Here is a 144,179-nt window from a genome sequence, read left to right as displayed (position 1 = left end):
AATGATGTCAAAACATAAAAAATGTTTAAAATGTTTATCTAAATTAAATTTAAGTATGTTGCTCTTTGCAACACAAATGTTACATTGGCAATTTAGTTCATTCTATTATATATTGTAATATATTTTTTGTACGCTACAGTTGGTAGACACCCACATGTGTTATTAAAACATTTATTTTATTACCCAAGTTTTCTTTTTGGTGTACACATCGAATGTCTTTTGTGTTGTATTTGTTTAGTTGAGTGGTGTGGTCTGTAATTGTTAGTATGTTGGCTTTGGTTTATGTTAGCCTTGAGACTTGTTTTGAAGCTACATTTGAAGGGAGACCTTTTCTTGGGTCGTTATGTGAACATTGAGTTATCTAAATTTACATGAAATCATATGTTTGGAGATAGAGAAGCACGTGTGTATAAATGCCTACATTAACCAGGGCCATTACTTGGCCACCAACACTCCTAAAAAACCAAAGAGCAAACACAAACTAATCATTTTGCATAAAATTTTATTTCATCCCCAAAAGAAGCACTATAATAAATCATATTGTGCCACCCTCAAATTAAAAAAAAAAAATGGCCCAACAAATTGGCCAATGTAAATCATTAACAAAACTAAACCAAATTAAACAAAAAAACAAAAAATCAAGTTGGTGGTGGTGCCTGAAGCAGTGTGGTGAGCACTGTTAAGTTTCCTGCCATCAAATGGTGGGCCAATAGTTCCATCTGGTCTGGGGTTAACTGTAGAGTTGTGCTCAAGTGGCCCATTAGGATCATATCTTGTGTCTGAGGCTGCTGATGATGCAGGGTGTTGAACGTTGGAAATGTCCCAGACAGAAGATGTTCTGCCAATAGTGTCATCTGCTCTGGGGTCAGCCTAAGCATTTGGGCAACGTGTGCCATTACCATGAGATGGGATCGTTGCTGCTCCAAGGCTATTTGATGCTGCTGGTGGTGCAAGGGTTGTGAAGATGTGTGGGGAGTGGTGGTTGATTGTTTGTTGTGGTCCACGGTGCGGGGGCAAACGACATGTCGCATTGGTGACAAAAAAGAAGAACGGCCTGGGGAGGAGTGAAGTGATAAAGGTGTGGAGGGAATGTAGTCAGGTGGAAGGGGTACTGTGGAACCAGTGCGCATTGAGGTTGTGCAGGAGGATTGCTCATTGAGGGGTGTGGGAGTCCGAACGGAGTGTGAAGTGCTAGGAGTGGCTACAGGAGGAATTGTCCCATCCCCAGCTGCCTGACAAGTGGCCAACACTGGCATTACCCTCCCACTACCACAACCTGCAGTGGCAGGTGAGTGAGATGTTTGGGAGGGCTCTGCCAATGGGGCATCTTCAGATCCAAACAGGCATTGGCGTGTGGCCAGCACCTGAGTGTCAACACTTTGCCGATCCCGTTGATGCTGGTCTGCTAAACTTACCAAGCTGTTACGCATATCCTGTTGAACCTGTAACATATCCTGGTGAACCTGTACCATTGTTGCTACAGATTCCTGTATGAGCCCGAGCAGACGTACTGCCTCAGTAGATTGCTGAGTACGCCTCCTTAACTCATTTTGGACCTGATACTCATCAAGCAGCCTCTCGGCTACATCCAGCATAGATGGACGAAGTTGGGTAGGTGACAATCCCTCTGCATCTAAGGCTACCTGAAAGCAGAAGAAATAGACCAAATCATTATCAAACATCATGCCTAAATATTTCAGATTAGTTTGACAACTTAACACCCCAAGCAGAACGTTGAAAAGTTTGATGTGCTTCTAATGAGTACTTGTTCATTGTAAGATTATCCAAGCTAGCAACACTTCTGATAATGGTTACATATTATATTGGTATGACTAATATGACAAAGGCAAAAAAGATTCAACATGAAGGTGTTCCCAATTAACCCTGGTGTGGTAGGTTGTTTATGCTTTTGGTAAATCTGTTACTACACCAATGACTTTATACATCTACGTATGTTGTCTAAAATCTTGCCATCAATCGGCTAGAGGACAACCCAACCAAACGATACCCATGAATTTGGACCTGGAAAATCAAAGACGGGCCGGACTTTAAAGATCCTGGATGTTTTTGGAACATTAGTGGCACACCAAATTATAACATAATTCCCTGATGTTCAAGATAGAACTCTTGTTGTGCTGGTGCATCGTCAGTATGTCATAGCACTAATTTAACACACACAATTTAAGCCACATCTAGTCCAAAATCAATGCTACCATTGAAATGTTACATGTGCACCTTGTTCCCTTATATCACATACCACAGCACTGGATGCAGAATCGTCGCCAGCTCCTGATCCAACTCCAGCTGCAACGTCAAGAGGGGCCTGATGTTCTTTTAAAAACAAAAAAAAAAAAACATGTTTAGTACATAACCTTAGTCAGTAATGATTATGGCCAGATTGCCCTCCTAGCTTCATGAATGAAGCATTGAGGCCAAACATTCAAAAGTGCTTTCCTGGGCTCATAGGACACTTGCTAAACCCTCCCAAAGGTTAAGAAGGCTTGGTCTGCCTACTAATGACGGCACCCATTAATGCTGTCAACTGTGTTTTGCAGGGTAAACATCTAAAAGGCAACACTCTTTCATAAGAAAAAACATGTGTGTTAATGGGGTTAATAAGATTCAAAAAAACATTATTTGACTAGACATACCAACACCTTCCTCCAGGCCTAGCTGCACTGGGTGTGTTCCCTGCTGCGGATCTTCTGTAAAGGACATAGCAATATGAGCTATCTTGGAAAAAAAAAAACATCTACATTGTTTGGCACAGTATGATATTGGACCTACCAGGAGGAGGGTCAGCACTGATGTCAACACCTGTGAGTCCGTCTGGTTCGCCAAGCTGCATGGGCTGTGGAGGGGCTGAGATCCGTGCTACAGATGAACAAATTGCAGGTTGGGGAAAACAAAAAAAGGACAATTGGAAGGGCAAGTATCACATTCTCTTAATGTCACACATAGGATAGTAGTTAATCTTTTCCAAACAACTCACACAATTGACATCCAAGATAATATCCTACCTCGGTGCAAAGCATCCGAATCTAAGTCCTCTCTGGGAAAGATGGTATCGGGTCCTATGATGTTCAAGAAAGGTAATTGATAATCCCAGAGAGAACTTCGTGCACGTTCATCCAGCCGACCTTGACGGTCATAAAGACCCTCCGCAGCCCATGCAATTAGCTTCTTCCGAACGGACCCACAGATGTCGTTGACCTTCTTCCGCACACTGTCACGGTGGCGAGGTGCTTCACCCAGTGCATTTACAGCATCCCGGATTTCATCCCACAATCTGTTCTTCTCTGTTACTGAGTAAGACGCGGCCCTGGTCCCATGTATCGCCTGATATCTGGCCATATAGGCGTGGACCAGGGCACAGCACTGATTGTGGGTGAAACGGGGAAGCCGGGGTAATGTGGACAAGCTGACTCTGGTGGACGGACCCGCTCCAGGACTACTGTCAGAAGAGCCAGCTTGTCCACTTGGTGTGTTAACACCTCCCCCGGCTTCCTCCTCCGGGATGGGGATGGTGGACTCCCTCATGGATACAGCTGGAGCCTCCCTCACACCAGAGCCAGACGATCTGCCCACCCTGCCCCCCCTGCCCCCCCTGCCCCCCCTGGCCCCCCTGGCCACCCTGCCCCTTCTCATCCTTCCAGTGGGTGGGGCCATGGGAGCACGAGGTGGGCAGAGAATCTGGCTGTCCAGCAGCAGCAAAGAGCCCCAAACTCCTAAATCTGAAATGACAAAAGAGAAAACAGAAAAAACAGGATTTGCAGATTGCTCTTCATATACAGTATAATTAGTGAACAGTTACAGAACACACTTACCTAATGGCACAAACAGACTTGGTGGTGGTGGTGGTGGTAGTAGTGGGCAAAGAGCAGAAGAGGCTGCAAAGAAAAGGAAAAAAAAAACACATAAGAAAACGCATATGGGTACAAATCACACGAGGCCCTCCAAACACTTACCTAATGGCACAAACACAGTGGTGGTGGTGGTGGCAAAGAGCAGAAGAGGCTGCAAAGAAATGGAAAAAAAAACACATAAGAAAACGCATATGGGTACAAATCACACGAGGCCCTCCAAACACTTACCTAATGGCACAAACACAGTGGTGGTGGTGGCAAAGAGCAGAAGAGGCTGCAAAGAAATGGAAAAAAAAAACACATAAGAAAACGCATATGGTTACAAATCACACGAGGCCCTCCAAACACTTACCTAATGGCACAAACACAGTGGTGGTGGTGGTGGTGGTGGCAAAGAGCAGAAGAGGCTGCAAAGAAATGGAAAAAAAAAACACATAAGAAAACGCATATGGGTACAAATCACACGAGGCCCTCCAAACACTTACCTAATGGCACAAACACAGTGGTGGTGGTGGGGGTGGTGGTGGTGGTGGCAAAGAGCAGAAGAGGCTGCAAAGAAATGGAAAAAAAAAACACATAAGAAAACGCATATGGTTACAAATCACACGAGGCCCTCCAAACACTTACCTAATGGCACAAACACAGTGGTGGTGGTGGTGGTGGTGGCAAAGAGCAGAAGAGGCTGCAAAGAAATGTAAAAAAAAAACACATAAGAAAACGCATATGGGTACAAATCACACAAGGCCCTCCAAACACTTACCTAATGGCACAAACAGACTTGGTGGAGGGGGGGTGGTGTAATCCTTTATAGGCAAAAGGAGGCTGCAAACATTAAACATACATGAGAAATCGCATGACCTACATACGTGCACATAATAAATTACAGTTATCAGGAAAGCAAAAATGGTGTCTTTGGAAGCTGGGAAGGTAAGGGGGCAGGTTTAGATGCCAAATCTAGACTGCACACCTTTAACAAACATGAGAAAACACATGTCCAAACCACATGCACATGGGGCCAACTGCCAATGATTAAAAGACACTTGAGGGGTTCCCAAGCTTTTGTGGGTTGGAGGGGATTCACCATAGACAACTTAAGCACACCCAAGATAAGTACAAATTCTCTCCTTCCTTTTTTTTGGGAGAGAGAGATACAATTGTCTTACCTCCAGATAATGTAGGTTGTGGGTCACAGGGTCTTGCTAGCACATAAGAAACATCGATCTATAACATCCAGCAGCCATATTGGCCATGTGCTCCTTTTATAGCTGGCTCACAGGTGTGATAATTAGCGGCCGTTTCTATATATATCTGCGCATTCGCGAATTTGCGCGTTCAAAATGGAGGACGATATCCCAGACGCATTAGATGGTGCAATGCTGGCATTTATCGGTGCCTTGTTTGAGGAGGCCCTGGCACAGGAGGCAGCAGAAGGTGGGGAAGCTGCAGCAGCAGCACCTCCAGCAGCAGCACCTCCAGTCCGTGTGCCCTTACCTCGCCAGCCACGCATTTTTGCTCCAAGGATCTATTTGGACAAGCTGCGGGATTCTGATGTCAGGAGGAAGTTCCGGCTCGAGCGAGGAACTATTCTACACCTCTACCAGCTCATAGCAGAGAAAATTGACCCGGACACACAGCGCGGCCATGCGGTGCCCGGCATGGCCAGATTGCTGGCCACTTTGTATATTTTAGGGCGTGGCAGCTTCCAAGCCACTTCGGGAAGTATCATGGGCATTAGCCAGCCCACAGTTTCAAGGGTGTTCATGTTGGTCATTAATGCCATAGTGGATATAGTGCCCAATTTTATCCACTGGCCACAGAATGAAAATGAGTGGAATGAAGTCAAGTTGGGTTTCTACCGGCGGGCACACATGCCGCAAATCCTAGGGGCAATCGATGGCACCCACATAGCCATTAGGCCCCCAAGGAGCCACGAAAGTGAATACCGGAACCGCAAGCAGTACCACTCCGTGAACGTCCAATTAGTGTGTGACGCCAAACAGCGCATCATGAGTGTCAACACTGGTCACCCAGGGTCGTGCCATGATTCCAGTATGTTAAGAACAAGTACTCTGTACGAGGTGTTTGAAAGTGGACAAATGCCCGAAGGGTGGCTTATTGGTAAAGTATTTTGTCTTAACAACATAAACTGTAAGATTACATAGACATAGGAATAAGCTACATCGGTGTACACCCTGATTTAAGCAAAGCCTACCTAAAATGGATGTGTTAGGAGTTGTCAGGCTGTTCACACACAACCAGATCAGCAGCTTAGCAGCTCACAAAAGAAAGATTTGCAAAGTTGTCTTTGAGTCCAATGAAGGTGGTTAACCAATGTGTAAATGGTGTCCTCTAGCCACCCAAAGAAAACCTACAAATGATTCCAATGGTATTGCCATATCCCCAAAGTACTTTGCATAAGTGAGTCAATATTGGTTTCCTCACTCTAGTTGCAGATATATTCCAGAAGTAAGACCTAGGCTAATGTAATAGGAACAAAATAGGGGCCAAGTTGGAACTTGCAAGAGAAACCCACCACTTTGTGTGTCCTTTTTCCCATTTGTATTAGTGATTTAGGCAGTTAGACAGAGTTGAGATGTTTCATATGATTTTTTGCAAACAGACGAGCAGGTTGTTTAGTAAAATGCCTAATTGTCTCCCATTTTGAGGAGTCATCTAAAGTCACATGATAGGAAGAACTAATGTATATTTTTCTTATTTTTCAGGGGATGCTGGTTACCTGCAGCTGACGTGGCTGATGGCTCCAATCAGGTACCCCCAGGGCCCAGCAGAGAGGAATTACAACAGGGCCTTGCGGAGAAGCCGGAGTATCATTGAGTTGACCATAGGTCTTCTCAAGTCCCGGTTTCTCTGCTTGGCCCGGCCTGGGGGTGAACTCCTGTACTCTCCTACAAAGGCTTCCAAGATCATCCTGGCGTGCTGCGTGTTGCACAACATGTGCGTTGCCCGGGATGATTCTTGGGAGCTGACGGAGGAGAGGGAGCCAGAGGTCCGTCAGCCGGCGGCCCCCAGGCGGCGGAGCACCGCTGCCGGTATGGCCACCCGGAATACCCTGGTTGCTAGCCACTTTACATGTAAGTACTGTAACCGGTCAAGATAGGGCATGTGTATTAATTAGCTAGTTAGCAGAGGTGCCACTCACAGGGAGACAGAGGGTGATTATCATCTGCCAATGACACTTGCCATTGTAGATAAAGTGTAGTCCAACATTGGTAAAATTGTGTTACTTGAGCAAAAACATGCACCTCTAACCATAAACATGTTGGTATTGTGAATAGTGTAAAGGGCTGAGAAGAGCTGGCAGGTGTTTATTTGTGTCTATGCCACCTGTGTAGTTATTGATAACATGAACGGCTGCTTGGTATCTTATGGTGTTGTAATTTTCCAGAACATCAACATCTTGGAATCATGGCACGTACCATGGGAAGCCTGTGGTGATGGGCTGTCTGGCGTCACAGGTGTGTATTCAAATGTTTACATTAATGATTTCTGGTTTGTGTAAGTTGGCATAAAATGTGTTATTTCACTCGTGATGTCGAAATTAAATGAAGTTCAGAATGAAGCAAACAGGCATTAAGATGTGATTTTCATTATGAAATGTCTTACCCTTTGTTTTATTTTTCCAGGAGTGGTACTGCTTGCGGGTGTAGGTGGTAGAAACCCACCTTGATGGACTCCACTCATTTTCTTTTGTGGTCAGTGGATATTTGGTAAGGCACATGGCCAATGACCAACATGAACACCCTGGAACTTCGAAAGTGGCTTGGAAGCTGACCAGCAAACTTGCCATGCCTGTCCCCTATGAGCTGGTAGAGGTACAGAATGGATTCTGAACTCTGCCGGAAGTTGTGGAAGACATCAGAATCCCGTAGCCATGGAGCAAAGATCGTGGTCTGGCGCTGTAAAGGCACACGGACTGGAGAGTGACAATATTCTTTTGCTGCATCCCTCCTTCTGCTGTCATTCTCAAATAAATAAATACATTAGAATTGAACATGTGTTTTTTTGTTTTGTGTGGGTGCCTACAGACAAAAGGGCCATCCACACTGTAAGATTTAGAGAAGACTTTATCCTTCAGATTGACATTTTCTATGTAGTGCAAGGGCCTGCCTGATTGCATCCAAATTGAAAGTGTTGAGGTTTGAGCTTATATTATATGGTTTGGTTAAGTCTACAGGAAAAAGTCTAGACAAATTGTTAGTGTATGGCCCATTAAGCTGCCAAGGCCGGAGTTTTGCACTTTGCATGCTGCTTGTACTGGTGATGTGAGGGGTTGTAATGTAGAGTAGGGATGTGACAGTGTTGTGTTGAGGTGTGAGGCAAATGTAGTGTTGGACTATGAGGGTCTGTGTTGTTGAAATATGGAGAGAGTCCAATATCAGACACCTATGTTTATTGGTCAAGAAATTGTAAGAACCATGGTAAATATGTAAAGAATTGCATCTCGATAAAACTAGGACCACACTCATAAAATCAAAATTGTGTTGTTTCCATTGATGTGCTTGAAATTTGGGTAGGACACCCCCCCCAAATTCAAGATAGTTTAAAAAAACTGTTTAAAAAAATGAGAGTGAAAAGAGATCCCAAGTGTAGTGATGTGATTTGAACCCATGACGTTGTTAACTGCAGTGAAGTTGCAAAGCACTTAGCTATTGTGCAGAATAAAGCTGTATGGTGGAAAAAAAGGAGTGTGTTAAGGCTAAAAAGCACATATAGCTAAAGAACTAAACATTGTATGGAATGTGGGAAGAAGACCATGGTAAAATTGTGAGGTTTCATCTTTCCCTGAAGTAGGGTAGGGGTTTGGTCACTTGCCTTTGGTACTTTCCTTCATAAGATCGATTCGACACACAGACAAGATCAAAAAAACACTTAAAATGGTGTAAGCTTGCAAGCGCTTCTGAGTGTAACATTATTTAGCAATATATATGATGTAATCCGTTACATTTTAGCAATATAAACAAAAAAAGAAAATAAAAAAAGTAGGTGGAGATGGTAAGCCTCGAACCTACAGCAGAGGGAAATGAATTACAGACATGTGATGTGTGCACTAATCCACTAGCCCACATCGCTATGTGAAACTGCTATAAGCACGAAGACATAAGTTTGCGAATTGGCGAAGCCGCGATCGTAAGTGAATCCCGCTGACGGCGGAATTCATTATTGCTGTTTTACTCGCCAATTCGCCGCAGCGCCAGTTAATTGATTTGAACGCGGCGAAACTGAAACACGTCATAGATGTTTGAAGCTGCAGTTTCTTTAAATCCGGCCCCCCGTGTCTTATGATCTCAGCTCCGCAGTCTTTACAAAGTGAGTAGAACTGGAGGGTGATTGCCCAGGGCGGCACAGTGGTGTAGTGGTTAGCACTTTCACCTAGCAGCCAGAGAGTTACGGGTTCAAATCCCAACCACAACACTACCTGCCTGGAGTTTGCATGTTCTCCCTGTGCCTGTGTGGGTTTCCTCTAGGTACTCCGGTTTCCTCCCACACTCCAAAGAAATGCTGGTAGGTTAATTGGATCCTGTATAAAATTGGCCCTAATATGTATGTATGAATGTGAGTTAGGGACCTTAGATTGTAAGCTCCTTGAGGGCAGGGACTGATGTGTAATGTATATGTAAAGCGCTGTGTAAATTGACAGCGCTATATAAGTACCTGAAAACAAATAATTGGCCAGTATCTGTTGTCAATGTGTGTAGCACAGTTAACACAGCAAAAGAGGCCAATTTTTTGCAGGACTAAAATACAATCTTAGAAAAGTATACTGTTAAATAAAACCCTGCTTCAATATGTGCTTTTGGGGGGCCACTGGTCTATCACACCAGTTGTTCAAAAAAATGGCCAGTGAGTTTGGCACTGTGTGTATCAGACTTCACTCAGCAAAATAGGCAATATTGTTGCAGGACACAAATACACTTATGAAAGTATACTCAAATTACACCCCACGTCAATATGTGGTATTGGGGGGCCACTGGTTTATCACACCAGCTGTTCAAAAAATTGGCCAGTGAGTTTGGCACTGTGTGTATCAGACTTCACTAAGCAAAAGAGGCAATATTGTTGCAGGACACAAATACACTTGTAAAAGTATACTCAGATAGGCTCCAAAAATTAGCTCACATGGTTTGAACTGACAGCAAAGAAGGTAGTATATGATGGCTAGAGGTACAGTAGGCGTTCACAGTATACACAAGTTGGTGGCGGGCTGTATAGGCCGCAAAAATGAGCTCACATGGGTTGAACTGACAGTAAAGAACGTAGTATATGATTGCTAGAGGTACAGTAGGCGTTCACTGTATACACAAGTTGGTGGCGGGCTGTTTAGGCCGCAAACATGAGCTCACATGGGTTGAACTGATAGTAAAGAACGTAGTATATGATGGCTAGAGGTACAGTAGGCGTTCACTGTATACACAAGTTGGTGGCGGGCTGTTTAGGCCGCAAACATGAGCTCACATGGGTTGAACTGACAGTAAAGAACGTAGTATATGATGGCTAGAGGTACAGTAGGCTTCACAGTATACACAAGTTTTGCTCCCACTGGGCTTGGTGATGGGATTTCAGGTACCTTCTTAAGGCGGTTGTCCCTAGGTGAATGTTGGGCTTACCGCGACTTATGCGTTGACTGCAAAGGCTGCAGATGGCAACACTGGTGTCAGCAACGGACACATTATTAAAAGCCCACACTGCGGAGCCATGTGCCAGCGTCCTGGGAGCGCCAGATGTGACTGTACATGTTTGATGGCTCGCTCCTGACACATTTGCAGTCTGCTTTCTACCTCTTCTGCAATGCAAGTTCTGCCTGCCTCTCCTCCCTATCTGCCGGTCCGTCAGTCCGCCAGTTCTACAAATAATTGGCCAGTAACTGTTGTCACTGTGTGTAGCAGAGTTAACACAGCAAAAAAGGCCAAATGTTTGCAGGACTAAAATACAATCTTAGAAAAGTATACTGTTAAATAACACCTCAATCCAATATGTGGCATTGGGGGGGGGGGGGGGGGGCACAGGTTTATTACACCAGTTCTACAAATAATTGGCCAGTAACTGTTGCCACTGTGTGTAGCACTGTTTACACAGAGAGAGGCCACATTTTTGCAGGACTAAAATACACTCTTAGAAATTTATACTGTTAAATAACACCCCACTTCAATATGTGGCATTGGGGGGGGGGGAAGCATTGGTGTACCACACCAGTTCAAAAAATTGGCCACTGAGTTAAGCGCTGTGTGTACCAGACTTCACTCAGCAAACTGGCAATATTGTTGCATGACACAAATACACTTGAAAAAGCTTACTCAGAGAACACCCCACTTAAATATGTGGCATTGGGGGGGAGCATTGGTGTAGCACACCAGTTCAAAAAATTGGCCAGTGAGTTTGGCGCTGTGTGTACCAGACTTCACTCAGCAAACTAGTCAATATTGTTGCATGACACAAATACACTTGAAAAAGTTTACTCAGATAACACCCCACTTTAATATGTGGCGTTGGGGGGGAGCATTGGTGTAGCACACCAGTTCAAAAAATTGGCCAGTGAGTTAGGCGCTGTGTGTACCAGACTTCACTCAGCAAACTAGGCAATATTGTTGCATGACACAAATACACTTGAAAAAGTTTACTCAGATAACACCCCACTTTAATATGTGGCATTGGGGGGGAGCATTGGTGTAGCACACCAGTTCAAAAAATTGGCCAGTGAGTTTGGCGCTGTGTGTACCAGACTTCACTCAGCAAACTAGTCAATATTGTTGCATGACACAAATACACTTGAAAAAGTTTACTCAGATAACACCCCACTTTAATATGTGGCGTTGGGGGGGAGCATTGGTGTAGCACACCAGTTCAAAGAATTGGCCAGTGAGTTAGGCGCTGTGTGTACCAGACTTCACTCAGCAAACTAGGCAATATTGTTGCATGACACAAATACACTTGAAAAAGTTTACTCAGATAACACCCCACTTTAATATGTGGCATTGCGGGGGAGCATTGGTGTAGCACACCAGTTCATAAAATTGGCCAGTGAGTTAGGCGCTGTGTGTACCAGACTTCACTCAGCAAACTAGGCAATATTGTTGCATGACACAAATACTCTTGAAAAAGTTTACTCAGATAACACCCCACTTCAATATGTGGCATGGGGGGGAGGGCACAGGTTTATTACACCAGTTCTACAAATAATTGGCCAGTAACTGTTGTCACTGTGTGTAGCACTGTTTACACAGCAAGAGGCCAAATTTTTGCAGGACTAAAATACACTCTTAGAAAATTATACTGTTAAATAACACCCACTTCAATGGGGCATTGGTGTAGCACACCAGTTCAAAAAATTGGCCAGTGAGTTTGGCGCTGTGTGTACCAGACTTCACTCAGCAAACTAGGCAATATTGTTGATTGACACAAATACACTTGAAAAAGTTTACTCAGATAGCTGTCATGGTGCATGTGGGCACTAATGACAAAGTAAAAGGTAAGTGGAGGATCCTAAAGAACAATTTCAGGGACTTAGGTAATAGATTGAGGAAAAGGACCTCCAAGGTGGTTTTCTCTGAAATACTGCCTGTACCGGGAGCCACACAAGAGAGGCAGAAGGAGATTAGGGAACTTAACAAGTGGCTGAGGAATTGGTGTAGGAAGGAGGGGTTTGGGTTCCTGGAGAACTGGGCTGACTTCTCAGTCGGCTACCGGCTCTTTAGTAAGGATGGGCTGCACCTTAATGGGGGCGGTACAGCTCTTTTGGGGAGAAAGATGGCCACCAAGTTGGAGGGGCTTTTAAACTAGGAGATAGGGGGAGGGCTCAGAAGTAGAGTCAGTCAGGAGGGAGCAGAGGACAGAAGGCAGCTGTAGTGTCAGCAGCGACAGTAGGTCCACAACATCAATTGGTAGGTCTGTGCGGGAGAACCTCAGACCAAACAGGATTAAACATAACCACCAATCACATTTAACTTCCGTAAAACTAAGAGGGGTATATGCTAATGCCAGGAGCTTAGCTAATAAAATGGATGAGTTGGAAATATTAGTACATGAGGAGGACATAGACCTTGTGGGAATAGTGGAGACTTGGTTCGACCCCTCACATGACTGGCTGGCAAATATCCAAGGGTATTCGGTGTACAGGGTAGGAAAAAGAGGGGGAGGGAGGGGTATGTCTCTACGTCAAGAACAATGTAAGTGTTATTGAGAGGAGTGACATTACGGAAGGGATGAGTATGGAGTTAGAATCTGTATGGGTAGAACTCCATAGGGAAGGAGAAAAGGGAAAAGTAATTGTGGGGGTTTGCTATAGGCCACCTAAACAAGGGGAGGAGGTAGAGCTGGAATTTTTAGCACTATTGGGTAAAGTGGCAAAGCTAGGATCAGTCATCATATTGGGGGACTTCAATTATCCCGACATTGACTGGGGAGAGGGGACTACACACTCACATAAGGCCCGTCTATTCACGGAAACCTTACAGGATAATTACATGACACAGTTGGTGGATTCTCCTACTAGAGAAAACGCAATCCTGGATCTATTGATCACTAATGACCCAGACCTAATCTCGGAGGTAGGAGTCCAGGACTACCTGGGCTCTAGCGATCACAGGATGATCACATTTAGCGTAAATAACAATATAGCAAGGCAAGTGGGGAACATAAGAACCCTTAACTTCAGAAGGGCAAACTTTCCAAAATTGTACTCATTGATGGAAAGGGTTAACTGGGACCAAACCTTGGGATCACTGACCACAGAGGAAAAATGGGAATGCTTTAGGAACATATTAAGCAAATGCATCTTGCAGTGCATTCCTATGGGAAACAAATTTAGAAGAGACAAAGCCAAACCTGGCTGGCTAAACCGCCGCGTTAAAAACTTATTAGGGGTAAAAAAATTGGCCTTCAGGAAATATAAATCAGAGGGCACAGTATTGGCTTTCGACCAATACAAGGAGGCAAATAAGAAGAGTAAACACGAAATCAAGATGGCTAAAATAAACTTTGAGAGACAAATAGCGGAGGATAGTAAAAAAAAACCAAAGAAATTCTTTAAATATATCAACAGCAAAAAAACTAGGGCAGAGCATATTGCACACATAATTAACGATGATGGGAGGATGGTTACAGAGGACACTGAAAAAGCAACCGTGCTGAATGCTTTTTTCTCATCAGTCTTTACACAGGAAACGGAGGGGTACACTGACCATGACTGTATGGTTAGTAGTAATACACAGGACTTGCCACTATGGCTAACAGAGGGTGAAATCAGGGAAAGGCTGGATAAACTTAACAAAAGCAAATCACCAGGCCCGGATGGCGTACATCCGAGAGTACTCAAGGAACTCAATAAGGTTATATCTAGACCACTGTTCCTGATCTTTGCTGACAGTATTAGGACAGGAGATGTACCAGGGGAGTGGAGGAAAGCAAACGTTATTCCGATATTCAAAAAGGGTCAGAGGCATATACTGGGAAATTATAGGCCTGTCAGTCTGACATCAGTAGTATGTAAACTTCTGGAGGGGATGATAAGGGACTATATCGTAGAGTTTGCTAAAGACAACAGCATCATCAGCAGTAACCAGTACGGGTTTACAAATGGGCGTTCTTGTCAAACCAATCTCTTAACATTCTACGAGGAGGTGAGCTAGATAGGGGCAGACCAGTGGATATGGTGTACTTAGATTTCGCTAAGGCGTTTGATACAGTTCCCCATAAGCGCTTAATTTATAAAATAAGGTCTGCAGGTATCGACAGCAGGGTTTGCTCTTGGATACGGAACTGGCTAAAAGGGCGTGTCCAAAGGGTGGTAATAAACAGCGCATACTCAGACTGGTCTGAGGTAGTAAGCGGGGTCCCCCAAGGCTCAGTCCTGGGACCAACCTTGTTCAATTTATTCATAAACAGCATTGAGGACGGGATCAGTAGTTCGATATCAGTTTTTGCAGATGACACAAAATTGGGCAGGGCAATAACTGCACAGCATGAAGCAGATATCCTACAGGATGACCTGGACAAAATAACGGAGTGGGCAACGACTTGGCAAATGAGGTTTATCGTGGAGAAGTGTAAGGTTTTGCACTTGGGGACTAGAAACATAAAAGCACAATACACATTAGGAGGGGAACCCTTGGGGGAATCAAAAATGGAGAAAGATCTGGGAGTCTTGGTTGATGATAGACTAGGCAACAGCATGCAATGTCAAGCGGCAGCTGCCAAGGCCAGCAGAATATTAGCATGCATAAAGAAAGGGATATATTCCAGAGATAAATCTATAATCCTTCCACTTTATAAAACTCTGGTCCGACCGCATCTGGAGTATTCTGTCCAGTTCTGGTCGCCAGTCCTCAGGAGGGATGTGTTGGAGCTGGAGAGAGTCCAGAGAAGGGCAACTAAACTAATTAGGGGATTGGAGGACCTTAATTATGAAGAGCGTCTGCAATCGCTTGATTTATTCTCCCTGGAGAAGAGAACGGGCGGGACATGATAGCAATTTTTAAATATCTCAATGGGGATCTTAGCTTAGAAAAAAAGCTGTTCAGTTGAAGGGATTGCATGAGGACTCGGGGGCATACAATGCAATTAGAGGAGAAGCGTTTTAACCTCAGGCAACGTGGGGGGTTCTTTACGGTTAGGGCTACAAGATTGTGGAATTCTCTACCACAAGAGGTGGTTTCTGCGGGTAGTATGGTGGCTTTCAAAAGACTATTAGACGTACATCTCAAGGATCAGAACATACAGGGGTATGTGAGATGAATGCAGCCACACACACCTACACAGGTTGAACTGGATGGACTGTTGTCTTTATTCAACCTCACCTACTATGTAACTAAGATAACACCCCACTTCAATATGTGGCATTGGGGGGGGGGGGCACAGGTTTATTACACCAGTTCTACAAATAATTGGCCAGTAACTTTTGTCACTGTTTTGTGTGTAGCACTGTTTACACAGCGAGAGGCCAAATTTTTGCAGGACTAAAATGCACTCTTAGAAAATTTTACTGTTAAATAATACCCCACTTCAATATGTGGCATTGGTGTAGCACTCCAGTTCAAAAAATTGGCCAGTGAGTTTGGCGCTGTGAGTACCAGACTTCACTCAGAAAACTAGGCAATATTGTTGCATGACACAAAAACACTTGAAAAAGTTTACTCAGATAACACCCCACTTCAATATGTGGCATGGGGGGGGGGGGGATTGGTCTATCACACCAGTTATAATACATTATAAGTGCTTTTGTCACTGTGTGTAGTGTTGCTGCAGAAACGCTCAGTCTCACCACCACACCTGTCACAATGCTGCACAGTGCACAATAATAGTACTAATCCACTATAATATGCTTTCTACAAAGTATATTATACTGTGGATTACCCCCCTCCCCCCCCCCTTTTTAGTGCACTGCACAGCAATACCAAAAAATTTGCAGCCCTTTACATGACTTTTGTGGACATTAACAGAGCAATTTGTGTGTGACTGCAGCCGATCTCTAACTGCCCCTAAAGCAACCACTGGATACCTGCCCCTATAGTAAAGAGACTGTAATAGACCCTATAACAACATTGGAGCATTTTAAATGACTTTTGTGGACATTGACAAAGCGATTTCTGTGTGACTGCAGCCGATCTCTAACTGTCCCTAACGCAACCACAGGATACCTGGCCCTATAGTAAAGAGACTGTAATAGACCCTATAACAACATTGGAGCATTTTAAATGACTTTTGTGGACATTGACAAAGCGATTTCTATGTGACTGCAGCCGATCTCTAACTGCCCCTAAAGCAACCACAGGATACCTGGCCCTATAGTAAAGAGACTGTAATAGACCCTATAACAACATTGGAGCATTTTAAATGACTTTTGTGGACAATGACAAAGCGATTTCTGTGTGACTGCAGCTGATCTCTAACTGCCCCTAAAGCAACCACAGGATACCTGACCCTATAGTAAAGAGACTGTAATAGACCCTAAAACGACATTGAAGCATTTTAAATGACTTTTGTGGACCTTGACAAAGCGATTTGTGTGTGACTGCAGCCGACCTCTAACTGCCCCTAAAGCAACCACAGGATACCTCTCCCTAAGCTCAAAAGATACTAGACCTATACTGAAATACCAGCCCTGAAAAGGACTTTTGTGGACATTGACAGAGCGATTTGTGACTGCAGCCGATCTCTAACTGCACCTAAAGCAACCACTGGATACCTCTCCCTAAGCTCAAAAGATACTAGTAGACCTATACCGAAAAATACCAGCCCTGGAAAGGACTTTTATGGATCTTCACAGCGCTATATGTGTCTAGCAAACTCTCCCTGACAAGCACAGCAGACCTCTCCCTACACTGGCAGAAAGCGGAATGTGAAATGGCCGCCAGATCGGGTCTATTTATAGGGTAGGGGGACTGTCCATGTGCTGGAATGTTTCAATTGGCTGTCCCATTCCACCTGACGGCTGTGTCACGGGTCAAAGTTCTCCCCAATGTAAACAAATATGACCGCCGCGAACAACGCCATGTGTCCGAAAATTTGGCGGGTAGCGAACAAGCAAAATTTGCCGCGAACCGCAAGGCCATCTCTACTTATTTCTGTCACTCTGCTTTCTCCTCATATCAGCATACTTTTTGTGCTGCTTCTTCCTTTAAGTACTCTAGCCCTGACTTACAGAGGTTTATACTAGGTTAAATTTAGGTACTTACACTCCTTGCATTTTAAAAGATTGATTTAATGTTGTATTACTTAACACAGAACTGTATCAATGTGTGTCTTTATTATCTGCATAGAGTGCTGTAAATGTACTAACAAAAGTAAGGGTAAAAAGTCAGTACCACAATAAAACAGGTTCTATTCCTTCTCCAATCTATCCTAACCTATTAAATGTTTTTACTGGATTTCCACAACAGGTTTGATCAATTATTTTTATGCTGCTTTTTTTTTTTTTATAGATCTGAACTTTAGAAGAACCTTTATTTAAATATAGGATAGTTCTAAAAGGTATCTAAAACAGATATATGCAAAGATAAAATATCAAAATATGTATGTGAGCTGTTTCGCCTTCCAAAAGATTTGTCATCCTTTTCAGATACAGTAGTTCTGTTATTCCATTTGGACCCCTGTCAAAGAGCCTCAGTTGAGCAGTACATCTTGGCCCAGAACCTGTCCTAACCTGTGACCGGACAGAGAAGAGAGGCAGAACACTCATAAGATCACCCTCTGTTTGCTTTTCATTAGGGCACAATCAAATGCCGAATTGCCCTGATCTTTTTCATAAAAGTGTATGTAAATACCGTATTATATTATGCAATCTATTATCAAGCCAGCAAATGGAGCTCTTAGCTCCTTTTCCTATGCCTCTTCTCCACCTACAGTATAGAAAAAAGCCTCTTGCTTGCGGAGATCAATAGCTCTACTATTATGAATGGTTCAGTCCAAAGTTCTAGGGTTCATTTCCAACAAACGTGGAGTAAAACACAACTATGTTACTGCATGTATGTTCTTTTGAATAGGAAAAGGCTAAGAGATGCTGGATGTACTCCAGCCAGAAATCTAGGCATACCCATTGTCAGAATATAAGCCAAAATCACTAAAAGAAAAAGGAATGGAGGAGTGCGAGAGCTAACACAGACTGGAGTCTTGGGCTAGCAAATGAACATAATACTCATGCAAGGGGTATTGGCCTGAGCACAGCCAAATAGAGAGGTTAATTGACAGGCTGGGCGTGGGCAGGGACTGCCCCTGCAGCTTATTTATCAATCAGGAAATGGGATCTTACCGCGCCTCTCTCTTCCAATGCTGTGCAGCAACAAGGTAGGAGAGACCACTAGGTAGTAGGAACTCAAGTAGCAGTTCATGAAATTACATTTGAGATGAACATGCACCAGGTACACTAACACCTGAACTGTTCTCCAGTCAATTCTCGCTTCCCTGTGACAATGTACACTTTCTCTATAGCTTGCATTTTGGAGGGACATGGTGAGCCAACGTCCACATTCACCTGTCCAGCGTTTTCCACCACTGCTCCCAAGTAAAGAGTGGGCCCCGACGTGCACTCTGCACGGACTCGACAAGTGCATTCAACTTGATTTTTGAACTTCCGTACCTCTGTGCAGGATGGGAAACCTCTGTGCAGGATGGGAAACCTCTGCGGTTCAATCTTCTCCCATTGCTATGGGAGACAGACCACAGGCAAAAGGAGTGCAGACAACATCTCCCTCGCTGCTAGAGGCCTTGCCACTCACCGGTGCACCACATGTACTCAAGATTAGATTACATTATGATAGAACATAGATTTTTAGACAAAGCTGTTAAAACATCTATAGAAACAATAACTATATCTGACCATGCCCCAGTTATGATGGAGATAAAAATTCCAGATTCACAGAGAAAGATAAATATGTGGTGGACAAATGAAGACCTAATACAAGATATTGAAATAGGAAAAGACAAAGAGAAGGAACTAGAACAATAGTTCTCTGAAAATGAAACTCCAGACGTCCCTATAGCCACTATATGGGAGGCCGATAAAGCTTACATCAGAGGAGTACTCATCTCAAAAAGCTCTAGGAAAAAAAAAGTTAAGAACTTTAAATATAAGAAGATTAATAGCAGAGATTGTTTGAGATGGATCAGAAACATAAGAAAAACCTAGAGGAATGGCAACAACAAGCTCTGGTATTGAAAAGAGAAAAATTAAAAGATTTATTGGAAGAAGAAACTAGATGCAACTTTAATAGAATGGCCACAGAAAAATATAGATGGGGAAACAAACCAGGGAAATATCTTGCAAGGATGTTAAAAAATTATATAGAAAAAATAAAAGATCATAAAGGGAAGGTGGTATATTTAACAACAGATATAGATAAAGCTTTTCAAAGTTACTATGATACTTTATATAATGTGCGGCAGAAAGAACCTAGAGCTATAGAACAGAACAGAAAACAAAGGATACAGAATTGTAGTGGCGGCTGGTGCTCAAAATTTTTGGGGGGGCGCAAACAGAAAAATGAGTGACCAGCAAGCCCCCATCAATGCAGAGTGCCACAGCGTGCCCCCAATCAATGCAGAATGCCACCGCGTGCCCCCAATCAATGCAGAGTGCCACAGCGTGCCCCCAACCAATGCAGAGTGCCACAGCGTGCCCCAATCAATGCAGAGTGCCACAACGTGCCCCACAATCAATGATGAGTGCCAGAGCCTTCCCCTTAATCTATGCAGAGTGACCACAGTGTGTCCCCATCAATGCAGAGTGCCACAGCGTGCCCCCAATCAATGCACAGTGCCACAGTGTGCCCCCAATCAAAGCACAGTGTGCCCCCAATCAATGCACAGTGCCACAGTGTGCCCCCAATCAATGCACAGTGCCACAGTGTGCCCCCAATCAATGTACAGTGCCACAGTGTGCCCCCCATCAATGCACAGTGCCACAGTGTGCACCCTAATCAATGCACAGTGCCACAGTGTGCCCCCAATCAATGCACAGTGCCACAGTGTGCCCCCAATCAATGCACAGTGCCACAGCGTGCCCCCCAATCAATGCACTGTGCCACAGTGTGCCCCCAATCAATGCACAGTGCCACAGTGTGCCCCCAATCAATGCACAGTGCCACAGCGTGCCCCCCAATCAATGCACTGTGCCACAGTGTGCCCCCAATCAATGCACAGTGCCACAGTGTGCCCCCAATCAATGCACAGTGCCACAGTGTGCCCCCAATCAATGCACAGTGCCACAGTGTGCCCCCCATCAATGCACAGTGCCACAGTGTGCCCCCATCAATGCACAGTGCCACAGTGTGCACCCAGGAGGAGGATCCGTGTGACAATAGCAAATTTTCATTCGCTATTGTCACACAATAGGTGGGCTCGGGGCGCACTGCTCTGCGCCCCGGGTCCGCCCTTTTCTGAAGCCTATTAGAGCCTCTGGCTTCAGGGGGAAAATAAAGCCCCATTGAACTCCATGCATCCAGCGCCCCTGCATGTAGATTAGGGGGCCAGAAGCATGGATGGGGGGGCGGCGCCCCTGCGCCCCTAACACACCGGCCGTCACTGCAGAAGTGTATAAAAGAGTCAGGTTTACCAAAATTACCAGCAGATAAATTACTAGAGCTAGAAACACCAATTACACAAAGAGGGATAATAGAGTCATTCAATGCAGAGTGCCACAACGTGCCCCACAATCAATGATGAGTGCCAGAGCCTTCCCCTTAATCTATGCAGAGTGACCACAGTGTGTCCCCATCAATGCAGAGTGCCACAGCGTGCCCCCAATCAATGCACAGTGCCACAGTGTGCCCCCAATCAAAGCACAGTGTGCCCCCAATCAATGCACAGTGCCACAGTGTGCCCCCAATCAATGCACAGTGCCACAGTGTGCCCCCAATCAATGTACAGTGCCACAGTGTGCCCCCCATCAATGCACAGTGCCACAGTGTGCACCCTAATCAATGCACAGTGCCACAGTGTGCCCCCAATCAATGCACAGTGCCACAGTGTGCCCCCAATCAATGCACAGTGCCACAGCGTGCCCCCCAATCAATGCACTGTGCCACAGTGTGCCCCCAATCAATGCACAGTGCCACAGTGTGCCCCCAATCAATGCACAGTGCCACAGCGTGCCCCCCAATCAATGCACTGTGCCACAGTGTGCCCCCAATCAATGCACAGTGCCACAGTGTGCCCCCAATCAATGCACAGTGCCACAGTGTGCCCCCAATCAATGCACAGTGCCACAGTGTGCCCCCTATCAATGCACAGTGCCACAGTGTGCCCCCATCAATGCACAGTGCCACAGTGTGCACCCAATCAATGCACAGTGCCACAGTGTGCCCCCAATCAATGCACAGTGCCACAGTGTGCCCCCCATCAATGCACAGTGCCACAGTGTGCCCCCAATCAATGCACAGTGCCACAGCGTGCCCCCCAATCAATGCACAGTGCCACAGTGTGCCCCCAATCAATGCACAGTGCCACAGTGTGCCCCCAATCAATGCACATTGCCACAGCGTGCCCCCCAATCAATGCACTGTGCCACAGTGTGCCCCCAATCAATGCACAGTGCCACAGTGTGCTCCCAATCAATGCACAGTGCCACAGTGTGCCCCCCATCAATGCACAGTGCCACAGTGTGCCCCCAATCAATGCACAGTGCCACAGTGTGCCCCCCATCAATGCACAGTACCACAATGTGCCCCCAATCACTGCACAGTGCCACAGCGTGCAGAGAGACCAGCACTTACCTGATCCGGCGGCGGCTTCTACTCAGTCCTGCACGTCTCCCTCCTCCTCCTCCTCGGCCAATGGCAAATGTTCGCCTTTCGGCCAATCAGGGGACGTGTCTCAGACCCGCTTCCTGATTGGCCAGAAGGAGGATCCGTGTGACAATAGCAAATTTTCATTCGCTATTGTCACACAATAGGTGGGCTCGGGGCGCACTGCTCTGCGCCCCGGGTCCGCCCTTTTCTGAAGCCTATTAGAGCCTCTGGCTTCAGGGGGAAAATAAAGCCCCATTGAACTCCATGCATCCAGCGCCCCTGCATGTAGATTAGGGGGCCAGAAGCATGGATGGGGGGGCGGCGCCCCTGCGCCCCTAACACACCGGCCATCACTGCAGAAGTGTATAAAAGAGTCAGGTTTACCAAAATTACCAGCAGATAAATTACTAGAGCTAGAAACACCAATTACACAAAGAGGGATAATAGAGGCAATTAAAAACACACCAACCGGGAGAAGCCCTGGCCCAGATGGATATACTATTCAATACTATAGAAGATTTTAAGAAATATTAGCTCCAAAACTTTGTACATACAGTATCTAAATAGGATAGGAGAAGCAGAAGGAGAGGAAATGAGACTAGAATCATTAGCCTACATAATGGTAATACCCAAAGAGGGAAAAGACTCAACTCTCTGCTCTAACTACAGACCGATAGAATTGTTAAATGTTTATACCAAAATATATGCAAAAATAGCTGCTCGATTAAAAGAATTAATGAAAGACTAGATACATCCGGACCAGACAGGTTTTGTTCCAGGTAGAGAAGGGAAAGACGATGGGATTAGAACACTGTTACTAACACATAACGTCAGAAGCCGAGAAGCCCCAGACCTCTTGCTGTCAATAGACGCAGAAAAAGCGTTGGACAGGGTGGACTGGGAGTTCATGTTGTCAACAATAGAAAATTTGGGAGTAGGCATAAAAATGATTCAGTGGATAAAGGCATTATACAGGAAACCTATTTTAAATGTAGCCAATCTCTATACCATTGAAGTACTTTAAAATAATAAAATCAATGTTTTTAAAAGGTATTTGGCAAGGAAAAAACCTAGAATACAGTACACGGTTCTCAGTAGGAGTAAGTCACAGGGAGGATTGGTGGTACCAGATATAAAAAGGTAACTACAGTTATAATTTCACATATGTTAGAATGGACAGAAACAAGCACAGACAAAAGATGGGTTAAGATTGAAAACACACTGAATGGGGCACAGTTGGGTGGGAGTATATGGATACCTCCTAAGTATAGGGAAAAACAAGTAAACACACATGAATTGAAGGTAGTAGTATTTAAAATTTGGGATATGATTTACAGGCAGGCTAAATGGGAATATACAGTAATTCCCCTTTAATTCCGGTAGACGGCACAGAATATTTTGCACCAGGTGATGAGACACAATTTGGCACGTGGATAAAAAACACACAGTTAACCTCTTTAAAAACTGAAGGATTTGCCCCCTTAATGACCAGGCCCTATTTTGCGATTTGGCAATGTAACGGACAATTGCGCGGTCGTGCGACGCTGTACCCAAATAAAATTTACGTCCTTTTTTGCCCACAAACAGAGCTTTCTTTTGGTGGCATTTGATCACCTGTGCGATTTTTATTTTTTGCGCTATAAACAAAAAAAGAGCGAGAATTTTGAAAAAAAAAACAATATTTTTCACATTCTGCTATATGACATTCCCAAAAAAAAATTTAAAAATCAATATTTTTTAACATTGTAGGCCAATTTTTTTTTCTGCTACATATTTTTGGTAAAAAAGAAATAGCAATAAGCGTATTTTGATTGGTTTGTGGAAAGGTTATACTAGCGTCTACTAACGGGAAAGATTTATGTCTTTTTTTTTTTTTTCTTTACTAGTAATGGAGGCGATCTGCATTTTTTTGCGGGACTGCAACATTGCGGAGGACAGATCGGACCCCTAACTGACATTTTTGACACTTTTGGGGGTACCACTGACATTACTACCGTAATCAGTGCTAAAAATATGCACTGTTACTGTAATAATGACATTGGCAGGGAAGGGGTTAACAGTATAGGTGATCAAGGGGTTTAATGTGACCCTAGGGGAGTGATTCTAACTGTGGGGGGGGCGTGGCTTCTGAGATGACCATAGAGACATGTGACCCTATATAGAAGGATCACATGAGTTCCGTGATCATCCCAGGGAGAAGGATGGTTGGCTGTGTTTACAACAGTCAACCGTCCTTCTCTCTCAGTGGGGAGTGATCATGGGTGTCAGGCGGCAATCGGAGCCGCCTGACACACACATCGGCTTCCCCGCTGCCGATTTGGGGCGGGAGCGTACCGCCGGCGGCGCGTGTTTGCCCCCTAGCTTCCCGCGCGTGACCGACGTAGATCTACGATGGTTTGTGCAGTAAATAGGCGGCGGGTGGTCGGGAAGTGGTTAAAAGATATAATACAGGATGGAAGAATTAGGCCATATCACAAACTTAACACTAGAGGAGGTAACCTGATGTTGAATGAATGGAAGTATCATTAGTTAAAAAACTTTGTGAGATCTTTACCACAGCCAATTAGATAATCAGGAAATCTAAACATAGTGGAGAAATTAAGTGATCCATCTATGAAGATAAAGCATGGAATATGAATGCCTCCATTTATAGAAACCTCTGGAAGAAAGATAGGAACATTTTTAAATGAACACGAAGTGAAAAAAGTTCTGAGAGCCGTGTACTGTTGCCCAATAGATGTGAATACCATAGAAATGAATTATAAAAGCATATTGAGATGGTATATAACGCCAGAAAAGGCACAGAGAAATCTGACTTATGTTGGAGGGGATGTAAAATACGGGGTACGATGTCTCATATATTGTGGGAAAGATACGCATTTATTGCCAGAAAGTACAGCAATATATCAAGGAAATAACAGGAAAAAACATCTTAGATGACCCATGGACATGTTTATTTCATAAAACACGAAAACCATATAGACAGTACAAAAATACATTAGTACCAAACCTTATAAATGCGGCTAAAGGGGCAATACCAAAAAGGTGGCTTGAATTGGAAAGCCCCTCTACAAGAGATTGGTTTAACAAAAGTGAATATATATATATACAGTGCCTTGCGAAAGTATTCAGCCCCCTTGAACTTTGCGACCTTTTGCCACATTTCAGGCTTCAAACATAAAGATATAAAACTGTAATTTTTTGTGAAGAATCAACAACAAGTGGGACACAATTATGAAGTGGAACAAAATTTATTGGATATTTCAAACTTTTTTAACAAATAAAAAACTGAAAAATTGGGCGTGCAAAATTATTCAGCCCCCTTAAGTTATTACTTTGTAGCGCCACCTTTTGCTGCGATTACAGCTGTAAGTCGCTTGGGGTATGTCTCTATCAGTTTTGCACATCGAGAGACTAAAATTTTTGCCCATTCCTCCTTGCAAAACAGCTTGAGCTCAGTGAGGTTGGATGGAGAGCGTTTGTGAACAGCAGTTTTCAGTTCTTTCCACAGATTCTCGATTGGATTCAGGTCTGGACTTTGACTTGGCCATTCTAACACCTGGATATGTTTATTTGTGAACCATTCCATTGTAGATTTTGCTTTATGTTTTGGATCATTGTCTTGTTGGAAGACAAATCTCCATCCCAGTCTCAGGTCTTTTGCAGACTCCATCAGGTTTTCTTCCAGAATGGTCCTGTATTTGGCTCCATCCATCTTCCCATCAATTTTAACCATCTTCCCTGTCCCTGCTGAAGAAAAGCAGGCCCAAACCACAATGCTGCCACCACCATGTTTGACAGTGGGGATGGTGTGTTCAGGGTGATGAGCTGTGTTGCTTTTACGCCAAACATAACGTTTTGCATTGTTGCCAAAAAGTTTGATTATGGTTTCATCTGACAAGAGCACATTCTTCCACATGTTTGGTGTGTCTCCCAGGTGGCTTGTGGCAAACTTTAAACGACACTTTTTATGGATATCTTTAAGAAATGGCTCTCTTCTTGCCACTCTTCCATAAAGGCCAGATTTGTGCAGTATACGACTGATTGTTGTCCTATGGACAGAGTCTCCCACCTCAGCTGTAGATCTCTGCAGTTCATCCAGAGTGATCATGGGCCTCTTGGCTGCATCTCTGATCAGTCTTCTCCTTGTACGACCAGGTCTTCGTATATTTGCAGTGGTCTGATACTCCTTCCATTTCAATATTATCGCTTGCACAGTGCTCCTTGGGATGTTTAAAGCTTGGGAAATCTTTTTGTATCCAAATCCAGCTTTAAACTTCTCCACAACAGTATCTCGGACCTGCCTGGTGTGTTCCTTGTTCTTCATGATGCTCTCTGCGCTTTAAACGGACCTCTGAGACTATCACAGTGCAGGTGCATTTATACGGAGACTTGATTACACACAGGTGGATTCTATTTATCATCATTAGTCATTTAGGTCAACATTGGATCATTCAGAGATCCTCACTGAACTTCTGGAGAGAGTTTGCTGCACTGAAAGTAAAGGGGATGAATAATTTTGCACGCCCAATTTTTCAGTTTTTTATTTGTTAACAAAGTTTGAAATATCCAATACATTTCGTTCCACTTCATGATTGTGTCCCACTTGTTGTTGATTCTTCACAAAAAATTACAATTTTATATCTTTATGTTTGAAGCCTGAAATGTGGCAAAAGGTCGCAAAGTTCAAGGAGGCCGAATACTTTCGCAAGGCACTGTATATATATATATATATATATATATATATATATATATATATATATACAATATATATATATATATATAATATGGAGTGCAGTAGAGAGGAAGAACAGGTTGAACAAGGAAGGGGCAGAAGGAGTAAACGTATGAGATGAAGAAGTGAAACACAACAATAGAAATAAGTAGTAGAAGTTGGGAGGGTAGAGGGTAAGTTTAACATTTTTAAATGTTAAAAGGAATTTTGAATATGGTTGATTGTTTGTATTTTTGGATTTAAATTAATAAAATTTATATATAAAGAAAAAAAAAAGAGGCCTTGCCACCTATACTAGGTACAGGCTATTGACAGGCTGCTTGCTACACTTCCGTTACTCTTGGCAACTAATTAAGTCCTCACGTGACTTTACTCTACGCTGATGTCTTCATACCCTAATGTGTTAAAGGCCCAACTTGGTGAACTATGTGTGTGTCGTTTACTTACGATACACCTCTTAGGTAACTTCAGACCAGGCAAGGACAAGATTTCAAACACTTTACTTTTTTTCGTGTACAAGTTCACGGCGACAGGGGGCACTTTAAAATATTTTTTTTCCTATTTATTTTATAACATTTTTAAATTTTAGCACAGTTTTTTTTTTTTAAAAGAAAGAAAATTTGATCACTTTTATTGCTGTCACAAGCAATGTAAACATCCCTTGTGACAGTAATAAGCAGTGACAGGTACTCTTTATGGAGGGATCAGGGGTATAAAAGACCCCAGACCCCTCCACTGCACTTCAATGTATTTAAAATGCTGAAATCTGCATTTTTAAATACTGACACTTTTTTTAATTCAGCACCTTTAGCCAACGAGTAACCTGGACGTGACGTCAGGTTACCACATCGGAGACCCGATCAAAGCTGAATCCAGCTTTGATTGGGACTCCAACTAGCTGGCGGATGTGCCGGCTGGTTGCTCGGGTCTCCCGCTGGGACGGAAGACCTGGGCAGAGCCGCGGAAGGTGGTGGGAGGGGGGGCATCCCCTCCTACTCGCTAGGGTAACGGCCGAGCGGCTCCTGAGCCGCATCAGGTGTTATCACCTGAAAGTCAACCGCCAGCTCTAAAAAATGGTAATGGGAAGAAACCTCTAGCTGCAGGCATCACCCCGGTACAACCACTTCTCCGAGCTGACGTAGAGCTGCGTCGATTTGCAGGAAGTGGTTAAAAAGATGAAAAAGCAGACACTGTACGGTCCAACAGGCAAAACATGACACTTCCCTATATCCAAGTATGAGTATAGGCTAATGTGCTGCTCCGGCATACCTGCAAAAGTAAGTATAGAAAAACACAGATGGCGCATAGGCCTAGCGCATTATCTTTTATACATGTTTTTATTGAATAGTAAAAAACAGAGGTGAATATGCTTACAAATCAATGCTTGCATCATAACTTCAACCCAACATCAACTGCTTAAGTCCATATGTGTGAATTCATAATGCTTGTAAACACATTTGGCCTGTAGACACATTTAGACAATGTGTTTAAAAGCATTGTGAATTCACGCATATGGACTTAAGCAGTTGATGTTGTGTTAAAGCTATGAAGCATGCTTTGGTTTGTGAGCATATTCACCTCTGTTTTTTACTATTCAATAAAAACACGCAGGGCTACTGTTTGAAATTATGGGCCCCCGTACAGACTACCTGACAGCCCCCCCCCCCCCCAAAATCATCAAAAGATATTTTCACTAAAATGCACAAGGGGGGCGGTGGTGCAGATACTGATCCCCCTGCACTACAGGGTGAGCCACAAAAGTCAGCAATAGGCAATATAGCTAGCCCACCTGCTCGGGAGGTGCCTGGCCCCCCTTTTGAACTGATGTGGCCTGGGCCCAATACAGGAGGGCTGGCTGTACTGCCTGATCAGCAGCCCAGAAAACATGTAAAAAGGATAATGTGCTAGGCCAACGCGCCATCTGTGTTTTTCTATGCAGTACTTGCAGTCTACTTGAACAACCCCAGTCTCTAGAAGGCAGTGAGGAGTGCATATCCCTATACATAGACACTCAAGACAAGAGTATAATACCACAGGGGGATTTATTGCACAGCACAGGAGAGTGATCATTGTGGTATTTTTGGAAATACCTGCGAAAGTGCCTTTCAGTGTCCATAGTCCTTTGCAGGCTCTCTCAAGCAAGTGTAGATCCTTCACAGGCATGATCCACTATTGGTATCTTCAAGGAAAACCCCAAGTTAAAAGTCTCTGTTGTGGGCCATGACGGAAATCCTTCTCCTACTCCTATGGGTCTCTTCTTCCGTATCTATTCTCTGCGAGCCTAGCGCTCAAGGCTGAACCGTGCTAAATAAGTGTCTCCTATGGAACCCCTGTCGGCTCCCCAGCCTTCTGTGGGGGACTCCCCAGACAGGACCACTGTCTCAATTTATATTATACAGCCAGACCCAGACAGGAAAAACCCGCCAAAAGGATCAGGAGAGGGGGCAAAGCATTAACCCCAACTCTCCCAGCTGGGACAGCACCCATTAACCATTCAAAGCTGCTCACAACCTCCCAACTTTAGAACTTGAGGATGAAGGACACTTAAGGAAGGGTGACCTGTGGTTGTATTGCGCAGCAGCAAAAAGTGGGTGTGGTTAAATTATGACAGTCAGGAGAGGACAGTCTTCCTCAGTGCCAGGGGCATTTCTTGGATTGTAAAAAAGCGTTAGAGTTGCCAGGCAGAGTAGTAATGTGGTGCATGCACCGCAAAGTGGCTAACAGTAGGTGTAGCCAAACTATGGGGACGGCTTAAGGGCCTTGGTTAAATAAAACCCAGGCTTCCTTGTACTTTTAAAATATTCTTGGATTGCTGTGCCACAAGCAAGAGTCTAACAGACATGTATAAACCTCAGTACAATCAGTAAAAAAAAGACTTGAAAAAGAACTTCATTAAAATAGTCAGGGATTACTTAGCAACCAGCAACTGTTGAGAAAATGAACACTTTGGTGAGATTGAAAAGTATATAATATGTAGCAATATTTCCAGGCATTGGGCCTGATGTGGGTCTGCCATGGTCACTGGTAACACCAACAGCACATTTAAACTGATTGCCCAAGTGTGAGATCTGAGACAATGGTTTGTTTTGTTTATTTTATATGGGTATGGGAGAAGGGAATGAGTGGGATTCTCCTCTGGCTCAACTAGGTATAAATTGGGACACTTGAGAAAAAAATGCCTTTCAGCGCTGACTTGACGCCGGCTCGAAATCACTGACTTGCTGTACTGTATTGAAACTGACTTCTGACACTCTGCTTAACTCAAAAGTCCTTGACTGTACGACTGTACTGAAGACTAACTTCTGACGCTCTGGTTAGCTCAAAAGACTTTGACACTGCTCCCTCCAGTCCTTCCTGACTGAGGTATGATGTGTGTGGTTGTGTTTGCTGTTAACCATACATTGTATACCCCTGTATGTTGTGGTCTTTAAAGAGGTTGTAAACCCCCCAAAATTTTTTATTTTTTTTTTGCAACCTGCAAGACAAACACATAATGAGCTAGTATGCATCGCATACTAGCTCATTATGAAATACTTACCTTAGAACGAGCCCCCGCCGTGCCATCCGCTTACCTGCATGACAGGCGACATGTCCAGTCGCCCGTCTTCCGGGATCGCGGCATCCGGACATCTGATTGGCCGGAGCCGCGGGGACGTCACTCCCGATGGTCACGGGACTTAGCTCTGAAGGAACGGCACGAGCGCCCGTTCCTTCAGAGCGCATACGCCAGTGACGTCACTGGCTGCATGTAAGGTAAATATCTCCTAAACGGTACATGTTTAGGAGATATTTACAGTACCTATAGGTAAGCCTTATCATAGGCTTACCTATAGGTACAACATGCAGAGGAGGGTTTACTTCCTCTTTAAGGTGCCCATCTAATAGTTTTTTTAAACTATCGATGCTCCCTGCTTATACGACTGCTTGTGGAAGCGAATTCCACATCCTTACTGCTCTGACAGTGAAGAACCCCTTACGTATTTTAAGGTTGAACCGTTTTTCCTCTAGTTTTAGTGAGTGGCCACGTGTCTTATTGTATTCCCTTTCTCCAAAAAGTTTGTTCCTCATGCTAGGGTTGCCAGTACAGTATTTGTACATTGATATCATATCCCCCTCAAGCGTCTCTTCTCCAGAGAGAATAAGTTCAGTGCTTGTAGTCTTTCCTCATAGCCGATGCCCTCCATTCCCCTAATTATTTTTGGTGCCCTTCTCTGGACTCTCTCCAGTTCCAGCACATCCTTCCTGAGGACCGGTGCCCAGAACTGGACAGCATACTCCAGATGTGGCCGGACCAGAGTCTTGTAGAGTGGGAGAGTAATCTCTTTATTTCTGGAGTGAATCCCCTTTTTTATACATGGCAGTATTCTGTTGGCTTTGCTTGCAGCGGCTTGGCATTGCATGCCACTGCCAAGCCTGTTGTCCACTAGTACTCCCAGGTCCCTTTCCATCTTAGATTCACCCAGAGGTTCCCCCCTAGTGAGTAGCTTGCTTTCGTGTTTCTGATGCTCAAGTGCATTACTTTACATTTTTCAACATTAAACCTCATCTGCCATGTAGTTGCTCACTTTACATTTTTCAACATTAAACCTCATCTGCCATGTAGTTGCTATTTTGTTCAGGTCCGCTTGTAAGGTTTCCACATCCTGCATAGAAGATATTGGCATGCTTAGTTTATACTGAGATTGTGCTAGATATCCCCTCCTCTAGATAATTTATGAATAAATTAAACAGGATTGGTCCCAGGACAGAACCCTGGGGGGCCCCACTTTCCACACCCGCCCAATCCGAGTACTCCCCATTAATCACCACCCTCTGGACTCTCCCCTGGAGCCAGTTCTCTATCCAGGTACTCACCCTATGGTCCATACCTGCATTCCTTAGTTTGTACAGTAAGCGTTTGTGGGGAACGGTGTCAAAGGCCTTTGCAAAGTCCAGATACACCACATCCACAGGCTTACCTTTATCTAGGTGGCAGCTCACTTGATCGTAGAAGGTTAATAGATTGGTTTGGGAAGATCAATTTTTCATGAATCCATGCTGATTGCTACTAATAATACCGTTTTCATTACTAAAGTCTTGTATGTGGTCCCTTAATATCCCCTCCAAAATCTTGCAAACTACTGATGTTAGGCTTATAGTTACCCGGGATATATCTCGGCCCTTTTTTAAATATTGGTACCACATTTGCTGTTTTCCAGTCAGCCGGCACCATACCCGTCTGTAGATTATCCTTAAAGATCAGGAATAATAGTCTGGCAATCACCTGGCTGAGCTCTTTAAGAACCCTCGGCTGCAAGCCACCCGGTCCCGGTGATTTATTTATGTTAAGTTTCTCTAGTTTAGTTCTAAGTCTATCTTCTGTTAGCCATGGCGGTTCTTCCTGAGGTTTATTATTTCGTTTAGCATTACAAGCTGGGTTAGTGTAGCCCCCGATTCTTTTGTGAAGACTGAAGAGAAGAAATTATTTAACACTTTCGCCTTCTCTCTGTCCTCTGTGGCCAGATTTCCTTTGTCGTCTTTTATGGGGCCAATGTGTTCTGGCCTCGCTTTCTTACTTTTTATATACTTAAAGAATTTCTTGGGGTTCTTTTTACTCACTTCCGCTATATGTCATTTCCCTTTGGAATGCACTGGCCAATCCCTTTGTTTAGTATGCTCTTGAAGCACTCCCATTTTCCTCTGTTTTCTTTGTTCCCAGGGTTCTATCCCATTTGATATTTTATAGCAAAGAGCGCAGTTTTGGGAAATTGGCTCTTTTGAAATTCAGTGTCCTTATATTACCCTTGTGTTTCCTATTACTATAATTAATACTGAAACTAATTGACCTATGGTCACTGTTTCCTAAGTTGCCCTGTATTTCTATATCCGTGAGCAGGTCTGTATTGTTGGTAATCAGTAGGTCAAGTACCGCATTGTTTCTTGTCGGTGCATTAACCATCTGACCCATAAAATTGTCCTGCAAAACATTTAGGAACTGCCGAGCCTTGGCTGAATGCGAGGTTCCTTCTGCCCAGTCTATATCTGGATAATTAAAGTCCCCCATTATAATGACATTTCCCATCCTTGCTGCCATTCCGATCTGTAAAAGGCGGTTCGCCTTCCCCTCCTCCCTCTGGTTGGGGGGCCTATAGCATACGCCCAATATTACCTTCCCTATAGTGTCTTCCCTTTTAAGTTCTACCCATAGGGATTCTGCCTCGTCCATAGCTCCATTATTAATATCATCCCTCATATTTACCTGTGCACTGTTCTTAATATACAGACATACCCCTCCCCCTTTTTTACCTTCTCTATCTCTGCGATAAAGGGAATACCCCTGAATGGTCATCATTCAATCATGAGAGTTATCGAACCAAGTCTCTGTTATTCCCACAAAATCTAAGTCCCCCTCAAACATCAGCAGCTCCAGCTCTCCCATCTTGTTGGCCAGGCTTCTGGCATTGGTGTACAAACCTCGTAATTTTGACTGGTTGCATACCATATCCTTATTTGATGTTGTTTTTAGGCTGCTCTTGTGATTTTTCCCTATACCCACTTTGGATTTAGGAACTCTGAACACCCTACCACTAATGTCCCCATTTGTGCCCTCTGAATTTTGCTCCCCGCTGGCTAATTCTACATCTGTACCCTCCCCCCCATCACCTAATTTAAAAGCCCCTCTAACTTTTTGGCCATCCTCTCACCCAGTACGGTTGCACCCTCCCAATTTAGGTGCAATCCATCCCTACCAAGAGAAGTTGGCCCAGTTCTCCAGGAACCCAAAACCCTCCTTACTACACCAGCTCCTCAGCCACTTGTTAACTTCCCTTATCTCCTGCTGCCTCTCTGGTGTGGCTCGAGGTACAGGTAGTATTTGTGGAAATAGTACCTTGGAGGTCCTAGTCCTCAACTTAGCACCTAAGTCCCTGAAATTGTTTAGGACTCTCCATCTCCCTATGCCTATGTCATTGGTAACCACGTGTACCATGACAGGTGGGTCTTCACCAGCCCCGCCCAGTAATCTGTCCACCCGATCTGTGACGTGCCGAACCCGAGCACTCAGTAAAAAACAGACAGTTCGGTGCTCACGGTCTTTGTGACAGATTGCACTGTCTTTCCTTCTAATGATTGAGTCCCCTTAACACTGTACACTCTGCACTGTACACTCTGCACTATACACTCTGCACTTCAGGGCCCAACCACTGGCAACCCCTTTGCTCTTCAGGGTCAACACTGGCATCCCCTTTACTTTTGCTCCTGCACCGGCTAGCTAGCTCCTGGATCCCTCTGACCTTCTCCAGAGTGGTCCCCTCTTACTAGGCAGACCCCCAGAGGCAGTTTGCAGTACTCACGACTGGGAATGCTTTCCTGAAACTCGCCCCCTCTCAGCTCCGCTGGTCCTTGGCACACCGGATCCTCTCTGCAGCTCAGCCCTGTACCCCCTCAGGCAAGCCGCCAGGAGGAGGAGACAGGAGGAGAGACAGCCGTACCCTCCCTCCCAGGACTCTGCTTCCCACCAAAGACAATCTGCCATGTGCTCCTAACAGACTTATACCCTCTCCCAGAATGCTCTGCGATAGAATCTGCCCTTCCAGGATGGATAGAAGCCCTGGTGTGCTATTGGTCAGGTTTCCTGCACTGCCCAATGAGAGCCCTCATTGGGACACAGTGGGGATACTCCCCAACTAAACAGGCACACCTAGGAACACATGCCAGCCTAGCTGAAAATCATGGCCCTGCTGATAAGCAGACAAGACCTAGTACACTTTACCTAGCACTTTACCTAGCACCTATCTGAAGGAACAGGAATCTGAAAGGCAGCGTGCAAGGCTCAGGGGTACATAACGCACAGCGTATTGCAGTAAGTGTTGGGTTTAGGAGTACATAACACATAGAAAATGAAAAGAGTTTCGGGAGTCAGGGGTGTGTGGGCAGGAGAGTGAAAAATGTGCTCTGTAAGCAATACTCTACCCCTTTTTTTCCCATTAGGCAAAAATCCCAACCCCCCCCCCCCCCCAAAACCTTCCAGCACTAATCTCCACGCTCATTACTATCAGCACAAATCTAATTCCACCCTCCTAATCCCCCACTCCCCAGCACAAATCCTCTCCTTCATCCTCCCAGCACAAATTCTCTTCAACACCCCCCCCCCAACCCAAATCCCCCTTCTCGTACAAATTCTCTTCCCCTTCAAATCCCTCCCAGACCCAATCTTAATTCCCCCAATCCCCGCTCCCAGCACAAATCCCCTCCCAAATCCTCCTCCCAGAGCAAATTCTTCCCCTAGCATAAATCCTCCTGTACCCCCCATTCCCCCCTCCCAGCACAACAACCCCCAATCCTGGCACAAATTCTCCTCCCCACAATCCCTCCCCTACAAACCCTTCTAGCACAACCCCCCCCCATCTTCCATCAAAACACAATCCCCCCCCCCCCCCCAATTTCTCCTGTTAAAAATTCTCTCCCCCCTTCAGTGGATGGGGGCACTGGTCACTCTGCATTGGATGGGAGCACTGGTCACTCTGCATTGATGGGGGCACTGGCCACTCTGCATTGAATTAGGGCACTGGTCACTCTGCATGGGATGGGGGCACTGGTCACTCTGCATTGGATGGGGGCACTGGTCACTCTGCATTGGATGGGGGCACTGGTCACTCTGCATTGGATAGACACTGGTCAGGCTGCATTGTTGGGCACTGGTGAGGCTGCATTGCTGGACACATTGGATGGGAGCACTGGTCACTCTGCATTGATGGGGGCACTGGTCACTCTGCATTGGATAGGGGCACTGGTCACTCTGCATTGGATGGGAGCACTGGACACTCTGCATTGATGGGGGCACTGGTCACTCTGCATTGGATGGGGGCACTGGTCACTCTGCATTGGATGGGAGCACTGGTCACTCTGCATTGATGGGGGCACTGGCCACTCTGCATTGAATTAGGGCACTGGTCACTCTGCATGGGATGGGGGCACTGGTCACTCTGCATTGGATGGGGGCACTGGTCACTCTGCATTGGATGGGAGCATTGGTCACTCTGCATGGGATGGGGGCACTGGTCACTCTGCATGGGATGGGGCACTGGTCCCTCTGCATTGGATAGACACTGGTCAGGCTGCATTGTTGGGCACTGGTGAGGCTGCATTGCTGGACACATTGATGGGGGCACTGGTCACTCTGCATTGGATGGGGGCACTGGTCACTCTGCATTGGATGGGAGCACTGGTCACTCTGCATTGATGGGGGCACTGGTCACTCTGCATTGGAAAGACACTGGTCAGGCTACATTGGATGGGGGCACTGGTCACTCTGCATTGAATGAGGGCACTGGTCACTCTGCATTGGATGGGGGCACTGGCCACTCTGCATTGGATGGGGGCACTGGTCACTCTGCATTGGATGGGGGCACTGGTCACTCTGCATGGGATGGGGCACTGGTCACTCTGCATTGGATAGACACTGGTCAGTCTGCATTGTTGGGCACTGGTGAGGCTGCATTGCTGGACACAGCTGAGCCCTGAATTCTTTATGTAGCACGCTCCTGAGTGCTACTTAGCCCTGCATTCTTTATTTAGTGCGCTCTTTAGCCCTGCATTCTTTATGTAATGCACTCCTGGACTCTGCTCTCTGGAAGTAGTGCACTCCTGAACTCTGCACCGTTTTTTCTCTATGTTATCTTCATAACATTTGGTAGTCACATTTCAAAAAAATTTTAAGCAGTATCTTTTTTTTTGTTTTTATTTATCTCATGAAATGTGAGAAATAACGAATATATGTCATACAATCATTCCATACACACACATACTTCATACACTGCATACATAATTTGAGGAAAATATGCTTATAAAATAGTTTACCATTTGCCAATAAAAAATGTTACGGATTTATTTTTAAAAATCCGGTCACCTTAACCTAGGTAACTATGAATTAAAAAAAAAAAAAACATACATCGCTCGGTACACAGCGGGACCCCATTCTGTCACTGGGAGTGAGATGGCAGAAGAAAGCCAGACTGGTGGAGTGGGGAAAGGGCTCAGTGGTGTTTTCCTTCTAAATACTACATTTTGGAAGACAAGCTGTGCAGCATAATGGGACAAGTGTTAAACAGAAGGGATCTGTATGGTGCTCCACAGTGGCAAAGTGTACAGCTCAACTCTAAGCTGGGGTTCCACCTTAACGTTGACTTTACCATGAACACAGCCCCGCCCCTGGTCCTCGGCATTAGTGATTGCGTACACACGCAGAGGGACCCCCATGTGCAGGGTGAATAGGCCTACAGTGTGGTGACTCCCCCCTAATGGGGGCACAGACATCAATGAAAACTCAACAAAGGGTCTAACCCTTTACCCCGGGCCCCACTCCACCCCAGAGAAACACTTTAAAGTGGAGCGCCACCCCAAAGGGAAGTTCCGCTTTAAGCACTCCTTTCCCCCCAAATATTCTCCTCTCCCCCTCCCTCCTTGCAATCTTCTGGAACACATCACAGGTCCTAGATTGCCCAAACAATGGGGAGGTGCAAGCTGTCAAAGCCGGGTACCCACACTTTCAATGCCGGCACGAGTAGAGGAGAGCTGGTCTGCGGCTCTCCTGACAGGGGGGGGGTTCTGAGCTGGCAATTAGAGCATTGATTACCAGTGCAGACCCTTGTGGGGGTGCCACTAAAGCCACCAGGGATTGCCCACCCATGACCATCAGGGATACCCACCAGGGATGGCAATCAGGGCTCAGGGACCCTTTCAGTGCCCTCCCCATCAGAGCTGCCCATGACTGCCATCTATCAGTGCCATCCACCAGTGCCCATCATTGCAATATTTCTGTGCCGCCCACCAGTGCCCATTATTGCCCCCCAGTGCCATCTATCAGTGCCCACCAATGCTGCATATTAGTGCCACCCTATCAGTGCCTCCTCACCAGTGCCTGTCAGTGCGGCCTCATCAGTGCAGTCAAAAACGTATCTATTTACAAAATTGTACAGCATAAACAAAAAAAATGTTTTTTTTTTCAAACTCTTCTCTCTTTTTTTATTTGTGTAGCAAAAAAGAAAAAACCTTGCGGTGATCAAATACCACCCAAAGAAGCTCTATTTGTGGGGAAAAAATGACATAAGTTTGGTTTAGGTACAGTGTTGCATGACCGCGCAATTGTCATTTAAAATGCAACAGCGCTAAAAGCTGAAAATTGGCCTGGGCAGGAAGGGGGTGAAAGTGCCCGGTATTGAAGTGGTTAATAAAAGTCCTGACTTTTAATAAACGCAAAAATAAGTGAAGCTCTGCTTTAACTCCTCCTTTACCAAAGCATGTTTAGAAACGTCCTGAAATACAAGGGGTAAAGCAAGCTCAGGGCTGCTGCTGCTTGTTTATATACGAATGATTCTCGTTCCTGAGGAAATAAATAACTCTCCTCATCTCCTCAGTGTTCTGGAGGCTAGGAGCGCCTTCTTCACCTCACAGCTCCACAAAGCAGCTCTGCTATCTACACTCCGCCCTCAGGTATCTTCCCTCACAGTCCTCCAGGCTCCCAGCAGTCATTGTTCCGATATCCCATCATGCACCGGGCAGGCACCTCTCGTCTCGTTGGTGCCCGGAGCGCTGAGTGTGGAAAGATGGCAGCGGAGCGGCAGGCTGGTGCTGGGATGGAGGAAAATAAGGAGAATGAGCGGCCGCTGGCAGGGAAGGCTGGAGCCCTAGGAGACACTCTGGGCCTGGAGAGTATCCTGACACCGGGGGAGGAGAGAGCCGGCTGAGGGGACACACACAGCACAGCCGACCGGAGAGCTGACGTGTCAGTAAGGGGGTGTGTGGTGAGGGGCCCCGGAGGATGGCCGGCCCTCTGCTGACACTTAGGAGGGAGGAGGACTGAGGGGCACCAACACATGGAGGATTTCTGGTGGTGCAGTGGAGGGAATGAGAGGCGAGGGGCCCCAACATCTGTGGATATGTGAGGTGAAGGGGCCCCAACATCTGGCACATTTGTGATTATTGGACTCAAGGGCCCCACATCTGACCATAACCTAGGAAGGGAAGGCATGGGACCAGAGGGCCCGATATATCACAGAAAGCATGGGATCACAGGGCTCCACATTGACAGATCCCTTGGTAATGGGAAAAAGGAGCCCATGGGACTCAAGGACCCCCATATGTGACATAGATCTGCAATTAATAAGGGGGGTGAAAGCATGGTACCTGAAGGCCCTCACACCCAACAGATAGCTAGGTCAGTAAGAAGAGGAGGCCATGGCCCCCACATCTGACTTATTCCTGGGGTTAACGGGGGTGGTGAAAGCATGGAATATATAGGCCCTCAAGCCTGACAAATCCCTAGGTAATGGGGAAGAGGGCATGAGACCCAAGAGCCCCCCCCCCCCCCCCACATGTAACAGTCGATACCTAGGTAATGGAAAGAGGCCATGGGACCCAAGAGCCCCCCATATGTGACAGATACCTAGGTAATGGGAAGAAGAGGCCATGGGACCCAAGAGCCCCCCCCATATGTGACAGATCCCTAGGTAATAGGGAAGAAGAGGCCATGGGACCCATGAGCCCCCCCACATGTAACGGATCCCTAGGTAATTGGAAGAAGAGGCCATGGGACCCAAGAGCCCCCCATATGTGAAAGATCCCTAGGTAATGGGGAAGAAGAGGCCATGGGACCCAAGAGCCCCCCCCACATGTAACAGATCCCTAGGTAATTGGAAGAAGAGGCCATAGGACCCAAGAGCCCCCCATATGTGACAAATCCCTAGGTAATGGGGAAGAAGAGGCCATGGGACCCAAGAGCCCCCCACATGTGACAGATCCCTAGGTAATGGGAAGAAGAGGTCACGGGACCCAAGAGCCCCCCCACATGTGACAGATCCCTAGGTTATGGGAAGAAGAGGCCATGGGACCCAAGAGCCCCCCCCACATGTAACGGATCCCTAGGTAATTGGAAGAAGAGGCCATGGGACCCAAGAGCCCCCCATATGTGACAGATCCCTAGGTAATTGGAAGAAGAGGCCATGGGACCCAAGAGCCCCCCATATGTGACAGATCCCTAGGTAATGGGAAGAAGAGGTCACGGGACCCAAGAGCCCCCCCCACATGTGACAGATCCCTAGGTTATGGGAAGAAGAGGCCATGGGACCCAAGAGCCCCCCCACATGTAACGGATCCCTAGGTAATTGGAAGAAGAGGCCATGGGACCCAAGAGCCCCCCATATGTGACAGATCCCTAGGTAATTGGAAGAAGAGGCCATGGGACCCAAGAGCCCCCCATATGTGACAGATACCTAGGTAATGGGGAAGAAGAGGCCATGGGACCCAAGAGCCCCCCATATGTGACAGATACCTAGGTAATGGGCAGAAGAGGCCATGGGACCCAAGAGCCCCCCACATGTGACAGATACCTAGGTAATGTGGAAGAAGAGGCCATGGGACCCAAGAGCCCCCCCCCCCACATGTAACAGATCCCTAGGTAATTGGAAGAAGAGGCCATGGGACCCAAGAGCCCCCCATATGTGAAAGATCCCTAGGTAATGGGGAAGAAGAGGCCATGGGACCCAAGAGCCCCCCCACATGTAACAGATCCCTAGGTAATTGGAAGAAGAGGCCATAGGACCCAAGAGCCCCCCATATGTGACAAATCCCTAGGTAATGGGGAAGAAGAGGCCATGGGACCCAAGAGCCCCCCACATGTGACAGATCCCTAGGTAATGGGAAGAAGAGGCCATGGGACCCAAGAGCCCCCCCACATGTGACAGAACCCTAGGTTATGGGAAGAGGCGGCCATGGGACCCAAGAGCCCCCCCACATGTAACGGATCCCTAGGTAATTGGAAGAAGAGGCCATGGGACCCAAGAGCCCCCCATATGTGACAGATCCCTAGGTAATTGGAAGAAGAGGCCATGGGACCCAAGAGCCCCCCATATGTGACAGATCCCTAGGTAATGGGAAGAAGAGGTCACTGGACCCAAGAGCCCCCCCACATGTGACAGATCCCTAGGTTATGGGAAGAAGAGGCCATGGGACCCAAGAGCCCCCCCACATGTAACGGATCCCTAGGTAATTGGAAGAAGAGGCCATGGGACCCAAGAGCCCCCCATATGTGACAGATACCTAGGTAATGGGGAAGAAGAGGCCATGAGACCCAAGAGCCCCCCATATGTGACAGATACCTAGGTAATGGGCAGAAGAGGCCATGGGACCCAAGAGCCCCCCACATGTGACAGATACCTAGGTAATGTGGAAGAAGAGGCCATGGGACCCAAGAGCCCCCCACATGTGACAGATACCTAGGTAATGGGGAAGAAGAGGCCATGGGACCCAAGAGCCCCCCCCCCCCCCCCACATGACAGATACCTAGGTAATGGGGAAGAAGAGGCCATGGGACCCAAGAGCCCCCCACATGTGACAGATCCCTAGGTAATGGGAAGAAGAGGCCGTGGGACCCAAGAGCCCCCCACATTTGGCAGATCGCTAGGTAATGGTAATTAAACTTCCGCTTTAAATTTGTATTTTTTAGTTTTGCAGTCAACTTTGAGAACCTCACGGTTTGGTATGTGTTCTAATTACAGGGCAAACCTTAAAATATTTCTTACCTTTCTAGATTTTGGAGCAGGCCACGAGCTGATGGAAAGTTACTCAATTAGAGATGAGAGATCTGGACAAACCGAGTTTACTGTCATTAACATAGAATGCAGAAGCTTCTAGATCTCTAACCCTATGTTAGGACAGACAGTGATCAAATCTGGTTTACAGCTGATGATGAGATCTGCCACTAACACAAAAAAACAAACCACAAAGTGCAATAAGCTACCTGCTGTCAAATATAACCTATGTTTTAAATAGATGTACATTTTAATAGCAAAAGGATATAATGCATGAAAATGAGATCTGCCAGCACAGTAAAAAGATTGATGATGGTAAATATTAAAATGTATCTAAACACAAAAATGTGATATATTGCAGATGATTAATTCTGAATTGTGATGGCTGCATTTTTTTTTTCTTTTAGGCTCCCCCCCCCCCCTCTTGTTTTTACCTGGTGATCTGGCCAGTAACACACTTCCTATTTTAGGTAGTCTCTGCACTGGATGAAGGAGCAAAGAAAATGCCTTTGGACAGCAGCATTGTCAATCTATGGAGAGGGTAGGGTTAGACTAGCAGACTTAGATGGACCTGCGCTCCAGCTTTTGTTACACTTTACAGGCTGGCCCAAATGAACTATGTCCCCCACTAACCTGAGGCGCCTGCATAAAATTGTATGTACCTAAGGTTACATACAGCACAGTGTTCCGGGTGCGAGCTGAGGCCTTCCTGTCTCTTACCCGGAACACAATAGAGTGTCTGTCTGAGCGGTGCTTAACTATTTATAGAAAGCGATGTATTCTAGCAGTGACAGTTACATACAGTTTTTACAGCACATGCAGCAGGCCTCACATTTTAGGGAAGGACATGGTTCATTTGGTCCAGCTTGTAAAGTGTAACAAAAGCTGGAGTTCAGCTTTAACAGCTTCCGGACCGTCCGCCGCAAACCAATGTAGTACTACATCGGGCAAGCGGGGATGCCAATACATGGGACCAGCGGCCGCGATTGCCGCTGTGCATCCATGAACGCTCCCTGCTGAGAGGACGGCGGTCAGCTGTTGTAAACACAGCCGACCGTTCTTCTCCTTCTATATAGGATCACAGGTCTCTGTGGTCATTTCACAATTTCCCCACAGGTAATAAACACTCCCCTAGGCTCACATTTAACCCTCTAATCACCTTCGAGGTTAAACCCTTCCCTTCCAATGTCATTATTACTGCAACAGTGCACTGGTTACTGTAGTAATGTCACTGCCCCCCCCCCCCAAAAAAAGTGTCAAAAATGTTAGGGGTCCAATGTGTCCGCCGCAGTGTCGCATTCCTGCTAAAAATCACAGATCGCTGCCATTACTAGTAAAAAAAAAAAAATCCAATGAAAATACGCATATTGCGTTTTTGATTTTTTTTTTTTTTTTTCTGGGGACTGTTCTATAGCAGAATTGTTTTAGAATTGTTGCACTTTTTTTCTGTATTATAGCTCAAAAAATAAAAACCGCACAGGAGATCAAATACCATAAAAAAAGCTCTATTTGTGGGGAAAAAAGGACATCAATTTTATTTTTGTACAGTGTTGAACGACCGCGCAATTTTTCGTTAAACTTGCGCAGTGCCGAATTGCAAACAATGGACTGGTCATTAAGGGGGCAAATCCTTCTGGTCCAGAAGTGGTTAAAACTTAACTCCAGAAAGAACTTTTAAAGCAGAAAAAAACTCCTCAAAATGCCCTCAAATGTTTAATTTATTCATAAATTGTACGATCTAGAGGAGGGGATATCTAGTACAATCTCAGTATTTGCGGATGATACTAAACTAAGCATGCAAATATCTTCTATGCAGGATGTGGAAACCTTACAAGCAGACCTGAACAAAATAATGGGGTGGGAAACTACATGGCAGATGAGGTTTAATGTTGAAAAATGTAAAGTAATGCACTTGGGTGCCAGAAAGCAAGCTACTCACTAGGAAGGGGGGGGGGAACCTCTAGGTGAGTCTAGGATGGAAAAAGACTTGGGGGTACTGGTAGACAACAGGCTTGGCAGTGGCATGCAATGCCAAGCCGCTGCAAGCAAAGCCAACAGAATACTGGGATGTATAAAAAAGGGGATTCACTCCAGAAATAAAGAGATTATTCTCCCACTCTACAAGACTCTGGTCCGGCCACATCTGGAGTATGCTGTCCAGTTCTGGGCACCGGTCCTCAGGAAGGATGTGCTGGAACTGGAGAAAGTCCAGAGAAGGGCAACAAAAATAATTAGGGGAATGGAGGACATCAGCTATGAGGAAAGACTACAAGCACTGAACCTTTTCTCTCTGGAGAAGAGACGATTGAGGGGGGATATGATATCAATGTACAAATACTGTACTGGTGACCCTAGCATAAGGAACAAACTATTCAGAGAGAGGAGATACAATAAGACACGTGGCCACTCACTAAAACTAGAGGAAAGGCAGTTTAACATTAAAGTACGTAGGGGGTTCTTTACTGTCAGAGCAGTAAGGATGTGAAATTCTCTTCCACAAGCAGTCGTATCAGCAGGGAGCATCGATAGTTTAAAAAAACTATTAGATGGGCACCTTAAAGACCACAACATACAGGGGTATACAATGTACGGTTAACAGCAAACACACACACACAGCATAGGTTGAACTGGATGGACGGATGTCTTTTTTCAACCTCACTAACTATGTAACTATGTACAGCAATGCGGTGGTTACATCCCTAGCTGGGTGCTGTCCTCTTCTTCCTGGGCTACTTCTGGGTGCTGGAGTTTCAGCTTCTTGATTGGCCAGTGGGGGATGATGTTACGCATGCACACAGGAGTCAGTCATTCCGGCACAGTTGGAGAATGCCGTGAATGCACGCTGAGCTATGCTTGCGCTGCTTAGTGAACATTTAGTGGAGGACTGAGCAGGCAAGTAAGTTTGTTTTGTTGCAGAAGAGACCTAGCATGTCTCATCTGCAAAAACAGTTTGGTTAAAAGGAAGTTAAAATAAAAAATAAGATTTACTGCTCAGATCACCAGAGGAAAATAAAGCAAAATATATCTAAAAAGGTAGGTAATGCAGCCACCACATTTAAAATAGAAGTTCAGTCAAACACTAAGCTTAAATCTACTGTCATCCCGATTCTAAGCCATATATGAACTACCCTGTAAAGGAAAGAAGTCTATACTTACCTGTTCCCTGAGTGCTCCAGTCCAGTCACATGATCTTCCCAGCAGCCGGCTTCAGTGAAGAGAGATCGCTGACAACAGCTGTAATGCCTGGAGTGACATCACCTTAGGCTTTCTATGGGGCCCCCATAATTGGCTGTCCCACCTCTACACTAAAGCTGGCGCTTCAGTGTAGAGGGTGAATAGTTTCCTTCTGAAAAGCATACACATCTATCATTTACATGGTAGTTAGACATAGAATGGGGGTGGGAGCAGGTCTAGCCTTAGTTGGCATTTGACTAGACTGCCACTTTAAGGATTGATAAGCTGCAGTATATAGCATTTTTGGTTTAGACAGGCGTTAGGGCTAACACAAGTGATTAAGAGATTTATCGCTACTTAAAATTGCTGCGTTTACTTTCATAAATTGAATTGCTGCTTTCAATAATTGTGCATGCAAATACCCACTTTGTCAGAGTCCGTATTTGTATATGTGATGTCTTCTAACAAAGTTGCTGCTAGTGCAGGGCAATTTTAGAGGGCACCATGAATGCTGTGGATAAATTGAGAAATGAATGCAGGGGAATGCCCTAGCACTATATGTTGCCTGGGTCTATATACAGATGTCTTTCAGTTTATTTTATCTCCAGTAGGGTTGCACTGATACCGTTTTTTTTTTTTTAAAACAAACAGAAAAAGCCTCTCAGGTGCAAGTTCCGAGCCTTTTGCAGGTCCGATCCGTCATCCAAGAGTAGAAAAATCCAAAATTGAGACCGCACTCAGGGTGATATGATGAAATCAATAAATTCTTTTATTCCTCGTAAATGAAGCAAACAGACAGTGCACAAACAGACGTGTCGGGTTGACGCGTTTCACGATGCTGTAGATCGCTTACTCATAACCACACTGCGGAGTAAGCGATCTACAGCACACGTCTGTTTGTGCACTGTCTGTTTGCTTCATTTACGAGGAATAAAATAATTTATTGATTTCATCATATCACTCTTAGTGCGGTCCCAATTTTGGATTTTTCTATCGTTTTTTGATTTTTTTACCCAGGAGTACCGATACTTTTGGTCATGTACTTGCCAATACAGAGGAGCGATACCTTTGCGGTGCAATTTGAGCCCATACAAAATAATGGTCTCAAACCGCACTGCAAAAAATGTGTTGCGATTCCTGTCGGAAACACATACGGTTTGCCCCACCGCGATCCTGTGTGAACCAAGGCTAAAGTCACTATGAAAATCCTTGGTTCACACAGGAGTAGGCAGAAATTGCACCACATTTTTGTTCTAATTGCATGCGATTATTTGCAGTGCGATTTGAGCCCATTAATTTTGTATCGGCTGAAATTGCACCGCAAAGGTATTGGTTTCCGGCAGCAGAGCATTTGCACGAGTAAAAATGCATAGTATCTGCCCCGGTATCTCTGCAACCCTAATCTCGAGGTATTCTTTAATGTTCAGATCAATCATCAAATCTGTGTATGAACACCTTTACTGTTAGCCATAAGGCTCCTGAACTTTAAATGCTCTGTGTGGACTTAGCATTTAAAAGATTTGCATATTGTGCTGCAGCTTAGCAAAAGTTGCAATTTGGCAGCACTCTGGTTATGGCTGTGGGTTGTCTCCCCAGGTGGCAGCATCTGTTTTATAACTATTCTTTAATTTCTTGGAATTATTTAATCAGGAATTTCTATGTAAGGGCTTAGGTTAAAGTTAGAGTTTCTTGCCCTTCATTATTTCCTTAACTCCATATACAGTCCTTCAGATTATTAAGGAATCCCAGCAGCAACATGGCATGCGACATGGAGACTTCCAGAGATACAGGTGAGGCCACTGTAAATATACTGTAATGTATTTGTAAAAACGTATGGTATAGGATAGAGCTGCACGATTAATCGTTAAAAAATCGTGATCTCGATTCACCCCCCCCACTTTCTTAATACGGCATGTCCTTGATTCTTATAGAGCCGTTCTCTGCTCACAGCTGTCAAAAAAAAAGAGCCTCTGGCAAGCTAGATAACTATAAACACAATGTTTTACAGTGTATTATTTCATTCTTTTGGATCAAAGGAATTAATTTCGTCTGTAAGGCTCGGTTCACAATTGTGCGATGCGGGAACGCTGCGAATATGCAGCGTGATCCCGCATCGCATCCACACATCTGGCAGTTCACACTGCCATATGCGATACGCAGGGGGTGTCAATTAAATGTTAACGACACCCCCAGTTTGATCGCATATTGCAGTGCGATCTGCAAGTATGCACAGAATCGGATTGCACAAGTGTGAACCACTGTGCGATCCGATTCTGAGGCGGCTCAAAAAATGCCTCGTGCATGTTTGCTGCGGATGCGCTGCAAATTCAGCCATACAAAGTGTATGGCTGAACTCGCATCCGCACATGAGATCGCATGTAATGAAGGAGCAGTGCGCTCCGAATTACATGCGATCAGCGCATCCGCAATAATGTGAACCGGCACTTAGTGAGGGCAGTTTAACCTCTTAAAGACTAAGCCCTTTTCTGACATTTGTTGCTTACAAGTTAGAATCAGCCATTTTTTGCTAGAAAATTACTTAGAACCCCCAAACATTATATATCATTTTTTTTTTTTAGCAGAGACCCTACAGCAGTGATGGCAAACCTTGGCACCCCATATGTTTTGGAATTACATTTCCCATGATGCTCCACTACACTGCAGTGTGCAAGAGCATCATGGGAAATATAGTTCCAAAACATCTGGGGTGTCAAGGTTCACCATCTCTGCCCTAGAGAATAAAATGGCGATCATTGCAATCTTTAATGTCGCACTGTATTTGCGCAAAAGTCTTTCAAATGCAGTTTTTTGGGGGAAAAAGTACACTTTAATGCATTTAAAAAAAAAAACTAAACAGTAAAGTTAACCCAATTTTTTTGTATAATGTAAAAGATGTTACACTGAGAATCGTGATCTTTATTCTAAGCCAAAAAAATCGTAAAATTTTCATTTTATCCAGAATCGTGCAGCTCCAGCATAGGTATTTCTTCTTCTTTGTTCATGGTGTATATGTGTATATAAACATTTCTGCAATACATCTCCCCATGTTTTATCCCTCTAAAGACCCTGCAAAGTGCAGAAAGCTTTCTGTTGATCTGGCATATGCTGCTTATTTCCTTTTTTTGGGCTGACAACACAGCACTTCATTGTATCGGGTGGTGTCAGCCCTGCCATGTTACCTTTGCTAAACTATTGAATTGCTCCCCCTTTCTTTATCTTCACAACATAGGGACTAATTCTTCTGTATGGGGATGCAACGATACAATTTCTTAATGAGTACCGATGCTTTTTTTTCTTTTTAATCACTCCCCAATACCAATTACCGGTACCTACCGCAGCTGTTTACACTTCAGCTGTCAGCAATGGTACAAAGCTATGTACATTTTTTTTTTTTACAAATGAAATGTATTTTTTTTTTGCGCTTTTTTTATGTGAAATGTGTAAATGTTAAAGGTGTAAAAATATTAACGAACAAAGCAAAAGTTTTAATTAATAATAGCTTATTAACTAGTGAACAATAGAAGTGAACAAAAAAAATCAGCAGGAAATTGATAATTAAATGAATAAGGAGTTTCTTGGGAGAGTACATGTGATCAGCAGAGGGCCAATCAGCAGACAGAGGGTCAGGGGTCTTGCAGTCTCATAGGACAGCCAGAAAACGTCTCCTATAAGATTTAACCAGTGCTTGGCTGGACACTGATAGAAGTCACAAGACTGCTCTAACTGTTGATAAGAAAAGGTATTTATAAGTTTATATTTGCTAAAATAATTGCATTTCCATGTTCTGTGTACGGTGGGAGACAAGATTTAGTGAATGCAGGGCCCTTTTTTATCTTTATTGGATTCTATGCATTCAGTTAAAAAAAAAAAAAAACCTGTATGCAGCAGCCCCCCCTAATACTCACCTGAGCCTATCTTTATCCAGTGACATTGCAGGAGTTTCTCAGCTGCCCGGGACTCCCCTCCTTATTGTCTGAGACGGCAGCGTGGTGCAATTGGCTACCATTGCTATCAGTCAGCAAATCAGGAGACAGGGGGCAGGGCCAGGACACGGCTCTGTGTCTGAATGGTCACAGGGAGCTGTGACTCGGCTCGGATGCCCCCATAGCAAGCTGCTTGCTGTGGGGGCACTCAACAGGAGGGAGGGGCCAGGAGCACAGAAGAGGGACCTGAAAAGGAGGATCTGGGCCACTCTGTGCAATACCAACTGCACAGAGCAGGCAAGTAAAGCCCCGTAGGCCGAACGATCGGCCGTCTTTTGTCCGAGGGCTGTCTTGTCTGTTGAAAAGTGCAAAAGACTGCACAAGAATTTTGTCGGCCAACAACAGCCGACTGCAGAAGTGATGTCATGTGATGGTTAACTTTCCTTGTCTTTTTTTTTCTTTTCTGAGCATGCCCAGTCTTGCAAATCTGCTGTCTGTCAGCCGAAATCTGTACTGACTGGCGAACAATCGGCCATTCTGGTGTTGGCCAACAAAAATTTTAATGCCTGCACGACAGATTCTGTTCGGCAGAAAATGCGCTGTCGGAAGCATCATACTAACAAGCCTATAATCGGTCGTCGGCCGAATCTTTACGGCCAACAATCGGTACGTGTGTACGGGCCTTAAAACATGTTTATTATTTAAAAAAAGAGACTTTACAATCACTTTAAGTTCAAGATCCAGATGCACTTGTCAAAGCTGCATACAACTTTTGTCCTATTCATTTATTAAAGAGCTCCGGGTTCTCTTCTAAAACAAGGCAACAATCATTCCTTCGCATTCATATTCAAGTCTTGTGACTATTACTCCTCCAGGATACAGGAATGGAAGCTTTCTACAGTCTGCCTACACATTAACCTAGCAAAAGACTCATTACAGGACTGCTCAGAAAGGTCAAGTTCTAAAAGGCCACATAAGACTCATATCTTACATGAACTAGGATTTATAATGGTGGGGGTACTTTATCATGGGCTCTTGCATTGTGGGATATAGATATAGGGAGCTGTGACTCGGCTCGGGTGCCCCTACAGCAAACAAGACTTTACAATCACTTTAAGGGTTAATAAGGAGTTAAACAGAGGAACATTTGATATAACAAAAATACATTTTTATTTTATTTTTTTGTTGTTTTTTTTACTTGACAGATTGCTTTTAAACTGATTTCATCTGCAAACCAAAGTTCATCCCCTTGATCTTTACATGAATAAACGGATACAAAAAAAGTTTATTTTTATCTCTGTTTCAGTGACTGAGCAATGTTGTAGAAAGACATTGCCTGGCTGTTTTTTTCCTGACATTTCCAATTGCTGGGACTTTGTTTACACTTCAGCTGTCAACAGGGGAACCCCACTGACAGCTGAATGAGTCATCGGTTAGGGAGTGGTGGCCCCGCTCCTTAACTGATATTTGCTGCTTTTCTTTTTACATTTCAGCTGTCAGTGGGAGAATCTAAAAGTATTGGTTTCAGGTATCGGAGCATTTCAACAGGTACCGATATTTGTGCAAATGTTTATTATTGGCACTGATGCCGGTGTCTGTGCAACCCTAGTTCTGTCGTCTGCGATAAGAACTTGGAGTGCCTAGAAAAGCTCTGAATTTACTTGATCAACAGGTATTTTTGTACATTTACTAATGGGATTGCAGCATTGATTGGCTGTGCTCTGGCGCAATTTTTTTTTTTTTTTTTCAAAGAATGTGAAGGCAATGATAAAATTCTATTACTTTTTCTACATTACTTTTTACTTTACATAATAAAGCAACGCCTGCTTTTACACGCACATAAACTTTAATGGCATTCCAGCCTTAGTCCATAGGGTTCAACAATGAGATGAGTTGATCAAAAAAGCAAGGGGATGTCCAGTCACTACTTACCAACCAGCCAGCGACCAACCAAATTAACCTGTCTAACAGTATGCGTTAAAAACCGGGTTTTAGTTGCACACATTTGCAAATACATGCGTAAGCTGCAGGCCACGGCAAGGCACCCTGTAATCTGCAGACCCTAACTCTACCTTTTAAAGAGTCTCCACAGTGAGAGCACATGTTTTTAACCCATACTGTTAGACAGGTTAATTTGGTTGTTTGCTGGCTGGTTGGTAAGTAGTGACTGGATATCCCCTTGCTTTTTTGATCTGCGTTTGCCCTTCCAGTGCTCCTTACTGTTAAGACAAGTTATAGGTGGGGGGAGGTGACCACCTTTTGCAATGAGATGAGTTGGCCCACCCTTTGCAGCTAAAACTGCTTCAACTCTTCTGGGAAGGTTGTTCACAAGGTTTAGGAGCGTGTCTATGGGAATGTTTGACCATTCTTACAGAAGTGCATTTGTGAGGTGAGGCACTGATGTTGACAAGAAGGCCTGGCTCACAGTCTCTGCACTAATTCATCCCAAAGGTGTTCTGTTGGGATGAGGTCAGGACTCTGTGCAGGGCCAGTCAAGTTCCTCCACCCCAAACTCACTCATCTATATCTTCATAGACCTTGCTTTGTGCACTGGTCCAAATCATTTGGTGAAGGGGGGGATTATGGTGTGGGGTTGTTTTTCTGGGGATGGGATAAAGACATGGATGAGCGAGTTTGGAGTGGATTAACTTAACTGGCTTGCACAGAGTCCTGACCTCAACCTGATAGAACACCTTTGGGATGAATTACGAGCCAGGCCTTCTCGTCCACTTCACAAATGCACTTCTGGAAGAATGGTCAAACATTCTCATAGACACACTCTTAAACCTTGTGGACAGCCTTCCCCGAAGAGTTGAAGCTGCAAAGGGTGGGTCAACTGAATATTGAACCCTACAGACTAAGACTGGGATGCTAATAAAGTTCATGTGTGTGTAAAGGCAGGGATCCCAATACTTTTGGTAATATAGTGTATAAGGGAAGCTGAGGTCCTACTTGGCAGCAGATAAGGATGAATTTTTCTTTGGCTGGACAATTGTATTGCAAAAAGATGTCAATATTGCTAGAGGGTAAAAAATGTTCTTTAAAATTTAAAGGAAAATTCTGCCTTGAATTCAGCTTTAAGAAACATTTCCATCCTTAAATTTTTTTTTTTTTTTCCTTTTTAGAGGCTATTGCTCCCGTCGCTTGAGACGTCTAAGGAAAACACTCAATTTTAAGATGGGAAACAGACACAAATTCACAGGAAAGAAAATCACTGTGGAAATGCTGTCTGATAACAGGTAAGTTGATTAACGTTCTCAGAATTGTTTTTTCAGATATTAATGTAGAAAGTTCAATGTTGTTCGAGAAGTAAAATGCAGAAAGAAGTCTTCAAATAAAGTGATTTCCTATTGCAGGTATCTGTTAATCATCTTGATGGATGCGGAGAGAGCCTGGAGCTATGCCATGCAACTTAAAATGGAGGCCAACACAGAGCCTCGCAAGCGCTTCCATCTGCTGTCTCGACTGCGAAAGGCTGTCAAACACGGCGAGGAGCTGGAACGACTCTGTGATAGTGATCGAGTGGATGCAAAGACAAAGTTGGAGGCTCAGGTACTAGAATTCATTATTGTGGTGGCATTAAAAAAAATAAAAAAAAAATAAAAATGTTGCAGAACAAAGATGTTTGTATATGGATTTCATTTTAAAGAAACCCCAACATGGGAAAAAAATATTGCAGGTGGAAGCACATTAAAAAAATCAGATAATTTAAATGCTTGCTTGCCATTTTTCCTTTTTTAAAAAAATGTTTAATTGCAATATTGCTCTGGAAATTGCTAGAAAATTGACTCTCCAGAAAGGATCAGTTCCCTGGCAAAGCCTCCTCCCTTACTGCAAATTATAGGACTCCACTCTACTGGGAGTGTCTAATTGCTTTCTGTACTTGCCAATCTCATTCGCCCCCTCCCCTCATCTCCCTACATAACCTTTCATGTAGCAGCTAGAGGAGTAGAATATTATAGTGTGTCATTTGAGTCACAGCTTAGTCTGCAAAGGCTGCTGACATCACATCCAAGATGACAGCAACCAGAAGCACTCTCAGGGTTTTTGAATATATGCACAAGGACTGCATTTACAGGTCAAAAACGTGCATAAAATGCACAAAAAATCTTACGGGAAGATTGTTGTTGAAACCTGTGGTCTGACAATATTTCTGATATTTAATTCTAACCTGCACCTTGGTTATATAGAAATGTTTAGGTTACAACCTTTCAAAAACAGAAAAAAAGCTGCGCTTAGATCAACTTGTTCACTCCAACATATTCAAATGGCACATATAAATATTAAGATCAATATTACATTTCAGCTGTTGTACATATGTCAGGACAAACATAAACAAGAATATAAAACAGGGAGGTGCAGCGCTAAATGGCAGAGATAAAATTATTCAGAACAGTCCGTAAGGAATTCAGCTAGTCATGCCAGTAATTGCCACCACCACTGAGTAAGAGTCAGGAGTCCAGATGATCAGGCCAATAAGTGTCACCACCACCGATTAGCACCAAATACACTGTCTCTTAACGTCAGGCTATAGCAGCTGTGCAGAGTATGTAACCCAAATGTAGGCTCATCCAAGGTTCCAGATATCCTATAAACCTCGCTTAGGCTGGACCAGGTAACCGAGTTTCTCCCAGAGGAAAAAGATTAATAGATGGCCTCAAAGGAAATAGAGACACTTATAGTGCAGTAATTTAAATAAAAAATTTATTTATTAAACATAAAAGTAATGCACTTACAAAGTCTCAGGATGGCTTAAGTGTGTGTGGCTGTTTCAAACCTTAAAGATGGCTGCTACGTCCTCTTCCGGCACGATTAAATCACACGTCCCAGTACCAGCCCAACGCGGCGTTTCGTCAGCAATGACGTCGTCAGGGGTGTGGTCAGTGGACGGCATCGCAGTGATTTATATAGGAGGGTGGAAGCAAGTGGCACAATTGGCTAAGAAACAACATCCGGCGGATGCCCATAACACCAGGAAGTAAACCTAGCGCCTAACCTTCCTGGTGTTATGGACATCCGCCGGATGTTGTTCCTTAACTAATTGTGCCGCTTGCTTCTGCCCTCCTATATAAATCACCGCAATGCCGTCCACTGACCATGCCCCTGACGACGTCATTGCTGACGAAACGCTGTGTCGGGCTGGTACTGGGACGGGTGACTTAATCGTGCCGGAAGAGGACATAGCAGCCATCTTTAAGGTTTGAAACAGCCACACACGCTTAAGCCATCCTGAGACTTTGTAAGTGCATTACTTTTATGTTTAATACATTTTTGATTTAAATTACTATAAGCACTATAAGTGTCTCTATTTCCTTTGGGGCCATCTATTAATCTTTTTCCTCCGGGAGAAACTCGGTTACCTGGTCCAACCTAAGCAAGGTTTATAGGATATCTGCAAACTTGGATGAGCCTACATTTGGGTTACATACTCCGCACAGTTGCTATAGCCTGACGGTAAGAGACAGTGTGTTTGGTGCTAATCGGTGGTGGTGACACTTGTTGGACTGATCATCCGGACTCCTGACTGTTACTCAGTGGTGGTGGCAGTTACTGGCATGACTAGCTGAATTCCTTATGGACCGTTCTGAATAATTTTATCCCTGCCATTTAGCACTGCACCTCCCTGTTTTATATTCTTGTTTAGGTTACAACCTTGTCTAGGGCTTGTGTGTAATTTCTCACCTTTCCGTAGGCATACAGCGCCTATCTCAATGGCATGCTGCAGTTTGAACAACAGCAGTGGGAAGAAGCAATGAAAGCCTTCAACAAATGCAAGTAAGTGTACATGGTGTTTTGTGTGCATGTGTGTATAACTGAAATCATATTTAATGTTGTTCTCCTCTGCTGTCTGTAACGTTGCTTGGTTTATCTTAGAACCATCTATGAAAAGCTGGCCAGTGCTTTCACTGAGGAGCAAGCTGTACTGTACAACCAAAGAGTGGAGGAGATCTCACCCAACATCCGTTATTGTGCCTACAATATTGGTAAGGAGGTATCTTGCATGAGGTTATGTATAGTTTACTATGCTGCACCTGGTAGTTTTTCTTCTGTTCAGTAATTTATTTATTTTTTCCCAAGTAAAGCTTTAAAGCAGGAGTATAGTTAAAAAAAAAATAAATAATAAATCTCCCTGCAAGGTAAAGTCATAATGTGCTAATGTGCAACGCATACTAGCATGTTATGAAAGCCTTACCTTGAAACAAAGCTCTCCATCCGCGCTGTCACTGCTGACAGGGCTTTCATCTTCAACATAGTCTTCCTTCCGGGTTCTTGGGCTGCGGTCCTTTTGAGTGGCTGAGCTGTGATGCTGTCACGGTTTACAGCAGAGGGGCTAAGGTAATGGCACAGGACTCTGAAGGAATGGCCCGGGTATACCATTCCTTCAGAGCGCATGCGCTAGTGACATCACCAGCTGCGGGGCACTGAATATCTCCTAAATGGTGCACGTTTAACCACTTCTGGATCAGGCCTATTTCTGACACTTGTTTGCAAGGTAAAATCAGCATTTTTGGCTAGAAAATTACTTAGAAACCCCAAATATATATATATATATATATATATATATATATATATATATATATATATATATATATATATATATATTTTATTTATTTTTTTTTTTTTTCTCTAAAACCCTAGAGAATAAAATGGAGATCGTTGCAATACTTTGTCACACTGTATTTGCGCAGCAGTCTTACAAAGGCAATATTTTGGGAAAAATAATTTTTTTTGAATTGAAAAATAAGGAAACAGGAAAGTTAGCCCAATTTTTTCTATATTGCCAAAGATAATGTTACGTCGAATAAATTGAGACCTAACAACCTGTCCTGCTCCAAAATTGCGCACACTCGTGGAATGGCGACAAACCTTGGTAAAAAAAACTCCGTAGGCGACACTTGAAAATTTTCTACAGGTTACCAGTCTAGAGTTAGACGAGGTCTAGTGCTAGAATTATTGCTCTTGCTCTAACGATCGTGGTAATACCTCACGTGTGGTTTGAACACTGTGTTGAACACTGTGTACACATGTGGGCGCGACTTGCGTATGCGTTCGCTTCTGCGTGAGAGCTCCGAGGGTTGGGGCACTTTTTAATTTTTTTCTTTTTTTTTCTTTATTTTACTTTTTATTTACACTCCCGTTTCAAACTTTTTTTTTTTTTTTTTCTGATCACTTTTATTCCTATCACAAGGAATGTAAACATCCCTTGTAAAATAAATAAGCAGGACAGGTCCTCTTTAATGTGAGATCTGGGTTCAAAAAAGATCTACAATTTATAGCAATAAAAAAAAAAAAAAAAATGTTTTTTTAAAAAAAAGAAAAAAATTGGCTCTTTTAAGGTCGAGGGCTGAAGCGATGTCTGATGTCGCTCCGGTCCTCCAAGGGTTTAGTCGAGTGGGGGCCATCTTGCCCTCACTCGACTTCCTGCCCAGCACCATGGAGGACCAGATTGTTTTCCCCGCTACTGACGGCTCCGCTGAGCGGGGAAAACGACCGGGAAATGGAATTGCACAGAGTGGCCCTAAACCTCTTCTTCTTGGGTCCCCTGCCGGTGCTCCTGGCCCCTCATTTCTGTCCAGTGCCCCAGGGGAAGCTGCTTTCCATGAGGGAACTCATGCAAGCTCGCCCCCGAGCCCCACTGCTACATCCATTGACACAGGCAGCGGGACTCGGCCCCGCCCCTTGCTCCCTCGTCACTGGCTTTGATTGACAGCAGCAAGTGCCAAACAAAGCCAGTGAGACCCGAAAGTGAGGGGAGAGAAGAGCTGCAGACGTGAACAGCGCTGGATTGATTGAGGGCTCATGTAAGATAAAGATGGGGGAGGGGGGATGCTGATGCCTAAACATTTTTTACCTTAATGTAAGGAGTGCATGAAAGTAAAAAGTATTTGGGCTTTAGAACCACTTTAACTTTGGTTTGCTTCTGATGTGGCTGTCAGAATTCTGTTTTGCAAAGTTATATCAACAAGCTTTATCCATGTTGTGGTCAAGGACTCTAAATTTACCCCTTTTTGTTTTACTAGTCATACAGACACACCTGCACCAGTTAGAGGAAGGCAGATTAAGTTTAAAGTGTAGTATCAGATTTCAGTAGCTAATTCTGGTAGAACATGCAAACTAGTGCTGGTGGTAAATTAACCAGAACTTGAGGGTTTCAAGGCTTCTCATCACCAAATGGTCATGCACTCACATAACAAAGACCAATACCACATGTTGTACTGTTTTGAGATGGATAACCCACAGCAGCAATGAACCAGTTCTTCCCTGTCTAGAAACATGTCATGCTTATCTGAATGTTCCTTTTCTTCTAGGGGATAAGACGGCCATGGATGAGTTAATGCAAATGAGACTTCGTACTGGAGGTGCAGAAGGCCTTTTAGCTGAAAAGCTGGAGGTATGATTACTGCTTGTCAACTTTCATTGCCTTTTATAGACTATCCAATGCAGAAAAAAAAAACAGTTTGGGCCCCTGTTTGAAAGTACTAAGTCGATTGTCTAAGGCTTTTTACTACAGGGGAACCTAGACCAGTGTTTCTCAACTCCGGTCCTCAGGGCACACTAACAGGCCAGATTTTAAGTATTACCTTGGGGAGATGCAGACTAGAATACTGCAGTCACTGAGCAGCAAATGACCTCGCCTGTGATGTATTTCAGTTTTCTTGCAAACCTGGCCTGTTAGTGTGCCCTGAGGGCCAGAGTTGAGAAACACTGACCTAGACCAATGAAGCATCACACAACATTTGTGTCAAAGGCTTTTTGAACTTCTGTGCAGCAGAGTGAGCTTTGGTATTTCACACAAAATGCAATCTAAAGCAGGCAACATTGCATATATCAGTGTTTTGTGCAAACATGTTGTGTTTTAGAATACCGTGTAAAATGCATGGGAAAAGACCCACCCAGAATGTTTTTATATGACTGATTATGTAAGGTCAAAATGTTTTAAAGGGGAAAAAAACATTCATTACATCTCTGAAACCCGTGCATGCACTTTTCATGTTTAGCCCATTTAAAAATTAAAGTACAGGAAAAATACATACATGGTTTGAGGGGAATTTTTGTGGGCAAATTTAAGTATGGCATCAACATACACTTTAGGCTCTAAATTGCATACAACGTACAGCACTGTGCAAAAGTTTTAAGAATGCTTTCAAAAATATATATTTTAATTGTTTATTTTTTTTTATGAATTTACAAAATGTTAAGTGAGCGAACAGAAGAAAATCTAAATCAAATCAATATTTGTTGTGACTACCTTTTTTGGCTTCAAACCAGCATCAATTCTTCTAGGCACACAGTCTTTGAAGGAACTAACCACAGATCATCTGTGAATATAGGCTGCCTTTTAAATTTGTATGTCTCTTAATGTGATCCAAGGCTCTGTGTTGAGATAAGAGTTCTCTGGGGACCAAACCACTTCCAGGATTCCTTGTTCTTTATGCTGAAGATAGTGCTTAATGACATTGGTAGTAGGTTTGGGGTCGTTGTCCTGCTAAATAAATCTAGGGGACAATCACAGGCCTCCCTAAAGGTATGGCATGATGGATAAGTATCTCCCTGTATTGCTAAGCATTGAGGACACAATTGATTGGGCATAGTTGTGGACTGTAGACACAGTGGTTGGCCAAGGAAACTTAATGCAGCAGATGAAATACACATGCTTACTTCCCATTGACATTAGATGTCCAGCAGTGCCATCATGACAGAGCAGACGGACAGTGGGTCCCAGGTACACCCATCTACTGTACCGAGAAGTCTGACCAGAAGTGTTCTTCATGGAAGAATTGCGGCCATAAAGCCATACTTCTGACATGGAAACAAGGCTAAGCGACTCAACTATAAATGAAAATCTAGGAACTGGGTTGCAGAAAAATGTCAGTAGATGCTAGACTGATGAGTCAAAATGTGAAATATTTGGCTGTAGCAGGAAGCAGCTTCACCGAACGGCTGGAAAGCAGTAGAATCTATAAAGCAAAAAAGCCAATACGCTACCACTGGAGTAGTTGGAAAAGATCTGTGTGGAAAGTAAACCACAATGAAGTGGTAACAATGAAAAATAAGAAAAAAGCTGCTAATTGTAGTAGTGTCACCACATACTCACATAAATAACTAAAATAGATAAATCAGCACTAAATTTAAATTGAATAAAATATTTCATAAATGTATCATAGAATTATGATAAACTGTGCAAAAAAGTGCAAATTCATGTAAGCAAAGTGCTGTGCATAAAAAGAACCTTGAATAAAGACAATATTCAACTGACTGCCAAATATTCCATATAAAGTGCTGAATGTGAAAAGATATGTGAATCAATTATATATAAAATAATATGACAATATCAATAATATATCAGAAATGCCAAAATCCGTATGAAAGTGCTGGTAGTGAAAAAAAAAAAATATAAAAGTTCATAAATATAAGTTTATGTGCAAACATAAAGCAAATGATGATCTGGACACGTGGGGTGCTCTCCAATCCGACTATGTCACCGATGTGCACTAAATCCCACAGTGTATGCAATGGCCGCTCACCTCCAGGTAGGTTACAACAAGCGTGGTTCAGAGAAAGTAATTCTCCTGTATGGCTATAGGCGGTTGTAACCGGACAGATGGTAGGTGGTAATCTCGTAAGGCAAGGGTCCTCTTAACACTCTCTCTCTCTCTCTCTCTCTCACACATTATGGACACAAAAAAGGGGCCTCATGGTGTAGTATGTAATAACATTTATTTAAATTAAAATATATCATGCACAGTAAAATTAGGATAAATGCTCCTCCGCAAACTCGCGGGGTACACAGAAATGTGAACTTCCAGTCACGGCTGTAGACCGGAAGTGATGTCACCCGGCTCCTCCTGACGCGTTGGGTATCCTTGAGATATCCTTGAGAAAGTCACGTGAGTGACTCACAGGGTGCCAGCCAGGCAGCCACCCACAGACAGGGTGCCCGCCACCTACAGACAGGGTGCCCGCCAGGCAGCCACCTACAGACAGGGTGCCAGCCAGCCATGCACCACAGGGTGCCAGCAAGCCACCCACCACAGGGTGCCAGCAAGCCAGCCGTTAAGCATTAAACAAAAATTAACATGTTCAGTACCAGATTTGTGTCAAAATTGTCTTTATTTTTCAAAACTTTAAATGTACAAAATATCAGCCGATACGTTGTGACCAAAATATCGGTATCGGTCTATCCCTAATTTTTACCTACATGGGATCCTCATGTTCCTTTCTGGGGATTCTTTGATAGGTAGTCACTTACATCTACAGAAGACCTTTGGCCCCTGAGGTTATTCCATAGTTTGTGAAAAAATGTAACTGAAAATTACAAAAGTACGCTATTACTAAGCAATAAATCAATAGTAACTATAGTTAGTAACTATAATTTAACACTGTTTGTTTTGTTTTTTTGCACTTTGCGGTTCTAATAAAGATCATTGTAACAGCAAAGCCATTCATGACAGCTGTGATTACTAGGGATCTGTGATTGGCTACAACTAATCACATGGTATATTGTGCTGCAATTGACCCAGGCACCATGTGACAGCTGCGGGCCAATCGCAGCATAGGAATCGTTGCTGTTATGAATGAATTTATTCACAACAGCTTGGTTGACATTGTGATTGCATAGCAATCATATGATCACCAGGCCCTGAGTACTGGGATCAGCAATCCGATGTGTTCAGTGAACACACCGAACAGAGGAGGGGTGGGTAGGTGCAGTGGAGAAGACACATGACTTACAAGTATATGATTGTGCAAGCCCCTCCACACAGTTATATGTACTCTGGTGGGTTGGCAAGTAGTAAGAACTGTCCTCCGCATCAAGAAGTACAAGGAGTCCTACAAGTGATGGTTTGAGCACTGCTCTAGACAGTGTCTGGGATTACATGAAGAGACAGAATGATTTGAGGCAGTCTACATCCACAGAAGATTTGTGGTTAGTTCTCCAAGATATTTGGAACAGCCTACCTGCCGAGTTCCTTTAAAAAACTGTGTGCAAGTAAGTGTACCTAGAATGGTGGTCACACCAAATATTGATTTGGATTTCTCTTCTGTAATTGATAAGTAAAAACTTTTAACAATTCTAGTTCTAAAAGCATTCCTAATTTGTAAATGGTTTACACTTTTTTTTGCACAGTACTGTACGTTTGAGATTTACTGAATTGTGAAACTTTACTGTATTTATGTTTACATTCCTTAAACAGGCACTGATCAGCCAGACAAGAGCAAAACAGGCAGCTACCATGAGTGAGGTGGAGTGGCGAGGGCGCACTATTCCGGTTAAAATTGATAAAGTGAGGATTTTCCTTCTTGGGCTGTCGGATACCGAAGCTGCAATTGCTCAGGTAAAGCATAAAGTGTGGCATGTTTTGGCTTTCAGCTTTGTTTTTTTGTAAGATACTTGATATTTGCTTTTTGTAAATGGAGGAGTAAAAGAAAAGGACATTCTGATCCCGTATTGAACTGAATGGATCTCAGAAACAAACTGGTGCCCATAAATGTGCTTTTTCTTAGTTTTGTGGGAAATTCTAGCAGCACAAGTACACATCGATAGTTACTGTCAAAGGCAAGCAACAAATCAAGTTATTGATATGTCTTTTACCATCACCAGCTAAGTGTGTATTTACAGTGCTTTGGGAAGTTTTCAACCCCCTCAGTGGTTTTACCATTTTGTTGCATTACAACCGTTAATCATTTTTTTTTTTTTTTTTTGAGGGGGTGGGGGGCTTGGTGTACACAACAGGCCTGTGACTTTAAGCATTTCAATACCAAGCACTTTTACCTCCTGCCTGCCCAGGCCAATTTTCAGCTTTTTGCGCTGTCGCACTTTGACAATTGCGCGGTCATGCGAAGCTGTTCCATATTACATTTTTAGCATTTTATTCACAAAAACATTTTGTGAATAAAATGTTTTTTTTTTTTTTCCTTTTTGTGGTATTTATTCTTTACTGGATTGTGTGTGTGTGTGTGTTTTTTTTTTTTGTTTTTTTGGTTAAATAAATGAAAGAAGGCCAAAATTTAAAAAACAAAACCAAAAAAAAAACAAAAGGTTTTTCTTCGTTTCCGGTTTTCCACATCTTTCTCTATAAATTTAGGCCAAACTTGTCATCTGCTATATTTCTTTGGTGGTGTTTATTATTTAATCTGTTGGAACATTTAGAGTCCACGAACTATGGTATGTATATCTGAAAATCGATCAGTCCTGATGTACTGACGACCCATCTCATTCTTTGAGACCCAAAAACGCCAGGACAGTACAAATTACCCCCCTAGTGACTTTTTTAGAAAGTAGACAGTCTGAGGTATTTAGTAAAAGGCATGCTACATTTTTGAAGTTGTAACAATTTTTGGGAAAAATGTTTTTTTTCATTTTTTACATACTATCACCAGTGTAGTACAACAGGACTGGTGACAGTATGTAAAAAAAGAAAAAAAAAAACTGTGACCAGAGTAATAGTGTTATAGTGTGTAGAGACTGTCTATTGTAATTAGCTGCAATTGGCCACAGCTAATCACTTATGCCCCATACACACGTGCAGATTATCTGCAGACTTTTGTCTGCAGACTTACCTTTTCTATGTAGTGCAAGGGCCTGCCGGATTGCATACAAATTGAAAGTGTTTAGGTTTGACCTCATATTATATGGTTTTGGTAAGTCTGCAGACAAAAGTCTGCAGATAATCTGCACGTGTGTATGGGGCATAAGTACAAATGGTCTGTAATTGGCCATGTCTGTACCATCTGATCACTATGACCAATCAAGGCTAGCAATACAATGAATGACAGGAAAGGGAGCCATTCATTTACAACTGTCATGTGATTGGTCACAGCGATCACATTATAACGGCAGCGGGCCAGTACACTGATCAGTCATCCGCTTCCAGAACAATAGGGTTCCTGCCTGCATGTCATTTAAAATGACACGGGCGGGAAGCAGTTAATCACGTGCGAACCAGCCACCGTCGATATATGGCGGCAGGCTCTCGCATATCGCCGTACCTGTACGGCGGTTCGCAGTAGCGATCCTGGGGCCATACACATGCCCCCATTCACCGGCGGAGAAGCTGATTCACGGGGCCGATTGCCGCCGGGCACCTGCGATCGCTCCCAGTGGAGAGAGAACGGCAGTCTGCTGTTGTAAACGCATATTTAGAAACCCAGGTCTCTGTGTTGATTCCAAAAGCCCATCCCCCCTCACAGTTATAAAACACCCCCTAGGCTCACATGTAACCCTTTGATCACCCCTTGGTTAACCCCTTCCCTGCCAGTGTCATTATTACAGTAACCGTAAATATTTTTAGCCCGAATTACTGTAGTAATGTCACTGGTTTCCCCCAAAAGTGTCAAAAATGTCAGGTGTCCGATCTGTCCGCCGCAATATCGCAGTCCCGTAAAAATCGCTGATCGCCGCCGTTACTAGTAAAAAAAATTTAATAAAAATTACCCAAATCTTTCTCCTAGCTTGTTGACGCGATAACTTTTGCGCAAACCAATCAAAATACGCTTATTGGGTTTTTTTACCAAAAATATGTAGCAGAATACAAATTGGCCTAAAATGATGAAAAATTAGATTTTTGGGAATGTTGAAAGGGAAATTTTTTTTCTCTTTCGTTATTTGACGGACACGACTTCATCTCTTCATTGACAGTTGGGTTATGCTGCTCTTCCTAGGAGTAGGACACTAGGCGGAAAAAGGGTTAAGAAAAGTTAACATGGCTTGCCTACGCCCACGGGCAGTCCCAGGGGGAATACTCCCACTTCCTGCTCTAGGATCTGTTTTTTTTTTTTTTCTGTCTAGTCAGGAGTAAAGACTTAGCTCCTTGTTGGGATCTTTGGTCCTCGCATTTTTCTCTTTTTAAACTGAACTTTTCCTTTTTTTTTTTTCTTCTACAATCAAGTTGTTCCTTTGAGAACTACAATCAACTGCCAGACTGGGTGATGCACTGGATATCCTAGACCCTTACAGTCCCCCAGTCTGGCCAACGAACGCGTGCAGACTGTAGCTCCACGCTCAGTCGGCCGCAAAATAGCCCCACAGGACGGGGGCTGGGCGGCGAGTGGAACTCCTCCACAAGGACGCACACGACCGGGTTGCGGCCTGAGTCGCAGCGTACCTCTGGCCCGCAGCTCCCCCCATTCCAAGATGACTAGGTGTTCTGCCTGGAGTGGTGCCTGCACGGTTCCAAAGGTTTGTTGAGTAGGGCTCCCCCCCCTTTTCCTCCGTTCCTGGGGAGGTCGTTCCCCCCCCGCCCCCCCCCCTGTGACCTCCTGACCCCTCTGGTAATAAACCCCCGCATCCGAGGCTTTGCTGGTGATGTGTGATGTGTGTGGGGAGCTGTGGCTGGAAGGTGGTGGGGGAGCGATGCGGCAGTTCCCGCTACTATATGGCGTGCATTTACAAGGTGTGGGGGGGGGGGGGTCCCTAGCTAAACTCCCCTTGCCGTGTCTGGGGGTATATGCAGTCCCCCTCCTGCTGTAGCGGTGTGCTGGGACCTGTAATGCCACAAATGCGGTGATGGCGGAATCTTTGACCTCCCTGGCGGCAAGTCCTGCAGTCGCTGCTGTCAAAAGTGGATTTGGCCCTTCAGAAAAGACAGGGAAAAAAGCGCCCTCATCTGCCTCCTCTGCATCCTTGGATTCTGCGGCTGACATGGCCAACACGAACGTGAGTAACCACGGGGTCTGCGTCTACACATTTGGAATTCAATCCATCTGTATACACCATTAGACTCCTTGCTCCCAGCAATTCAGCTTGAGTAGCAGTAGTCTAATAAACCCTCTTCCCTTCTTCTATACAATACATATTTGTATGAGGACTCTTTTGATGAGGGATGTGACAGCTACTCCGCTCTCACAGCACAGAGCGCTGTAGTTTAAGGCCAGGAAGCAGAATTTTTTTAAGAGAGATGGTTATTTAAATGTACGTCTGAGCCAAAATCTGTCACACAACAAAGAGAGGAAAATGTATAAGACTTCAGTTAGGCTTTGATAAACTTAATACCCGTGATTAGGTTGTACAAGTTTAAGCAATGCATTTCATAGAAAAAAATGCACATTTCTCCTGGTTTTTGCCTCATCACTCTGGATCCATGTTGTGGGTAAAGAGTTGTATGAAAGTGCTGAACCCTAGCAAGCGTTTCAGGTATATTTAATTTAATGTTTTAAACTTTGTGTTCAGAAGCCGCCGCGGCCTGGAAAAGACAGTGAATATCGTTAGTGGCTATAACAGCCTCTTGGCAGGCTGGAATTGGAAGTGAATCCAGCAGGCTGGTTGATTGACTGGTACATTCAGCCTGCCCATTAATGGCCTGGCTGAGATTCAAACCGTCTATGGCCGGCCCAAGTTAAGGAAAGTGAGAGAGCTGCATTAAATCAATTGTTGCTTTTTCATGCAGTATAGTTTCACTTTAATGTTTGGGCTTTGTGTTGAACACTCGTTTACTGGAACTTAAACACCATGCTCTTTCCTTGATTGTGTGTGCAGCTCATTTGTCCTAAAAGATGTTGCCTTGGGGTTAACAGGATTGCAGCCCTAATGCACTATAATGCTATGGGCTTTGCGCTGCTCCTCTTTAAATCCTGTTATTGCCTTTTTTTCTTTGTGCCTGTAAGAGCTCCAAGGGCTGCTTTATTAGTCCTTCAGACTAAGATTTTAATAGACAAGTTCACCTTTTGTAAAAGAATAATAATTGCACATCTTTTTGCTGGTAAAAAAGGGGCATTTATTTTTTTTTACTTTGCAGTCTTTCGAGCATTGCACCCTCAATCAGCAGATTGCTGGTGCAATTCTTGGATCTTGCAAACCCTCGGCAGTAATGGCACTGATTTAGGAAGACCCTCACCAGCACCCTCACAGTTCATTCAGAATAACCAGCTGTTGGCTGCAGAGGCCCACTGCAATTGTAGTCTTAATTCATTTATAGGAAACTGTAAATGAATGACCTGGCCGTGTGGGCAGAGCAGAGTGACCACTCTGCGCTGGATCACATACCTAGTAGCGCACCCCTGCTGTGCTACAATTGGCTGCAGCACTAACCAATCAGCGGGTGCTGGCGGCTGATTGGTCGCTGGCACCCAGCGATCGGCTTCAGACATTACCGAAGAGAACCCTGTGTAGGTAAATGCAGGGCTCTTTTCTGACAGCATATTGCTTAGTAAAAACAGCACACCGCACACACATTAACACATGTTGTCCATACATTTAACCCTTTGATCACCCAATATGTTAACCCCTTTCCTGCCAGTGTCAGTACAGTGACAGTGCTTTTTTTTTTTTTTTTTAGCACGGATCACTGTATTGACGTCACTGGTTCCCAGTGTCAGTTGGGCGATTTTGTCTGATCACAGCCATTACTAGTAAAAAAAAATTAAAAATTCCATACATATATTCTTTAGTTCGTAGACATTTTAACTTTTGTACAAACCAATCAGCATTTGCTTGTTGGGATTTATTTTTTTCACCAAAAATACAGTGAATCTGGAAAGTATTCACAGCACTTCACTTTTTCCACATTATGTTACAACATTATTCCAAAACAGATTAAATTCATCATATTGCTCAAAATTCAACAAGCCATGCCCCATAATGACAACGAGAAAAGAATTTTGTTTAAAATCTTTGAAAATTTAAAATAAATGAAAAAAATCACATGTATACACAAGTATTGCCATGACACTCAAAATTGAGCTCAAATGCATCCTGTTTCCACTGATCATCCTTGAGATGTTTCTACATCTTGATTGGAGTCCACCTGTGGTAAATTCAATTTATTAGACATGATTTGAAAAGACACGCATCTGTCTATATAAGGTCCCAGAAATAACAGTGCATGTCAAAGTGCAAAATAAGCCATGAAGTCAGAGGAATTGTCTGTAGACCTCCAAGACAGGATTGTTTTAAGGCACAGATCTGGGGAAGGGTACAGAAATATTTCTGCAGCATTGAAGGTCCCAATGAGCACAGTGGCCTCCATCATCCATAATTGGAAGAAGTTTAGAACCTCCTGGACTCTTCTTGGAGTGGACCGTCCAGGCAAACTGAGCGATCGGGGGAGAGGGGCTTTAGTCAGGGAGGTCACTCTGACAGAGCTCCAGCATTTCTCTGTGGAAAGAGGAGAACCTTCCAGAAGAACAACCATCTCTGCAGAACTCCACCAATCAGGCCTGTATGGTAGAGTGGCCAGATGGAAGCCACTCCTTAGTAAAAGGCAAATGACAGCCTGCCTGGAGTTTGCCAAAAGGCACCTGAAGGACTCTGACCATGTGAAACAAAATTCTTTGGTCTGATGAAATAAAGATTGAACTCTTTGATGAATAATAGGATAAAGGAATATTTTTATATAGAGGACTGCAGCTGCTATAGGAAAGGAAGAGAATGAAAAGAGTATAGCCACAATAAATGGGGCCAACTATAGCGCTTGCTGTAGGTGAACTATTGCTGGGTAATTGCTTAGCCAGTACAAATGGTTACAAATCAACCACTTAACTCATTTGTAACCATTTGTACTGGCTAAGCAATTACCCAGCAATAGTTCACCTACAGCAAGCGCTATAGTTGGCCCCAATTATTGTGGCTATACTCTTTTCAAACTTCTTTCACATTGTCATTATGGGGTATTGTTTGTAGAATTTTGAGGAAAATAATGAATTTAATCCCTTTTGGAATGAGCATGTAACATAACAAAATGTTGAAAAAGTGAAGCACTGTGACTACTTTCCAGATGCACTGTATTCTATAGGGGAGGAGAATTGTCATATGTACACTGTTGTTGCTTTTGCCTTATCACAAAACTGCATTTGGGCAACATTGACTTGTCAGGTAATCACTGTCAGATGACACTGATCCCCAGCTGAGAGTAGAAACGGGGGGGGGGGGTTTAGACAAATGGTAACCCCACTCTGGTAGTCTCTGGCACTTTAAAACCCCCAACCTTTTAATTAACCCAAAGCCCAATACACACGGGCCAAAAATCAGCTGGAGCCAGCTGACTTTCAGTCCGTGTGTACAACTCCATGTTCTACAGAAGCTGCTCTAATGACTAACTTCTGTCCAATGGGCATTCTGGAAAACCATGCATGTTTGAGTCAGAATACAGTGTCTCAGCAGAAGAAATCGCTGCAATAAAAGTGCATGTGTTGATGCATTGAACTGTCTTTTTTTTTTTTTTGTTTTGTATTTTTTTCGTTCAGTCCACTGGCCGAATGAAAAAAAGACAAAGTGTGTTCTCATCTTTAGCCTTGCTCTGTTTCGGGCTTTTGCTGCTCTTCATCATTAATCTGCTGCATTCTCCTCCTTCCTTGATTTGCCTTTGTGAGAGAGAGGCTGATGTTTTGTAAACACAGCCCATGTTTCTGATCAATTGATAATTGGTTTACATTGATTGCTAGGCACAGAGCCACTCTGAATGGCTCTGTGAATTTTTCCTATAATCTGCACTGTCCATTGACAGCCTAGTCACAGGCATTGGCAGTGGACCTGTCACGCACTCCCTTCTGTAAACATGGACATTTATAAACATCCTGTTAGAACAGGTGCCCCAAACAGCTGGTTTGGAAGTTAACAAACAAGTGCAAATCTCTTCAGTGTGACTTTAAAACTGACTGCACCTGTTGTTTCTCCACCCTGTTTTCTACTGTATATGCTTTTGAAAGCAGTTTGACTGCAGTTGTTCAGACAAATCCTGGGTGTGGATTGTATTGTGGGATTAGTTTCTTTAGAAGTGTCACAGTCCCTTAACATCAGGGCCATGTAGCAATTCATGTTCGCTAAGTGCTTACTATGTATGGTTTTGGTGTAATCCTTGTTCCGCAAAGGATTAGAGGTTGTAGGCCTGTTTACAACAAAGTTCTATACAAACCCAGTCAAGAATCTCCAATCTGTAATAATCTGAATTTCTGGCAGGTCAGGTCTGTTTTATGTACAGGTAGTTAGGGCTGGAATATAAGAAGTTAGGACAGAATGAATAGTCCCATTGTACGTTTTTTTTTTTTTTTTTTTTGTATTGGTCCCTAGATTTGTGTTTAGGAATAGTCAAGTCTTAGCTGAGATATATTTGAGACACTTGCAGATCTTTTGTATATTCAATACAATTACTGTTTTAGTAAATTTAAAAGAACAGAATAAAGAGGGTTGTGAAGGAGAGGAAGGTTGGGAAAATGGAGAACACAGTATTCAAACCCAAATACAACAAACCATTACAAATAAAGCATTTTCTTTCGTTTTTGGTGGAATGGCAAAGGCTTAGAACCTCAGGTCTTGAATGGTTGCCTCCTTTGGAAAGATTTACCCTGAATTCTTGGTCTTTCTAAAATCTGTCAACAGGACAGGAGGTGAGGGGAAATCTCAATGGGGACACACAGGCTTTGTTCACATCGGAGTACTTAAAGGGTAACTCCACTTTTGTGGGGGGGAAAATGGCAATTAAAGGGAAAATATATAGTGTATACACTTGCGACACAAGATATATTGTAATTGAATGCTATTAAAAATTACCTTTTCCTTTTCAATCTGCAGCTCTGTATTTTTTTTGAAAATGCTATATGGCTGCCTGGAGTTGTTCTGTCGTCGTCGTCCCCCCCCCCCCCCCCCCCCCGAAACCTAATTTCCTGCTGTGATTGGCTCACCAATTTTCCCAGCAGTCTGCACTAAGATACAAATCAGATTTCAGGTATCCCCTGCAACAAAAATGTAATTTTTGGTGAGATACTCCCAATAGGAAGTCATGTCTAAAGTGATGCAGCCCAGCATCTTTCCTCATTAGCGCCCTGCAGGTGCACAGCTGATTGATATTTATGAAACCACTCCCATTAGTCTCCCTTTCCCATATGCATACAAACACAGGGATATCTTCAGAATAACAAAAGGTAGGAATCTGTAACAGTTTAACATATTTTTAATGTACATGGATCACCCAGAGGGGAATGTTTTTTCTCTTTCTTTCATTGATGGACACATCTCCTTATCTTCTTGACCGTTGAGTTCTACCACCCTCTACAGGAGTAGGACACTAGGCAGGAAAAAGCTTGACTATGCCTATGGGGCAGTCCTAGGGGGTATACTCCTGCTCTCAGCAATAGGCAGTTTTTTTCTGCCTAGTCAGGAGTAAGGACCCAGTTCCTTGCTGCTATCTATGGTCCTGGCAATTTTTTTCCTTTTTGAATGGAACTTTTTCCTATCTTTTTGTTCCTGCGAGAATCTACAATCAACTGCCGGACTGGGCGACGGACTGGATCATCTTGAAACAGAGGATCCCCCCAGTCTGGCCAGCGAGCACGTGCAGGCCTCAGCTCTGCACTAGGTCAACCGTGACATAGCCCCACTGGACAGGGGCTGGCTTGTGATTTAAATGTCTTGCGAGGATGCATACGACCTGGCTTCAGCCTGAGTCACAGCGTTCCTCCTGGCTGACAGCCTCCCATTCCGATGGAGCGGTGGTCTGTCAGGATTGGTGCCCACCCTGTTCCTGGTATGGTAAGTGGCTGTCCTCCCTCCCTCCCTCTGTTTTTGGGTGGACGTGGGTCCCTCCCTGGGTCGGTGGGACCTCCGGATTCCCCTCCTTCGTTCTAGCCCTTCTAAAATTTCGGTGGTCACTGTGGGTCTTCTGATCCTGAGTCTGTTTCAGCAGACGCGAGTCACCCTACTGGGTCTGCATCCACGCTCCCTGAGTGCTCAGATGGCGAGGATGATTCCTCTAGCCACGCACGCAAAGGCGCTAGTGGATGCAGCTGATGCTTCGTCTGAGGCGCCAGTCCCTTTTGGCACCCACAGGCCATCAAAAGTGGCGAGGGTGCCCCTCTTTTCCGCTTACTTTGACAACATTGTCACAAAACAGTGTGGTTGTCCGAAACGCATTCTTGTAGTCCCTAAGCGTTTTGCTATGCAGTATCCTTATGAGGATTCCCTGCTTAAAAAGTGGATGGTCCCACCTGTAGTGGACTCACCGGTTAGAGGTTAAATAAAGCTACCTTAATTCCGGTTGAGGAGTCACTTGCCTTTAAAGATCAGGCTGATAGGAGGGGGCAGAGGCTCTGGTCAACTATATGTTCACTGTGGCCAGAATTTACTATTGCCCTGGTGTCGCAAACTCTGACTGAGTGGGCTAAACTTTTACATCGGGACCTGGAGGGAAAACCACTTCCCCCCCCCCCCCCTTCCTTTGCGGGGCTGGCGGATCAGTTGGTCCAGGGGCTACAGTTTATCTGTGGTGCCTCTTTGTGTGCCTCCTTCGATTTTTCTTGACTGCTTGTATCAACAGTGGTCCTTCGGCTTATTATCTGGCTGAAATGCTGGTCTGTGGACCAGACTTCTAAGAAGACCTTATCTGATCGCCCCCTTGTAGGGGGATCACCTGTTTTTGGAGCTTCCTTGGATGACATCATTGAGGGTCTCAAGGCAAGGGATCAAAGCCCTTCAGGGCTTCCACCGGAGGTTCCAAGAGGACCTGATCTTGCAAGCCACGTGCGGGTTCTTCCAGACCTGCGGACAAGGTTTTCTCTGCATGAAGGGGCGCCTTCACCCGTATCTGGAGTGGGGGACGTCTTCGCTGGTTTCCCGATCCGTGGACCTCCCTGGTACATGACAAGTGGGGCCACAAAATCATTCAGTCCGGCTACAAGATCGGGTTTCGGTCTTATCCTCCAGAAAGGTTCTTCCCTTCCAACCTGCACTTGTTCCCAGATCACTTGCGGGGTCTCTTTGGGGCAGTGCAAGACTTTCTCCTGCCAGGTGTGATTGTTCCGACTTCTGAACATTTTCAGGGGTTTTACTCAAACCTGTTTACAGTTCCCAGGATGGAAGGCAAGGTTTCGTCCAATTCTGAACCTCAAGGCGCTAAACTGCTTTGTGTGGGTACAGAATTTCTGTCCATTCGCACAAGAGTGGCATCCCTACATCTGGGATTTTCTCACTTTTAAGAATGCCTACCTTCTACATTCCAATATGTGCCGGTCACCAGCGCTTCCTCCGCTTTGTCATGGGCGAGGCACATTATCAGTTTGTGGCGTTGCACTTTGGTCTCGTCTCCACAAAAGTGTTGACCCCGGTGCTAGCATTGTGGCATCGGCAGGGGATCGCGGCACTGGGGTACCTGGATGATCTTCTGCTAGCGGAGCCTCCGAATGCTCTGATGGACAACTTGGAGATTACTCTGCAAATTATGAGGGAGTTAGTTTGGATTCTGAACCTTCAGAAGTCTGCTCTGGTTCCGTCCACAAGACTGGACTATCAAGGTCTGACTCTGCCTCAGCCAGAGTGTTTCTTCCTCTTGAAAAACGTCAAACATTGCAGGAGGCAATTCAGCTTCTGTTGTCGAGCAGACGGTCAACCCTCCAGGCTTGCATACGGGTGCTGGGCCTAATGGTGTCTACATTTTGAGGCGGTTCTGTTTGCACAGTTCCACACGAGATCCCTGCAAAAAGAGATTCTGGGGAAATGGGACAAGAAGCCATGTTGGAAAAAAAAAAAGAAGCCATGGTCTCTAGAGGTGGCTTCGTTCTCCGGCACTTCGACAAGGAAAACAGATGCCAGCCTGTCCGGGTGGGGAGGTGTCCTCAGCACAGATTGTGCTCAGGGGGTCTGGATGAGTCCAGACTGCCAATTTAATGTACTGGAACTCCGAGCGATCAGACTGTGTCTGGATCATTGGACAATTTGTCTTGAGGGGTGTCCAGTACAAATTCAATCAGACAATACCACGACCGTGGTCTGTCAGTCACCAAGGGGGCACAAGAAGTGTCCTGGCAGCTCAGAAAGTTGCCGGCATTCTAAGGTAGGCAGACTGATTCGTTCCAGCCCTCTCTGCTGTACTGTACAGATTGCAAGGAAGGTACAGAGGTTTGTGTCACGGTCTCGGGATCCTCTGGCTGATGCCACAGACGCATTAGTGGCTCCTTGGAGTCGTCATCGTCTGATTTACTGCCCCCCCCCCCCTCAAACTTCTGCAAAGACTCCTGTGCAGGATCGAGGCAGAAGGGATTCTGGTAATTCTAGTGGCTCCAGACTGGCCTCGCCGGTCTTGGTACGCCGATCTGGTACGGCTGCTCGCCGATGCTCCTTGTAGACTTCCTCTCGGGAAGATCTGCTGTCCCAAGGGCCATTCTTCCATCCTGCTTTACAGTTTCTGGCTTTAACGGCTTGGCTGTTGAAAGCCAGGTCCTGAAGGCTAGAGGTTAAAAGGCTAGAAAATCATCTACTTCCAGGAAGATCTACCATTTGTACTTGGAAGATGTACATTGCATGGTGTGAGTCTCTTGGGGTTCTCCCTCGCTCCTTTTCGGTGGCTCAGATCTTGGTTCTCCTCCAACAGGGGGTTGAGCAGCGTCAGGCCTTGAGTACCGTCAAGGGCCAGGTTTCGGCCTTGGCGGTTTTCTTTCAACATCCATTGGCCACATATTCCTTGGGGCGTACCTTTTTATCCAATGCAGTCTCCATTGCCGCTGTGGGACCTCAATTTGGTTGTCAGTTCGCCAGAAACCTTCTTTTAAAAATATTTGGGAGGTTCCCCTGCTTAAGTTGTCCCAGAAGGTGGCCTTTTTGGTGGCTATTACTGATGCGCGCAGGGTGTTGGAATTGCCGGCGTTGTCTAGTTGTTCACCTTTCCTAGTGGTTCACCGAGATGAGGTGGTTTTTCGTCCCTGTCTGTCGTTCCTTCCAAAGGTCATCTCTGATTTCCATTTGAAGGAAGACATTGTGTTGCCCTTCCTATGTCCCAGGCCTAAACATCCTAAGGAAATTGCCTTGCGTTCCCTGAATGTGGTTCGGGCAGTCAAGGTGTACCTGGCAGCTACGATGTCTTTTAGGAAGTCAGACTCACTATTTGAACTCGCGGATGGACCTCTGAAAGGGTTGGCCACTTCTGCTGCAACCATTTCCAGATGGATCAGACAGTGATTCAGGCCTATTCGATTAGGGGTCAGGTTCCTCCTTTCCATTTTAAGACACACTCTACTCGGGCAATTAGTGCCTCCTGGGCCTTCCGTCATCAGACGTCAGTGATGCAGGTTTGCAAGATGGCCTCCTGGTCGTCTGTGCGCACTTTCACAAAGTTTTATAAGGTGGATGTGTTGGCATCTGTGCAAGGCTGCTGTTTAGATTACCTGGTCCTCTTTGAGGGTGTATTGTTTTTTCAGGTGAGCTCCAGTTGTTTATGGTTGAGCTCCATGTTACCTGGTTTGCTACGGTTTAGCCTTGGGAATTTTTTTCTTGCTGTTCCCACCTCTCATGTTTGACACTGCTTTGGGATGTCCCAATGGTCAAGAAGATAAGGAGCTGTGTCTGTCAATGAACCACAAAAAAAATAGAATTTTTGACTTACCGTAAAATCAATTTCTCTGATGTTAATTGACGGACACAGCACCTACCCCTCTGTGGAGTTGGCTTTCTTCTGACACTGCTTGAAAAAAAAGTGCCTATTGCTGAGAGTGGGAGTATGCCAGGGCTTGACAAATTTGCCTGAAATCTAGGAGCCAGCTAAAAAAGTTAGGAGCCAGTTTTTTTTTTTTTTAAACTAACAACCAAGCTTTATTTAATAAAACTGATACTAAATTTACACATAAATACGACTAGAACCCCACTCTCCTATATAGCGCAATTGGATGGAAACAGACTGTCTGTCTCTTTCCATCCGATGCCATCTGATCGGATCCACGGGATGGATAGAAAATAGAACCACCATCCGTCTGTTTTTGGCGGGCAGGGTCAGATGGCGGCAGATTACCGCTCCATAGAGGAGACTGAACGGTCCGATCAGGTCTGCCTGAAAAACTGACAGGCGGACCTGATCAGACAGCCCGTGTGAAAGGGGCCTTTGGCTGTGGCACGGCGATGAGGAAAAAAAAAAAAAAAAAGATATATATATATATATATATATATATATATATATATATATATATATATATATATATATTTTTTTTTAATAAGAATTGAAGAAAAAAAAAAACATTTTTTTTATTTTTTTTTTTAATAATTAAAAAAAAAAAGAAAAAATTATTATTTTTTTTACATTTAAAAAATAAATTAATAATAATAACCACACTCCCTGTCCACTTACCTTTAAGCAAAGGTAACTGGACAGAGAGATGAAGCCTTAAAAAACTTCCCTCTCTTCTCCTCTTTGGAAGGAGAAGAAAAGGCATTGAGAACATGCATTACTCCCGGCCACCACAAGAGGGCGCCAGTTCCCCTAGCTTCTCATCTCACAGAAGAAGGCCGAAAAGCCGGGGACTAAATTTCTGGACGGCGTGGAAGTCCGTGAACTCGAAGAGGAGGTGGGGGGCGCAAAAGGGACAGGACAGCTCAAGCAGGGCACCCCAGGCGCCAGGTCGCTAATTCTAGTCGCAAATGCGACCTGGCGCCCGGGATTTGTCGAGGCCTGGAGTATGCCCCCTGGGACTGCTCCATAGGCATAGTCCAGCTTTTTCCTGCCTAGTGTCCTACTCCTGTAGGGGGCAGTATAACCCAATGGTCAAGAATACAAGGAGCTGTGTCCGGCAATGAACATCAGAGAAATGTATTTTATGGTAAGTTAAAAATCCCATTTTTCCTCCACAAAAGTGGAGTTACGCTTTTAAGTGTACACCTGTGTGAGAGCTGTGTTTTGGCTGCGTGGGATGCATGTGTTCTGCACATCCACATGCAAGGCAGTCCCATTCATGTCAATTTGGGTGCAGCGGCTGCACGGACATAGCCACTGCTCCCAAATTAACATGCATATGGGTGCGTGCCAGTTCATGTCCCCAAACGCAGACAGTGGGAGTTCAGGTACCGCACCCACCTGATGTCAAATTTGGCCCTCTCTCAGGTGTACACCCCTATAAATGAGGTGTGTGTGTTCTGTCCCCCAAACCCCCCCCCCCCCCCCCCCCCCCCCCGTAACCCTTTCCCACTATTCAAAAGAAAAAAAAAGTAAGCCGAGCTTTATAGTGATGCATGGCAAATATTTGGTCACAGGGTATTACGACAGACAAGGGAACAGATTTTGGAATCCATTTTGGATACTACTTCTCCATCAATCTCTAAAACCAATATGTCATTTTATTTTATTATATTAATGTGTGTTAAGTATGTCTTGTTTTTTATTTGTACCATGAAATAACCTGCTGCCTTCAGGAGATTTGATACCGGTAAACAAAACCTACAGTTTTGGACAGCCACTATTACCCTTCCCACTCCCAGCCTGCCTCAGTTTTTTGCTAGTGTGCTTTTTTTCAAGATTTCGGTTTTTTAGCAAGCATTTTCAGTAGCTGCAGATTCAGAGCTCATTTTGCACTTTTCGAGATCTGATACTCAGCATTGTCATGAAAGCTAGAAGCAGGGCCTGCCTGTAATGTGTCTTTTGACAATGGACTGTACAGAAGGCTCTTGCCTAGGTACTTCTGTGCTCTGTGTAAGGAAACTGCAGAGTACTGTACAGCGCCTGGACCCTGTCTGTGAAGACCCCTTTATGAGGTATGTCTGCTAGAAGGGGAAATTCTTGCAGGAGCAGCAGGCAACTTGAATTCTGCCTATGTGCCCCTAAGATGCCTTTGAGGGTTCCGTAGGGCCTCATCTGTGTTGAGTAGGGCTTATGCTCTTGCGTACAGACAAACTGCTTGGTGCTTACAAGCCCTGACCTTCCTCTAAGGCAGGGATTCCCAAACTAGGGCTCTGCAGCTGTTGCAGAACTACACATCCCTTGAGGCATTGTAAAACTCTGACATTCACAGACATGACTAGGCATGATGGGAATTGTAGTTCCTGAACAACTTGACGGCCGTAGTTTGGGAATCCCTGCTCTAAGGGGTTAGTTTGCCATGCTCTGGATGCAATACTATTGGTCACCACCTGGTGGCCTTACTGCAGATATTTTTTTTTTTCAAATTATTTCTTTATTTCTTTAAGTTCAGTTACATATACACTATGTTCAATACATTTCAACTTTCACAGTTACAATTTATTAAATATTCAGTTCAACTCAAAAGTGACATCGCCTTCCTTAGGCATTCTATAACCAAACCCAAATCTCCCATTTCAATCCTTTTCCCTCTCTCCCCTCCACCCCCTCTCCCCAAAAAAAAAAAAAATTATAAAAAGAAAATTAAATATAATAAAAAAAAAAAATGTCTTCCCCCTTTTCTCCTCCCTTCCCCTCCTGCACTTTTTCATTATACTTATTTATCCATTTTATCTAATTCTTGCTCTGTTTTAAAAATGTCCTTCTCCTGAGTTAACGTAATCTTTCCATTGTTTCCATTTCTTCTCGTATTTGTCAGTTTGTTGACGGGCAGAAAAGACCAGGCTTTCCAAGTTATTTATTTCCTCCACCTTCCTTAACCACATAATTATGTTAGGTGGCTCAATCTCTCTCCATCTGAGAGGAATACATGTCCTAGCTGCATTTATTAAATGTGGTATAATGGATTTATTGTAGTTTTGTATCGGTGTGCTGGGAATGTGGAGCAGAAAGAGAGCTGGTTCTTTGGGAATGTAGCTTTTCGTAATTTTCTGTATTGTCTTCAAAATCTGTTCCCAATACATTTCTAATTTAGGGCATGCCCAAAATATATGAAGCATTGTTCCTCTCTCTGTCCCACATCTCCAGAATCAATCTGTATTTGCTATAGAAATTTTATTCATTTTAGCGGGAGTATAATACCATCTGGAAAAAATTTTATAATTCATTTCTTGAATTCTAACGCACATTGAAGTTGCGAATACTGACTTAATTATTTGATTTTCTTGTTCTGGTGTGAAAGAAATGCCCATTTCCTTCTCCCACTCCCTCAAGAAAGGAAATTTATGCCGTTCTACTGATATCATTAACAAGGAGTACATTTTGGATATGGTATGTTCCAGTATTCCATTTTGGGTGCATATTTTTTCATAGGGTGTTATATCTTTGTCTCCCTGAGGAGGGACTTTCAGTATTCCCAAAAAATGACGTAACTAAAAAGCCCTCCATGAGTCTAGGCCAAAATGGCCTGACCCATCTGTTAATTCCTCTATAGTCACCCATCCTGTCTCTGAGAGGAAATCGGAGATCTGAAAAATTCCTCTCTCTGCTAAAGCCTTAAATTTCCTGTCTTGATATCCTGTCTCAAAGAGGGGGTTCCCCAAAACAGGGTATAGTATGGAATTCTTCCGTATAAGATTATCTTGTTTAAATATTTTTGCACATATTTTGATCGTGTTTCCTATAATAGGATGTTTCTTTATAGCTGCTGGCAAGTTCTTATAACACCAGGGGGCTCTTTTCAATGATATCTCGCATTGTGCCTGCTCTAAATTCGGCCATGACTTATATTCTTTATGGCGACACCAATCAATCACTCTGCCCAATTGGATGGCATAATAATATTTCTTCATATTCGGGACCGCCAACCCCCCGTCTGTTTTGGGTTTAAATAAATATTTCTTCCCTACTCTCGGGCGTTTTGATTTCCAAATAAAGTTCATTATCATGGTTTCAATCTGTGACAAGTATCGAGGTGGAATATGGATGGGAAGTGCCTGGAAAATATACAAGAATTTTGGTAAAACACTCATTTTAATTATGTTGCACCTTCCCATCCATGAGTGCATTCCTCCTTTCCACTTTTGTAGTAATGCATTTATGGATTTTGATAGGGGAATGAAATTCAAATTAAACAACTGTGATATTTTCGGAGTGATTAACGTCCCTAGGTATTTTAAGGCCGTCTTTGTCCAGTTCAGCTTAAAATTTGCCCTTAATTGTTGTTGAAGTGCCCCTGCAAGTTCTATTCCCATTGTTTCGGATTTAATGAAGTTTATCTTCATGTTAGATTGGGTTCCAAATCTCCCTAGTTCGGCTAGTAAATTAGGAAGTGATATAACTGGATTCGTGATCGAAAATAGCACGTCGTCGGCGTACGCTGATAATTTATATTGGTCCCTCCCCACTTTGATGCCTGAAATGTCTGAGTTCATTCGGATTCTGCACAAGAAGGGTTCCAATGATAATACAAACAGGAGCGGGGACAAGGGACATCCCTGTCTCGTTCGTTTTGTAATTAAAAACTCTGTGGATAGAATTCCGTTTACTTTTACTTTTGCAGAGGGGGTTGAATAACTCTGTTTTATCCATTTTAACATGTTTTCTCCTATTCCTATATGACGAAGGACAACAAACATATACTCCCACCTCACCCTATCGAACGCTTTCTCTGCGTCAGTATTAAGCAGAACGGTTGGTGTCTTATTTTGGTGTATTATATGTAATAGACTCAGCAACTTGGTCGTATTGTCCCTTGCCTCATGGGTTGGGACAAATCCCACCTGGTCCAGATGGATCAACTTTGTCAGATATTTCTGTAATCTAACTGCTAGGATCTTTGTAAAAATTTTAAAGTCCGTGTTCAGCAGGGATATTGGTCTGTAGCTTTTACACTAGGTGGGGTCTTTCCCCTCCTTGGGGATTACCGAAATGTGTGCGTGTATAGTTTCTTTAGGGATTGTTTTCCCTGCCCCCCAAGCGTTAAACATGTCTCTCATAAATTCTTTCAAGTATGGGATTAGTTTCTTACAATAATGGATCGTAAACCCGTCCGGTCCCGGTGCCTTCCCAACTTTAATATTTTTTATAGTTTCCATTATCTCTGCTGATGTAATTGGTGATTCAAGTATCTTACTCTCTTCTTCAGACAGCTGGGGCATTTGTGAAATTTGTACATACTCCTCCATTTGAGATTGTGGGGGTTTTTAAATTGTATAATGTTTCGTAATATTTTTTGAATTCCTGAGTTATCTGTTTGGAGTATGTGAGTTTCTGTCCTGCGTCAGTTACTAAATGTGGAATATAAGTTGTCAAGTTTTGGTCTCGAAGTGATTTTGCTAACAACTTCCCACATTTATCCCCTGATTCATATGTAATACTTTTAGTTTTCTGAATAGCTGCTTTAACTCTAAAGGCTAGAAGTTCGTTAATGTCTTTTCTTATTTTCAAAAGTTCTGCCTTTCCCTCCTCTAAGCGCCGGTTCACATTACCGCGACGCTACTTGCAGGGGCGACCTCCGAGATCGCAGTGCGAGCAGCGCGCCACGACCTCGGAGCGGCCGCCACGGACTTCATAACATTGAAGTCTATGGCGGTCGCCTCCTGGTCGCCCCAAAGAAGCTCCGGACCCTTTTTCTAGGTCGGAGCGACTTGTGTCGCTCCTATTAAAACGGGTCCGCAGCTTCCCTATGGGAGGCGACCTGTGAGGCGACCAGGTCGCCTCACAGGTCGCCCCAGTGTGAACCGGCACTGATGGTGCATGTTTATGTTTTGCCTTTGTTTTATTTAGCAGTTGGAGTAGCTGTTCTAATTGTTTGTTGTTTTTTGATCCTTGCCCCATGCTTAATGAAAATACCTCTTATAACTGCTTTATGCGCTTCCCATATTATCCCTGGGTCTGAGTCTGCAATAGTATTAGTTAAAAAAAAAAAATTCCATTTCTGATTCCACCTCTGTCATAGTCACCTGATCTTGTAAGCGGTTTTCATTCAGTCTCCACGTTGTTTCTCTCCTTTCTCTTTTGTCTGGTAATTCGTAGGTTATTGTAATTGGGGCGTGGTCTGACCAAGTCGCTGAGCCTATCATTATGTCCTTTATGGCATGCAGTTGATTATGTGGAATTAAAAAGTAATCTATGCGGGAGTATTGTTGGTGTAAAGAGGAATAGAATGAGTAATCTCTTTCTCTTGGGTGCATTATGCGCCATGCGTCTATTAATTGTCCCTCCTGTAATATCTTGGCAAAATGCTTTCTCACTCTAGGCGGGATTGATGATAGGCCCCTAGATGTATCCTCTGAAGGGATCAAGGGAATATTCATATCCCCCCCCTAATATTAAATGACCCTCTCTAAAGTCATTAAGTGCATCCATGCTCCTCCTCAAAAAACAGTCCTGTTTTACATTTGGGACATACATGTTAGCTAGCGTAACTATGGTCTCTCGTATGGTCCCTTTTACATATAGATAACGACCATTTGGATCGTTCAAAATTTGGGTACACTTCCAAGGTATGTTCCTTGATAGGAGGATGGATACACCCCTCGAGTTTGCCTCCCAGTTGGTAGAATGGTATACTATGGGGAAGGAGTTATTGCCCAGCTTCGGGCATTTATCCTCTCTGAAATGTGTCTCCTGTACCATTGCAATATCTATCCTAGATCTATTCAGATCATCCAACAGGATTCTCCTTTTCTCTGGGATGTTAAGGCCCTTTGCATTAATAGATAAAATTCTTATGTTTTCCATTGCTAAAGAGGGGAAAAAAAGAGAGGAGAAAAAAAAAAAGAAAGCTAATTTAAGGGGGGTAGGGGGGAGAAGGGGGGATACCCTCTTGGCCTCTCAACTTTAGAGAGGTCGCTAAATAGCTTTACGCTGGGTAGCTCATCCAAACTATGTTGGTTCTTTGAGCAATTTCCTAAATGGGGTTATGGTTGAATTAGGTTAGAGAATAAAACTCTCCCTTCCCTCCCCCGAACACCGACACTGATCATCTCCATAATCGTTCAGCATTTATACATATAAATCCATTCCCTCTCTCTGTCTACCTCTCCCGGCCTCTTTTTCTCCCATCTTCCCTTTATATCGCGTCAAAAGACAGAGGAGAGAAATTTAGAAACAACGAGCATTGCGTTCCGCTTATGCCACAGAGAAAAGAGAAAAAAAAAGTCCCCCGAAGGAAAAAAGAGAAAGGGGTCCCATTTCTGTCCCTCCTTAGAATCAGTCAGACAATCAATATAAAACCTCGACCTGGCCGGATTAATAGCCAATCGGCCTCTGATCCCGAGAGAAAAGAGAAAAAAAAAAAAAACTGAAAGGAAAAAGAGAGAAAGAAGGGAGCCATTAAATTTAATACGTAACTGAGAGGGTTCTATATATTACCCCCAGTCTGCTCCATTCCCCTCTTCCCTAATATAATGGCCCCTTTACTCCATTTACTGTATCCGATATCTACCACGCCCTCAATTAACATGCTGGTCTCAGATCCAAAAAAAAAAAAAAAAAGGGAAGGAGATAGGGTAAGCCCCCTCTCCTTCCTCTATCCTTTACCTCTCCCCTATTCCCCTCTCCCTGCCCCAGTTCCATTCTCACAGTACTTCCGCCGTCGCCCCTCCCCCCTCATACAGGTTCTCCAGGCCTACAGATAGTTAATTGATTCTTTAACTACCCTTCACACCTTCTGGAGAATATCTATGGTGTTCTACTCTCAAAGAGGAGAGAAAAAAAAAAAAAAGGTTGACCCTCCCTCTCTCTCTGTGCTCTTTCACCCTCTTTAGGGACCCCTTGAATGGTCCTTTTAGCATGTGTATTCCAAAAAAAAAGAAAAAAAAACCCATAGTGCTATTCATTAAATCAAATTTACAACATTTTACAGTGTTTATAAATGTGAAGGCAGCTCCCTGCTGTCTTACCCCTCTTATTCCATTTAAAAAATTATCTAATTGTTGTGTAAAAAAAAAAAAAAAAAGGGATATAAATAGCTTCACACATCAAAGAAAAGAAAACACCCCAAAAAAAATAGAAAACAGACGAAAACACAGGCCTTTCATATCCCATAAAGGACCCCCAACATCACTCTGCACTCGTGGTTCGTGACTCTTGTGCTCTATTAATATATGTGCAAAAAAAAAAAAAATAATAAATGAAAAAAGAGAAAACCCACCACCCCACCAAAAAAAAAAAAAAAACCCTCCTTTTCAAATTGGCTCCTTATAAGTAGGATAGTTCAAGTTCACTGAAAAAAAAATTTTATACGAAGGTGTGGAGGGGACAATGTGTCTCGCTCCCCACCGAAGGTGGGGGGTTGTTCCTTGAGAGATAAAATAAAAAAAAAAAAAAAGAGAAACCCCCAAGGGGGGGAAAGTGGCTAGGAAAAAAAAAAAAAAAAGAGGGGGCAGGTAGAGAAGAACTAAGGGGAAAAAAAAAAAAAAAAAATCCCTGTATTGGTAGTCCTTCATCATTTCTTCACCTCCACTCTTTTCCTTCAATTTGATCCTCCAATCTCTGACTTCTTGGTTCTACGCTTTTCTGTTTCCACTTCCATTCAACCCCCCTTCACGGGGGTTCCAGCTTGAATACCCCATTTTCCTAGGGTCAATTGCACGCCAGTCCTCCACCCGAACAGGTTCAATACCAAGAAATTCGAATAAGCTGGGTAGGTCTGTCGGGGTATGCAAAACAAACATGTCTCTCTCTTTGAAAAAAGTTACTGCCAGCGGGTATCCCCATCTGTACCTAAAACCTTGCTGCTTTGCTCTGTCCAACAATGGCCGTAATAATGATCTGCGATATAGTGTATTTTTAGACATGTCCGGGAGTATTTTTATTTTAGCCCCTGCAATTTCGACTATGCCTATATCCCAGGCTTTGCGGAGGATCTCCTCTTTCTATGTATAGTAATACATCTTACATACTATGTCACGGGGTCTACTAGGGTCTGTATATCTGTACCCTGTTACTCTGTGGACCCTGTCTATTTCCAAAGGGGCCGCAGGGTGTGAGGTGGGGGCGAGTACTTTTAAAAAAATGTCTCTCACCTTCTCCTGCAGGTTTTCCCCTTCCACCTCTGGTACACCTCTCCGCTTTAAATTCCCTCTGCAGCTCCGGTCCTCTGAATCCTCAATGCGTAGCTGCATATTAATAGTAAGCTCTAGTAGTGTCTCTGTGGTTTTCTTTATATCGGCTACTTGGTGTTTTACCCGTGTGGTTTCAGCTTCGTTTGAGGTAACTTTATCGGTCAATTGAGTCATATCCTTACGGAGCTCCTGTATGTCTCGCCGGTGAGTTTCCTCAATCCTCATGATCAGGGCTTCAATCTCTGTTTTTGTCGGCAATGCTTTCAGTAGATCTTTAATTTCTGGGCTGCTGCTCTCCTGCAGGCTACCAGGGTCCGCTTCGGCTTCTCTTCCCATCGCCACCGAGTTTGCTAAGCTCTCTTCCAGCAGCTTATCCCCTTTCTCTATGCGCTGTTGCACGCTCTGTTTGGGCTGTGTACCCACACGTGCCGCCGCCATCTTTGTTTCAGGTGCTCCGGGCGGGTGATGCTGGAAGTATTGCTGAATACCGCCGTCCGATTTCCTCAGTGGCTGGCGTCTGTCTACCGCTGATCGTTCGCTTGCCGAGCGGGTCACTGGGCGGTTCTTGGCCGGGTTATTCGTTTGCATGCCGCTATAACTGTGCCGTGTCGGGTAGGTCCGGGAGAGGGGTTAGCGGGAGCTCCTACTCGCACGTCCTCGCATCTCGTCCTCTCCAAGCCACTCCCCCCATCTTACTGCAGATATTAACACGAATGTCTGGGGTGTGTGCAGACTTTGTTACCTTTGTGCCATCTCATGTGTATCAACTTCTCAATCCTCTAGATCAGTGCTCCTCAACTCCGGTCCTCATGGCCCACTAACAGGCCAGGTTTTAAGTATTATCTTAGGGGGATGCAGACTAGAGTACTGCAATCACTGAGCAGCAATTGATATCACCTGGGATGTATTTCAGTTATCTTGCAAATCTGGCCTGTTAGTGGGCCCTGAGGACCAGGGTTGAGGACCACTGCTCTAGATAGACATTTACCTCACAGATGGGGGGTTATGTGGGGTTTGGCGGTTCTATAGTCCTAACACACATCTTGTTCTATGACAACACCACTGGTCCTCCATAGATACATTTAGATGATTAAGAATTGTCACCCCGAGATAGGAGTTGTGTTTAAGGGTCACCAGGGAAAAAAAAGGAAAGCAAGCTTGATAAAATGAATGTGGCCGCAACATCTAAGGATTGGTGCGCCTTATTCTTCGAGTGAAGAGTAATTGTGTACTCTTCATGTGGTCATGACTGGGTCTATAAAAAAAAACCAGCTGCATTTAGAAACCCTCTTCGATCCCCCTCAAAATCCATTAAGAAAGGAATGTGTTTATGTGCTTTGTGTATGCCATAGAAGAAATTCTTTGCCAGTTCACCATTTTATATAAAATCACAAATTTCTTGCAGGAACAAAACCACTTCAGCAGGCATATTTTATTTAGGACGCAGGTTGTTAACCTTTCAGAAAAGGATGTTTTCATGAATAAATGTTTCATAGTGGTAGCTCTGGGTGTAAGTGATACAGTTCAGAACCATGATGTTTAGCAAAATGCGCCACCTGAAAAGTGCAACTTTTCTTAGAACAGACATGATTCATTTAGTCCAATCTCTTACGTACAAACCCAGATTAGTGCTTCATTTTGCTAACTTGGTCTTTGAGATTGGTAAATCACTAGTATACACCTTTACGTGGCCAAGGGGCAGATGCTCAAAGATAGAAAATAGCATAGGCAGACATGGGCTGCTGGTAATAGTTAATGTATTTAATGTGAACAGGTGTGTAAAATGCTAGGATGTTCTATGCCACTGATGCCTGCCAGTCCCCCAAATGGTTGTGCAGCACTAGTACTTGGACACTGCTGCATATAATCATGCATTTCTAGCACCTTTAGCAGCCTGGGCACGGGGTTGGGTATGCCTGACCTTAGCAGGGGTCTCTTCTCCATCAGCTGAACTCCTTGTCAGGGTGCTGCTGATTTCTACAGGTTTGTTTTCTGAGACTGTTTGTGACAGAGGACTGCCCTTCGATGTCATCTGTCATACTCAGAATCCTGTAGGCCTCTTCACTAGTGTACCTTTCCTTGGACACTTTAGCCACTAAATTTACAGGTACCTAGTGTGACTCACAGGAAAACAAGAACTCCTGGCTGTGAGGGTCTGTTTAAATCGCTACAAATAAAATTGACCAGCTAGTGCTAGCAGAGATCAGTCCTAATCTGGTTAATGGTGCAGTTTTGTGTACAATGTATCAGATGTGGTAGTGATCAGAAATTATACGGACACTTCACTTGTAGGGGAAGGGGTGCAGGGGGGGCTAAACGCACTGCGTTTTTGGAAACACTATACCATTGGGGACACTAGTGTAGTTCTGATTTAAGATACTGATCTGTTCAGACCCTATACTAGCAATGGCAGTTAGAGTGATTCTGATAGTTTTGCTGACAATCCAGGGATAAATGTAAATGGTGTCAGTGTGGTAGGCACAGTGGTAGGCTAGGTGTTTTGTACGTGAAAGTGTGCCGTTTGTACACGCACAGGTCTGCGCTCTCCTCTCAGGAACCAAAAAATGCCCCGAAAGAGAAAAATGCAGTTCCTGTGTCTGTGTTTACAAAAATGAACGCAGGCTGTTCTGTGATTTGGTGCAGCTGATCAGAAGGTCTTATCATTGACCTGGACCTGAAGATCAGAATGTTCTGATTATGTATAGTGTGTTTGAAATCACTGTTGATGTTTATCGACATTCAAAATTTGTATTTTCTATCACATTGCATGTTTAATTCGCACTATAAGATTATCACTACGCTGATTGTTTTCTGGACCTGATGACTGACTTGTGCTGTACCAAATGACAGCACAGATCAGGCGCACGCACCCTCTACACAAGAACTTCTGGATCACATACATGTACGTGATCCAGTGCAGAGCGGCTGCCCCATTGCTGTAAAGCTACATGAGGCGGTCCACAATTGATTAAAGATCATTCTACTTAAAAACACATTGCAGAAATGAAAGTGAATCAGTGACAACTTTCTGTATATCTTCTCAGTTCTTTGTATCTCAGTGTTGAATCTCTTGCATCAACCTCATTCCTGTTCTGCATGTGTCTGGAGGCTTGTGTAACTAATGTAGGAAAACTGGAGCAAAAGGAATGGTATTTTAGCTCATGGGTAATGGTTTGCATGTTTAATTTTTCTGGGATGATTCAGCTGCTCTGTGCTTCAGGTTTTCTTTTTGTTCTAGTTTTTTCGTTCCAATGTGTTAGATTTGCATGGAAACCCAAAACTGAAAATGCTGGTTTTTCCTACCACCATTTTCTAGTAATGCTTCAAAGGAAGGCTGCATAGAAGCAGATGATTCTTTTCAAATTCCACTGATGTAAAATGTCTTTCTTTTAGGCTGAAGATGAGGAGACCAAAGAACGATTGTTTGAATCTGTGCTGAGTGAATGTAGAGATGCTATCCAGGGAGTTCGAGAGGAGCTTCGATCTGAGCAGGTGAGCCATGCTATCCTTTTTTGTGACGAAAGCAGCTACTACTTCTAAGGAGCCTTAAAAGGTAACTCCACTTTCGTTGGGAAAAAAAGAGGCAAATAATATAGCATATACACTTGCTACACAAGTCATGTTGTGATTTGATGTTATTAAAAATGACCTTTAGTTTTCAATTTGCAGTGCTGTAACTTTATGTAAAATGCAATATGGCAACCTGGAGACATTCTGTACACAGGTGGTGTACAGAAACCCCTCAAATATCTCCTTTTCTGCTTGTGTGATTGGCTTATTGTTTTTCCCAGAAGTCTGCACTAAGATTCAAGTCAGATTTTGGGGATCCCCTGCAACAAAAATGTAATTTTTTTGCGAGATACTGCCAAAGGGAAACCGTCTAAACAGATGCGGACCCTGCCATATTCCTCATTAGAAATCTGTAAGTGAAGCAGTTGATAATTATCCAATCACTCCCATTAGAATTACTTTTCACATGGACACAGAAAAAAACAGCTATTTTTTCAGAATAACAAAAGATATCTGCAACAGTTTTGTTAAAATTCCTGCAATGTATGTCGCCCAGAGAAATGATTTTCTCTCAACAAAAGTGGAGTTAGTCTTTAAGGTGTATGTTACCCTAAATGCTTTAATGTGTGCTTTTTTACAGATGTTCATTTTTTAAAATCCTAGTCTCATAGGACGTTTTCATGTACTTCGATCTGAAGTACCTTATTGATCCTGTCGGTCACCCTTCTTCCTTGTTCTAAACTGACCACACAAACACAGATCAGCTTCTGTTTTGTGTGAACAGTTTTCATCCTTTGGCTGGCCATTCAGAGGTACAGGACACTGTTCAGAAACACAATGCCTGTAATGATTTGTTTGTTCAGCCATCACACCCCCCTCCCAATCACAGCCTGCCTCTGGCAAACACTCCCCTCCCATTCACAGCCTTTCTTCTTGAACAGACCCCCCTGCTAACGCACAGCCTACAGTTTGTCTCAGCCTGAACAGACTATGGCATACAGGCACACAGTGTGTCTGAACAGTGTCCTGTGTCCCCAACCCCTACTGTTATGAAGAGATATGTGGTCACATGACAGAACTTTTTAGCTTTTAAGAGGTAAATATAATTTCTGATACTAAACAAAATCTGTTATGGTACCTGCATAATATTTTATGTTCATAATTACTTAAAAATGTCATTGGTTAAAGCATAAGGGTGCTCTATAATGATATAGATGTACTGTCATTGTTAGACTTTCCGGTTCATGTTTGTTTGCAGCAAATAAATCCTTTGTAAGTAGGAGTGCATTTACTATATATTTATTCCAACATATAAGTATTGTTCATGAAACTGAAGGAATGTTTTGGTATCTGTGTCGCTGCTTTGCTCAGCATGGAATAACTGATCAATGTACTAATGCGACTTACTAGTTAAACTTAACAGTTTTCATTGTGGATGGACATTTTATTTCTTTGCAGAGACACAGAGATGCTGTCATTGATGGTGAAACTGGCAAAGTGTCTACCCTACAGTACTTGCACAGGTAAAATATTCACTGTTTTTCTCCTCATTGGGAGACATCAAAAAATAGTTTGATCAAAAGTAGGTTGACTCCTCCCCTTGACATGTCCCCTCCCTTACAGGGATTGACTTTGGTCCTAGTGTGAATATTCTTTTGTTTTTATTAAAAGGGAGCTATTTTGTGGTTTAATTAACAATTCAAAAATAAACTTTAAAAATAAAGTGAGCACTAGATAGAATAGTTTATATCAAATGTATAAATGAAGTGCGCTGTCATAAAATAAAGTGAATTCACGAAGGAAAAATGTATGTATAAAGTGCACATAGATCTATATATCAATTGCCAATATGTGGCCATAGGATTACATAGTGCAAAAGACGGCAAATGCACATAAAGTAAAATCCTGAAAAGTCCAAAAGATATTTTTTTTGAATGGTGATTCTGTCAAAGTGCTGCATTCATCACCACCATGCTAGAGTAATGAATTCGCTGCTTACCAGAACGGATAGGGTCAATGAGCGTGTAAACTGTAAAGGGATCAATCCATGAACCGCAAATGAATACGTCTCCAAGGTCACGGAAAGATATGTGAAGCAAAGGAGGTGGACCAATAGTGCATGATCTCTTAAAAATGTAGTTTAAGTAAAAAAAACACTTACAAACCGATTGGGAGATTGAGCACTGTACCTGTGGTGGCACAACCGCCGTATTTTTTTACTACTTAAACTACGTTTTTAGGAGATAATGCACTATTGGTCTTCCTCCTTTGCTTCACATCTTCTGTGACTTTGGAGACGTTATCCGTTTGCGGTCCATGGATTGATCCCTTTACAGTTTACACGCTCATTGACCCTATCGGGTCTGGTAAGCAGCTAATTCATTACTGTAGCACGGTGGTGATGTATGCAGCACTTTGACAGAGAAAAGATTGGACTTTTCAGGATTTGACTTTTTTGTGCATTTGCCCTCTTTTGCACTATATAAATGCATGGTCACATATTGGCATTGATATATTGATAGATAGATATATGTGCACTTTATAGGTACATGCATTTTTCCTTTGTGAATTCACTTTATTTTACTTTTATTTCACGCGCATTTTGTTTATACATTTGAATCCTTTTTCTCCCCGTGTTCATGGAGCTTCAGGTGCAGCAGTTGTGATTGATTTTAGGCCAGCGCATCTTTTTCATCTTATATAGAATAGTATATATGGTAGCTGGCACAAAAAAGGTGAATATACAACCTTCAAAGAATAATATAATCTAAAATATGTGCAGTGCTAGTGGTTAATGCATTTAGTGCTTCAACAGATAAATGTCCAAACAAAGAAAATAAACCTTAAAATAGTGATCAAACCTATTACACAATTCTTTAATAAACATGAAGTCCACATAGTGAGCCCATATGAAGATTAACAGTCCACTGTGTTTGGAAACATTCTTCCAATGATGAACATAGTGTCAGAACACACACCAGACAATAGCCAAGAAACGGCAGTGAAAACAAAGGGTGATACATCCCAAGTGTTGTCAGATGCGTCTTCACAGTGATCTCCCTCCACCAATCTATGCATTCACCAGAAGATGAGCCTTGTATTACTGTTAAGCGGTATGGTGGAGATGTGGTTTGTTGTGACGGTTCTATGGTCACTTTCCATGCGATATGCACTGTGTAAAGAAGCTCACCAACAGGAGCCGAAGTATTGCTCATATAGTGTAGTATTTATTGGTTTAATTGAAGGTACATGTACACACATGTTAAAATGGGCATAAAACTCAGAGAAAACCGCCGCTCCTACCACGAAGATGTGGTGGCAAGGACATCTACGTCTTGACAATTTCAATATACCAGATTGCAACATGCAACACAGTGTGCGTTTTGGCTCTGAACCAATCATTCTTGCTAATACAGACTTAGAAAAACTTTTGCTGAGACCCGACCATTCCATATTAGTATCCAGTTACTATTGTAATATGTGTGGACAGTAGAAAAACCCAGGGAATTAAGGAAAGATGGCACACTATTATACCAGAATTGATGGAAAATCTTTGGGAGGAGGTGCTTAACTCTTAAATGAATACGGTTATATCTGCCAGAGACAAGATGATCCAGTTGAGATATCTACACCAAATGTACTATACACCGCCTCTGATTGTTTAAAATTGGGAGGAAGGAGACTCCTATATGTGTGATAGCTGAAGGCTCATTTCTGCATATACAGTCCTATGGTAGGGCTTCTAGAAATAAGTGAGGATGAGTTCATAGAAAAAAATATGCGATTGTTGTTTTTCTGTGTTTGCAAATTAATTGCAATACACTGGATTAGGAGGGATTACCTTACATCAGTGGTCCTCAACCCAGGCCTACAGGGCCCACTAACAGGCCAGATTTTAGGTATTACCTTGGGGAGATGCAGACTAGAGTACTGCAATCACTGAGCAGCAAATGATATCACCTGGGATATATTTCAGTTATCTTGAAAATCTGGCCTGTTAGTGGGCCCTGTAGGCCCGGGTTGAGGACCACTGCCTTACATTATCAGCTTGAAAGTCTCTGGTCACCGCTAATGCTACCCTATACAGAATGACTTATAATGCTAGGGGGTGTCCAAAAACATGTACTAGAATCTGGGCCAGATGGGTGGATTCCATGGAAACAGTGGCTGACAGCCCTTGCTGAGGGCGAGAAATGGCATAACACCCTGATTATATTTATTTAGTAGTTTATGCGATGCAACATGCTTACATTCAACCGGATTTGAGGACTCAGATGATCCCATCGTATGTTGTTTATTATAAAGTGAAGAATAAAAGCATACTCCGAAAAAAGGTTTGGGGAAATGACCCCTTTGTGTTCCTTTTTTCTTTGCTTTTGTTGTTATAGAAAATAAAATGCTCTATGTACACATGCGGTAGATATATGGGATGTTTGCCTTGTACTGGAAAAGCATTGCTATACTTGAGTTTTGTGTATCTATGCTCTGTATTTTGCTTTTTCCTTGTTTTGTGCATATGGCAATAAAACTCTTAATAAAAATAAATAATTCAGCTTCTATACAATTGTGTCTTTGTAGCTACTTATCCTACATCAAGCTGTCCACAGCCATCCATCGTAATGAGAGCATGGCAAGCGCTTTACAGAAAGCCCTACTCCGCCAGCCACAGGCTGAAGAAGATGGCAAAAGGAACCCACGCCCACAGGACCTTATCAGGCTTTATGATATCATCTTGCAGGTGAGAGAGAGCTGATCTGTTGCCTCAATCACAGCAATTTAGCATTGTCTTAATGATAGCAGTCAATACTTTCCCTAGTAATGGTCCTGTGGGTACAACACCATGTTGTATTAAAATTTTCACTTATTGTCACTTATTGACAAAACACAAAGTGCTATTCTGATCTATGTTTGTTTCTTTACACAATTTGGGAAACGGACATCTAGCATTTGCAGTAGCCGAGTTCAGTAATGGCCTCCTATAAGGTTTTTTTTTCAGTACAAGTTTCTATTGAATGTATACCTTTTTATTAGAGTCCTGCTACTTTCCACAACATAGAACTGAGGAGGATATTGAGGAGTGCCAAGTGCAAATCGTCTATCCTCTTCTGAGTGCTCTATTTGTCATGATCAGATGGGTAGCAGCCTAGGACCAGAGGAAGGTCCACCTACACTATACCTTCATTATGTATTAGCTGCTTTGAAGGAAGGCACAGTCTACTGTATATCCATCAGAACCAAGCCTCCCTTTTCTTGGTGTGGTACTATAACACACGTCACATGTGACATATAGTGATGGGCTCGGGCATGTTCGAATAGGGCCTGCCTGGAAGCCGGAACTGCACACCTCCAATCAGGCAGTGTGTGTATGTGCAGCTACCAATAGGGAAATGCCTCATTGCCTATGATTGGTGGTGTGGAGTGACGGCTTCCTGGCAGGCTTGATTTGAACACGACCAAGCCCATTATTAGTGACATAGTACTGCTGCCAGGGCTGGATTACTACATAACCAACATAGGTTTGTGGCCTAGGAAGGCAGAGCTTTCAAAGGCAAGGCAGCAAATATTCGCCTACACATAACTTTTTCTTCTAGCCATATGATTCAAGTATACCAAAATGAAGTAGGCAAATCGTCTTTCTCAGCCCCTTCATTTCCAGTGTCAGAATGTTGGGGTGAGTATGACCTGACCTTGGGCAGGAAAGATAAATCCATCCCTGGGTGCCACCTGTTAAATTGATGAACCATTAGGGAGACTTGAAAGAAACAAAGCTCATCTTAATTTTACAGCCTGATATTGGGGTTTATGAGACGTGTGTGTGTGTGTGTGTGTGTGATAATGAGGCCAGAAAAGTCAAATGAATAGTAAAAGAAGCATAGAGAGGTAATGAAATATAACAAAGAAACCAAGATCTTGACAGTTTAACTGGTACAGGCTGACTATCGTGATGTGGATGTGTGCTTTTACCAAAAGCATTACATTGTGGTGTTGAACCAGGTCTGTGGCATATTTTATGTTCAGTCTCTGAGAAGGAAATGCATAAACATTAATACCAATTGTAAACCAGCTTCTCTTCTTTCTTCAACACAGAATCTTGCTGAGCTGACCCAGTTGCCTGGTTTGGAAGAAGACCAAAGTTTCCAGAAGGAGATTGCACTGAAGACTCTGGTGTACAAAGCATACAGGTTAGAATGAATCATTTGGTTCCTGTGAGTTCTACAGCTATGCATGCTTGCAGTGGATCATGCATTCCATCAAAACCAGCAGTACATGTCCTGTCTGGACAGGATATTTTGGTAAAGGAGTTAAAGTGGATCTCAGGGTTCCTTTTTTTTTTTTTTTTTTTTTTTTTTTCTTTTCTTTTTTCTTTTCTGGCCCTGCCTCCTTGTAGAGTTTCCACTAGTAAGCTGCTTGCTCTGGTGGAACTTGTGAGTGCTCACTCCCAAGCTGACTCTGTGTGTTTATGGGTCCTACAGTCCTGCCCCCCTGCTCCCTCCTCACTGGATGTGATCTCCCTGCAGTGTCTCAGCCAGTGAGGAATGAAAGACCCAGGAGAGCCTCGGCTCTCGTGTGCATAGATGAATTGGGATACGGCTTGAGTAAGTTTTAGGGGGACTGTGTGGGTAGCTGCGCTCTGAAGGTTTTTTTACCTTCATGCATAGAATGCATGAAGGTAAAAAAAAAAAAACTTCACCCTTTACAACCACTTTAAGACCAAAAAAATTGGAGATGCGTTCATATTGAATAAACAATTATGTGCAGAAATTTACATGATTGGTATCTAAAGAAAATCTTCTTTTAATTTGAGTGGATTCTGAACCCCTTTAACTAATCGGCCTCAGTAACTCAATGCTGTTTTGTTTGCAGGTGCTTCTTTATTGCTCAGTCCTATGTTCTGGTGAAGAAGTGGAGTGAAGCTCTAGTTCTCTATGATCGGGTGCTGAAGTATGCAAAAGAAGTCCAGGCTGGTTCATCTAAGGGCAGTCTGAAGGTACCTGCTTATCTTATCTAGCACTTTACCTTTATCCGTATGTTGGCAGTGGTAGTCTGACTTCTGCACCTAGACTGTAATAAAAAAAAATGAAAAAAAAATTAAAAAAACTTTTACTTTAAGATGGCAGTGATGCTAAATGTTTTATCGTTAATGTTTAGCTGCTAAGCTTCAACATATTCTTCTGGCTCCCAAAGCCCAATTGAAACTTCAGTAAAACCTGGCTAAATACAGTACAGGTGCATAAAAAGTGTTCCATGCTCAAAGTTCATGCTAGTTGATTGGAGCGCTCTGGCTCGGCACAAAGATTACTGCTTCCCCATAGAGAGCAAAGGATCCTTCTTTGCATCTTGATGGTGAAGGATGGGCTTTTTTACCAAGGCTGCGGCTAATTTTTTAAGAAAACAGACTTTAAGACATTGTACACCTTTTTTGTTTTGATGCATTTGGAATGTATTTAGCTGATTTAGGCTGAAAGTTCATTTGGGCTTTAACACCTTCCCCTATAGCAAATTGACGACCCAGCGGGCCTTTTCGTCCTTCTGAGTGGACGTCATATGATGTCCTCTCAAAAAGCGCGGCTCGCCTGGCCGTGGAGTGGCACGATCTGTCACCGGCTTACTGATCACTATACCGGCCTGCTGCCATTATCATGTGATCTCTGTGACCAATCACAGCAGATCACATGACAATTGTAAGCAATGGATAGCTTTCTTTCATGCCATCCATTGTATACAATTGTGTTTATAGCTGAGATTGTTCAGTGATCACATGGTACAGACAGGGCCAATCACAGCCTATCTGTATTATGTGATTAGCTTTGGACAATCACAACAAAAGACACTAAATCTGTTTCTTTCGGTAAAAATGGTTGCTTATACCATTGAAATTCACTGTTAAGCAATGATGTGTCAAAAAAAAAAATTCTGATCACTTTCCCAGAGAGTAGTACTGTAATATAGAAGAAAAATGTATTTATTTTTTTTATAAATACGGTCACAGGTTGGTGTCCCTATAACTATCCTACAGACTAAATAATAAACCCTGATTTGGTTTATTTTTATCAAGGAAAGTAAGTTCTTTTTGTGTGATAAAAATGTCTTATGGGCACAGTGTTGCATGGCCGCGCAATTGTCATTTAAAGTATGACAGCGCTGAAATCTGAAAATTGGCCTGGGCAGGAAGTGGTTGAAAGTGGCTGGTATTAAAGTGGTTAAAGGATTATCTTGTAAGTTTACTCATATTTGTTCAATAAGTAAAAGAATCGGGTCTCCCCAAACAGCAATTGTGTAGCTATTATTAGTGGGTCTCTCTTTTCCATCACATGCGATTGTGTGAAGGTGTAAAGTCCATCATGCCAAGACTGAGCCTAAGTTTCTGGTGGTAGTTATGTAAGCAGGTAGTGATCAATTTGCATTTTAATGCATTGTGTCTAAACTGATTTTTTTATTATCTGGTGGACGTATTACTGAGGGCCCGTTTTTGAATATGCGCTTTACTGAACATTAACCCAGTTCCTTTTTCTTTAGGATTTACCTGATGTGCTGGAACTTATCAAACAGGTGAATGCAGAGAAGTATTCCATGCAGGCTGCTGCCATTCTTGGTGAGTATGAGATCTAGTGTTTATTGCAGGTCTAATCTCTGAGAATGTAAAAGTTCCAGTCATCTATTTAAGTGATCTGACTTTTGTATTTTTCCATGCTGTCTGCATCCAACTTCGAAGTTAGTCTGAGAAACTGTGAGGGAAGAAAAGACTTATCATGTGGGTTCCTGTATATAACTAGTGTACCAGCACGAACCTGCCTTTAGCAACCATTCAAAATTTCAACTCCTAATTATACCCCACACCTTTTGGAGAATATTAACCTATGTAAAATAACACTACATATGCTGCGTTTTTTATTTTTTGCACAATATAGTAAAAAAAAAAAAAAAAGACCAACAGTTTTTGAAAAAATATATATTTCTCTCTCGCTCATTGACTGACGCAGCTTCATATCTTCTTGACCATTGGGTTATGCTGCCCCCTACAGGAGTAGGACACTAGGCAGGAAAAATCTTTACCACCCCTATGGGACAGTCCCTGCAGGCATGACCCCACACACTCTGTTACAGCCCTCAGTTTGTGTCTGCCTAGTTTAGGAGTAGGACTTAGTTCCCTGCTGGAACTTAGGTCTTAGCTGTTATTTTTTGGGAACATTTTTTTGTCATTTATTTCTTTTAGTTAGAGTTCCTGGAGAACTACAAGCAACAGATGGCTGGGTTTCGGACTGGATATTCTAGATCCTTAAGGTCTCCCAGCCTGGCCAGCGAGCATGAGCAGGTTTTAGTCCAGCACGCCAGAGCCCCGTTGGACGGGGACAAGCCCACGAGTGACTGTCTTGCTTTGGATGCAAATGACCTGGGAACCCCTGAGTCGCAGTGTACCCCCTGGCTGGCAGCACCCCCACCCCGGGTAGTCTTGGACAACAAAGGGAGACACTAAAGACTCTAGGCATGACCCATGTGCTTTTCTATTTCCTGTGTCAGATTGTTCTTTCTGCTGTACAGAACGTTCCTGGAAGCCTCATGCTTGGTTTGGAAATGTTTTTGGGTTCCCTTGTAGGTATACACTCACACTGCTGACAGACTGTTAGGCTGGGACTTGTTATACCGCTGGTGCAGCGATGCGATTGCGTTTTTGTGACTTTTAAAGTGACACTGCATCTTTTTATTTTCAGATTAAATGCAGTCTCAGGACAAAATTTCACCTACAGACCCCCTCAGTGCGGCGGTGGAACCCTCTGGGCCGCAGTCTCTGTCGGCTTTTACAGCAGCTTTGGAAAGCCTGGTGTCAAGTGGATTTAGTGTTGAAAAGTACCGCTAATCATAAGCGCCCTTTGCCTTCGCCTCCCTCTGTAGTATCGTCAGATTCTGAGGCAGATATGGCCACCACAGACTCACCCCACCTTGGTGGCTCTGTGTCCTCGCATTCTGATGGCAAAGAGGACATGTCCTCGTCATCCGCCAAGCAGGAAAACGCGATGGTGGAAGCACTTATAGTTTCAGTGCAACAAACATTTTTAAAATGAAGGATGAGTCTACAGTGACAGGAATGAAGGTGTCTTTTGGCACCCGCAAATCCTAGAAATTGGGCAATTTGTTTCCCTGCCCAGAACTTTTTGACAATATTGCCAATGAATAGTGGGGGCGCATCAAGCAAATGCTAGTGGTGCCCAAGCATTTCAAACGCCGATGTGCGGCTGCGGTTTCCACTCGGTGGACCGTGATGCCAAAGGTGGATCATCCAGTTTCCAAAATTAATAAGTCTACTGTGGTCCCAGTGGAAGAATTCCCAGCTTTTACGGACCCCGTAGATAGACGAATTGAGTCTCTGTCCCGCCATTTACATGTGTTAGCGGGCTCAACATTGAAACCAATGTTTGAAACCACCCTGGTGTCAATATCAAGGATGCATATCTACACATCCCTATCTACGCTGAACACCAATGTTTTCTTCTTCCTCTATAGCAGTGGTCCTCAACCCTGGCCTACTGGGCCCACTAACAGGCCAGATTTGCAAGATAACTGAAATACATCCCAGGTGATATCATTTGCTGCTCAGTGATTGCAGTACTCTAGCCTGCATCTCCCCAAGGTAATACTTAAAATCTGGCCTGTTAGTGGGCCCTGAGGACCGGAGTTGAGGACCACTGCTCTATAGGAGAGGAGCATTATCAATATGCGGCGTTACCCTTTGGTCTCTCTTCCACCTCCAGGGTCTCTACCAAGGTGCTGGCCCCCGTGTTGGGGGTATTTCGGTACTGGGTACCAGGACGATCTGCTGTTGAGGGCAGACTCTCATTCAGCCCTCGACGATCACTGTCCGAACATTGCAAGAGTTTGGTTGGAACATCAATTTCAAAAAATTCGCCCTGATGCCTTCACTGAGACTGGATTATCTGAGATGGTTCAATTTGCTCAGTTCCACATGAGACCCTTACAAAGGGAGATTCTGGTAAAGTGGAGCAAGGATCAAAAATCCTTGGACACCTTGATTCGGTTGAGTTGCAACACAGTCTGCTCTTCTATGGTGGCTTCATTCGTCAGCGCTACGCCAAGGCAAGTCCTTCCGTTGTATTGGACGGTGGTATCCAAGGACACCAGCCTGCAAGGCTGGGGAGGAGTGCTGGGGAGGCTCTGCACCCAGGGATCCTGGACGGTGGAAGAGTCCAAGCGGTCGATAAATATCTTGGAGCTCAGAGCGATAAAGCTTTTTGCCTGTGTCATTGTCATCAACTCCTCTGCAAGGTTGCCCGGTCCGTATTCAATCAGACAGTGCCACAGCCGTGGCGTACATCAATCATCAAGGGGGCACCAAGAGTGTCTGAGATTCTGGCTTGGGCGGAGACATTTGTTCCAGCTCTCTTTGCTGTGCATATCCCAGGTGTGGACAACTGGGAGGCGGGATTACCTTAGTCGCCAGGTGTTGGATCAGGGGGAGTGGTCCCTGCGTGCGGAGGTGTTTCACCTCCTGTGTGTCTGGTGGGGGACACCTGATGTCGAACTGTTTGCTTCTCGACTCAACAAGAAGGTTCAGAGATTTGTAGTCGGGTCAAGGGATCCTCTGGCTGACCCCACAGACACATTGGTGGCTCCTTGGGGTCAGTATCGGCTGATCTAGGCGTTCCCTCCACTGAAACTCCTGCTGAGGCTTCTGCACAGAATAGAGGTGGAAGAAATTCCAGTCATTCTGGTGGCACCAGACTGGCCTCGCCAGACTTGGTACGTGGACCTGGTAAGGTTGGGTGCCAATGCTCCTTGGAGAATTCCTCTCAGGTAAGAGCTGTTGTCTCAAGGGCCGATCTTCCATCCTGCTTTACAGTTGCTGGCTTTAACAGCGTGGTTGTTGAAAGCCAGGTATTGAAGGATGAAGGTCTTTTTGACTCCGATTCCTACACTATTGAAGGTCAGGAAGTTTACTTCCAGGAACATCTATCATCGCACTTGGAAATCGTACATTTTATGGTGTGAATCGCTGAAGGCACCCTCGCTTGTTTTCAGTAGCTAGCATTTTGACCTTTCTTCAAAAAGGGGTTGAACAGGCTTTGGGCACTATCAAAGGCCAAGTGTCGGCTTTGGCTGTTTTTTTTCCAACTCCCTTTAGCTGCGCATGCCCTGATTCGCACTTTTATTCAGGGGGTGCGTCATATGGCTCCTCCGATGCGATCCACCACTGCCTCCGTGGGATCTGAATTTAGTACTATCCGTTATTCAAAAACCTCCTTTTGAGAACATTAGAGAGATTCCTCTGCTTACATTATCCCAGAAGGTTGCCTTTTTGGTGGCTATCACTTCTGCCCGCAGAGTGTCTGAATTGGCGGCATTGTCCTGCCGCTCACCTTATTTCATGGTCCATAGAGATAAGGTGGTACTTCGACCTAATCAGTCTTTTCTTCCTAAGGTGGTTTCTGATTTTCATTTGGATAAAGACATTGTGCTGCCTTCACTTTGTCTTAAGCTCAAGCATCCCAAGGAAATTGCTTTGCATTCTTTGGATGTGGTTTGGGCAATTAGGGCGGTTTCAGAGTCTTTCAGAAATTGAAATGCTCTTTTTTATTTTTTTTCTTACCGAAGGACCTCGTAAAGGATTGGCTTTGTCTGCTGCGACCATATCCAGATGGATCGGACAGATGGTAGTTCCAGGCTTATTCAATGAAGGGTCCGCTTCCTCCTTTTCCGGTGAAGGCGCATTCTACTAGGGCGCTGAGTGCCTCTTGGGCTTTTCGCCATCAGGTGTCAGTGATGCAAGTTTGCAAGGCGGCGACTTGGTCGTCAGTGTGCAAGGCGGCGACTTGGTCGTCAGTGCACACGTTCATAAAATTCTACAAGGTAGACATGCTGGCATCTTCGGATCTTTTGGCCGCAAGGTTTTGCAGTCTGCTGTCTAAAAGAGAGCTATTTTTGAGGGTGTATGTTTTTTCTAGGTGAGCTCCAGTTGTTCTGGTTCAGCTCCTTGTTACCTGGTTGGCCATGTTTAGACTTTTGGGAATTCCATTTTTCTTTGTGGCGTTTTTCCCACCCCTCATGCAAATACTGCTTTGGGATGTCCCAATGGTCAAGAAGATATGAAGCTGCGTCTGTCAATGAACGATAGAGAGAACTGGATTTTTACTTACATAAAATCCATTTCTCTGAAGTTCATTGACAGACGCAGCACCTGCCCCTCTAATTATGAGTGGAGTGGGGTTGTTGTCTTTTTAAACACTGCTTGCAACGAAACTGAGGGCTGTAGCAGAGTGTGTGGGGTTATGCCTGCAGTCACTGCCCCATAGGCGTGGTAAAGCTTTTTTCCTGCCTAGTGTCCTACTCCTGTAGGGGGCAGCATAACCCAATGGTCAAGAAGATATAGTTTAGTTTGCACAAAAAAAACTATGGGATATTTTACATTTTTTTTTTTTTATTAACCTAAGGGACGATCACAGGGTTAACTGTGTGCCTAGCCTGTGTTTCTGTGTACTATGGGTGGCGCTTTCACTAGGGGGAGACATGGATCCTTGTCCCTGCTTTGCAGGAACACCGGATCCATGCCTTCCCTACTGACAGAATGGCGATCTGCCTTGTTTACATAGGCAGACTGCAGTTGTCCCTCAGTACCCAAGGATTGACATTGAGTCCGCAGTACTGCCAATCAGCTCCTGCTGTGTATAATCACAGCAGGCGCATGCATGCCCCAGACACGAATGTGCATGATCACATACTGGGTACGTGATCCTGCGCAGGAGATTTGTCACCATATATTTAAGTTGTATATGGTCTGCAAGTGGTAAATCAATCCCAAATTGCAATTTAAAAAAGTGCTCTTAATACAAAACCCCAAATTAAAGTCCCCACATCAGTAATATCTTCATAAAATCATGCATCCATTAGTGATATCTTCATAAAGTTTATAAATCTTCCATGCATCAGTCAGTGTTCTCTTTTTCCAATGCACCACACTATTGTGCAATCCTTCTAATCCTTCACCACTTTATAGAAAGTGCTCTCCACTCCCCATAGGACACCACACCCATCAGAGGTATTTGCCTCTCATTTTACTGATCGGTAAATAGCATTCAAAAAGGATCCCCCTTCATGGTCCCTGCTCCTTTAAAATAATTCCTTTAGCTCTCCATCATCTTTATATACATACTAGGACTGAGCAAAAATGATGATGCCAGCAAATTCTTGGCATATTTGCATCATGCACCCCACTAGGATTCAGGACAGACTTCAGCAATCCAGAACTCACAGGCATGCGCAGAGGTGCATTGCCCCTCCCAGCTAGGCAAGGCTTATTTTCTGTGCTAGTGATTTTATTTTCTGTCCCAAGCTTCATATGCTGGTGGACAAAGCTCTTCATGCCATCAAGTGTTACCTGTTGACTGCTTCAGTTCGTCAGTCTGATTACCTCTTTGTCCTTGAGGTATCATGCAGTTTCTTAGCCTGCCATTTTGGGATTTGTCAGCTTATTTCTCAAGCTTATGATCTAAGGGGCAAGTTTTTACCATTTTATCTAATGGCTCATTCTACCAGGGGTTTTATTGCTTCTTGGGCTATTCGTCATCAAGCTTTGGTGGCTTAAGTTGGTAAAGCTGCTACGTGGTCTTCAGTTTGTGCTTTTAACCACTTTGCAACCGCTCACGTTAATACTACTGCGGCAGAGTGGCTCGTTCCCGTCCAGCCACGTAGTATTAACGTGACTGGACTCCTCCCCTTCTGGGCGGTGCTTGCGCGCCGCCGGAGGCTCGCTCCCGCTGTTTTCATTCACAGCGGGAGTCGGGCCAGGGGAGGAGCAGCGGCGATCGCCGCTGCTCTTACCCGATCGTCGGGGATCGAGTCTGGAGATCCGCCCGCTGTGTGTAAACACAGCGGGCGGATCTCCATAGTGACAGGGAGTGACAGATCGGACTGTTCAGCATAGCTGGACATCCGATCTGTCCATGAATCACATAGTCACCTCCCCCCCTACACGTCAGTAAGCACCAGGCATACATTAACCCCTCCCTCTCCAATAAAATTAACCCCTTCCCTGCCAGTGTCATTTTTACAGTAACAGTGCATATATATAGCACTGATTACTGCAGTAATGTCACTGGTACCCCCAAAAGTGTCAAAAATGTCAGTCAGGGGTCCGGTCTGTCCGCCGCAATGTCGCAGTCCCGCAAAAAAAATCGCAGATCGCCGCCATTACGCGTTAAAAAAAAAACACCAAAAATGACAGAAATCTTTCCCTTTGTTAGTAAACGCAATAACTTTTGCGCAAACCAATCAAAATACGCTTATTGCGATTTTTTTTACCAAACATATGTAGCATAAAACAAATTGGCCAAAAACTTTTAAAAAAATTGGTTTTTACATCTTTTTTGGGGGGAATTTCATATAAAAAAATGTGAAAAATATTGTTATTTTTTCAAAATAAACGCTCTTTTTTTGTTTATAGCGCAAAAAGTAAAAATCGCACAGGTGATCAAATACCACCAAAAGAAAGCTCTGTTTGTGGGAAAAAAAGGACGTAAATTTCGTTTGGGTACGGCGTCGCACGACCGCGCAATTGTCAGTTGAAGTCGCACAGCGCCGAATCGCAAAAAGTGGCCTGGACGGAAGACAGCAAAATCCTCCGGTTGTAAAGTGGTTAAATAATTTTACCAAGTAAATGTTCAAGCCGCTAAAGATGCTACCTTTGGTTGGCAAGTCTTGCAAGCAGCTGCATGTGGTTCTGGTTTGGTTGTTTGGGGCTTGTTTACCTGTTGCTCCTCCCTCATATTCAGTGTTTTGGAATATACCTATCATCATGGATACGAAGATACCGTTTCCTCAGATGTACGATGAAGAACGTGGAATGTTTGGCTTATCTGTAAAAAATCCAGTTTGGCAGCAATTGCTAGAAAATGAGCTCACCTGCTTAAAACTAGCAGAGGCATGGCCATTAAAAGAAATCGGAGGTTGACATAAATGTGTCCTAATTTTCATGATTTTTAATAGAATAACCAGCCTATTGGCACTCGCTTAATCCCTTGTTAGAACAAGAAGCCTAATATATTTTGCTTCACTTTTATGTTAGACTCTACCGACATCACAGAAGAGGTCTCTCCCTCTCAGACAAATAACAAGGTAAGTCCAATATTAGAATATCAGTGAGTAATATCAGAACGTCGGGGGCTAGCAAACCCTTTGAGAGGGATATTAAGTTGGAACACATTTAGCCCCTGCTGTGGTCCTAGTTTTATTTCAGAAAATACTTTCTTTAACCACATATATTTTGTTTACTGCAAAATTTACAGCAAAGTTTAAATTAAGGTGCTATGTACTGGGAACTTAAATTTTCTATTACCTCAAGCTGGTAATAACTGAAACGACCTTCCTGCAGTTTACAGTTATATAAAATGGTTCTCATAGAAAACAGGTGGACCTACAAGTAATGCCTTCCTGGTCCTCCTAAATCCTATAGGGAATAGTAAAGACTTGTGTTGATGGGCAAATTCAAAATGCATGGGGATAGAAGCAGCTCAGATGCGAACAAAACCCCCATAGCCACAGGTCCTCGATCTGTTTCATTTATGTAGCAATGGCAGTTTACTAAAGACATTTTTAAACTAAAGATCTTACTGCAGTGCATATGGATTGTTTCAGCGCCTGGCTCTGTTTGTGTCATCTTTCGATATATATATATTACCGGAAAACCGTGAAGTAGAAGTATAGACAAGAAAAAAATAAGTGTATGTGTATATATTTTATAATATATATATATATATATATATATATATATATATATATATATATATATATATATATATATATATATAATGTGTGTGTGTGTATAATTTTTTTTTTTTTTTTTTTTGGATATAGTGAAAGAGGGTTATAACATTTTGTTGGGTTTTTATTTGCCCATCAGCATCTCATTGGGGAGATTTACCTTCACTTCCTGCCCCATATCTAAAACCAAAAGGAAATGCCTCTCACGGAGTCCAGTGAGGAAGGGAAAGAGCAGCACCAGATCAATATCAGGCTGAGGTTAATATAATACAATGTTTTATACCTTAATCCAGAGAATGCATTAAGGTTAAAAACCTTTAGCCATTACAACCATGTTAATTTAACTCCCTGTATTTTAACCCAGGCATTTAATCCTTCAATCCAAAGTAGCCTTTACCCGACACTTACAATTTAACATTGGGCCTGAAATTTAATATTTCATCCATAAAACCTTAACCTGTAAAATAATGGATTTCTCTTAGTGACAAAATCTGCTGCTACTCCCACACAGAACCTTACCTGGTGGGCTTTCAGAATTAAAAGGAACTATTTTTGTACACTCCATTGAGGAATCTTGCGTGGAAGCAAATTAATTTACTGTAATCTCTGGTTAGAGGCAGATGTGAGGGAGGGGGGGGGTAATATACAAAAGGAAGAATATACAGAACCCATAGCATCATTGTTGGAAAGTGAATTCCAGGCCTTTTTGTCTTAAAATGAAACCATAAGATCCACCCTTTCTGTTTCCTGGTGACCATTGTCACTTGGACAAAGAGTGATGAAAAATCCAACATTTTGAAGTTGTCACGCTTGCTTGAGACGTTATCTAATGGGGACAGCTGTTCTGGCCTAGGAGTGATTTCATCTGACTTTGGTAACCTAAAGCAAAATGAAAGCTCAACAATGAGACACAATCAGCAAAAAAACTGACTGACTTGTTTAACCTTTTCCTACTATATAACAAAACTCAAAAGTTTTGACTTGAGATAGATGGTATTTTAATAATCAGTAAAAAAAAAAAAAAAAAACTATGCTAGTTTGTACACAGTGCATTGAATTATTGCTGATTCTTCATCTCCTCTTGTTCCTCACCTCTAATCCCTTACAGCCTCTCTCAGATCGTCTGGATAACTTCTGCTTTGACTCCTCTCTGGTGACCAAACATGCCCGTCTGGTGCAGTTCCCTCCAGACTTTCATCCAGTCCCTTGTAAACCTCTGTTCTTTGACTTGGCCTTAAACCATGTAACGCTGCCTTCTCTGGAGGACAAGCTGGAGCAGAAGGCAAAGAGTGGATTGACTGGATACATCAAAGGCATCTTTGGCTTCCGAAGTTAATAACCAGCTAATAAAGAATTGCTCCATGATGCTGCTCTACATCTTGTTCTTCATCATTCTGCCCTCATTTGCCACAGACTTTGCAGTGATGCATTCTGAGCTAGTATTACCACCACTCACTTTCTATATAGATCAATAAAATCTTTAATTTATTGGGAGGAAAAGTTCCCCATTTATTTTCCGTCACTGAGAAAGTGACCACTTTTTCTTTAAGTGTTTTTAGCAGATCTGTACAATGGGCAGTTGGCATTTCCATAATGGTTTTACACTGTGTCAGAGTTGAATACAGTCCCATAAATTCAAAGCAAAATTAGCATTTTAGTTCATCTCCATCAAATTTTGTGGAGGCTTTTACTGATTTTTTTCCCCATGGCTTTTACGGTTTTTTTCCCCCTATTTGTAACATGAGAATTAATATTAATATGGCTTGGCTTTTCACCCATCATTATCTGTATAATGGGAGGTATTAAAGTGGACCTAAACTCAAATGTTAACTACAACCCATATTTACAGTCTTCCTAGCATAGAAAAAAAAATATGCTGAAATGCTTACCTTTCTTAGAGCGAAAATGCTGCTGCACAAACACCAAAGCACTAGAAAGATGGCTAAAAGCCAAGACCTAAGGTCATATGATCTCTGAAGAAGAGGAGATGATTAACCAGTCTAGACTCCAATGCTCCTCCAACATAGATCACATATTTACATCCTTTTCAGCAAAGCGGTTGATGACATAAAATAGTTTTATGTCACCATTAAAACATAGGTCTACTTTAACCCCTTTCTTATCTTTGCAAGCAAGTAGACTTGTTAAAAAAAGCCTCCCATTCTGTCTGATTTTTTTTTTTTTTGAAAAAAATAAAATGCATTTGTTTGGGGACCCATGAGTTGTGTTGTACATTCAGTTCCTTTTTTTTCCCCAAAAAATATTTAATAAACCAAGCCTGACTTGTTTGGTATGTACTTATAAATTATGGAAGGCATTTAAAAATAGATGTACGGCTGACTTGTCTCAAACAGAGCGACATCTGTATACTCATAGCTTGCCCAAACCAGCCCAATATTCTTTTCCCAACAAAGTAGCTATAACTGCTATGTATACATAATCAAGCTCAGTAGACTGATCACTAAGCAGTATAATAAGACTTCGTTCACATCTAGGCGTTGCTATTTTATAGGCGTTTTTTGCATGTGTTTGGAGGAAGGCATTGACATCTAACAAAAACGCCTGTAATCTGCCCAAAAAGAAGCTCATGTACTTTTTGGAGCGTCGGTCGTTTTGTTTAAAGTGTCAGAATGCTTAGATGTGAACAGGGGCCATTATAATAAATAGGATTTGTCTTGTTGGGCGTTTTTTTGAGCTGATCCTTAGAGCAGAAAAACGCCCCAAAACGCCTGCATGTGAACGTAGCCTAAAGGAGTTCTGGCAGTATTTGTATACGTATTGGAAACTGTCTCTGACTGCAGTATACGCTAAAAACAAATAAATATTGCCTTTCTGTAACTCATACGATTAAACAAAGCTGCACCACAATCGTGCGATATTAACACAAACAATAAAATAAGGCCCCTTTCACACAAGCTTTGCGATCAGGTCCACCTGTCAGTTTTTTCAGGCGGACCTGACCGGATGCTCCATGCATTCCTATGGAACAGGGGGGATGTCAGCGGTGACATCTCTGCTGACACCTGCCGCTATCCGATCCTTTCCGTGAAATCCAGACGGATGGAAATTCTATTTTTCATCCGTCTGGAGGATCAGATGAAAACAGACAGGTGGTCCTCCCATAGAGGAGAGCGGGGATCTGACAGGTCTGTCTCTCTGATCGATCCCCGCTGAGCAAAACAGAGTCCACTGGGTGGAAAGCCCGTGTGAAAGAACCCTAAAGGTGTTGCGCTAAAAAACCAATTGAAAAAAAAGTTCATAGACAAAATCAAAATGTAACAGTCTGAAATTAGCCTGGACATTCCAGCTTCATATCATGCAGTGAAAAAGATTCCATATCTCAACCCAAAACTCCCTCCACCGTGTGTGTTCACCGCCACCAAATAAGGATGTGCTCTTACCAAAAAGCCATGACTCTCCATTACGGAAGGTCATACAGGCTATTATGAATCCTCCAGCACTGATCACAGATAGGAGACTGGGGAGCTGTTCCAATCCTTTTGTCCTCAGGCCGTCCACTGTAAAGGCTCATACACACTTGACGAAAATCGGACGAAATATCCCTCCGATTTTTCTCTCTCATGCTCAGCGATCATAACCGTTTTTAGTTGACCGTGCATAATGTTCACAAAATTTCTCGTCTGATTTTTTTTTTTTTTTGGGACGTTTGTACCTAGACTTCTGAGTCGTCAGCAACTTCAGATCATGATTGGTCTTTCGTATCCGATTTTTCGTGGACATACTGCATACACATTAAACCAAAATTGGTCGTGCTGGAGACGGACGATAAAAATTTTGGTGTATGTCCCTCCGTTTTATTTTCATTGAAAACGTCGGCATCGGCTGCTGAAAGTTTTGTAGACACTAGCCAAAATCTGCTAGTGAGTTTTCGGCAGATTTTCTACTTGTGTGTACCCCACTTAAGTAAAAAGCCAGCCTAATTTTAGACTGTCACATTTTGGTTTTGCCTATGGACTTTTTTTTTTTTCAATTGGATATCATTTAGTGCAACACCTTTTTCCCTCTTCTTTTTTTTTTTTTTTTGTGCTGTATACAACCCTTTCCTTTGGAGAATGCAAATTGCCATTTAAGGCACATTATGCAGACCTGTGGAGATGCAGCAAAGGATGGGAAAAATGTATTTTACAAAAAAACTATTATGATACACAGCACTTTAGTAAAATAAGGGCCTCTGTTGATGGGCTTTGGACTTGGTCGATAATATCAGTTTTTGAGATGCTTCTGAGCAGGTTTATTTGACCTACAGTTGACCTTCTGACCTACTTCAACTGGGATTTGCATTTCCTTTGACTTGCACAGACATGCAAATCTTGTCTGATGCAAGCAAAAGCACGTAGACACAGGCCCAAAATGAGATCTTTAATTAGTTGAGGTCAGGGCTCTGTGCAGGCCAGTCAGGTTCCTTCACACCAAACTCGCTCATCCATGTCTTTATATCTGCCAGTGTCTCAAGACTGGCTTCCTTTAAAATACAAAGACAAGATAAAGTAGAAGCTAACATGTTTTGTTAAAGATTCTTTTTGTGTAGGTACAGGGAACAGGTACACAGAGAAAGTGCTAATCGACCAGTTTACGCAGAATAGGATATCACGGGTATCAACCAATCACATCAGTACAGAAGTCACTATTAAGCATATTAATACATCAAGAAGAGTAAGAGAAGTAATAGAAACAAGAAGAGGGGGAGCCTGATCTTGGACAGTCAGCAATAGCAACATGGTAAATCAGAAAAATGTAGTACTGTTTTTTTTTTTTTTTTTTTTCAAGAAATCATGTAGAGGTAGAAGTAGCAGAGTGTGCGACCACATCAATATTAGTAGACATTTTAAAAACGTAGCAGCAGGCCCATATCTTACTATGAGAACTAGGAGACTGGTGTGAAATCTGTGATGTCTTCCATAAGACACACGTCCTCTATTTTCTTAAACCATTGGGTTATGGACAGAATGGATTTTTGCCCCCCAATATGTGGGGAATTAGATATTTGGTGGCAATGAAAAGATGCAGAGTAATAGAATGCTTTTATTGGCCTGTTGATTCGTTTGTACAATGAAATAAAACCACCCAAGGGTTAACACCAGGATTTTAGTTTTTAGCCAGTGTTAAAATGGGTAACCAAACGGATATCTGACAACTATTTAGTGGCCTTTGAATTCAAAGTTACTACGTTTCTTTGTCCATGTGTACATGTTTTAAGGTAAGCAACAACTAATTGTTGTAGAGTAGCATAATATAGCCATAACCTTATTGCCAGTCTGACTGCATTGCATTTTTCTGAATCTCATTCAATACAGTGCCTCTGAATCTAAGGACCTCATCTGGTCTTATAAATACAAAATTGTCCACTGGCATTGTCAGTAGTTTCTTACTCAGGGCCATTCTATTGGGGAGTTAACTGTTTCCCGTACAGCCTAATGTAATACGACAGCCAGGCAGCAACTCTCCCATCCTGGGTGGATGTTATTTGACGACCTCTCAGCATCGCGCCTCGCTGCTGCATATACTGTTACCTGCTGTGTCCACTGGGCCGCTCTGCTAGTACCATCGTATCGTGGTGACCAATCACAGCAGATCACATGACAATTTTACACAATGGTCAGCGTCTTTTCTGACCATCCACTGTATACAATGTTGTTGCTAGCTGTGATTGGTCATAGTGATCCAATGGTTTAGACAGGGCCATTCACAGTCCATCTGTACCATGTGATTAGCTGTGGCTAATCGCAATAATACTCACTGAATGGATGTTGTTCAGAAAAAAAAAACCTGATCACCTTCCCAGAATAGTAGTGTTACAGTGAGTAATGGTAACACTTGATCTGGTCAAAGTATGTAAAAAAGAAAAAAATTTAACTTTCTCTTTCGTTCACTGACAGACACAGCTTCAATTCTTCAGACCAGTGGGCTTTATGCATTCTCTCTTCAGGTTTAGGACTAGGCGTAAACCTTTTTGATTACACCCCTGGGGCAGTCCCAGAGGATATACCATCACTTCCTGCTGTAGGACTCCAGTTTTTTCTGCCTCGTCTGGCCCTGCTGGAATCTGCGGTCCTAGCATTTATTCCTATTTAAATAGAATTTTTTTACTTCTTCTTTATTTTTGTTCCTGTGTGAACTACAATCAACAGCTGGACTTGGCAACTGCATGGTGCTGGGTCAGAGGAGCGGTGGGGGATGCCACTGTAGGGGGGTGTTCGTACCTGGGTGCTGCGAGGGGGGGGGGGGTGGGCAAGGGTCCCGCGTTGGTGCCACCGTTTTACCGTGGATTCTGTGTTCCTGGCTTTGAAGGCCTTGTTTTTGGTTTCCCCATAGTTTCTGATGCAGTGCTGAGGCTGCTGGGGCCTCTAGTGTCAGTTCAGCGTTTCCTCTTTTCAGCAGTGTGGTGGACCATTGTGGCACTCTCCAGCTCTGGGGGTATAAATCCTTCCTCTGCTGTATTCAGCGCTGAGGGTGTGCTGATTCTTGTGGTGCACAGGGGGGAGGGGCCTCCCTGTTTTTTTTGGGGAGGGGGGGTTTCTTTGCTGAGCAGTGCAAATCCGTTTACCCTTTGTGGCCATGGATTGCGTTTCACCACCCGATCCACTCAAGGAAGCAGCAGGACCCTCTGGGTCTTAGTCTGCCCTGGCGGCCATGACAGCAGCCCTGCAGTCGCTAGTAGCCAAGGTAGATATGGTGCTGCAAAGGAGGCCTGGCTAGAAACGCCCTCCCTGCCTTCACCTGTATCCTCTGCTTCCTCAGATTCTGAGGTGGATTTGGCCGCCGTGGACGAGAGTCAGCCCACTGCATTTGCGTCCATGCGTGCTGAGTGCTCTAATAGTGAGGATGAGTCCTCCTCCACAGCCGCGCATGAAAAAGTGCTGGTGGAGGCCCTAATTGTGTCAGTGCAGGAAACTTTAAAGTTGGAAGACTCAGCTGAGTCGGCGAGGCCGTGGCAGTTTGGCACCCGCAAATCATCCAAGGTAACCAAGGTGTTTCCCTTTCCTGCCTATTTTGACTAGATTGTCACTAGTCAGTTTTGCTAGGAGATATCCCTTTCAGGAGTCTCTTCTGAAGAAACCGTTAGTGGATTCTCATGTTTCCAGGCTGAATAAGGCCATGCTTTTGCCGGTGGAGGATTTCCCATCTTTTAAGGACCCCGTGGACAAAAGAGCTGAGGCTCTGGTCTGGTACCTCTTCACCCTGGCTGGTTCAATTTTAAGACTGGTGTTTGCTATCCCCTTGTTATCCCAGACCTTAACGCAACGGGCTAAGATTTTGCAGAATCTGGCGGGAAGTCAACACCCTTCTGAGCTGGCGGATCAGTTGATCCAAGGATTACAGTTAGTGATGAGCCGAACACCACCCAGTTCGGTTCGCACCAGAACACCGCGAACAGGGGAAAAGCTTGTTCGAACAACAAATCAAACAGCCTCATTTTGAAGGCTTAAATGCAAGTTATTGCCCAAAAAAGTGTATGGGGGTCCGGGTCCTGACCTGGGGAACATGTAGCAATGCAAAATCTTTTTTAAAAACAATCGTTTTTTAAGGAGCAGTGATTTACTGATTTTAATGAGGCTTAAAGTGAAAGCATAAAAAAGGAAAAATTCCTTCAAATATCATGCCTGGGAGGTCTGCTTAACCACTTGCTGACTGTTCACGTAGACAGTACTGCGGCAAAGTGGCTCTTGTAGGTCCAGCGATGTAGACCTACGTCGGGCACGATCACGGCTCCCACGCGCCTATCCTGGTCTGATTCGGCAGAGAACTTCTGTGTTCCCATTTGTTTTTATAGGCAGCCATTTTTTGAAATTCACCATTGAGAATGTACAGTATAGCAGCCATTTTCTTGTGGTCCGGAGGCAGGACTGGCATGCAGCATGTGTTTTTCTATGCTTGAGTTGCTTCCTCTTCCTGTTCTGTATGACCCGGAAAGTTTCTGGAGGTCTCCTGTAGGTTTATCTCTCCTGCTCTGCTATATTTAGACATTGCTCAGGTTTTTGGGGATGTGCAGTAATAACGGGGAGCCCGCGTTTTTCACGGTTTAAAAGGGACAGTGCACAAAAAAAATGTTTTTATTTTTTTTTTTTTTTGCAAATGGAGTCCCAGGATAAAATATCCCCTGCAGACCCCTGGAAATGACTGCGGGACCCTCCGGCTCGCAGTTGCAGCCAAATATTGCGTTTTTTCTGCAAAGCTTGATGTTAAAAGTGCAGTCGGTTTATTCTGGTGCTCCTAGCTGCAAACGTTCTCAGTCTTCCCCTCCATCTGCAGGATCTTCCGATTCTGACACAGATATGGTTGCCACAGACCCAGACCACCCTGGGGGGGTCGGTGTCTTCACATTCTGATGGTGAAGAGGATCTGTCCTCCTCTGCTGTCACGTGAGAACGCGCCTTGGTGGAAAATTTTATAGTTTCTGTACGGGAAACTCTTAAAATGGCTGGTACGCAGGCGTCTTTTGGCTCCCGCAAATATCGCAAATCAGGTAAAGTAATCCTTTTTCCTTCCTTGTTTTACTCTATTGTGGATGAACAATGGCGATGCATTAAGCACATGCTGGTGGTGCCTAAGCGTTTTGCACTCCGGTGGATACCAGGTGGGCTGTACCACTGAAGGTGGATTCCACGGTGGCTAGCTTGAATAAAGCCACTCTGGTGCCAGTGGAAGATTCGCCAACCTGTTCAGATCCCGGTGATAGACGGGTGGAATCCTTATCCCGCCATTTACATGTGGTGACGGGTCACATGTTAAAAGCTCACTTTGTGAACATTCTCATAGCACAGACTGCTACTATATGGGTGAAGTTGCTGAAGAGTAACTTGAAAATAACACAGCTTCCCCCTGCGGTTCTGGAACTATTAGACCAGTTGGTCCAAGCCCTGGTGTAAATGTGTGATACGTCCCTGGACTTGGCCTTATTGGTGGCCAGGACGTCAGCAGTGGGGGATGCTATTAGATGCTGGATATAGCTGAAATGCTGGTCGGCTGACCAGGCTTCTAAATAAGCTGTTGCTGATCTCCCTTTTATGGGGGAGAAGCTATTTGGAGCCTCTCTGGACACGACTTTCTGTCGCAAGGGGTGATTGTGCCGGTTCCAGCTTCGGAACACTTTCCGGGGGTTTTATTCAAATCTGTTCCCCGTGCCCAGAAAAGAAGGCAAGGTGCGCCCCATCCTAGATCTCAAAGCCCTGAACCGCTTTGTGCGGGTACAGAGGTTTCAGATGGAGTCCATCCGTACAGTAGTGGGCACCAGCGGTTTCTTCGCTTTACGGTAGCGGACCAGTGGCATTACCCTTTGGTCTCGCCTCCGCTCCCAGGGTGTTTACCAAGGTTCTGACTCCGGTGTTAGCATTGCTGCGCTGGGATACCTGGACGATCTCCTGTTGAGAGCGGTCTCTCATTCGGTTCTGTTGGAGAATCTGGAGGTCACTGTCTGAACTCTACAAGAGTTTGGTTGGAAGATCAATTTAAAAATCTGCATTGACTCCGGTCCTGAGACTGGAGTACCTAGGCCTGATTTTTGGATTCAGCCTTGGCGAGGGTTTTCCTCCCCTCGGATAAACTTTGTGTGAGTCATTGGACGACTCACCTACATGATTGTCCAGTTAGGGTTTAATCAGACAATGCCACGGCTGTGGCTTACATCAATCACCAGGGGGGCACCAGGAGTGTTCTGGCGGCCAAGGAGGTGGCCAAGATTCTGACTTGGGCAGAAATATTTGTTCCAGACCTCTCTGCTGTACACATCCTAGGTGTGGAAAACTGGCAGGCAGATTACTTGAGTTGTCAGGTGTTGGATCAAGGGGAGTGGTCCCTACACCCGGAGGTGTTTCACCTACTTTGTGTTTGGTGGGGCACCCCCGAGATCCATCTGTTTGCCTCCCGCCTCAACAAGAAGGTGCAGAGATTTGTAGCCAGTTCTTGAAATCCTCTGGCCGATGACACAGACTTAAGCATATTCCGGTCATTCTGGTGGCTCCACACTGGACTCTTCGGTCTTGGTACGCAGACCTCAAAAGATTGGCCACCGGTACCCCTTGGAGGAGGCTCAGGGAAGATCTGTTGTCTCAAGGTCCGTTCCTCCAACCTGCTTTACAGTCGCTGGAGTCGAGAGATAGGGGTCTCTCTGAGTCTGTAATCCCCACTCTCTTGAAGGCTAGGAAGTTGACTTCTCGAAAGATCTATCATCGCACGTGGAAATTGTACTTTTTATGGTGCGAATCGCTAAAAGTGCACCCTCACTATGTTTTCTATCGCCAAGGTTTTGGCTTTTCTACAGAAAGGGTTTGAAGAGCTGTTGGCCTTGGGTACTATCAAAGGCTAAGTTTCGGCTTTGGCTATCTATTTTCAATTCCCCTTAGCCATGCACGCCCTTATCCAGACGTTTATTGAAGGTGTGCACTATTTGGTGGCTCCGCGGCGATCCCTGTTACAGCCATGGGATCTCAATTTGATGCTGTCTGTTCTTCAAAAGCCCCCTTTTGAGAAAATTCGGGAGATTTTGCTGTTTGCTTTGTCTCAGACGGTTGCCTTCTTGGTGGCGATCACTTCTGTCCGCAGAGTATCTTAATTGGTGGTGTTGTCTTGCCGCTCACCTTATCTGGTGGTTCACAGAGATATGGTGGTATTTCGACCTAATCAGTCGTTCCTTCCTAAGGTAGTTTCTGATTTTTATTTAAATTAAGACATTGTACTGCCTTCCCTTTGCCCTAAACCTCAGCATCCTAAGGAGTATGCTTCACATTCTTTGGATGTGGTTCGGGCTATAAGGGTTTACTTAGAGACCACTGTGTCCTTCAGAAAATCGGACGCTCTTTCTGTCCTCACGGATGGACCTCGTAAGAGATTGGCTGCGTCTGCTGCAACCATTTTCAGATGGATCAGACAGACGGTAGTACAGGCCTATTCACTGAAGGGTCAGATTCCTTCTTTTCCAGTGAAGGCGCATTCTACTAGCGCGATGAGTGACTACTGGGCTTTTCGCCATCAGGCGTCGGTGCTACAGGTTTGCAAGGCGGCAACTTGGTCATCTGTGCATACCTTTACAAAATTCTACAAGGTAGATGTGCTGGCATCAGTGGATGCTTCTTTTGGCCGCAAGGTTTAGCAGGCTGCAGTTTCAGAGAGAACCCCTTTTTTTTGGTTTCTCTTTGAGAGTTTGTTGTTCCAGGGGAGCTCCTGTTGTTTTTGGTTAAGCTGGCCATTGGGGGCATTAAGGCTTTTTGTTCCTGTCTTGTTCCCACCCATTCCTATAGTCTATGATTAAGCAGAGCTGCGTCTGTCAATGAATGATAGAGAAACCTGGATTTTTGTAAGAACCTACCGTAAAATCCTTTTCCCTGAAGTTCATTGACAGATGCAGCACCCGCCCCTCTACTTTTGAGTTATAGGGTCTTTTTCGGTCACTGCTTGCAACACAACTGTTTGAGTATAGCAGAGCCTGAGGGGTTATGCTTGCTGGGACAGCCCCTATAGGTGTGGACAAGCCTTTTTTCCCGCATAATGCATATCCCTAGTGGGAAGAGCATAACCCTATGGTCTATGATTAAGTAGAGCTGCGTCTGTCGAACTTCAGAGAAAAGGATTTTACAGTAAGTTCTTACAAAAATGCATGTTTTTTTTTTTTTTTACAAACGTACAAGTCAGTGTAAAATTATCACCACCACACCAGCAATTATATGATGATGCTGTATTGCACTGGTGGCAAAAGAAAAAACTGAAAACAATTTTTTTCAAATTCTTCCTTTTCCAAAATATTGTGACACAAAATTACAAATTCAAAAGACACATTATGCCTCTTTCTAAACACCTTGGACTGTCTATTTTCCAAAAAAGGGGCTTGGGGGTATTTATACTGTCATAGAATATTCGGGCCTCAAGAAATGAGATAGGCTGTCAGTACATCAAGACTGATCGATTATTTTTTTTATTATTATTATTATGTATAGTGTATCCGGAAAGTATGTACAGTGCTTCACTTTTCCAGTTTGTGTTACAACCTTTTTCCAAAATTGATTAAATTCATTATTTTTCTAAAAATTCTACAAACCATACTCCATGACAACGTGAAAGAAGTTTGTTTTGAAATCTTTTTAAATTTATTAAAAATAAAAAAAAAAATCACATATATATAGGTATTTATGGCCTTTTCCATGACACTCAAAATTGAGCTCATCCTGAGGAATCTTGTTTCCACTGATCATCCTCGATGTTTCTACATCTTGATTAGAGTCCACCTGTGGTAAATTCAGTTGATTGGACTTGATTTGGAAAGGAACACATCTGTTTATATAATGTCCCACAGTTACCAGTGCATGTCAGAGCATAAACCGAGACAGGATTGGATTAAGGCTCGGTTTCCACTAGTGCGACTTGCGGTGCGACTTGACACATGTCAAGTCGCACAGCAAGTCAAAACCCATTGTTTTCAATGGGGCACGTTTCCACTGCCGCGGCTTCAGTTGCCGCGACCTCAAAAGTAAATCGTGTACTACTTTTGAGCGCGACTTCCCTCTATATATGAGGGAAAAGTCTATCTGAAGCCGCGGTTTACTTTTGCTACGAAGTCGTGCTAGAAGTAGCACGACTTCGTAGCCGCACTAGTGGAAACCTAGCCTAAGGCACAGATCTGGCGTAGGGTACTGAAAAATTTCTGCAGTGAAGGTCTTAATGAGCACAGTGGCCTCCATCATCCATAAATAGAAAAAGTTTGGAATCACCAGGACTCTTCCTAGAGTGGGCTGCCCGGCCAAACTGCAGACAGACTAATAACAACCTCCAATTTCATAGTCTTACCTCCACTCTCCTGTTACACCAGTTGTACAGTGTGAGTTGTACAGTGTGTCTGATGCCTATTGTACTGCTCTGTTGTATTCAAAGTTAGATCTAGTTCTCAGAGATAACACTCTGTATTCAGTAACAGACCTGTACTGTAACATACCCCCTTTATGTCTGTGTAATCCCAGTCTGTCTGTTAGTAAACTACTGATGCAGGGTGGGGTAAATACTCAACTCTGCCAACAGAGAGCACTAGAGCGGGGAAAAAAGGAGCATTTAACTGAGAAAAAAGAATATATAGTATTTCCAAATTAAAAAGGACTATGCAGGGATTTCAACATGTGAGACTTTAACTTGATTTTAAATACCTATTCCAGATTACGCAGACTGGATTTTAAATACCTATTCCAGATTGCGCAGACAAGTTAATTTAAAAAGGTTCTTTTACCTGAAACTGCCATTAGCTGATGATGGGTAATTTTATTTGCACTTCTGCTCAGGATGAGTCAGTACTTCTGCTGCCAGGTGTAGTTACATACTATTGTAATAATGAGATCCAAAATAGCACAAGTTAACCAAATGCCACACCCTATGGGTAGGTTCTTAAACTGTACATTCTGGTTACACCTTATTAAAGAAGGTATTTGGACCTAATTTGCAGCTAACTTTTTGGCAAACACATGATGACTAATAGATCCCAAGATGACTAACCCAAGTTCCTACACAGCTGACTGTCATAAATGTTCTGCATATATTTATAGCGCATCTTTGCTTTGTATATTTTGCTGCCAATTAGAGTTAGAGGGATAATTGTGTGCTAAAGGGTCAGCCACCTCAAGGAGTGATCATTGGTGAGTGAAATCATCAATGATAAACCACCCTCTCCATTGGTTTCTTATCAAGGAAATATAGGAACTAATCATATTAGTGATGTTATGAAAAATTTTTGTTCTACCTGTGCGGATGTTTGTCACATTCATACAGCGAGCATTTTATACATAGACCCCTCTGGGACTGAAGTTTTTAACACTAGAGCAGGGATACCTTTTAATGGTTTGGCAGGTGGATGTAAGTGGAAAATTTATTATGGACACAATAAGGCTCGGTTCACATATATGCGATGCGGGAAGGCTGCGAATTCGCAGCCTTTTCCCGCATCGCACACGCACCCCCGGCAGTTCACACTGCCATATGCGATACGCTGGGGGTGTCAATGTAATCTTAACGACACCCCCAGTTTGATCGCATATCGCAGTGCGATCGTGCAGTTCACACAGGATCGGATCGCACAAGTGTGAACCGCTGTGCGATCCGATCCTGATGCGGCTAGAAAAAAGGGTCCTGTGCGTGTTTGGAGCGGCTGCGGTGCGAATTTAGCCATACAAACCGTATGGCTAAACTCGCACCGCACAGCCGATCGCATGTAATGTCGGAGCAGTGCGCTCCGATATTACATGCGAACCCCGCACACGCACAAGTGTGAACCGGGGCTTAGTCTCTGAAATATTTAAGGAGGTATTGGATTTTTTTGCTTTCTGTCATTTATCTGGAAATTGAATACCATTTTTATATTGACTACTCCTAGTATGACATGCATGTTGTAATGCATAGAAGGTTTTTCTTATAATGTGACGATTTGGCTTTAAATTAAAAAAAGTATATAGTAGTTTGCCCTATTTTGTAGTGTTACAACATGGAATTAAAATCAATCCAATTGGAATTTTTAAATTATGATTTCCACCACATACCTAAAGCCCAACTCCATCCAAAACTGTTTTTGTTATGGACATAGAAAAGAAGGCTTTGAATCGCTGTAAGGTTTTTTGTGCTCCCACCAAGATGTGTAGAGACATAGTAGGTAGCAAAACCATTTTTACCAGTAAGCTGAGGAGATATTAGAATTTCTATTGGGTAATATTACTGTGTCTTCCTGCCCTGGTAGCAACCACTCCCCCTCATCTCATGTGATGCTGTCACAGATACAGGAAGTGAGAGAAGATGGACAATTAGCCTAAAACTGTGTGCAGCTTGAAATAAATGGCTCTATAATATTACAATGCATCTGGATATGCAGTTGGCCATAGGGGCTGAAAGAAATGATTTGTATAGGTCTGCCCACTATCCCAAAATCAAAAATAAACCCCTTATTTTGTTTGATTTGGGTTAGAAGTGAGATTTGCAAATACCATCTAGTTTAAAAAGACTTTTACTATGTTTCTCTCCAATTAAGGGGGTGGGCTTTTTGGTCCCTTTTAGCCCACCTCACCATAAGTCCCCATTCACACTAGCGCGACTTGTCAGGCGACTTGGTCGCCTGACAAGTCGCGGTGGGTCGCTCGCCATTGATTAGTACAGGACCCGTTCTAATAGGAGCGACACAAATCGCTCCGACTTAGAAAAAGGGTCCTGTACTACTTTGGGGCGACCTGGAGGCGACTTGCATTGACTTGCAGTCGCCCCATCAAGTCGTGTCGTCCCTGTCTGAACGGGGTCTAACAGGTCTGGTTGTCCTGTTAGTACGGATAGCAATACAATGTGTGTCTAAAAAGTTTGGTGAATGGTATCGGAAAACAAACAAAACCGAAGATACAGATAAATTACCTTTATTAGGCTTCAAAATAATTGCCATCCTTCACAACGCACTTTTGGCAATGTTCATAAAGCTTCTGGAAACTGTCATCAAAGGTCTCTTTATGTATCGATCACAGAACCACTGTCACAGATTCTTGGATTATGCCATCATTATCAAAGAAGGTGATCAACGTTGTCTTGACTTTGGACTTTTTACAGCAGACTCTTTTTGGGTTGCAGGGAAGACGGTGAATGTCATTCCATCGATTGCCACTTGGATTCAGAAATTAACTTGTAGCACCAGGTGTCATCTCCTGTGACAATGGTTCACAAATGAGATGGATCCTGGCTACACACGGTAATGAAATCTCCAGAGGTTTCCATCAATTTTGCTTTCTGTTTGTCTGTCAGCTTGTACAGCACAAGCCGGGAACAGATTTTCTGCTTACCTAAATAATCACAGACGATAGTGTGCACCATGTCCTTCTTAATGCCCAATTTCTCCGCCATCAATTGTAGAGTCAGTTGCCGATCTTGTCGCAGCAATTGTAGCACTCGCATGATCATGTCTGGGATTCTGTTCATCGACGGCCGGCACGAACGTGGCTCATCCTCAGTAGTTCCCTTCCTGTCGTGAAAGATTTGAACCAGTCCTAAACACATTTTCTGCTCATGGCTTCCGTCCTGTACACTTAAATCAACATTTCTCTATTGTTCATAGATGGATGCAGTTCTCTGTGATTCATATCAGTAGGGGGTAATACTGCCCCCTACAGGAGTAGGACACTAGGCAGAAAAAAGTTCTGGCTACGCCTATGGGCAGTCCCGGAGGGTACACCCTCTCTCTTCCTGCATAGGATGTCAGTTTTAATCTGCCTAGTCAGGAGTAAGGACCTAGTTCCTTGCTGGGATCTCTGGTCCTGGCATATAAAGTATTTTTTATGTAGATTTTTTTTAGCGAGTGTTTTTTTTCTCTGGAACTTTTTTTCCTGTGAGATCTTCAAGCAATTATGCCGGACTGGGCGACAGACTGGACCCCCCTATCCAGTGGTCAGCCCAGTCTAGCCAACAAGCGCGTGCAGACCGTAGCTCCACGCTGGGTTGGCCGCGACATAGTCCCACTGGACGGAGACTGGCCCGCGAGTTAAACGTCTCGCCAGGATGCACACGACAGGGTCTAGGCTTATGTCGCAGCATTCCTATTTGACCGACAGCCCCCCTACTCCGGTGGCATGAGGTCCTGTCAAGAGATGACGCCCGCCTGCGTTCCCGGTATAGTGAGTAAACATTCCCCCCCCCCATCCTGGTGGATTTTGGGGTGGACACGAGCCCTTTCCCTGGGATGGTCGGACCCTCACACTCCTGGGTTTCCCTCTGTCCTGTTGTGACCCCCCCTCCTCTCTATCACCCTCCCTACCCCCCTCCCACCCTACCCCCCTCCCACGTGGGGGACTGTTTGGGCCTACCTGAGGCTGGGGCCTAGTGTGCAGGCCGCATGGGGGGCCAGGGGAGTGTGCCGTCTGTGGCGCTTGACCGATCATGTGGGGGGGGCCTTGGTGGGGTTTTCTGCTGTGGATGGACATTTGGGGGGTCCCCCTATCGAAAGGTAAAAGAAAATAAAAAGGTCCCTCAAGGTCAAATGCACAAATCCAACCCATCCAGCTTGGTAACACAAGAGGATAAGAGCTATGGCCATGTGTGAACCACTAATGGAACCTAGAGGGGCACGGCAAACAGGGAGACATCTGGCCCGATAGGGCCGGAGACCAGAGGGCCGGGGCCTGACACATACATAGTACCTAGCCAGGACAGTCTAGACAGCCGTTACAGGACTTTCAAGCCAAGCCTGCCAGACCTTTTAAATTTTGTTGGGCAACCCCTACTCAAGTACGTGGCTTTATACAGTGGCAATGCAGTATTGATCAACCCCTTCCAGTAAGTGAGCAAGGGCGTAGTAGGTTTTTTCCAGTACATGATCAAGGCCTTCCTAGCATAATAGAGCAATAAGGACAACAGCGTGCGCTGAGCTTTTTTGGGCGCTAAACCATCTACCAAGCTTAATAAACAGACCACTACCGTCATCGGGACCTGTATATAAGTAACTACTGGAGTACGTCCCTCCAGTAATCTCCAACCAGGGGACAGGACCAGAACACATGCCCGAAATTAGCTGGAGAGCAGGTGCAGCGCCAGCACTCGGCTGACGCCCCGGGTAGATTCTGACCAGTTTGGCAGGCGTGTAGTAGATCCTGTGTAAGAATTTAAAGTGGATCAATCTGTCCCACGCCGACACCAAGTGGGTGAACGGCACTGTCCAGAGATCATCCCACTCCTCACCTCCGAGGTCAGGAACATCTGCGACCCACTGTTGCCTACACCTAACCACTGGGGGGGGGGGGAAGAGTTCCTTATAAAGTTCCGACAAAGTCTTCTTTAAGGAATCATCCATCAGGAGACTTTCCAGGCTTGACACTTTGAGCACCAGGTCAGCGACGCCAAACTGGGCAGCAAAAGCATGCAGGTAGCGGAAGAGATAATGGTTCGGTAACTTAAACTTCAGCTTAAGAGCATCAAAGGTCGGCAGTTTCTCCCCCTGAACAATGTCCCCCCCGCGTCTTGATCCCCCTAGCAGCCCATATAGCAGGGTCTGAAATGGTAAGAAACTGGGAGACACGAGGGTTCAACCACAGCGGGGAGGTCGGGGAAAGAGGTGCAGGAGCAGGCTTTAGCAGAAGTAGTACAGAGTCCCAGGCTCTAAGCGTAGCCCTCATAGTAGCTGTAAGGGGAAATGTAGAATCCGCGCCCCTATATAACAAAACGTGCAGGCTCTCGTAAGATCCCAGCACCGCAGCCTCCAACACCGTGGCCGAGTCCCCATCATCCCCCCTGAGCAACCTATGTGCAAACACCCCTTGTCCGGCCAAGAAGTACTTAAACAAATCAGGAAGTGCAAGACCCCCCTGACCCCACGGCACCTGCAGAGCCCTGAGACCTATTCTCGGGGGGGGGGGAGAGGTAGCCCCCCAGATAAAAGTGCATGTCATTTTTTTTTAATTGCTGGCGGGTTCCTCAGTATGGACCCTGCAGGCCTTTGTTCCTACCTGACCATCTCACGGAGGCCGCAGGGCCTTCCGGATCTCCACTGTCCGTCGATGCCTGATGATGAGGATGACATTTCTACCTCCCCTGCCGCGACAGGCACTGGTGGATGCACTGGCTGTTTTCGGTGTGTGACAGCCTGCAATTTGGGGGTCGCAGCGGCGGCTGCGTCTGGGGCGCAGGTGGCATCTGGCACTCACATGCCATCTGGAGCTGCTCTTTTTGCTGGCTGCTCATGTAGGAGGGGATCGTCTGAGACGTACCCCTGGGGTGTATAAGCGGCCGTTAGACGTTGCCCTTTTGGGGAGTCTCTGGTACAGAGGGCTGTTCTGCCTTTGGTGGACGTACGGTCTCTAACTGAATGGGACTACCTTTGTTCCGATGGAGGAATCCCCGTCCTTTAAGGACTTGAGGGATAGGATGGCGTGGGCTGTGGCCTGCGATCTGTACTCCCTGGCGTAGTCTGCACTGGGAATAGTGTTTATGTTTGCCCTTGCCACGCAGACTCTGCCTGATGGGCGGAGTTCCACCGCCGTGACTGGGTGTGGGGCATGTCCCTCTTGCCCTGGGGGAGCTGTTGGACCAGCTGGTGCAGGGGCTGCAATTTGTTTGCGATGCCGCGCTGGTCGAGGCTCCCTTGTGTGGATCACCTTGTCATGTTCGGTGGTGGTTGTCCAGCGTCTACTTGACCAGAGTGTTGGTCTGCGGATCAAACTTCTAAGGCAGTCTTAATAGATCTCCCTTTTCAGGGGGATAGCCTGTTTGGCGCTGCCCTGGATGACATTATATAAGGGTCTCACAGGGGGAAGAGTGTTTTCTTCCACAGGCTAACACGGGTAAGGGACTTTGTAGCAGTCAGGGTTCTTCCCTTTCGGCTCGCAAACCGTTTCTTTGTCCCTCGGGGACGGTCGATGTGGCGAAGTCCTTCCAGACTTCCGCGCGTGGTTCCAAACGACCCTGGTGTGGAGAACATGAGATTGTTTTTTCTTTTCCAGACCTGCGGACAAGGCCTACTGGGCATGAAGGTGCTTTTTCACCCATCTAGGGGGTGGGGGAGGTCCTTGCCGGTCAAGGACCTGCGGCTGGCCCGGATCCCAGGCTGACTGGGTTCAGGAGGTCATGCGGTCCAGTCGCAAGATCGAGTTTCGATCCATTTATTTCCAGTAAGGTTTTTCCCTTCCAATGTACGGCTGCCCCGAATTGCTTTCAGGCGCTCTGTGTGGCAGCTCAGGCTCTGGTTCAACAAGCTGGACCAACTGGTCCTTTCATGGTTCCATGCAGATCAAAACTTCAAGTTGGTATCGGTTCGCATGGTGGTGGCTTCCCTGCATCAGGGGGATTCCTGGCCTCCATAGACATCAAACTGCCTACCTTCACATCCTGTTATGTTCGAGACACCTACGGGTTCTCCATTTTTTATTTATTTATTTTTCCTGTGGGGAAGGATCTCTATCGGTTTGTGGCATTACCCTTTGGTCTCGCTTATGCTACTAGGGTCTTCACAAAGGTGTTGGCTCCGGTCCTGGCGCTGTTGCAGCAGCATGGCGTATCGGTCCAGGTTATCAGTCAGGGGTTCCTGGCCGATCTGCTGCTCACCTACCGTGCTGACATACGAATTTAGAAGTCACTACGAGAACTCTGGAGGAGTTCAGGTGGGTTCTGAACCTTCAGAAGTCAGCCCTGGTCCCTTCCATGAGACTGGACTATCTGGGCCTGACATTGGACTCGCCATCAGTCAGGGAGTTTTCTCCCTCCGGGGGAAAAAAACTCTTGGAACTTCAGACTGTGGTTGAACTGTTACTGTCCCGCACATGGTCGTCTCTTTGGACCTGTATGCGAATTATGGGACTGATGGTGCCGTCTTTCGAGATGGTCCCTTTCGCTCAATCCCTCTAGGGGATCCCCCAGAAGGCAATACTTCTCGAATGGGACTAGAATCCAAACTCTCTGGACTTTCGGATCCGGCTGAGCTGACCAGAGAATCTTGAGCTGGAATCCTTCCTCCCCTTTTTCTCGAACAATTATCACAGCTGATGCAAGCCTGTCCGGGTGGGGAGGAGTCCTCGGCAGGTTCTCTGCTTCGGGAGTATAGTCCCTGGAGGATCCAGGTTACAGATCAATGTCCTGGGGCTGAGAGCGATCCGGCTTTGCCTGGTTCACTGGATCGGGCATCTGCAGCTGCCTGGTGCACATTCAATCGGCTACGCCACGACTGTGGCTTATTTCATTCATCAAGGGGGCACCAAGGGTGTCCTTGCGGCCTTTGTAAGTGTCAATTCTTTGTTGGGCAGTCCGCCTTGTTCCAGCTCTTCCGCTTTTCCCTTTCCAGGTGTGGAAACCTTGGCGGCGGATTGCCTCGGTCGACAGGCCTTGGATGCAGGGGAATGGTCCAGTTGTGCCTTCATTGGGGGCACTCCAGACGTGGACCTGTTGGCATCGCATCTACAGGATAGTGCTGCGGTTTGTGGCCCGTTCCCGGGACCCTCTGGTGGGTGCAATGGTGGCACCATGGGTTCTGTCATGGGCAAGAATATTCGCTAAGTTCAACTTGAACGATGCTGTGGAGTTTAGCATGGTCACCTGAGCACGGCTGCCGCCAGCATGGTCGTGTGTGCGTGCTCTCGGATGGACCATGGTAAGTATCAGCTGCGGTCTGCCTTTCCTCCTCCCAAGTTGCTGCCAATCATTTTTTGCAGGATCGAGGCGGAAGGGATTCTGGTCTTTCTCGAGGCTCCGGATGGCCTCACCGAGCTTAGTACGCCGGCCTGGTTAGGCTAGCCGCAGATGCTCCTTGGAAAATTCCTCTCAGGGAGGAGTTATCGTCTCCAGGGCCCATCTCCCGTCCGACTTTACAGTTGCTGACCTTGCCGACTTAACTGTTGAATGCCAGGCTGCTTCAGTGATTCCCACCCTGCTTGAAGCGTGGGAAGCGACTTCTAGGGTGATTTTTGTTCATCATACGAGACAGTCGTATATTGTGTGGGCTCTCCCTCGCTCTTACTCGGTGGCCTGGATCTTGGCTTCCTTCAACGGGGAGTTGATAACAAGTTGGCCTTGACAACCTGTCAAGGGTCAGGTTTCGGCTTTGGCAAATTTCTTCCAAAGGGCGGTTGGCCGACTGTGCCTTAGTGCGTGACTTCTTCCAGGGGGTGCGACACTTGGTACTTCCGGTGCGACCTCCGTCACCCACTAGGGACCTTGATTTGGTGCAGTCAGTTCTTTTAGACCCTCTGTTTGTGAGTATTCGAGGGTATCCCCTGCCTACCTTATTACAGAAGGTGGCCTTCTTGGTTGCTGTCACTCTGTGCACAGGTGTCGGCAATGGTGACATTGTCCTGTCATTCTCCTTATATGTTAATCATGGGGCCAAGTGGTACTTCGTCCAGATCCATCCTTCCCTCCAAAGGTGGTTTCTGGTGTTCACTTGCACAGGGGCATTGTATTCCCATCTTGTGTCCTGAGCTCTCGCATCCTAAAGAATGTGCATTGCTTACTCTGTTTAGAGTGCGGGCACTCAAGGTGTACTTGGCGACTACTGAGTCTTTTCGTAAGTCAGCCTCGCTCTCTGTACTTACGGATGGCCCGTGAACATGACCTCCTGCGTCTGCTGCATCTATTCCTGGATGGGTCGGACAGACGGTGGTGCTGGTTTATTCAACTAGGGGTCGGGTCCTACCTTTCCCTATTTCGGCACGTTCTACTTGGGCGCCTAGGGCTTCCTGGGCTTTTCACCTTTGTAGGCATCTGTGCTGCAGGTTGCAAGATGGCTACCTGGTAGTCTGTTCACACCTTTGCCAAAATTTAGAAGGTGGATGTGCTATCTGCAGATGCCTCTTTTCGGCCGCAAGGTTTTATGCTGGCTGCTGTTTGGAGGGCTTTTGACCTTCCCTTAGGGTGTTTACTGTTTGTTTCAGGTGGGCCTTATCTTTTGTTCTGATGAGTCCTATGTTGCCTGGTCGGCTATGTTTGGCCTTGGGGACTTGTTTTTTTCTGCTGTTCCCACCCCTCATTTTATGGCACTGCTTTGGGACCTCCCTACTGATATGAATTGTATGATGAGCGTCCGTCAATGAACGATAGAGAAAACTGGATTTATGACTTACCGTAAAATCCTTTTCTCTTAAGTTCATTGACGGACGCAGTACCCGCCCCTCTATTTTGAGTTGGGTTGGTGTTACTTTTCTGACACTGCTTTGATACAAAACTGACATCCTATGCAGGAAGAGAAAGGGTGTACCCTCCAGGACTGCCCATAGGCGTAGCCAGAACTTTTTTCTGCCTAGTGTCCTACTCCTGTAGAGGGCAGTATTACCCCTACTGATATGAATCAGAGAGAACTGCGTCCGTCAATGAACTTAAGAGAAAAGGATTTTACGGTAAGTTAAAAATCCAGTTTTCATGCTTCTCCATTTTCCCCAATTTGTAGCAGAACCTAATGTTTACTCATTGCTCCATTGCCCCCAGACCCTACCTCTCACACTGACTATGTTCCACTGCCCATAGCGGGTTTACCCTGACGGTCACATGTACTTCACGCTAGGTGGCGCTTCTCGGGTTAGCCATGTTCATGTGTGCGCACCTGGCCCATGTTGCCGATAAGATATCGAACCATTCACTGAACTTCTTAGACACAGCTCGTGTAACAATCCTACAGGCTCACCTGAGTCAGAGGACTGCTGGCCGGAGGTAGGAGTGGAGCCCAGTGGCAAAGACCGCAGGCAGGTAGTAGGTGCTGGATACCGGATGGACACCACGTAGTACTCTGATGAGGACACGGGTTCACCTGAGGATCGGAAACTAAGTGCTAGCTGGTTTTCACTAGAGCCCCTAATGGTGGGGATAGACTGCGCTGCAAGCTAACACCAGGATGCGGTCCTCAGGATCGCCCAGCCAGGCAGAGTGCAGGTTCGGTCCGAAGGCAGAGGAGCAGACAAGGGATAACCAGAGAGAAGTCAGACGAGCCAAAGGTCGGGGCGGGCAGCAGTAAGCGTGGTCAGACAATCCGGATCGGCAACAGAGGTAGCAGTTCAGTAGGTAGGGACAAAGCAGAAGAGTAGTCGGTAGTCAATTCCTGGTCAGCGTTGGATTTGTGGTAGTAGATAAGAGCAGCAGGTGAGGAGTAGCTTGATCAAGGCTCAGGAGCTCAATAATCAGCAAGCTGGAGTGCAAGGGGCTAGACTTATATAGGGAAGTACCAGGTGTGGGGAATCAAGGGTGATGAGCAAGGCTTGGCAAGACTAAGGTTTGAAATAATAGGCTTCAGGGAGGAATGTTCAGGGAGGAATGTCCAGAGAGGATGGTAGCCTAGTAAGCAGGGCTACCAGCTGGGATGTGGTTGGTCACAGGTTCAAATCCTGACAGCTCGTAATAACAGAAATATTTTCTACTCTCAGGTCTATCTTAAACTGGCATTTTGATATTTTACCTACATTATTGATTGCATTCAACAAGTATTGAATTGTCCAAGTATTTGCCCTCCTCGGCCAGTATGTGGTACAATCACCTTTAGTTATAACACCCACAAGTCTTTGGGTAAGTCTCTTCCAACTTTGCATGTTTTCTTGTTGTTGTGGTTTCTTTTTTTTTTTGTATAATCAATTTTTATTGAAAAATAAAAGTGCAATATCAAACAACGTATCACAAATCAACAAAAGACAATAAAGAACAGTACTTCATATGAACATGTCAATGGCATATGAGGAAACCAACAGCATATCAAGAAAGTAACTGGGTGAGACGGGGACCCCGGAGCCGGGACAGGGCCGGAACATACCAATGCAGGCGGGGACGAGGCTCTCCCAGGTTCAGGCATTCGGCCCCATGTGACCCAACCCTCACTTCCCTAGGGGGGCAGAGGGAGAGAGAGCCCACGTCCACCGGGCAGAACTGCACAACCATTCAGTCCCGCCTCAACGGAGGGGGCCACCGCACAGGGTATCAAAAGAAAAGGGGGGGAGCTCTGCCATTCCTGTAAGGAAATCAGGGCACCCAAAAAAAAAAAGGGGGGGGGGAAGTGCCCACGCCTGGCACCATGAGCATATACCATAGAAAATAAGAGCAAGGCTAAGTAGTAGAAGCATGCGAGGCCAGCAGAACCCGCTTGCGGAAGGCGGGGTCAGCTAGCGCCAAAAGGGCCACATCTAGACTGGAAGACACAGGGAATGAGTCAGGGGCGTACAGACGCCACTGGGACCAGGCTACATCAAACTTCTCTCGGGTACCTCTACAAGTCGCCATCCACTCTTCAGCCTCCATAATCTCTTTCACTTTGCGAAGCCAATCAGCCTCGCTAGGGACCCGGGAGGTTTTCCAGTGGATCGGAATGAGGCGTTTAGCTGTGTTGAGTAAGTGCGGGAGTGCTCCCCGTTTATATTTCGGGATGGGCACAGGGGGGGCATGCATCCGAAATACCAGGGCAAAATTTGGCTAAAGTTACCGGAACCCGGTACCATCTAGTGAGTAGCTTATAGTTATTCTCTTGCGTCTTAGAATCCACAGAACTAGAATGGGTCAGACGGTACAGGCTGTGGAGTTGGTCTGAGGTAAACTCAAGATCCAAGTCCCTTTCCCATGTCCGAATGAAGTAAGGTTTAGAGGGGGGCCTGGCCGACTCCAACAACTTATACAAAACTGAGAACAGATGCGGCTGGGGGTCATGGGCTGCCCATAGACGTTCAAAGCCAGTGAGCTCAGTCCTGATCTGCGCCTTCTGACAAATCGAGGCCACAAAATGGGTCAGTTGCCGATGTCTCCAAAAATCAAAGGGAAAGCTGCCATAGCGATCCCGTAGCGTATCCAAGGGGACCAACTGCCCAGCAGACTAGAAGCGAGCCAGACTGACCTTCCCATCTCTAGCCCAGGTGCCCAGAGACAACAGCCGTTCACCAGGGGAGAACCATGGAAAACCCCCCACCGGGGCCAGCAGAGAAGTGAAAGGGGCCAAGGCCCCTTTCAACTTATCCCACACACGGAGTGAGTGGGTCGTCAGAGGGGACGCCCAGTGCGACAGTACCCTGTTCTCCGCAGGCACCCACGGGGAATATGCCAGGTTTCTGCCCGCTACCGTTTTCTCCAGGGAGACCCACATCTTCGAAGAGGTCTGAAACCGCCAGTCCAGCAGGCGTTGGAGGGCCACAGCTCTATAGTATTGTAGAACGTTAGGCAGGACAAGGTGCCCGTCGCGTTTGGTCCTCTGCAATAGAGCAACAGCTATCCAAGGTCTCTTACCCCCCCACACATAGGCAACAAAGAGGCTCTTTGGTTCGGTAAAGAAGCGCCTGGGAAGTGGCACAGGGAGCATCTGCAGGAGAAATCACACCCTAGGGAGTACAGTCATCTTAAGAATATTAGTGCGGCCGATCCACGTAAATGAGGATCTATCCCAAGACTCAAGGTCAGCACTGATCCGCCGGAGAAGTGGGACATAATTGCAATCATACAGGGAGTCCAAGGAGGGGGTGAGATGGACACCTAGATACTTCATAGAGGAACACCGTCCATGTGAAAGGAAAAGAGGACCGCAGTGAAGACGCCATAGACGGAGTATGGAAATGGGCAGGATCTCTGACTTAGAATAGTTGATTTGAAAGTTGGACACCTTACCATACTCCGAGAGTCCCGCCATCAGATTGGGCAGCGGGGTGACCGGCTCCACCACCTGGAACAGGACGTTGTCCGCGTAGGCAGAGAGCTTGTGCTCCGTGGAGCCCACAGTGACCCCCTTAATGTTCACATTCACCCGCTCCCTGCGAAGCAGGGGCTCCAGGGCCAGAGCAAATAAAAGGGGCGACAGGGGGCAGCCCTGGCGCGTGCCATTTCGGATGGGGAACGGATCGGAGAAGCAGCCATTAACCCTGACCTGTGCTGAAGGGGACTGATATAAAGCAGAGATCCATTGCAACATACGGGGACCCATATCCAAGCACTGCAGGATGGCCATGCGAAAGCCACAATCCACCCGATCGAAAGCCTTCTCCCCGTCCGTCGAAAGTAGCAAATAGGGGGGCTGTGGGGTCTGGGAGTGAACTCAATGAATGAGATGGAGGGCATGGACAGAATTGTCCCTAGCTTCTCGTCCCACGACAAACCCTGTTTGATCTGGATGCACAATGCCGGGAATCAGGGACTTCAGCCGATTTGCCAGAGCTTCAGGTCCGTGTTCAAAAGCGAAATCGGGCGGTAATTTTGTGGCATAGTGTGGTGCCGACCATCTTTCGGAAGAACAGTGATGTGTGCCAAGGACATGTCCCTAGGAAGGTGACCATCCTCGGCCAGGGTATTAAAGAAAGCGCGCATGTGGGCTTGAAGGTAGGGGAAGAGTTTGACGTAGTACGCTTTAGTGAGGCCGTCCAGGCCGGGGCTTTCCCGTCCGGGAGGGACTTCACCGTGGCCAGCAACTCCTCCGCCATGATGGGGGGCCTCCAATTCCGCACGCTGAGCCGAGGATATGCCCGGCAGCCCCACGGAGGACAGATAGGCATCAATTTCCTGACTCCTTCGCGACATAGATGCCACGGTGGGGTCAGGGGCAAGGTTATACAAGGCCGCACAATAATACCGAAACATCAACGCCAATTTAGAGCCATGGTAAACCGGAGAGCCCGCGGGGGTGTGTAGCTTGGCGACATGGACAGAGAGCTGGTGTTTCCGGAGGGCCCTGGCCAACATCCTGCCGCATTTGTTACAGAACTCGTAGTATCGATGGGCCATGTAGCGGAGCCGACGGGAGATCTGGCGGTCTAAAAGTTTAGCAAAAACGTTGCGCAGTTTGGTCAGTTCCGTCAAGGTTGCGGGGTTAGAGGTGCGCTTGTGTGTCAGTTCCGCACGCTGCAAAGCAGTAAGGACCCGCTGAAAGTCCATCAGCCTTTCTTTCTTGAGTTTAGAGCCCCAGGCAATAAGAGAGCCCCGGACCACGGCCTTGTGCCCCTCCCACACAATACCCTCGTTCACCTCCCCGTAGCGTTGTCCGAAAAATAGTGGGCTAACGTGTCCTCAACCCCTGAGGTGACCCGAGGGTCATCCAAGAGGTTCTCGTTGAGTCTCCAGGACCAGGGCTTGGCGGACACCGGCGTCAGAGCGATGCGCAGGGTGACGGGAGCATGGTCGGATATCGTGATATGTTCGACGGTGGAGTCTAGGAGCAGGTCTAGAGTACCATGATCGACACACAACAAGTCAATCCGGGTGTAAACGTCATGGATTTTTGAATAATAGCTGTAGTCTCGGGCGGTAGTATTGAGTACACGCAAGCTGTCAACTAGCGCGTGTTCCTGGAAGGATTTGCGGAAGTGATGCAAAAAAGCATAAGAATGCGTTGAGCGACCCGCTGACGCATCTAGCGACGGGTCTGGAGACACATTAAAGTCCCCCCCTAGGATCAAGTGCCCCTCCCGAAAACCACCCAAAAGTTCCAGAACTCTGTCAATGAAGGAAATCTGTTGGGTGTTGGGGGCGTACAGCGTGGCGAAGGTATAAGCCTGACCCCCAATGGTACCCTTGAGAAACACAAAACGGCCCTGAGGGTCGGAGAGATGCACTGACATCTGGAAGGGGCAGGTTTTGTGAATCGCAATGGCCATTCTTCAGGATTTAGGCATCGGGGAGGTGCTCAAATACCACTGAGGGTACAGGTGGGTCGGTAATTTGGGGGTAGAAGCGGCCGTAAAGTGAGTCTCCTGCAGAAAAACTACCTGCGCCTTGAGACGCTTTAACTCTAACCACAAATGGCTAAGTTTATTGGGGGAGCAGAGACCTCGGACATTGTAGGACACTACCTTAACTTCAGCCATGACATCAGAAAAACATCCACCAGAGGTACTGCTACGAAAACAGGGAGCCAGGCGCGGGCAGACCGGGGCCTAAAAGGAAAAAAAGAGGGGAGGCAGAGAAAAGACAACTACACCACAAAAAAAAAAAAAAAAAACATGAACATGTAAACATGCAGCCACATAAAATCATGAGAACGTAAAGCATTATAACCTGGATGGGTAAGCCAGGCGATGGGGCCAGAGGGGGGCAGGAGGCCCATGTCCAGTAACATGGCTGCCCCGGCGGACCCCCCACAAGCGAGAGGCCGCCCAGGTTAGGCAGGGTGCCCAAAAACAGGCTATCTCCCATGGCCCAAAAGGGACAAGGGCACGGCCTACAGGAGGAACGTAATCAGACACGAGGAGCAGTAGCCTGTACGGCCCCCGCATAACAGTGCAATACAAACCAAGAACCTTAGGATGCATAGTGAACCCCAAAAACCTACTCTGCCCAACTCCAGCAGCAACTATGGGGAAGCCTCAGGAGGAGGCCACCCCCAATGGAAGTCCAGGTCAAGAGAGAAGTCAGGCAGTCAGCAAAAAAGAAGGGGGCAGAAAACTAAGCAAGGGTGTTCAGGCCAAGCCGGCGTGAGGAACCGGGTCAGAGGGGGCCCCGCCCGATTGGCTTTTGCTACCTCGAGAGCCCCTCCGGGCTCGGGCAGGAAGCCAGGGGTCAGCCAACCGTGGAACCGCAATGTTGAAGTCCTGGCGCCAGTCCACAAAGTCCACAGGGCCCAATTCCAGGCGGGACAGGAAGCTGGGGAGGTCATCTTTTGTACGCAGCACCGCAGATTTACCATCACGTTGAACTTGTAAGCTGAAAGGGAAACCCCAGCGATAAGTAGCTCCCGCGGCCCTCAGGGATTCCAAAAGGTGCTGGAGTGCCCGCCATTGCATGAGGGTGCGTCTAGAGAGATCCTGATAAAAGAACAGGTGGGCTCCATCGAAGTCAAAGAAAGGGCGTCTGCGCATACGCTGCATAATCTGTTCCTTGTGGCCATAGCGGTGTAACTTGCAAATAATGTCCCTGGGATTGTCCACATCCTGTGATGGCGGCCGGAGCGCCCTGTGGGCCCTGTCAATCTCCATAGGGGCTGATGCAGGCAAGTCCAGGATCTCCCTAAAGATATCCTGCAGCAGTAGTCTCAGGCATCCCCCTAATCCTTATATTAGAACGGCGGCTGCGGTTCTCATAGTCATCCATTTGGCAAAGGAGGGCTTCAATACGCTGGTCCTGCACTTTAAACCGTTCCTGGAACTGTGCGAGTACAGGGAGGGAGTCATCAACCCTCTGCTCTAGGGACTCCAGCCGGGAACCCAAGTGTGCAGTGTCAGTTTTTAGTTGCTCAATGTCTTGTTTGAATGTTGTCTCCACCCTGCTAATAAAGCGGTCAAAGTCTGCCTTAGTTGGAAAGGCCCAGATATGCTGTCGCAGGTCCCTGTCCCCAAGCAAGTCAGAGGCATCCGAGCCTCGGTCTAGGGAAGCGGTGGATCCCGGGGAAGGTGTCACTCACCAGCCTGGGTGAAGGAATCGGGGAAGCTCCGCGCTGTGTAGAGCCGCCGGCCGTGGGAGCAGCGGCTTCCCGCGAGTCGCGGCCGGGCGCCATCTTGGAGGAGTCGGCACGCGGCCCCCGATCTTCGGCGAAAAAAGAGCTGATGGAGGCCCCGGATGACTGGGCCGAGCCCCGAGGCTGTGACTGGGCCCTCTTGCGCTGCGACATGGAGGTTTGGATGCGGCAGGAGCGAACGGTTCGTAGGGGAGTAAGCTATGAAAACGCCGGGATGCGGGAGCTGAAGAGCAGTGCGTCCTCACTCGGTCATGTCCAAGCCACGCCCCCTTGTGTTTTTTTTTTAACTTCGGCTGACCCCTTCTAAAAAATCCCAGTTCTTGATTCTAATCTGTTCTAGGGAAGCTTTGTGCGTTTAAGGTTATTGTCCTGCTAGAAGGTGAACCTCCACCCCTGTCTTCAGTCTCTGGCAGATTGAAACAAGTTTTCTTCTAAAATTGATCTGCATTTGGCTCAACATACTTTGCCCTAAATCCCAAAACATAATGCTACCACCAAGTCTCACTGTGGCACTAGTATTTCCAGGCTGAGATGCAGTGCTGGATTCTTTCAGGTGCTGATCTTGGGCCATCTTATTTGGCTGGCACAGGATGATTGTCATCCAGACACACAGGCACTGTGCTGAAATGTAAACTGAACTGTACATGTGCAGCTCAGTGTACATAAAAAAAAAAAACAAACACTGAGAGCAGGCAGGTAGGGTAATTTTATTGTAGAAGAAACATTGTATGTCTCTTCTGCAATAAAAAGCCTATGTTACATACCTTGATTGATGGCCGAGTTGACAAGAGGGCTTCTCTTGCGGCTCTGGTTCAAGCACCTCTGAATGTGGGGACAGAGGTACAAGGCTCAAAGAAGCACATGTGACTATAGCTTGGCTGCCAGGGACAGAGACATGGCATGCGTCAATGCGTGTGGATGCGAGTGACGATGTGTGCTGGTGCACACAGATGCACCGACGTGTCAGTGCATGTTGGTTACTGGCCCGAGTTCGTCTGTATGCTGAAACATGTGCATGAGCATTAGTTGCACGAGAATGAGCATCCGCTGTATGAGTTTCCTGACAGCCTTCCTGCTTTCATTTTTTTATTTTACACTTTAGTTTCGCTTTAAGGATCCCTAATGTACCAAAAAAAATGCACAAGCCTTATATTTTTTTCAGTGCACCCCAAAGCAATGCATGTATTTAAAATTGGCATTGAATTTTAGGAGTAAACCAAAACTCACCAAACTTTCACAGATATCTGCATTAATCAAAGTGATGCAATCTTGCTAATGCATTTATCTCTAGTAGTAACTCATATACAAGTGTATTTAAAAAAAAAAATAGAATATCATCAAAAAGTTAATTTATTTCAGTAATAATAAGTAGCCGAAATGTAGTAATTCAGAAAATTAAAATAATGTGAAAAAGTTCAATATTGTAGACTCGTGGTGTCACACTCCAATCAGCTAATTAACTCAAAACACCTGTAAAGGTTTCCTGAGCCTTTAAATGGTCTCTCAGTCTGGTTCAGTAGGTTACACAATCATGGGGAAGACTGCTGACTTGACAGTTGTCCAGAAGACAGTCATTAACACCCTTCACAAGGAGGGTAAGTCACAAAAAGGTCATTGGTAAAGAAGCTGGATGTTCACAGAGTGCTTAATCCAAGCATATTAATGGAAAGTTGAGTGGAAGGATAATGTTTGGTATAAAAAGGTGCATACTCAACAGGGATAACGATAACCACAGCCTTAAGAGGATTTTGACGCAAAGGCCATTCAAGAATTTGGGGTAGATTCACAAAGCATGCACTACAGCTGGTGTCAGTGCTCCAAGAGCCACCACACACAGATGAATCCAGGAGATGAGCTACAGCTGTCGCATTCCTTGTGTAAAGCCACTCCTGAACCAGAGACAACAGCAGACGCAGCTTACCTGGGCTAAGGAGAAAAAGGCTCAGTGGTCCGAAGTCCTGTTTTCAGATTAAAGTACATTTTGCATTTCATTTGGAAATCAAGGTCCCAGAGTCTGGAGGGAGAGTGGAGAGGCACAAAATCCAAGTTGCATGAGATCCAGTGTGAAGTTTCCAGTCAGTGATGATTTGGGGAACCATGTCATCTACTGGTGTTGGTCCACTGTGTTTTATCAAGTCCAAAGTAAGTGCAACCCTCTTCCAGGAAATTCTAGAGCACTTCATGCTTCCTTCTGCTGACCAGCTTTATGGAGATGCTGCTTTCATTTTACAGCAGGACTTGGCACCTGCCCACACTGCTAAAAAAAAAGTACCAATACCTGATTTAATGATTATGGTATCACTGTGCTTGATTGACCGGCAACCTCACCTGACCTAATCCCCATTGTGAATCTGTGGGGTATAGCCAAGAGGAAGATAAGAGACATCAAACCCAACAATGCAGACCAGCTAAAGGCCACCATCAAAGCAACTTGGGCTTCCATAACACCTCAGTAGTACCACAGGCTGATCACCTCCATGCCACGCCGCATTGATGCAGTAATTCATGCAAAAGGAAGCTCCAACCAAGTATTGAGTGCATACTATACAGCACAGTCTTTTTAGTAAGCCAACACTTCTGTATAAAGAAATCCTTTTTTAATGAAATTACTGAAATAAACTTTTTGATATTCTAATATTCTGAGATGCACCTGTATATCGGTGACTAACTCCATATGTATAAGTCAGTGGATTGGGTATCAATAGTTGATGTGTTGAAAGCAGAAGAAAATGGGCACATGTAAGAATTTGAGTGATTCTGACAAAGGTCAACATACAACAGCTAGACGTCTAGGTCAGTGGTCAGGACCTACCAAAAGTGGTCCAAGGAAGGAAAACCAGCGAACCAGCAACAGGGTCATGGGCTACCAACATATATTGATGCGCATGGGGAGCAGAGGTTGGCTTGTGTAATCTGATCCAATAGAAGTGTTACTGTAGCTCAAATTGCTGAAAAAGTTATTGCTGGTTTCGACAGAAAGGTGTCGGAATACGCATTGCCTGTCAGTTTGTTGTGTTTGGGGCTGCGCAAACACAGACCAGCCAGGATTCCCACGCTTACCTGTGTCCACAGCCAAGAGCACGTGCGCATCAGAACTGGACCACAGAGCAATGGAAGAAAGTAGCCTGCCCAATGAATCATGTTTTCGTTTACCTCATGTGCCAGGATGCACTATGGAAAGAAGGTAAGCTGGCGGAGGCAGTGATCTGCTACTGACGGCTTGATGCCAGATACCACAGCATAGCTTCAGAAGTCTAGTGGAGTCCAAGCCTTGAAGAGTCAAGGATGTTTCACAGCAAAAGGGGACCTACTCAATATTAAGTGGGTGGTCACGTCATGGTGGATGGTCCTAATGGTCATCATTGGTGTAAATGTTTGGAATCCATGGACTATATTGCTTCATACCACATTAAACTCCAAGTCTGTATTTCCCAAAAGTGTGTCATGTTCCACAAAGTACATCCTATTATGACAACTCCCTGCTGTGTTTTCTTTTTCGCGGTTCAACAATAAAATAGGTGAATAGATCTGTATAACCACCTAATGTAAACTCTTTATCGATCACCATATTGAAGCATGGTGGCACCAAAACTTCTGTAGCTATTTTCAGCTTGTATAACATTTTAATGGAACAAAGAAATGTTTTCCTTCTAGTTGTTTCAGGAGGTATACTTTGCAGTATGTGGTTATTTGTATAATGTCTGGAATTTCAACAAGTAAGCAGCTTTTACTACCACTATAGAACATACTGATTTGCAAGGTGACAATATTGTGTAATTGACTGTGGAATGTCGTCATACAGAGTTCTGAGCTATGACTGCAGGAGTGCACAAGGAATTCAGATATGTAGCCTACAAAGGAACTTTTCAGACTGAAGAATTCTGTGCCTGCCTAAGTAAACACAGCCCATTCCAAAAACTCCAGTGTTTCAACAATTATCTTTATTATCTTTTGTGACAACGCCCTTTTCACATTGCTTAATTCTCTCTCAGTTGATGAATGAAGGTGGCACTGCTGTTGTGTGACATGATTGTGTTCTGTGTGAAATGATCAATATGTCAATCCTTTTGTAAAGCAGAAGGCCAAAAATAACTAGATAAAAACTAATAGCCCATTAGAAGACAAAACATCATTTGTTGCAGTATTCACTTTTAATTTAGAACTCTCCTTGCAAAATAATTCCTTTCCACCACAAGATGCCCTCAGTCTGATGGCTAGCATCATCAAACCCACTTCCTCAGAACCCCGTTCATCCTGGACCTGCCCCAGCTTTCTTCCCTTCCATACTAAAGCCCTGCAAAATACTCCAAGACTCTGATATCAGGTTGAATTGAAGTAGTTACACTGCTTGCATTAAAAAAAAAAAAATACATTAAGGATGTATTATTGATTACAGAGTTGCTTTAATTTATGCCTGTTATATCTGCCCAGATTTCAGCTTTAAACCTGGCACCTAAACAGGAAAGGTAATTCTGTCATATTTAATCACTTCTCTTCCGCCCTGCTATAATAATACGGGCGGTGGCACTGATATCCCGGGTGGATCTCATATGACATCCTCCCTGTTGCGCATCTAGAGCATGGTCTAGTGGCTGTGTAGCAGTGTGACCTATTGTGGACACAGAGGATCACAGATTGTTGTACCAGGCCAGCTCTGGTACCATGTAATCGCTGCGATCACAGCAATGAGTCGTACATAATAACTTTCATTCATAGTGTACTATTGTGATCACAGCGATTGGTCATAGTGATGCAGGTACAGGGCCAATCACAGCAGGCCTGTGCCATGTTATAGCTGTGGCCAATCACAGCTATCACATTAATCATTAATACTTTCTTAAATGTATTTATTTTTTTAATGGATGCCATTCACAAAGAAAAAAATAATTGCTTATACAGTGATCATCACTGTAATAAGCAATATTAGTGTAAAAAAACCTGATTACTTCCCCAGAGCAGCACAGTGTCACTGCAGTGACTGTACTGCTCTAATGACAAACAAAATCTCCTGCGCTCAAAAGTGATGATGGCAGTGGATATTGCCTAGGGTCTCTGTAGCTCCGGGTAAATGCACAGACCTTGCTGCCCTCCAAGGGTCGGGGGTAACCCAATGAAAACACTGTGGAAAAAACAAAGATGGCTCTGGAAGACCCTCCGGCGTGCTGGACATGGTCCCAGTGACCTGGTCACTTTGTGTTCACTGCGACCTCGTGTAGGGGAATAGGATCCCGGAGGCTGAGAAGCATCAGAAGAGGAAACCAGGGTCTGTTGGGCCAGTACGGATTTATCGCTAGGACCTCCACTGTTTCCATCCTCAGCCTCCGGAGAAACTGAAGAATAATTGGGACCGGTGGGAAGACATAGGCTCTGCGAAACCTCCAGCGGTCCATGAGAGCATCCACTCCGAAGGCCCGGGGATCTCAGAAGCTTGTGTAGTAGTTTGAAAGTTTCTTGTTGCAGGGGGCTGCAAAGGGGTCAACCTTCAGAGAGAACCCCAGGGACTGAATTCACTCGAAAACTTCCTGGTGGAGGGACCACTCGTTGTTGTGGAGCCTGACCCGAGAGAGAAAGTGCGCTTCCGCGTTTTGTACTCCTGGAACATAAGCTGCCGATAGATTGGACAGGTTCTTCTGTGCCCAGGACATAATTGGCTCCACCTCCTGGAGCAAAGACAGGCTGCAAGATCCCCCCTGTCTCTTCACCTAGGTCACTGCCATTGTGTTGTCCAGCCTGAGCATTACCGAGGCCCCCTGGGTCAGATGACAAAAGACTTGGAGTGCCTTGAAGGCAGCCCAAAGTTCTAGGACATTGGAGACTACTCCGCGGGAGGGAAAGGGCCATCTGCCCTGCGCCATTTCTGACAGACAGTAAGCTCCCCAGCGGGTTTTGCTGGCATCCAAGGTTACCGTGATCCATGAAATGGGAGCTATGGAATGACAATTGTGGAAATTCTCCCGTAGCAACCACCAGGGAAGGCACCTCCTCATGGTCGAAGTTAGAAAGATGCGTTGAACTAAGTGCCCTGAGGGAAGCCTCTCTGGAAGGGCGGCATCCTCCACAATGCCCATTTCACCAGTCCCTACTACCCTCAGGCACTGCCGGGCAATGAGATGGGAAGAAGAGAGAGCGAGTACAATCCTGTCCTGGACTACTGGAATTTTCTCCTCGGGCAGAGAGATTGTGCTTTCCACTGTATTGAACTGAGCCCACAGAAACACGAGAGACCAAGTGACTTTTCTCGAAATTGAGGATCCAACCGATTTCCTGGAGAACGGTAATGACTTGACCCAAGTGCTCGAGAAGCTAGGACTTGTCCTCAGACAGGAGGAGTAGGTCGTCTAGATAGTGATGCAGCCGGATGCCCCTAACCCTGATCAAGGGCACCACCGCCAGCAAGACTTTCGAAAAAGTACGAGGCAACGTTGATACCCGAGGGGGAGACAAGTGAACTGAAGGTGGGTCCAGCTGATGGCGAAGCGGAGGAACCGCTGGAAACTCTTTGCAATGGGAATATGAAAATATGCGTCTTTCAGGTCTATGGATGCTAGCCAGTCTCCCGGCTGGACTGAATGCTGGATCCTTAAGAGACTCAATTTTGAACTTTTCCCTGCGGATAAACTGGTTAAGATGTGTAAGATCTATTACGGGTCTCCAGGTCCCGTTCTTTTTTCGAACTATAAATTCGAACCATCGATTTCTGGAACGGGAACCACGACACCCTGAGTTAACAGGGATTCTACGTAGGAAAGGAGAGTCTGCCTTTTTTCTGTAGAGGATGGAAGTGAAGTGGGAACGAATCTGAGCTTGGGGGTGCTGCTGAAGGTCCAGGAGTGCCCCAGAGAGACCGTACTGACGGTCCAGGGGTCCCGGATTGAGGCCGTCAGACACGCCAGAAGCGGAGCAAATGAGCCCCCACCCGGCATGCCTGGGCTGGCTCAATCTCAAAAGGACTTGGTAGCTTCCCAATCACCAGACGAATTTCCTTTAGAAGCTTTCTGAAAAAAGGACTGCCTAGACTTCCAGCTTCTCCCAAATTTTTGCCGGACTTGTAGCTACCCGTCTCCCTGGCACTACCTGCATTTTGCTTCCTCAGTGGGGCCTGTTTCTGGCGAACCAGGTGCCTATCCTGGGGGAGGAACCCTGACCTACCACCGGTGACCCAAGTTATAGCATTATCCAACTTGTTCCCAAAGAGGGAAGAACCCTCAAAAGGAATCCAGCACCATACCTGCTTGGACACGGCATTGGACGCAGCATCGGCCATCCAGGGATGGAGCCAAAGTGCGCATTTAGCAGTGATGGAGGACAATATAACTCAGGCCAGAAGGCGGATGATGTCAATAGACGCCTCCCCCAGGAATGTTGAGGCCATCCTCAGCTCCTGAATGGAAGCGCTCCTATGAAAGTAGGAGCGCTCCTGTGAAAGTAGCAGAACACTATGCTTGCGCTAATGAAATAATTAACACCCATATGGCTTCTCTGCTATCACACCTATATATGTGTATGTGTATAAATACATATAAGTGTGTGTGTATATATACCCCTATACAGAAGTTCAGATGTTTTGCCTGCCTCCAAAGACCCATAAGAAATGCCCAAAAAAACGCCTGCTGAAAAAACACACCTGGGCGTTTTTGTAGCTGGCATTTTTTTGGGCATTTTTTGGGCGTCTTTGGAGGCAGGCATAACATCAGAACTTCTGTCTAGGGGTATATATACACACACACATGTATGTATATATACACATACAGTAATCCCCCGCTCCATCGCAGTTCAGTTTTTGCGGTCCCGGTAATTCGCGTTTTTTTTTGTAATGTTATTTTACTATATAAATCATTAAAAATGAAATATTTTTGTGTTTTCCATAGCTCTTGCTATGTCTCTTAGTATCTTTTATGTGTTTAAATTAGTTTCTATTGTTTTAAAAGTGTGTTTAAAGACCTTAAAATGCTTCTACACGTACAGTGACAGTAAAATAAACATGCCTACAATGCATTTTAATAGGGTTTTTCTATTTCGCGGAATTTCACTTTTCGCAGCTGGGTCCGGAACGTAACCCCCGCAATGGAGGGGGGTTTACTGTACACATATATAGGTGTGAAAGTAGCAGAACACTATGCTTGCGCTAATGAAATAATTAACACCCTATGGCTTCTCTGCTATCACACCTATATATGTGTATGTGTATATATACATACATGTGCGTGTGTATATATACCCCTACACAGAAGTACAGATGTTATGCCTGCCTCCAAAGACACCCAAAAAATGCCCAAAAAAACGCCAGCTACAAAACGCCCAGGTGTGTTTTTACAGCAGGCGTTTTTTTTTGGGCATTTTTTTGTGGTCTTTGGAGGCAGGCAAAACATCTGAACTTCTGTATAGGGGTGTATATATACACACACACTTATATGTATTTATACGTATTTATATACATACACATATGTAGGTGTGATAGCAGAGAAGCCATATGGGTGTTAATTATTTCATTAGCGCAAGCATAGTGTTCTGCTACTTTCACACCTATATATGTGTATGTGTATATATACATACATGTGTGTGTTTATATATACCCCTACACAGAAGTTCTGATGTTATGCCTGCCTCCAAAGACGCCCAAAAAATGCCCAAAAAAACGCCAGCTACAAAAACGCCCAGGTGTGTTTTTGCAGCAGGAGTTTTTTTTGGGCATTTTTTTGGGGTCTTTGGAGGCAGGCAAAACATCTGAATTTCTGTATAGGGGTATATATACACACACACTTATATGTATTTATACACATACACATATATAGGTGTGATAGCAGAGAAGCCATATGGGTGTTAATTATTTCATTAGCGCAAGCATAGTGTTCTGCTACTTTCACACCTATATATGTGTATGTGTATATATACATACATGTGTGTGTGTGTGTGTGTGTGTGTGTATATACCCCTACACAGAAGTTCATGCCTGACTCCGAACATGTCCTCAAAAAAGCCCTATAAACGCCTGCAACAAAAAGCAGGGTGACAGGGGCGAAGCCACTATCCTGTTCTATAAGTGTTCTAAGAGAAACAATCTTTTCTCTATAGCGGTCACCCTGAAATGGAAGGGTTTTGTCACCCTGCCATAGCAGTCAGAGTCAGTTAACCCTACACTACACTACACTACGGTCCCCTTACACTTAACACTTTCCCTACAGAAACTAGATTATTAAATCTAACTATAGTGGAAAATAGTACCCTAACTACACTAGATATCCCTTTCCTCACACTAATAATTGCTAAATGACACTTTGAGAGCAGAAGTAACAGAACTGCTTCCTCTCTCTTCCACAGCCCTGTATTAAAATGGTAGAGATTTGGCGGGGCTATCTTATATACTAGGGGGCGTATTCACTAATGATTGGCCTCTGGACCCCCTAGTCACTCCAATCACATTCCTAGCATTCTCCTGCCCCCTCAATTGGCTTTTACTGATGGTTCTGGTCCAATCACAGGCTTTTAAAGCCCAGTTCCTGTCCCATTGCATTTTGGTCGGTTTGCTGAAAAAGTTCGGAATTCGGCCGAATTTCAAACAGTCAATGTTCGGGTCGAACCGATGGTCAACCCGAACCGTTCGATCATCCCTACCACACAGCTTCTGAACCAGGGAACCAGGAGTAAGAAAAGGTCAGGCACCAGATACACAACACCAGACTTTCTGGGCAATACCGGGCCACCCGCGGCAGCTGGGTTTTCTGGCCAGCATCAATGCTCCAGCAAAGTTTTCTTCAATTGCCCTCTCCATACCCTGCTAAGAGCAAGGGCTTAGTGGAGGAACAGCGACCCAAGTTCCGCGGCCGCTTCATGCCAACCCGATACCAATATGCAAAAGGTAGGAACACACCTCCATGTGCTTCCAGAGGAGGAAAAAAGAAACATGAATGCTGAAAAGAAGCAAAGATTTATGGGAGTGGGGTCCTATAGGGTAGGAGAGATGTCGGGGCTACCCGAACGTATGCTGCCATGGAATCTGTCAGGAAATAATTTTTGCTTGCAAAATTATATAACAGAAACTAAGAAAACCTTTTTTTTTTTCAAAAGTTTTGGCATTTTATTTATTTTTTGTCTTTTTTTTTTTGCTAAATGTCAATGTCAACTGTCTCATTTTCTACACTCTCTCCCTAAACCCAGACACATTATTAGGGCTTTGAACTCGTATGAACAGGTCTGTGTTTCCACTGGGGCATGATGGCGTCCTCAAAACCTGATGTGGCTTACGCGTTTCGAGGGAGGACCCTCTTCCTCAGAGCCAAAATCGCCACTGACCCACCCTGCACTCCTAGGAAGTTATATATAACTTCCTAGGAGTGCAGGGTGGGTCAGTGGCGATTTTGGCTCTGAGGAAGAGGGTCCTCCCTCGAAACGCGTAAGCCACATTAGGTTTTGAGGACGCCATCACGCTATCCAGCAGTAGAGAAGTGTCCTGGAAGCGAGCGGTGCCCATTTCCTATATGCTTGTTCATATGCTACGTTTGTGAGTATATTGTACGCTACCCTTCTGTGATTTAAATAAACTTTTAAGTGGTAATGTACAAGGTCTGTGCGCCCTTCTCTTGTTGTTTTCTTGTAGTGAATTTTGGATACTCTTGGTCCTGAGGGGGGCAGCAAGACCACTTCATTTGTGTCATAAAACCGCCTAGAAGATTCACCTTCCCGCATACCACTCGAGCGCAGGAGAGATATTGTTGTTTCCACTGGGGCACCCTGTCACCTTCTTACCAATTCCTACTGGAAGCTTATTCACACGCTGAACCAGGATTTCTTTAAAAGTGTGAAAACAACCTAAGGCTAACTTTTACAGGAAATCAGAAGAACAGGAAACTATTCTTCACTCACAAAGCCTCTATCAATAACAAATACCAAGAAATCTAATAAATTGTTACCAGATGGTACAGAATGCCATTGTTACTTGCCAGTTTGGTCCCAGAGTATCTAACGTTGGCAGTGTAATTCACATCCCAGGTCTTCCATGCATATTTTCTGGGAGTGCCTTTCAGTACAAACCTC

The 144,179-nt window shown here is 44.7% G+C and overlaps 1 protein-coding gene across 1 annotated transcript; it reads left to right on the top strand.

Annotated features, from left to right (window-relative positions):
* Positions 1-38,369: 38,369 nt before the first annotated feature.
* On the top strand, positions 38,370-104,844 carry SRP68 (signal recognition particle 68). The gene is made up of 16 exons (XM_082271384.1): positions 38,370-38,525; positions 46,299-46,365; positions 51,624-51,737; positions 51,855-52,050; positions 54,191-54,273; positions 54,373-54,482; positions 56,808-56,890; positions 60,696-60,836; positions 86,444-86,542; positions 88,019-88,083; positions 91,139-91,298; positions 92,648-92,742; positions 93,425-93,548; positions 95,078-95,153; positions 102,633-102,682; positions 104,436-104,844. The coding sequence occupies exons 1-16, from the start codon at positions 38,420-38,422 to the stop codon at positions 104,661-104,663; spliced, it is 1,797 nt and encodes a 598-aa protein (XP_082127510.1). The 5' UTR covers positions 38,370-38,419; the 3' UTR covers positions 104,664-104,844.
* The last annotated feature ends 39,335 nt before the right edge of the window (positions 104,845-144,179 follow it).

This window comes from Pelophylax lessonae (assembly GCF_965119305.1).
Source record: "Pelophylax lessonae genome assembly, chromosome: 11".
In the NCBI taxonomy this organism is placed as follows: Eukaryota; Metazoa; Chordata; class Amphibia; order Anura; family Ranidae; genus Pelophylax; species Pelophylax lessonae.
The sequence above is the reverse complement of the archived record's forward strand: the minus strand, read 5'-3'. Positions and strand labels throughout refer to the sequence as shown.

Coding starts and splice junctions, on each gene's coding strand:
- SRP68 (XM_082271384.1), top strand. CDS start 38,420: ATGGCAGCGGAGCGGCAGGCTGGTGCTGGGATGGAGGAAAATAAGGAG. Junction 93,549..95,077: donor CATCTAAGGGCAGTCTGAAG/GTACCTGCTTAT, acceptor CTTTTTCTTTAG/GATTTACCTGATGTGCTGGA. Junction 95,154..102,632: donor GCAGGCTGCTGCCATTCTTG/GTGAGTATGAGA, acceptor CTTTTATGTTAG/ACTCTACCGACATCACAGAA.